Source organism: Rattus norvegicus, chromosome 5, assembly GCF_036323735.1.
Source record: "Rattus norvegicus strain BN/NHsdMcwi chromosome 5, GRCr8, whole genome shotgun sequence".
NCBI lineage: Eukaryota > Metazoa > Chordata > Mammalia > Rodentia > Muridae > Rattus > Rattus norvegicus.
In genome coordinates this window covers 38113616-38257794 of record NC_086023.1, presented here as the reverse complement: position 1 = coordinate 38257794, position 144179 = coordinate 38113616, and the positions used below count along the sequence as shown (strand labels likewise).

At 40.8% G+C, this 144179-nt stretch overlaps 1 protein-coding gene across 1 annotated transcript; it reads left to right on the top strand.

The window, feature by feature from the left end:
* The first annotated feature begins 75549 nt into the window (after nt 1–75549).
* Nucleotides 75550–124644, top strand: Atp6v0d2 (ATPase H+ transporting V0 subunit D2). Its single transcript, NM_001011972.1, has 8 exons — nt 75550–75776; nt 91033–91204; nt 111868–112046; nt 114312–114391; nt 115702–115779; nt 121271–121447; nt 122691–122765; nt 124327–124644. The coding sequence occupies exons 1-8, from the start codon at nt 75647–75649 to the stop codon at nt 124486–124488; spliced, it is 1053 nt and encodes a 350-aa protein (NP_001011972.1). The 5' UTR covers nt 75550–75646; the 3' UTR covers nt 124489–124644.
* Nucleotides 124645–144179: the final 19535 nt, after the last annotated feature.

The window sequence follows — 144179 nt, the reverse complement described above, 5'->3', positions numbered from 1 at the left end:
TTAGAGAGTATGTCAAGAACCACCTTCCTGCTATAGTTGGCCAAGCTGTGTCAACATGAGTAGTATAGGTCTGTGGCTCTGGAGAAAGCCCAGTGTGGAATATCTGTCTCTTCAGGGAACTACCGCAAAATAGCTGAGGCCAGCAGTAGGATGTGCTGCAGCAATTACAGCAATAAGTACAATCTCCCTTGATTGGCCAAGGGAGGTCACACACAGCTGCCATCTCCAGGGAATACTTTAGGGTGGGAGGAGCTTTTCCAGGACTTAAAATTTTAAGTGGTATCCAATACAAGTTGGATTTCCAAACAAGGAAATCTAGAGCTATAAGACATTAATATGAATATGAATTGATAAGAATACGATAAACTTTGTGCATGTAGCTGGCAATCTATCATGGTTATAATAGTTTTTTTTATTCAACTATTTTATTCATCAAACATAATGAGTACCTTTGTAAGGTGTCAGAAATTGGACCAGAATATGGGGTCATGAGTATTGGTTTCTATTAGGTTATTATGGGGCATAAGTCTTAACAATCATTTTAAATTTAAACAATTTTTAAAAAGTATTCAAACTAACAGAAATCTTAGCAATTTCCATTGTTAGTTTTGAAAAACTGTAAATTGAATATTATGTAATCAAGTTTAGATAGAGTTTATTATCCCTATCAATGAACTCATACAATAAAATCTTTATACTTTAGAGAATCCAAGAATGCAAATTTATTCTCTAAACTATTGATGCTTTTATAAACTGTTTTTAAAAAGACAGTCTCATGAACATGTGATCACAGTTTCAAGTTACTATTCGTGAATATGATTCTGATCATTGCCAAATGGTCATCAATATGATAAATGATGCTTGAGTTTTGTTTTGTTTTTCTTGTTTTGGGATTTTTGTTGGTGGTGGTGGTTTTGATTTGATTTGATTTGATTTGTTGTTGTGGTTGCTTTGGTTTGCTTTGGCTTTGAGGACTGGGCAGCACTTCAGGATTAGTAACTTCAGAAAGTACATAACACTTATGTATCTGAGACAAAGGAGTCATCAGATACCAAAACTGTGGACTAAGTGTCCCTAGGATGTTGCTATGATGACAGAAGTCCTTTAGATGATACTGAAGCGACCGAAAGACCAAGGAGTTCTCACAATGTGCCTCAGGGATTCTGGAAAGGAGACAACAGGTGCTTGTACTCTCCAGATACTCTGAGTGGTGTTGTTAGCAGTGAAATTGGTAAAGATGGTTTTAAAAGCACTCCTCTGGGCTAGTGTAATCATATGTGTCTGTGATCTCAATACAAAGGCAGAAGGGTCAGAAACTGAAGGTGAGTTTTGGCTATGAGGTGAGTTGAGTAGCAGTTTGAGCTACATAGAAGCCACTGCCTCAAAAGTTCCCAAGGGCTGCAGATACAGCTTAGTGGCAGAGTGCTTTCCTAACAGGCAATGCCTTAGGTTTGACCCTCAAAGTGTAAAACAAAAGAAGCATTCTTCCATAACTGACTAGTGCTGCAGCAGAAGTACCCAGGGTACAGAGACTAAATTCATCTTTCTCCCTTAACCCCTGACTTGAAATCAGCTGGTAAGGAATTGTGGGAAATAAAGTTAACAAGGTTCCCACTCCAGGGATAAATAAAGAAAACACAGAAGGATGTGGGGGAGGCGCATGGGGACATCAGGGAAAGAGGGAGGCACCCTGTAGAGGGCTGACTGACAAGAGCTGGAGATACCCTGCTGAAAGGTTTGGACTTCAACCATGAAGCAAAGAGAAGACTTCAATAGAAGAAATAGGGAGACCCAAATCTCATGGGGATGAGAGCAGACCACCCAGGAGTGAAGACATCCTGGGACTGCAGGACAGACTGCCACCTCTGCACACCTCGGCCCACATCCCTGGTCCAAGGGGAAACTGCACAGTGCCTCTGGACACAGGGATATAGGAATAGACAGACATCGATACCCGCAATTCTGGTCTGTGCCCAGGAACAATCTGAACCGGCCAAACAGCTCCCTTGCACCCAAATCCCATCGGGGAGAGAGCTGGACCCTCAGAAGAGTGGATACTCCTGAGAAGTCTGAGGAGAATACCCTCTGTCCACAGTCCAGACCCAAGAGGGAATCACACAGTACCAACTGTGCCCACTGGGTAAAAGGACCTACATGAGCAATCAGGGGAAGGACCCTTTGATTCCTGCCCATGCCTAGAGCTGGAAGAGACGATCCAGGAGCACTGACACACTTGAAATCAGAGCACCTGTTCTCAGGAAAGGCTGAAAGAAAACAGGAAAACAGTTCTACAGGAGTGCTGACACAGAGGCCTATAGGAGGGTCAAGTCACTCTCAGAAACAGCAAGACAAGCAAACACCAGAGACAACCCAATGGCTGGAGGCAAGTGCAGGAACCTGAGCAACAGAAACCAAGACTACTTGGCATCATCAGAGCCCAGTTCTCCCACCAAAAAAAAAAATACTAGATATCCAAACACACCAGAAAAAGCAAGATTTAGATTTAAAATCACATTTTTTGATAATGATGGAGGACTTTAGGAAAGACATAAAGAACTCCCTTAAAGAAGTGTAGGAAAGCAGAAGTAAACAAGTAAAAACCCTTAGAGAGGAAACACAAAAATCCCCGAAAGAATTACAGGAAAAGTCAGAATGGCTAAGATCAAAAACTCCGGCGACAGCAGATGCTGGCAAGGATGCGGAGAAAGAGGAACACTCCTCCATTGTTCGTGGGATTGCAGACTGCTACAACCATTCTGGAAATCAGTCTGGAGGTTCCTCAGAAAATTGGACATTGCACTACCTGAGGACCCAGCTATACCTCTCTTGGGCATATACCCAAAAGATGCCCCAACATATAACAAAGACACGTGCTCCATTATGTGTCTAGTAGCCTTATTTATAATAGCCAGAAGCTGGAAAGAACCCAGATACTCTTCAGAAGAGGAATGGATTCAAAAAATCTGGTACATCTACACAATGGAGTACTACTCAGCTATCAAAAATAATGGCTTCTTGAAATTCAAAGGCAAATGGAATGAACTAAAAAATATCATCCTGAGTGAGGTTACTCAATGAGAAAAACACATTTGGTATGCATTCATTGATAAGTGGATATTAGCCAAAAAGCTTGAATTACCCAAGATGCAATCCATAGACCACAGGAAACTCAAGAAAGATGACCAAAATGCTGGTGCTCCCACTCCTTCTTAAAGGGGGAAAAATATCCATAGGAGGGGATATGGAAGCAAAGTTTAGAGTAGTGACTCAAGTAATGGCCATTCAGAGCCTGCCCCACATGTGGCCCATATGTATACAGCTCCAGGGACTACACTACTGAAAGACTATACATGGATTGACCCAGGACTCCAACTGCATATGTAGCAGAGAATAGCCATGTTGGGGCACAGGGGAAGTGGAAGCCCTTGGTCCTGCCATGCTTGGACCCCCAGTGCAGGGGAATATGGGGAGGTAGGCAATAAGGGAGATGTATAGGGGGAAAACCTGCATGAGGGGAGGGGGAGGGGAGGGAATGGGGGCTTATGGACAGGAAACTGGGAAGGGGAATAACATTTGAAATGTAAGTAAAGCAATATACCTAATAAAATATTTTAAAAAAAGAAAAAAATAAATAGGGAAGAACTCCTGGCAGTCTACTGAACTTAAGTGATAAAATAGAAACATGTGAATATGATCATAGTTCATTCTATTTTCATGTATAACCACTTTCATGTTCTATTTACAACTCACACATATGCTATACAATTTAGAGAAAACACTTCTAAAGGTAAGTATTACACCTTCATTTATGTTTTATGTATGCAGGTCTATGCATGGGCCCTTAAACTGTGGGAGGTCAGAGGACGGCAGGCAAGAGTTTTTCTCTTCTAGTATAATGTAGGTCCCAAGGACAGACTCAGGACCTCCTCAGGTTTTCCTTGCTAAAGCATCGCACAAACCTAGGAAACCCTTCTTTCTTTGTGTGATTGATTGGTTTTAGAAACAAAAAGAAAATAATTCTAGGTGAGGGGAGCTAGTTCAGTGGGTAAACGTGCTTACCACACACATGGAAAGACAGAAACAAAAACAAAAGCCCATCTTAATTCAGATCCTCAGAACATACACAAAACAGGACGCAGTAGTGGGTGCCTATAATTCCCAAACTCCTATAGGGAGCTAGGAGAGAGATACCCCAAAATCTAAAGAAGCTCATAGGCCAGCTATTCTGACAGAAACAGTAGCAGTGAACAAGAAGAGACCTGTGTCAAACAATGTAGAAGTCAAGAGTGAGCACCCTGACTTGCCCTCTAACCACACACAGGCCATGCCACTTGTGAGTTCACAGGCACATGAACATGCAAACACACACCATACAAGCATACGCAGATACTTAAAAACAAAGAAAAACTTCTATGTATTGTCACAAATATTATCTAAATATATCTTCTTTTGGTCTTTTGTGTAGAAATGTCTATTTTAAGATTCTACCTTTCTTTTTACTTTTTTTGGTGGGGAGAAGGGAGATCTTACTATTTATTGCCAGCTAGGCTAGAACTTCCATGTAGACCAAGATGGACTTGAGTTCACAGATATTCACCTGTTTCTGCCACCCAAGATTTATGATTAAAGGGAGGGGGAGAGGTATGGAAGAGGGGGAGGGAGAAGATAATATTTGTAATGTAAATACATAAAATATCCAAGAAAAAAAATTTTAAAACCAAAAAAGTAAATGAAAAAAATGCTTGGCAGAAACATATCCTTAACATTAAAATTCCAAAAAAACGTTATGCCCTATTTATCAACCAGCATATTCTGGTAACATTTCTGTAAAGGATAGTGTTTAATGGTTGCATAATAGCAAGTGATTTTCACTATAGATAATTGAAGGACTAAGAGGAAAGTTCCCTGCTAGGTCAACAGGTAGAGAGACTATGACTAGATATACAGATAGCAGGTCTTCCCCATCCTGTTGACTTCCAACAAAGGCCTGGCAGCTTTATATAAAGGCCTTGTGAGGTTTTCCTCCCACAAGAAGGGCCATCTGCCTGTGGACTGGCCCAAGAAGTTCAAGCCAGACCAGAATGTGTTTACCACAAAGTTGCAGACCTAGCAGCCTCTTTTGTTCAAACTCACCAACCATAAATTGGGGGAGAAAGACCATTTCAAAGACCTTCAAAATCTTCATCTCTCGTGTCGAGACTAGATTTTTGGGTTCCCAAATTTCCTCTCTGCTTTGCAGAAGTTCTCTGTGTGTGCTTTTCCTGTGTGTCTTTACTCATCCCTAATAAAAGACTTTCTCTGCTTGTGGATTCTGTCTGTTGTGTCAAAAGTTTTCCCTGATGCATTTGAGATTTTTCCTGCCTTTTAATTCTTAAATTGGTAGAGGAAAAATAGCTTTATCAAGACCCACAGGATAACAAAATGGAATACCCTGAGGTATTTAATTATCAGGTTATCAAAGTGAACTATAAGATTATTCTTATAGGTATCTTAGAGATATCAAAGTGATTTTCTGATAGCTTACTTCTGATTATAATCTCATCTATGCTATAGTCAATGTAAAACACATAGTTCTCATATTAAAGGAAATACAAGATATTCTGGAGTCGTTTTCAGTGACCATGGCTCAGGAACAAAAATTTAGATTACTACAAATTTCATGTTCCAACATGAAAGTAGTTTCATAGTTTTACAGAACAGCAGCAGCAGCAACAACGAAACCATAAGGCAAGTATAACATACATTGATGGGTACAGCATGATGATAGGTGCTTTTCTATATGCCTCAGATGCTATCTGGTAACAGTGTTCACTTTGGGGTCTGTGGACCTAGTAGTCCTCTAAACTAACCACAGGATGTTGATAAGGTAATTAACCTCTGACCCTGGAATGTTCCTAGTTTTCCACTTCACTAGAGTTTTAATCAGCCACTCAGTCTTTGCAAAGACAGCTTCTTTTCATAAAATTTCATTCACAGTATAGGAGACCAAAAGTTAAAACGAAGGGAAGGCTATGTAATGAGGAGGCCTTTGAAAGAGATTCAAACTGGGTCTCAGTGGGAATCAGTAAGAGCTTCTCTTGTTGCCCAGCGAAGGGGTCAGATGTGATTCCCCTTTCATAAAGGAAATCTAGCAGACTAGTATCTGATTTTTGGTTAGGAAACAGCAGTACCCTGCCCTGCTCATAGATGCTGTAGAGGCAGGAGCCAGCTGCCAGGACTTGTCCTCGCAGCTTGTAAAGGCAAAGAACCAGCTTGCTTCCTGGGATGGTTTAAATCTGTTCAAGAGGGATTCCAGGAGAGCCCAAGTTCCAAAGAAGTTGGCCATATTACAGGCTGAACAGAGTCTAATCAACTATGTTGTGTGTTGAGTGAGGTTTAATATAAGCTACAGATAGAAAGCAAGAATGAAAAGAGTAGAGGCAGAGCTGGAAATTAATCCACAGAGGTTTCCCCACACGGGATGATTTCACACTTCTGAGGACATTTAAGAGATGTGTTCAGATATTCTTTGTTTTCATTCATTGCTCAAGTGCTGCTGGTGTCATAGGTCCAGGTAGGAGCTAAACATCCTCCAATGAAAGGACAGCAAAAATAAAATAAAATAAAATTAAAGTAAATTAAAAAAATTATCACCTGTCCAGAAATGCCAAGAGAGATGATTAAGATACAATGATCTACATCATGGAAAAACAAGGAATGAATCGTTATTAAATCAGCCAGAAAATAGGCTAGGATGGTGGTACAGCTGGGCAAAAACATGGAAAGACTAAATGTACATAACTATGCAATATAAATGGGGATTAGACCATATGTGAATTTTGCCTCAAAAAGGCTTCTCTAAAGTGTTGCAAATCGTAGCAAGAAATTTATCATGAAAACTTCATATTTGTAACCTACACATTGAGGAAGAAGGACTTAGAAATTAATCAGTCCCACCAGGACTTTAAACTAACCATAAAAAAAATTGTTTTCCATAAGCTTTTGTAAGACAAAGAACACCATTGGTAGGACGGAATGGCAGCCTGTAGAATGGGAAAAGATCTTTACCAGGCCTATATCAAACAGAGGACTGATATCCAAAAATAGTAGAGAACTCAAGAAATTAGACATCAATAAACCAAAAATAAAAATAAAAAAGAAGAAGAACAATTAAAAATGGGGTGCAGAGCTAAACAGATAATTCTCAACAGAGGACTCTCTAATGGCGGTTAAGTTCATAAAAAAATGTTCATCAGGGAAATGCAAATCAAAATGCCCCTGAGATTCCATCTTAACCCATCAGAATAGCTAAGATCAGAGACTCAAGCAACAATTCATGTGGCAAGAATGTGGAGAAAGGGGAACAATACTCCATTTCCGGTGGGATTGAGAACTTTTATAACCACTTTGGAAAGCAATTTGGCAGTTTCTCAGAAAATTGGGAATAGTTTTACCTCAAGGTTCCATATGTCCAAAGGAACCTTCTTCATATCACAAAGTATGGTGCTCAACTATGTTCACAGAAACTTTATTCATAATAGCCAGAAACTGGAAACAACCTAGATATCCCTCAACTAAAGAATGAATGAAGAAAATGCAGTACACTTACACGATGGAATATTACTCAGCGATTAAAAACAAGGACATGAATTTTGCAGGCAAATGAATGGAACTAGAAAAGATCATCCTGAGTGAGACAGATTCAGAAAGGCAAACATGGTATGCACTCATAAGTAGATATTAGCAAGAAAGTACAGCTAACCATGCCACAATTCACAGATCCAAGAAATCTAAACATCAAGGAGACCCCAAAGGAGGATTCTTGAATGTCACTGAGCAGGAAAAACAAAATATATATCAGGAATGGACAGAGGAAGGGAACTGGGTAGGAGAGGGGCAGGTGAACAGGAGGGATCAATTGTGGGGAGGATGGAGAGAGAGAACTGAAAAACTGAAATCTGTGTGGGGAAGAGCATCTAGGAGACGATTCAGAAACTTAGGGCAAAGTGTCTCTGTTTAGTTTCTGTTTCCATGATCTGTCCATTGATGAGAGTGGGCTGTTGAAATCTCCCACTATTGTTGTGTGAGTTTCATTTTGTGCTTTGAGCTTTGGGAACTTTTTTTTTTTTTTTACTAAAGTTGGTGCCTTAGCATTTGGGACATAGATGTTCAGAATTGAGAGATCATCTTCATAGATTTTTCCTTTGATGAGTATGAAGTGCCCTTCCTCATCTTTTTTGATAACTTTTGGTTGGAAGTCTATGTTATTGGAGATTAGAATAGCTACTCCAGCTTGCTTCTTCTGACCATTTGCTTGGAAAGTTGTTTTCTAGCCTTTCACTCTGAGGTAGTGTCTGTCTTTGTCTCTGAGGTGTGTTTCCTGTAGGCAGCAGAATGCAGGGTCCTCGTTGCGTATCCAGTTTGTTAATCTATGTCTTTTTATTGGGGAGTTGAGGCCATTGATGTTGAGAGATATTGAGGAATAGTGATTATTGCTTCCTGTTATATTCATATTTGGATGTGAGGTTATGTTTGTGTGCTTTTCTTCTCTTTGTTTTGTTGCCAAGATGATTAGTTTCTTGCTTCTTCTAGGGTATAGCTTGCCTCCTTATGTTGGGCTTTACCATTTATTATCCTTTGTAGTGCTGGATTTGTAGAAAGATATTGTGTAAATTTGGTTTTGTCATGGAATATCTTGGTTTCTCCATCTATGTTAATTGAGAGTTTTGCAGGATACAGTAACCTGGGCTGGCATTTGTGTTCTCTTAGGGTCTGTATGACATCTGTCCAGGATCTTCTGGCCTTCATAGTTTCTGGCGAAAAGTCTGGTGTGATTCTGATAGGTCTGCCTTTATATGTTACTTGACCTTTTTCCCTTACTGCTTTTAATATTCTTTCTTTATTTTGTGCGTTTGGTGTTTTGACTATTATGTGACGGGAGGTGTTTCTTCTCTGGTCCAATCTATTTGGAGTTCTGTAGGCTTCTTGTATGCCTATGGGTATCTCTTTTTTTAGGTTAGGGAAGTTTTCTTCTATGATTTTGTTGAAGATATTTACTGGTCCTTTGAGCTGGGAGTCTTCACTCTCTTCTATACCTATTATCCTTAGGTTTGATCTTCTCATTGAGTCCTGGATTTCCTGTATGTTTTGGACCAGTAGCTTTTTCTGCTTTACATTATCTTTGACAGTTGAGTCAATGATTTCTATAGAATCTTCTGCTCCTGAGATTCTCTCTTCCATCTCTTGTATTCTGTTGGTGAAGCTTATATCTACAGCTCCTTGTCTCTTCTTTTGGTTTTCTATATCCAGGGTTGTTTCCATGTGTTCTTTCTTGATTGCTTCTATTTCCATTTTTAATTCCTTCAACTGTTTGATTGTGTTTTCCTGGAATTCTTTCAGGGATTTTTGCGATTCCTCTCTGTAGGCTTCTACTTGTTTATTAATGTTTTCCTGTGTTTCTCTAAGGGAGTTCTTCACGTCTTTCTTGAAGTCCTCCAGCATCATGATCAAATATGATTTTGAAACTAGATCTTGCTTTTCTGGTGTGTTTGGATATTCCATGTTTATTTTGGTGGGAGAATTGGGCTCCGATGATGCCATGTAGTCTTGGTTTCTGTTGCTTGGGTTCCTGCGCTTGCCTCTCACCATCAGATTATCTCTAGTTTTACTTTGTTCTGCTATTTCTGACAGTGGCTAGACTGTCCTATAAGCCTGTGTGTCAGGAGTGCTGTAGACCTGTTTTCCTGTTTTCTTTCAGCCAGTTATGGGGGCAGAGTGTTCTGCTTTCGGGCATGTAGTTTTTCCTCTCTACCGGTCTTCAGCTGTTCCTGTGGGCCTGTGTCTGGAGTTCACCAGGCAGGTCACTTGTAGCAGAAAAGTTGGTCCTAACTGTGGTCCGGAGGCTCAAGTTTGCTCGTGGGGTACTGCCTAAGTCCTCTCGACGGCGGCAGCAACCGGGAAGATCTGCGCCGCTCTTTCCGGGAGCCTCCGTGCACCAGGGTTCCAGATGGAGTTTGGTGTTTTCCTCTGGCGTCTGGATGTGCGCAGAGTGCAGTCTCTTCTGGTTTCCCCGGTGTGTCTGCCTCTCTGAAGGTTTAGCTCTCCCTCCCACGGGATTTGGGTGCAGAGAACTGTTTATCCGGTCTGTTTCCTTCAGGTTCCTGCGGTGTCTCAAGCGCAGGGGTCCTGCTGCTCCTGGGCCCTCCCCTGTGGTTCCAAGGCTCAAGTTTGCTCGTAGGGTACTACCTAAGTCCTCTCCGCGGTGGCAGCAACCGGGAAGATCTGTGCCGCTCTTTCCGGGAGCCTCCATGCACCAGGGTTCCAGATGGCGTTTGGTGTTTTCCTCTGGCGTCTGGATGTGCCCAGATGTATTTTTTTTTTATTTTATTTATTTATTTTTTATTTTTTTATTTTTTTTTTATTTTTTTTTTTATTATCTTGAGTATTTCTTATATACATTTCAAGTGTTATTCCCTTTCCCGGTTTCCGGACAGACATCACCCTCCCCCCTCCCCTTCCTTGTGGGTGTTCCCCTCCCAAACCTCCCCCCATTGCCACCCTCCCCGCATAGTCTAGTTCACTGGGGGTTCAGTCTTAGCAGGACCCAGGGCTTCCCCTTCCACTGGTGCTCTTACTAGGATATTCATTGCTACCTATGGGGACAGAGTCCAGGGTCAGTCCATGTATAGTCTTTAGGTAGTGGCTTAGTCCCTGGAAGCTCTGGTTGCTTGACATTGTTGTACTTTTGGGGTCTCGAGCACCTTCAAGCTCTTCCAGTTCTTTCTCTGATTCTTTCAACGGGGGACCTATTCTCAGTTCAGTGGTTTGCTGCTGGCATTCGCCTCTGTATTTGCTGTATTCTGGCTGTGTCTCTCAGGAGCGATCTACATCCGGCTCCTGTCGGTCTGCACTTCTTTGCTTCATCCATCTTGTCTAATTGGGTGGCTGTATATGTATGGGCCATCTGTGGGGCAGGCTCTGAATGGGTGTTCCTTCCGTCTCTGTTTTAATCTTTGCCTCTCCCTTCCCTGCCAAGGGTATTCTTTTTCCTCATTTAAAGAAGGAGTGAAGCATTCACATTTTGATCATCCGTCTTGAGTTTCCTTTGTTCTAGGGATCTAGGGTAATTCAAGCATTTGGGCTAATAGCCACTTATCAATGAGTGCATACCATGTATGTCTTTCTGTGAGTGGGTTAGCTCACTCAGGATGATATTTTCCAGTTCCAACCATTTGCCTACGAATTTCATAAAGCCGTTGTTTTTGATAGCTGAGTAATATTCCATTGTGTAGATGTACCACATTTTCTGTATCCATTCCTCTGTTGAAGGGCATCTGGGTTCTTTCCAGTTTCTGGCTATTATAAATAAGGCTGCGATGAACATAGTGGAGCACGTGTCTCTTTTATATGTTGAGGCATCTTTTGGGTATATGCCCAAGAGAGGTATGGCTGGATCCTCAGGCAGTTCAATGTCCAATTTTCTGAGGAACCTCCAGACTGATTTCCAGAATGGTTTTACCAGTCTGCAATCCCACCAACAATGGAGGAGTGTTCCTCTTTCTCCACATCCTCGCCAACATCTGCTGTCACCTGAGTTTTTGATCTTAGCCATTCTCACTGGTGTGAGGTGAAATCTCAGGGTTGTTTTGATTTGCATTTCCCTTATGACTAAAGATGTTGAACATTTCTTTAGGTGTTTCTCAGCCATTCGGCATTCCTCAGCTGTGAATTCTTTGTTCAGCTCTGAACCCCATTTTTTAATAGGGTTATTTGTTTCCCTGCGGTCTAACTTCTTGAGTTCTTTGTATATTTTGGATATAGGGCCTCTATCTGTTATAGGATTGGTAAAGATCTTTTCCCAATCTGTTGGTTGTCGTTTTGTCCTAACCACAGTGTCCTTTGCCTTACAGAAGCTTTGCAGTTTTATGAGATTCCATTTGTCGATTCTTGATCTTAGAGCATAAGCCATTGGTGTTTTGTTCAGGAAATTTTTTCCAGTGCCCATGTGTTCCAGATGCTTCCCTAGTTTTTCTTCTATTAGTTTGAGTGTGTCTGGTTTGATGTGGAGGTCCTTGATCCACTTGGACTTAAGCTTTGTACAGGGTGATAAGCATGGATCGATCTGCATTCTTCTGCATGTTGTCCTCCAGTTGAACCAGCACCATTTTCTGAAAATGCTATCTTTTTTCCATTGGATGGTTTTGGCTCCTTTGTCAAAAATCAAGTGACCATAGGTGTGGGGGTTCATTTCTGGGTCTTCAATTCTATTCCATTGGTCTATCTCTCTGTCTCTGTACCAATACCATGCAGTTTTTATCACTATTGCTCTGTAATACTGCTTGAGTTCAGGGATAGTGATTCCCCCTGAAGTCCTCTTATTGTTGAGGATAGCTTTAGCTATCCTGGGTTTTTTGTTATTCCAGATGAATTTGCAAATTGTTCTGTCTAACTCTTTGAAGAATTGGATTGGTATTTTGATGGGGATTGCATTGAATCTGTAGATTGCTTTTGGTAAAATGGCCATTTTTACTATATTAATCCTGCCAATCCATGAGCATGGGAGATCTTTCCATCTTCTGAGGTCTTCTTCAATTTCTTTCCTCAGTGTCTTGAAGTTCTTATTGTACAGATCTTTTACTTGCTTGGTTAAAGTCACACCGAGGTACATTATATTATTTGGGTCTATTATGAAGGGTGTCGTTTCCCTAATTTCTTTCTCGGCTTGTTTCTCTTTTGTATAGAGGAAGGCAACTGATTTATTTGAGTTAATTTTATACCCAGCCACTTTGCTGAAGTTGTTTATCAGCTTTAGTAGTTCTCTGGTGGAACTTTTGGGATCACTTAAATATACTATCATGTCGTCTGCAAATAGTGATATTTTGACCTCTTCTTTTCCGATCTGTATCCCCTTGATCTCCTTTTGTTGTCTGATTGCTCTGGCTAGAACTTCAAGAACTATATTGAATAAGTAGGGAGAGAGTGGGCAGCCTTGTCTAGTCCCTGATTTTAGTGGGATTGCTTCAAGTTTCTCTCCATTTAGTTTAATGTTAGCAACTGGTTTGCTGTATATGGCTTTTACTATGTTTAGGTATGGGCCTTGAATACCTATTCTTTCCAGGACTTTTATCATGAAGGAGTGTTGAATTTTGTCAAATGCTTTCTCAGCATCTAATGAAATGATCATGTGGTTCTGTTCTTTCAGTTTGTTTATATGATGGATCACATTGATGGTTTTCCTTATATTAAACCATCCCTGCATGCCTGGGATGAAGCCTACTTAATCATGGTGGATGATTGTTTTGATGTGCTCTTGAATTCGGTTTGCCAGAATTTTATTGAGTATTTTTGCGTCGATATTCATAAGGGAAATTGGTCTGAAGTTCTCTTTCTTTGTTGGGTCTTTGTGTGGTTTAGGTATAAGAGTAATTGTGGCTTCATAGAAGGAATTCGGTAGGGCTCCATCTGTTTCGATTTTGTGGAATATTTTGGATAATATTGGTATAAGGTCTTCTATGAAGGTTTGATAGAATTCTGCACTAAACCCGTCTGGACCTGGGCTCTTTTTGGTTGGGAGACCTTTAATGACTGCTTCTATTTCCTTAGGAGTTATGGGGTTGTTTAACTGGTTTATCTGTTCCTGATTTAACTTCGATACCTGGTATCTGTCTAGGAAATTGTCCATTTCCTGAAGATTTTCAAGTTTTGTTGAATATAGGTTTTTATAGTAAGATCTGATGATTTTTTGAATTTCCTCTGAATCTGTAGTTATGTCTCCCCTTTCCTTTCTGATTTTGTTAATTTGGACGCACTCTCTGTGTCCTCTCGTTAGTCTGGCTAAGGGTTTATCTATCTTGTTGATTTTCTCAAAGAACCAACTTTTGGTTCTGTTGATTCTTTCTATGGTCCTTTTTGTTTCTACTTGGTTGATTTCAGCTCTGAGTTTGATTATTTCCTGCCTTCTACTCCTCCTGGGTGTATTTGCTTCTTTTTGTTCTAGAGCTTTTAGGTGTGCTGTCAAGCTGCTGACATATACTCTTTCCTGTTTCTTTCTGCAGGCACTCAGCGCTATGAGTTTTCCTCTTAGCACAGCTTTCATTGTGTCCCATAAGTTTGGGTATGTTGTACCTTCATTTTCATTAAATTCTAAAAAGTTTTTAATTTCTTTCTTTATTTCTTCCTTGACCAGGTTATCATTGAGTAGAGCATTGTTCAATTTCCACGTATATGTGGGCATTCTTCCCTTATTGTTATTGAAGACCAGTTTTAGGCCGTGGTGGTCCGATGGCACGCATGGGATTATTTCTATCTTTCTGTACCTGTTGAGGCCCGTTTTTGACCAATTATATGGTCAATTTTGGAGAAAGTACCATGAGGAGCTGAGAAGAAGGTATATCCTTTTGCTTTAGGATAGAATGTTCTATAAATATCCGTTAAGTCCATTTGGCTCATGACTTCTCTTAGTCTGTCTACATCTCTGTTTAATTTCTGTTTCCATGATCTGTCCATTGATGAGAGTGGGGTGTTGAAATCTCCCACTATTATTGTGTGAGGTGCAATGTGTGTTTTGAGCTTTAGTAAGGTTTCTTTTACATATGTAGGTGCCCTTGTATTTGGGGCATAGATATTTAGGATTGAGAGTTCATCTTGGTGGATTTTTCCTTTGATGAATATGAAGTGTCCTTCCTTATCTTTTTTGATGACTTTTAGTTGAAAATTGATTTTATTTGATATTAGAATGGCTACTCCAGCTTGCTTCTTCTGACCATTTGCTTGGAAAATTGTTTTCCAGCCTTTCACTCTGAGGTAATGTCTGTCTTTGTCTCTGAGGTGTGTTTCCTGTAGGCAGCAGAATGCAGGGTCCTCGTTGCGTATCCAGTTTGTTAATCTATGTCTTTTTATTGGGGAGTTGAGGCCATTGATATTGAGAGATATTAAGGAATAGTGATTATTGCTTCCCGTTATATTCATATTTGGAAGTGAGGTTATGTTTGTGTGCTTTCATTCTCTTTGTTTTGTTGCCAAGATGATTAGTTTCTTGCTTCTAGGGTATAGCTTGCCTCCTTATGTTGGGCTTTACCCTTTATTATCCTTTGTAGTGCTGGACTTGTAAAAAGATATTGTGTAAACTTGGTTTTGTCATGGAATATCTTGGTTTCTCCATCTATGTTAATTGAGAGTTTTGCAGGATATAGTAACCTGGGCTGGCATTTGTGTTCTCTTAGGGTCTGTATGACATCTGTCCAGGATCTTCTGGCCTTCATAGTTTCTGGCAAAAAGTCTGGTGTGATTCTGATAGGTCTGCCTTTATATGTTACTTGACCTTTTTCCCTTACTGCTTTTAATATTCTTTCTTTATTTTGTGCGTTTGGTGTTTTGACAATTATGTGACGGGAGGTGTTTCTTTTCTGGTCCAATCTATTTGGAGTTCTGTAGGCTTCTTGTATGCCTATGGGTATCTCTTTTTTTAGGTTAGGGAAGTTTTCTTCTATGATTTTGTTGAAGATATTTACTGGTCCTTTGAGCTGGGAGTCTTCACTCTCTTCTATACCTATTATCCTTAGGTTTGATCTTCTCATTGAGTCCTGGATTTCCTGTATGTTTTGGACCAGTAGCTTTTTCCACTTTACATTATCTTTGACAGTTGAGTCAATGATTTCTATGGAATCTTCTGCTCCCGAGATTCTCTCTTCCATCTCTTGAATTCTGTTGGTGAAGCTTGTATCTACAGCTCCTTGTCTTTTCTTTTGATTTTCTATGTCCAGGGTTGTTTCCATGTGTTCTTTCTTGATTGCTTCTATTTCCATTTTTAATTCCTTCAACTGTTTGATTGTGTTTTCCTGGAATTCTTTCAGGGATTTTTGTGATTCCTCTCTGTAGGCTTCTACTTGTTCTCTAAGGGAGTTCTTTATGTCTTTCTTGAAGTCCTCCAGCATCATGATCAAATATGATTTTGAAACTAGGTCTTGCTTTTCTGGCGTGTTTGGATATTCCGTGTTTGCTTTGGTGGGAGAATTGGGCTCCGATGATGCCATGTAGTCTTGGTTTCTGTTGCTTGGGTTCCTGCCCGTGCCTCTCGCCATCAGATTATCTCTAGTGTCACTTTGTTCTGCTATTTCTGACAGTGGCTAGACTGTCCTATAACCTGTGTGTCAGGAGTGCTGTAGACCTGTTTTCCTGTTTTCTTTCAGCCTGTTATGGGGACAGAGTGTTCTGCTTTCGGGCGTGTAGTTTTTCCTCTCTACAGGTCTTCAGCTGTTCCTGTGGGCCTGTGTCTTGAGTTCACCAGGCAGGTTTCTTGCAGGGGAAAAGTTGGTCCTACCTGTGGTTCCAAGGCTCAAGTTTGCTCGTGGGGTACTGCCTAAGTCCTCTCCGCTGTGGCAGCAACCGGGAAGATCTGCGCCGCTCTTTCCAGGAGCCTCCGTGCACCAGGGTTCCAGATGACGTTTGGTGTTTTCCTCTGGCGCCTGGATGTGCACAGAGTGCAGTCTCTTCTGGTTTCCCAGGCGTGTCCGCCTGTCTGAAGATTCAGCTCTCCCTCCCACGGGATTTGGTTGCAGAGAACTGTTTATCCAGTCTGTTTCCTTCAGGTTCCGGCAGTGTCTCAGGCGCAGGGGTCCTGCCGCTCCCGGGCCCTCCCCTATGGGAACCCAGAGGCCTTATACAGTTGCCTCTTGGGCCAGGGATGTGGGCAGGGGTGGGCAGTGTTGGTGGTCTCCTCCGCTCTGCAGCCTCAGGAGTGCCCACCTGATCAGGCGGTGAGGTCTCTCTCCCACGGGGTTTGGGAGCAGAGAGCTGCTGCGGTCCGGGATCCGCCGGTCCAGATGTATTTTTTTAAAGGAATATCCTGTGGTCCCGAGGCTCAAGTTCGCTCGCGGGGTGCTGCTCACGAGCTCTCTGCGGCGGCTGGCGGGATTTTTTTTTCATAGCCTTTTACTGTGAGATATTATCTTTCTCACTGGGCAGCAAAATGGTGGGTCCTGTTTATGTATCCTGTCTTTTAGTCTATGTCTTTTCATTGGAGAATTGAGTCCATTGATCTAAAGAGATAATAAGGATCAGTGATTGTTGCTTCCTGCTATTTTTAATAATAAAGGTAGAATTATACCTTTGTGTGTATCTTCTTTTGGGTTTCTTGTAAGAAGATTACTTTCTTGCTTTTCCTAGGTTTATTTTCCTTCCTTGTGTTGGAGTTTTCTATTTATTATTCTTTGTGGGGCTGTGATTGTGAAAAGATATTATGTAAATTTGGTTTTGTCATGGAATATCTTGGTTTCTCCATCTATGGTTATTGATGGTATAAATTGATGGTATATTATATTGCAGGGTATAATAGCTGGGGCTGGCATTTGTGTTCTCTTAGAGTCTGTATGACACCTGCCCAAGATCTTCTTGCTTTTAGAGTCTCTGCTGAGAAGTCTGGTGTAATTCGGATAGGTCTGCCTTTATATGTTACTTGATCTTTTTTCTCTTACCACTTTCAATATTCTGTCCTTGTTCTGTACATTTGGTGTTTTGATTATTGTGTGATGGGCAGAATTTCTTTTCTGGTCCAATCTATTTGTTCTGTAGGCTTCTTGTATATTTATGGGCATCTCTTTCTTTAGATTAGGGAAGTTTTACTCTATAATTTTGTTCAAAATATTTGTTGGCCCTTTAAGTTGGGAATCTTTGCTCTCTTCTATACCTATTATCCTTAAGTTTGGTCTTTCTTCTCATTTTGTCCTGGGTTTCCTGGATGTTTTGGCTTGGGAGCTTTTTGCATTTTGCATTTTCTTTAACTGTTGTGGCAATGGTTTCTATGGTATCTTCTGCCCCTGAGATTCTCTCTTCAGTCTCTTGTATTCTGTCAGTGATGCTTGTATCTATGGCTCCTGATCTCTTTCCTAGGTGTTCTACCTTTAGAACTGTCTCCCTTTGTGATTTTTTTATTGTTTCTATTTCCCTTTTTAGATTCTAGTTGGTTGTGTTCAATTCCTTCACCTGTTTGGTTGTGTTTTCCTGTATTTCTTTAAGGGATTTATGTGTTGCCTATTTAAGGGTTTCTGCCTATTTACCTGTGTTCTCTTGTACTTATTTAAGGGAGTTACTTATGTCCTCCTTAACATCCTCTATCATCATCATGAGATGTGATAATATATTAGAATTTTGCTTTCCATGTGGTGGGAGAATTGGGTTCTGATGATGCCTAATAGCCTTCATTTCTATTGCTTAAGTTCTTGTGTTTGCCTCTCACCATCTGGTTATCTTTGACGTTACTGGTGTTGCTGTCTCTGACTTGAGCTTATCCATCCTGTGTGCCTGGGTGTGTCAGCACTCCTGGGGTACAAGCTACCTCTGGGCAGGATTGGAATGTGGAAAGCTTTGGTACAGGCTCAACTCCAGGGGACAGATGGAAACTGGAAGGATTGTCTCCAGATGCATTATGGTTCCTGGGTCCTTTGGGCCCCAGGCAGGTCCCACTTGAGCCTGGTATTGGGGCAGTAGTGGTGATCTCACCTGTAGGCTTAGGTGTGTCAGTACTTCCGGGAGACAAGCTATCTCCAGATGGGGCAGGATTGGGTTGCTAAGAGCAGTCACAGGGTTAGATCCAGGGTGCAGATGGAAACCAGAAGGTCATTTGGTTTTTTTGTTGCTTAGTTTTTTGTGTTGATAGTATATTCTAGATATTAAGTTTCTAATGGTCTTACTCAGTTTTAGGCTCTGTGTGCTACAATACTGACCTGGAGAGGTATATGTCCACTACTGCAATACTGGAGAAAGTTTTGAGGTGTGGTTGTAAATGGCACCATTCTAATTAGAACTATGATACTAAAGGGCTATGGTTGAGAAGTCACACGCCTTGGGGAAAATGTACCACTAATGTTTCACTAATTATAGTTACATTGTATTTTAAATATTTATAATTATATTGGTGATGATTTCAGCCTTTGGTATAGAAGCTTATTTTTGCAGTGGTTAATGGTAATATGGAGACTCATAAAAAATCAAAGTGTTGATTATAAGCAACTATTGAGTATTGCACCCTAAAATGTCTATTTATATCACCTTCTCCAAGTTCAAGGGGACTGAAAGCATAATCTGGAGAATGGGGAGGAGTGCTGTGACATATGGTCTTCTGGATATGATATAACTATCGCAATCATGATCACAAAGCAGCTCTAGCCACTGGCACAAGACCTGAATAACAGAAAAATGGCATGAACATAGAAGAGAGACTAACTAGGAAGAACATGGGATCAGCAGGGAGAAGGGTACAAGAGGGGGTGGAGAGCCAGTATCATCATAATACATTAAGACATGAAAACAATTGTTAAAAATAAAAGTAGTTGACCATGGGAGGTTCTTCTCTCATAAATCTATATCATGAAATATATAGGCCAGAGAGTCAGTTCCAGAGAATTTATTCATAGGTAGGTTTCATGGATAGGAGCTTAAGACAGGAAAAAGAATGTGTATTCCAGGAAGGGTTCAGGAAATAGGTACCATTGAGCTCATAATCTGGATGTTTTTTAAAAGATTTACAGCAGAAAATGGATTGAATCATGGAGAAAGAGGTAAGCTGGTCTGTCCAGTTGTTCCAATCATAAAGTCTCCTGGTCCCTCCTATTAATTCCAGCCATGTCCTCACCCATAGTGCTAGTCAGAATATATACTTAGGAGACAGTTTTCTACTTGATCAGTTCTTTTCTCCCATTCTCATCAGAACAGGGAAATATCATACTGAGAATAATAACCCAGGCTCAGACATGCAAATGCCTTAGTTTCACTCTCATGCAGATATTAACTTCAATTTTTTTTAGATTTCTCTGTTTAAATTGTTGAATTGACTATCTTCAGAGATCAGGAAATAAGAAAGGAGCTGTGGAAGAGAGGTTCTGTTGGATGGGCTAGTAAAACACAGACTGTATGAAAGCACACTGGTGCTCCCAGAAGCAACGAATTTTTAAATAATAATTTAAGTGCCAGGTACAGGACACTTCTTTATGAATTGTGGGTCAGCCATGTTCCCAACAACTCCCAACACAATTCCATTTCTTTTGGTTGCCCACAAGAACTAGATTGTGAGAGCATAGTCCTTGAGATACCACATACTTTGGACACAGAACATAGAGAAATCAACCTGGAAATGGGCCAGAAGTTTCCTCCCTGTTCCCAGCATTTATATTGTCCTGAAGATGTTATGTAGGTTCTAGAATGGAGGGGGTAGTCCTCAATAGTCTTACCCAGCTGTGAACACAACATGCTATTCCCTCATACACTTTATGGCTACTGTAGGGCCAAGAAGAACTACAGTAAAGGGGCATTTAAAGAAAAAAAAGGAGCAGTGTTCTCCTTACTTCATAATCTCAACAGAATGTGCTGTCCTTTGAGTTTTTAATCTTAGCCACTCTGATGGGTATAAGGTAGAATCTTATGGTCATTTTGATTTGCATTTCCTTGATGACTAAGGACTTTGAACATTTCTTTAGATGCTTCTTGGCCATTCAAGATTCCCCAGTTGAGAATTCTCTATTTAGCTCTGTATCCCATTTTTTAATTGGGATATTAGGATTGTAGGTGTCTAAGTTCTTGAGTTCTTTATATATTTTGAATATTAGCCCTCCTGTCAGATGTAGGATTAGTGAAGATCTTTTCACAATCCATAGGCTGTCATTTGTCCTCATCATGGTGTCCTTTAACTTATAAAACTTTTCTGTTTCTTGAGGTCCCATTTGCTAATTCTTGACCTTAGTGCCTGAGCCATTGGTGAATACCAATGGTGCTTAGAAAGTTGTCTCCTGTACTGACAAGCTTAGGGCTATTCCTTGCTTTCTGTTCTAATAGATTAAGTGTGTCTAGTTTTATGTTGAGGTCTTTGATCCACCAGGACTTGAGTTCTGTGCAGGGTGATAAATATGGATCTATTTGCATTCTTCTACATGCAGACATCCAGTCAAACCAGCACCATTGGTTGGAGATGCTCTCTATTTTCCATTGTAAGCTTTTGTTTTTTTTGTCAAAAGTCAAGTGTTTGGACTTTTGTAGGTTTATTTATGGGTCTTCAATTAGATTCCATTGAGCCACCTGTCTGTTTCTATACCAATACCATGCAGTTTTTTTGTTTTTGTTTTTGTTTTGTTTTATCACTACAGCTTGAAGTCAGGGATAGTGGTACCTCCAAAAGTTCTTTTATTGTTCAGGATCATTTTAGCTATCCTGAGTCTTTTCTTTTTCCATATGAAGTTGATAAGTGTTTTTTTCAAGATGTGTGAAGAATTGTGTTGGAATTTTGATGATGTTTGCATTGACTTTATAGATTGTTTTGAGAGCAGGGAACATTCCTCCACTGCCGGTGGGAGTGCAAACTTGTACAACCACTCTGCAAATCAATTTGGCAGTTTCTCAAGAGATTGGGAATAGTTTTATTTCAAGACCCAGCTATACCATTCCTGAGCATATACCCACAAGATGTTCTACCACCCCACAAAGACACTTGCTCAGCTATGTTAATAGCAGCTTCAGCCAGAAACTAGAAGCAACCTAGATGTTTCTCAACTGAAGAATAGGTAGAAAAAATTTGGAATATCTTCACAATGGAATACTACTCAGCCATTAAAAACAAGAACATTATGAATTTCATGGACAAATGGATGGAACTAGAAAATATCATCCTGAGTGAAATAACCAAGATCCGAAAGAACATGAATGGTATGTACTCACTTATAAGTAGATATTAGCCATAGAGTACAGGATAACCATGCTATCTATAATCAATAGACCCAAAGAAGTCAAATAACATGAAAGGCACAAGGGAGGAAACAAAATAGACATTGGAAGTTGATGGAAGGAAGTAACAGGGTGGAAGCGGGAATGGTGGGTGAGTGGAGTGTGGGGATCATATGTAGAGAAAGCAGGGGAGAGAGGAAGATCAGCTTGGGGGGCATAATCTCTCAGACATGTCAGGGTCCTAGGATGGGGAGAGGCCCCAAAGGATCTAAGAAGGCAACTCTGGCTGAGATTCCTAGCAATGGGGTATGGATCCAGAAGCAGCCACTTACTGTAGCCAGGAAGAACTACCAGTGGAAGGATAAGGACAACTACCCACTCACAAAGTCTTCAACCTGAAATGTATCCTGACCACAAGATATTCAGGGACAAAGATAGAAGAGAGAATGAGGAAACAAATGGCTAACCAATGACGGCCCCAAATTGAGACTCATCCCATGGACAAGAACCAATCCTCGACACTATTAATGATACTCCGTTATGCTTGCAGACAGGCACCTAATATATCTGTCCTCTGAGAGGCTCCACCCAGCAGGCAATGGAAAGAGATGCAGAAATTCCCATACAAACATTAGATGGAGCTTAGGGACTCTAACAGAAAAGTTGAGAGAATGATTGAGGGACCTGAAGAGTACCGGAACTCCATAGGTAGAACAACAAAGTCAACTAACCTAGACCCTTGGGCACTCACAGCGACTGAATCACCAATCAAAGAACGAGCACCAGATGGACCTAGACCCCCAGGACATATGCAGCAGATGAGCAGCTTAGTCTTCATGTGGTTTCCCCCAAACAACTAGATCAGGGACCTTCCCTGAGCCTGTTACTTCCCTGACTGCCTGTGTACCCTGCTCCCCTAACAGACAGCCTTGTCTGGCCTCAGTGGGAGAAGATGTGCCTAGTCCTGAAGCGACTTCATATTGGAGGTGGGGAGTTGATACCCAGAGGGGAACTTCTCCTTTTAGGATGACGTGCATGAAGGAGTACTAGGAGAGGAAGGGCTGATATTGGGTAGTAAAGTAAATAAATAAATTTAATAAATAAAAAATACAAAGCTAACGATGTGATTTAAATCCAGCCATTTGACTCCTGCATTCATCCTGATGAAAAGCTAATTATTAATTAAAAGAATATTTCTGACAGAAATGAAAATAGAGAGGGGAGAAGAAGGTGCTCAGTTAACTGAAATGGAAGTAATCTGTATTTACTTATTGTGCAACTCATGTGTCTAACATTTTCAAGAATGTTCCGGCTGTTTTCCAAGGTGGAGGAACATTGTACATCCTCATTGGAAGTGTAGGGGAGATCTCATGTAGCATCAACAATTTTAATGATGTTTTTATTAATTCTTTGAGAATTTCGTGCACCGTATTTTGATCATTTTTGTCCTCCCCCAAATCCTCATAGATTTTCCCAGACCTTTTTACCTACCCAAATCCATGTTCTCTCCTTTTTTCCCTCATTCCACATGAGTCCAGTTCATGTTGGGTAACTATTCTTGGGCATAAACCCTGCTCTGGAGTGTGGTCAATATGCCAAGTGTTGCACCACTTAAGAAAAGGAACTCTTCTCTCTCCCAGCAGCAGTAAAGTAACAATGGCTCCTCAGCTTGGGTGGGACTTTGTGACTCCATCCTTCCTTACATGCTAAGATTTTGTCTGGCTTGATCTTGTACAGTCCTTGTGCGTACTGTCACAATGACTGCGAGTTCATATAGACATGTGCCCTGGTGTATCTGCATAACGCTCTTTCCTTGGAGTCATCTAGCATCTCTGGCTATCATAATATTTCCATCACTTCTTCTGCATAGATCTCTAAGTTTTGAGAAGAGAAGTATAGATCGACATTCTCTTTGGGGATGAGCACTCTGAAGTCTCTTATTCTTTGTACATTGGCCAGTTGAGTTTCTGTGTTAATTGCCATCTACTGCAAGAAGAAGCTTCTTTGATGGGGTCTGAGCAATACACTGGTGTATGTGTATAGCAAAAGCCATTAGACATCATTTTATCACTTTGCTGGTTCTGTAGACTAACATCTGTTCCCCTGGGACCTATGACCTATCTAAGTGCATCTTAGTCCCATTGACAATGTCAGGCATGGGTTACGTCTCATGTGAAAGTCCTAGAAACAATCTAAAGTGGCAATTCCTTACTGTATTTTTCAGACTGGTTCGTCAGTTTAGCAAAGCTCATGCTCTTTTAAAAGTATTACAGTTTGCCCCTCCAGCCTTAATAAATCCACTTTGTAAAGTCTATATACACTCAGGCAAGGAATGTATATATTGCTGTTCTGATGCAAGCAACTTCAGACTTTTAGGAGTAAATCAACCATGTTGTTTTAATCGGGATAGAGGTTCATTGCAGAAGTGCACTGTTTTTTGAAGATCTGCCACCTTGTGATGTTTTAGTCAAGTGTGTGTGTGTGTGTGTGTGTGTGTGTGTGTGTGTGTGTGTATGTGTGTGTGCGCATGTTTTCTAAAGATCAACTGTGTGCTGATCATGTTACAGGTACTCTTGCATTTTGTTCTTGTGTAAAGCTAAACCCTAATCTAGCCCTCATGCCCTTGTGCAGTCAGTGCTAGAATAAAAAAAGCCACTTTCCCTGTTTTCTTGGAATTGGTCACAAATTCCCTTAAGTAATTTCAGTTCAGTGAACTGGTTTAGCAAAATACTTGCTGTTGTAATAGTAGCACATTCTTCAATGAGTTCTGAAGCAATCCACTTTACTGAGGAATGTGCATACTGCTCTTCTGACACAACTTCAGATATGTTAAAGCAAGACTGACTGTTGTTTTCATCAGGATTTAGGTTTTACTACAGTCATAGTACATAGGGTTTTGTAAATATTCCACTGTGTGCTGTTTTGCTCACTTGGGCATTTGTTTCCTAAGGATGATACTCTGTGCTGTCAACATTACAGATACTCAAACTCTGCTCTCCCATTCCTTTCTTGTTATATTGCTAATCATACCTCTAACTCAGGTGTCCTTGTGAGCTGCTACAATAATAAATCCACGTGTCCTGCTCTCTTACTCTAAAGCACCACTTCCCTTACAGTGTTCTTCACAGTAGTGCATGAGTTTAACAAAGTTTTTGCTCTTGTAACAGTCCTACAGTTTGCTCTCTGTTCTTAGCAAAACTACATTACTTAGGGATGTTCATCCTGCTCTTTTGATTCAAGCAACTTCAGAGTTTTAAGAGTAATATCCAACACCTTGTTGGAAAGAAGATTGAGTTTTTTCCTTAGTGGTACATTGGTTTTCTGCAAATGCACTACCTTGTAGTGTTTTAATCAATTTTCTTGTAGTTTTTTAAGATATTGCTGTGTTGCTGAAGTTACATATACTTATATTTTTCTTTCATATGCCCTTCTACTTCTAACATACTGCCCACTCTAACCCCAATATTGTTATGCAGTGCAACAGTAATACTATTGTGTTACTCCTGTATAGGCTTAGATTGTTTTCATAGTCTACTCTATTTAGGGTTCTTGAATGCTTTAACCTTCCTTATAGCCCATTGACCAAAGGTGGGGGAGAAAGGTGATTAATAGGACAAGGTGGTTGTGGACCTGTTTAGTTCTTTGGGACAATTCTAATCTTCATGGTCAGGATACCAGCAGTCCAGTCCAATAGCAAACACTAAGCATATATTAGTAGCAGTGATTGAATCCAGCAGAAACCTTGAGGATCCACTGTTGTCAATCAGCACAGTCAGTGGAAGCAGCAAGAAGCAGGTAGAATACCAGAAGTTCCTTGGCACATTTCTCTACGAAGTCACAAGAAGCGAAGATCAGTGAGGACCAGCAAAGCATTGCAAGAATGTCTTCTCACTGCCTATTAGATTCCAGTTATGCTCTCAGCAAAACATCACACACATTCTCATCTATCAGCTTCAGCAAAACATCCTTTCACGACACAGGTTCTGAAAAAAACATCAGGTGAGGTAACGGAGTTTTCAAAGAAACCAGAAATTCTATTTCATTCCTTTGCTGTGCTTTCTTGTAAATAATCACCACTACCTTTAGAGTACTTGTCAGTGAAGTGCATTGTTAGTTACAGAAGAATTCTTTCTGTTGTAAAAGTACTACCATTTTTAGTCTGTGTTTTCAAACTCTCTTTACTACTCTATACTTCTGATGAACACAACTTCAGAGATGTATGAGAATAAACTGCTGAAAATGGGGTTTAGTTCTGTAACAAAGGAGGAAGAATGTTTTTACAATACTGAACTTGATGATCTTTTAGTCACTTGTGAGTGTATTCCTAAAGATGACTCAGATATTTATAATATTCTACCACATTTCTTTCATATCCTAACACAATCTTAACACTACCCTTAAATCTATGTCCTCATGAAATGCAAGAATAGTAGCCTCATGTGCTCTTGTTTGTTGTAAATATTCACAACTTTACTTAAAGTACTTTTCTAAAAAGTGAATTGCTATAACAGGGTTCTTGCTGTTTTAAAATTATCACTATATTCGCTCTGTTTCTTAATAGCTCACATTACTTAGAAATTTGAGATGTGCTCTTTTTTTATCTTTATTTTATTTTTTTTCCAGAGCTGGGGACTGAACCCAGGGCCTTGCGCTTGCTAGGCAAGCGCTCTACCACTGAGCCAAATCCCCACCCCCCTTTTTATCTTTATTAACTTGAGTATTTCTTATTTACATTTTGATTGTTATTCCCCTTCTGGTTTTGTCATGGAATATCTTTGTGTCTCCATTTATGATAATTGATAGTTTTGCTGGGTATGGTAGCCTGAGCTGGCATCTGTGTTCTTTTAGAGTGTATATGACATCTGTCCAAGAGCTTCTGGATTTTAGAACCTCCATTGAGAAATATGGTGTAATTCTGATAGGTCTGTCTCTATATGTTACTTGACCCTTTTCTCTCACTACTTTTAATATTCTTTCTCTTTTGTGCATTTGGTGTTTTGATTATTATGTGACAAGAAGAATTTCTTTCCTGGTCGAATCTATTTGGGGTTCTGTAGCTTTCTAATATGTTTATGGGCTTCTCTTTCTTTAGGTTAGGGTACTTTTCTTCTATAATTTTACTGAAGATATATACTGGCCCTTTGAGTTGGGAATTTTCACTCTCTTCTAAACCTACTATCCTTAGGTTTGGTCTTCTCATTTTGTCCTGAGTTTCCTGGATGTTTTGGATTAGGAGCTTTTTGCATTTTGCATTTTTTGACTGTTGTATCAATGTTTTCTATGGTATATTCTGCTCTTGAGATTCTCTCTTCTCTCTCTTGTATTCTGTTGGAGATGCTTGCTTTTATGACTCCTGGTCTCTTTCCTGGGTGTTCTATCTTCAAGACTGTCTCCCTTTGTGATTTTTTTTATTGTTTAGATTTTCATTTTTAGATTCTGAATGGTTTTGTTCAATTCCTTCATCTGTTTTGGTTGTGTTTTCTTGTATTTCTTTAAGGTATTTATGTGTTTTCTCTTATGGGCTTCTTTCTGTTTACCTGTTGTCCTGTATTTCTTTAGGGGAGTTATTTATGTCCTTTTTATGGTCTTCTGTCATCACCATGAGATTTGATTTTATATGAGAATCTTGATTTTCATGTGTCTTGGGGTATCCAGGGCTTGCTGTGGTGGGAGAACTGAGTTCTGCTGATGGCTGGTAGTCTTGGTTCTGTTGCTTAGGTTCCTGTGCTTGCACCTCACCATCTGCTTTTTCCTGGCATTAGCTGGTCTTGCTGTCTCTGACTGGAGTCTGTCCCTCCTGTGAGCCTGTAAGACTGTGATCTTAGGTATGGCAGCACTCCTGAGGGACAAGCTCTCTCTGGGCAGGATCTGTTTTTGTAGAGCTGTGGCACAGGGATATCTCTAGGACACAGATCGAAACCAGAAGGATCCTGTCCCTATCTGCTTTGCAGTTCCTGTTCTCGGTGGGTTCTTGGCGGGTCCCTCTTGGGCCAGCTATTAGAGCAATAGTGGTGATCTCACCTGTGACATTGGGTATGACAGCACTCCTGGGAGACCAGCTCTCTCAGGACAGGATTTGGGTAAGGAGAACTGTGGTACAGGGTCATCTCCGGGTCACAGATGGATACAAAAGTCTTTATCGGACTTTTAAAATGTCTGCTATGGAGTTGCTCAGACATCCTTTTATAGTCCTTTTTATTTCTAGTATTTATGATGATTCTTCTGTCTCATTGTAGACATAGAACATGTGCAGTTTCTCCTCTATGCCATTATTCTTTCCAATGGATTTCTGATATTTTTCAAAGACAGACTTGTCTCCTTCACCCTATCTATACTGTCCTGGTTTTTGGTTCTTTGTTTTCTACTGTTTTCTCTTTGAAAATATTTCCTTCATTCTGTTACTCTTGGTTTATTTTGGTTTTGCTTGTTTTCCTGGTGTAGTAGGAAACTCATTTCAATGTCTGATGCTAATGAGTTACCTTCCTACAAATAGACAACTTGCTACCAATTTCATTTAAACAGTTATACCCTTTCACAAACCAGCTTCTGTCTTGAGACCAGTGACTATTAATGCCAGGGTCTTAATTTTCAGCTTAGCAATCAGGTTTCAAATTCTCATTTTAGATTCTTTTTACAGGACTATTCACTCAGGCCAGTCTATTCAGGAAGCATACTCAAACACATAGGATACAGGGTCTTCTTGAAAGGTTGCTAGTATTCACATCAGGAGAGCAGCAAGCCTGAAAGAAAGAGCTGTAACCATAGTTAGGGACAGTGAAAGACATAGTACCTGTTCAAAAAAGGTGAAACATGGAATAACCATTCAAGCTGAGGAATAGGGAAAAGGTGTCATGGGAAGAGAATAGAATTTACACTCCTAACTCAGTTACAAACACAGGTTTCCATTTCTTCCTAAAGGTCATCAATACTATTCTGTTTCTGTTTGTTTGACTGGTTAGTTTTTGAGCCCTTATCTCATGAAGCCCTGGTTGGTCTTGAACTCACTACTGCATGGAATTAGTGGGTAAAAGCTACACTAAAGATAACCTTAAACACCTGTTCTTTTTCTTCTAGACCCTAAGTATTAGGATTACCTTTATGGACTACAGAACCTGCTTTATACAGTTCTGGAACAAAAGCCCAGGGTCTCCTGAGTGCTACACAAACACTCCACTAAAATGAGTTACACTAGTAGCTCATGTTTATATTCCTAAGGACAAAATGTAATGTTTCTTTAATCTAAACAGATAACAATAGCTTTTTTTTTTATAAAACTACAAAGACCAAATTCCCATTTCCCAAATATAGCTGTTAGTCAAAGATTTCTTATGTCACCAGTACTGGAGAAGAGGTGGCAAGATGATGTTTGAGGCTTTCTAGATCATGGAACCTATCTCTTTATTCACCTGAAGATTTATAGCAAGAAATTGTATCAAGTCATCCACCAATCAGAAGATCGTCCCAGTTCCTGAAAACCGGGGTCTATCTAAGATCCCAAAGGACAACAATAAAGCCTCCTAATCTGTGACCCTTAAACTGTCCTTCTGTTTCAGCCTCTAATGAGCTATACACATGCACAGACACACACACATATGTATGTATACACGCACACACACACACACACACACACACACACATATATATATGTGTGTGTGTGTGTGCGCGTGTGTGTGTTATATTATATATCTGGAGGCTGCCATGCTCATTGGGATTTCATTTTACTTTTGGCAATATCTTACTTATCTCTGGACAAGATCTTTCTGATCATATGACTAAGTAACAATTTAATTGTGGGATTTCAGTTGTCACTTGTCTCCGACGTGTGATCCATTCTAGTTGGTCTAATTTAATCATGTTAGAGGGATAAATGGCAGATGACAAGGAGATAATGCTAATAACCCACTTCTGGTGGGTCAGTAGGTAGAATCAGTCAATGACTGATCACGAGCCAATTACTGGCTATGGTGTCTGCTCCATCCCTCATCCCTAAGTGGGAGAGGCTTGCAGAGATGTTCTGCCTCATGAGGTTGTTGGTTGTGTTTATGTATTTCTCCAGCTCATGATGGAAAGGCAAATATATAAACTTTGGAATGGAGACAAACCTGGGTTTAGAGTGTCCTCTAGTGTTCAAGTTACATTAGCAAGGAACTTCAGACAACCTAGAGATGATAGTTTGTGATGAAATTAGAGACATGAACAAATACAAGATGAAAACTAAGCAACCATTTTTTTGGTAAGGTAGACATTGTAAATATCTTTTCAAAAGCATAATATGAATACATAAGTGTCTCATCATCCAATGTACAATGTTGCAAACCAACAAGATTCAAGAATGGTAGGAAACCCTGATCTTAACTATCGGGCAAATAAATGCCAGAAACTGACCATAGAGTAATAAACACGAGTGAGTAAGCGCTCAGAAAAAGATTTCCTCTTATTAAAATATTTTTTCATACAGCATGTTCTAAATATAACTTCTATTCCCTCATCTCCTCCCAGATCTTCCCATCTTCCTCACCTTTCTACCCATCTAACCTTGGATGGTCTTGAATGTGATGGTGTCTAATCTGTTCCCTCTCTCTCTCTCTCTCTCTCTCTCTCTCTCTCTCTCTGTGTGTGTGTGTGTGTGTGTGTGTGTGTGTGCATGTGCCTGGGTGTGTGTCTCACTTTTTCTCTCTCTGTGTGTCTCTCATATTCTCTCTCTTTCTTTAGAAAACAAAAGCATCAATTTTAAAAAGCAGAACAAAAGAACTACAAATAGAAGGGGAAAATAGAAAAACCACAAAACATCCACATGCAAGGATACAAAACCCATAAAAATCAGAATAGATAATGAAAGACAAGTAAAAGAAAAAAAGCTCAGCCAAAGCATTATAAGACAAAACTAGTACTAAGTTTCCTTTGAGTCGCCCTTCTACTGCAGAGTATGAGGCCTTTCATTAGTATGGTTGTATAACTAGCGAGACTCAATTAAAGAAAACTGGGTTTTTTTGTGAGTGGTCAATTGGAGATAGCATCAGAAAAATATTTTTTAAATATCTGTTACAAAATGTAATGATCAACAAGAAACACAAATAATCAGTATTTTATAAGATATATTTAAGACAGATAAAAGAAATTTCAAAAACTCAAACTCTTACAAATGCATTAAGTGAAACTTCATGAGATGTGATAGAAGACATTGGTAACAGAGCAAACAGAAGAATTAAGTAGTTCACAGGCAGACACCACAAAGTAGATGGAGAAGGAAAATGATATTGAAAAGTGTGAAAAAAGCTTGTACAAACTTTGGCATAGCATAAAAAGAGCACAGATCTGGTTTGTTGGGATTAAAGAGGAACCTGAAAATGCCAAGGAGATGCAAAGATTGTTTGAAGTGATAAGAACAGAACATTTCCTAAATCTAAAATTGTAAATATCTAGGTAGCAGTAGCTTCAACTCACCAAGTCTCTCCCAAGACATGCTCAGGCTCTCAAGATTAAATACTAGGGAGGAGTCTCAAGCTAGATAAAGTAAAATATATGAGTATTCCCTTTCCTGACGACAGATTTCTGAGTGGAAACCTCACAAACAAGTGGAAAGTAGGATGAGCAGGGACAAAATTGGAGAAGAGACTGAAGGAAAGGAGGTCCAATGACCAGCCCAACTTGGGATCCATTTCATGGGGTGTGGGGGGGAACCAAGGCCTGCGATTACTATGCTGTGATGTGCTTACAGACATGAGCTTAGCATGGCTGTTCTCAGAGAGGATCTACCAGCAGCTGAGACAGAAGCAAATACTTAAACACCCAACCATTGGACTGAAGTCTGGGTTCTATGCTTGGAGTAGGGAAAGGATTGAAGAAGCTGAAAGGGAGAGAACCCCATAGGAACCAGCAGCCTCAACTAACCTGGACCCATGGGATCTCCCAGATACTGACCCACCAACCAAGAGCATACATGGACTGATATGAGGCCCCTGACACATATGTAGCAGAGGTCTACCTGGTCTGGCCTCAGTGGGAGAAGATACACTTAATCTTTGAGAGCCTTGAAAGTCAGGGAAGGGTAGGGGGTGGGGGCGGAAAAGGATAAGGAATTGTGGAGGAGGGACTGATGGGGATGCAACATCTGGGATTTAAATAAATAAAATAGTTTAAATTTTTAAAAAAAGAGGTTTTCAGGGCTGGCAAAGCATTTGGTCATTAAACAAATGTGGCCCAAGACTGACCCAAAAATATATGTGGTAGTAGGCAAGAAAGCCAAGATGGAAGTTATTGAAAGAAGCCCAAAAGTAAAAAAATGAAGAAGAGGAAGAGGAGGAGGACAGGGAGGATGAGGAGAACAAGGAAGACAAGAAGGGGAAAAAGGAGAAGGAGGAGGGAATAGAAAGAATTCATGAAGTTGATGTAAATATAAAAATAAGTCCATGCAGTGCATATTTATATTAAGAAGAAAATTGTGACATATTTTACACATTATGACGTTTAACCACTTTATGCCCATGCTTGGAACGATGATCTAGGACTTAAATCACCAGCTATACCCAAAGTATTTTCATCCAAGGCAGAAGCCAAAACTCTCACCACAACACAGGTGAATAGATTGTCTTCTAACTTTGACCACACACACCACACACACACACACACACACACACACACACACACACACACACACACACACAGAGAGAGAGAGAGAGAGAGAGAGAGAGAGAGAGAGAGAGAGAGAGAGAACACACTTTGGCTTTTTGGCCATGAGTTGTCTTTGCTTGTACTTATCTTGAAAGGTTCTTATTTTCCTGTTAAATTTTAAATATGGGTTTTTTTGGATATAGCATTTTTGAATGGTAGTTATATAAATTTAGGGCTTGAAACGTATCATTCCATGCTTTCCTTGATTTTAGGGTTTCGGGTGAGAGGCCTAATGTTATGATGTTTTCGACTTTTTATGGAAGTTGGGGATTTTACATCACAGCTTTAAATATTGTGTCTGTTCCAAGTTTTTGACAACTTGGCTAAAATATGTCATGAAGAGATCCTTGTCTGATCATGTCTATTTGTGACTTCATGCCTCTTGTGTTTGGGTATTTTCATTTTCTCTGACTTTGAAATTTTTCTTCTAGAATTTTGTAGAAGTTCTAGTACTCCTGTGTTCATCTAAACTAAAACTTCTATAGGTTTTGTATTTTGATTGTTCTCAGATCATTTACATCTCAAGATGCACATATACATTTATATGTTTCTTATTGATTCTTGCCAACAATGCCTGATATTCCTTCTTAAATTACATTTTTAACCTCTCAACCTTCCTTGAAGAAGTTTCTTTTTATAGCAGATAACAATTAACACAGACGAACATTCTGATCAGCATTCTGAGATCACCAGGCTATGGAGTTTCAGCTCTAAATGTCTTACCACACTCTCTTCCCAAAAGGCTCAGAGATCAGTGTGAAACATGATGAGGTAGAAGTATTAAGAGCTAGAGTAAAGTACCTTTGCAAGTCAGGACCAAACCATCACACACAGCGGGTGAATTAAAGGGGATTAAAGAGGGATGAATTTGATCAAAACTCACTATACGCATGTATGAATTCTCAAACAGTAACTGTCGTCTTATTAAGACTTCCCTTTTTATTTCAGAAATCTCTTAAGCTTCTGAGAACCATGCTATTGAATTGGGCTGTGCGTTTACACACACACTCATGTCTCTAATTTGTTACACTATGGCACCGATTATGTCCTTAAAAATCATTATTTCCATTGACTGACATAATAATCTTGGGATTGGAATGTCAATCTTTGGTTATTTTAAATCAGGTTATTGCTTAACATTTGAAATCTAGGCAAGCAAACCCCATGGGAGAGAGACCTCACCGCCTGGTCAGGTGGGCACTCCTGAGGCTGCAGAGCTGAGGAGACCACCAACACTGCCCACTCCTGCCCACATCCCTGGCCCAAGAGGTAACTGTATAAGGCCTCTGGGTTCCCTTAGGGGAGGGCCCAGGAGCGGCAGGACCCCTGCGCCTGAGACACCCCCAGAACCTGAAGGAAACAGACAGGATAAACAGTTCTCTGCACCCAACTCCCGTGGGAGGGAGAGCTAAACCTACAGAGAGGCAGACACACCTGGGAAACCAGAATAGACTGCACTCTGCACACATCCAGACGCCAGAGGAAAACACCAAACGCCATCTGGAACCCTGGTGCATGGAGGCTCCCGGAAAGAGCTGCGCAGATCTTCCCGGTTGCTGCCGCCGCGGAGAGGACTTAGGCAGTACCCCACGAGCAAACTTGAGCCTTGGTACCACAGGTAGGACCAACTTTTCGGCTGCAAGAAACCTGCCTGGTGAACTCAGGACACACAGAGGCAAAATTCCTCTAGGACCGGGCACTTCCTGTGTTTACCGGAAGTCCCACACCCACGGATCCCGGCCCGCAGCAGCTCTCTGCTCCCAAACCCCGTGGGAGAGAGACATCACCGCCTGGTCAGGTGGGCACTCCCGAGGCTGCAGAGCAGAGGAGACCACCAACACTGCCCGCCCCTGCCCACATCCCTGGCCCAAGAGGAAACTGTATAAGGCCTCTGGGTTCCCGTAGGGGAGGGCCCAGGAGCGGCAGGACCCCTGCGCCTGAAACACCGCCGGAACCTGAAGGAAACAAACCGGATAGACAGTTCTCTGCACCCAAATCCCGTGGGAGGGAGAGCTAAACCTACAGAGAGGCAGACACGCCTGGGAAACCAGAAGAGACTGCACTCTGCACACACATCTCGGACGCCAGAGGAAAACACCAAACGCTATCTGGAACCCTAGTGCACAGAAGCTCCCGGAAAGGGCGGCGCATATCTTCCTGGTTGCTGCCGCCTCAGAGAGCTCGTGGGCAGAACCCCGAGAGCAAACTTGAGCCTCGGGACCACAGGTAAGACCAACTTTTCTGCTGCAAGTGACCTGCCTGGTGAACTCAAGACACAGGCCCACAGGAACAACTGAAGACCTGTAGAGAGGAAAAACTACACGCCCGAAAGCAGAACACTCTGTCCGCATAACTGGCTGAAAGAAAACAGGAAAACAGGTCTACATTACTCCTGGCACACAGGCTTATAGGACAGTATAGCCACTGTCAAAAATAGCAGAACAAAGTAACACTAGAGATAATCTGATGGTGAGAGGCAAGCGCAGGAACCCAAGCAACAGAAACCAAGACTACATGGCATCATCGGAGCCCAATTCTCCCACCAAAATAAACATGGAATATCCAAACACACTAGAAAAGCAAGATCTAGTTTCAAAATCGTATTTGATCATGATGCTGGAGGACTTCAAGAAAGACGTGAAGAACTCCCTTAGAGAACAAGTAGAAGCCTACAGAGAGGAATCGCAAAAATGCCTGAAAGAATTCCAGGAAAGCATAAATAAGCAAGTAGAAACCCATAGAGAGGAGACACAAAAATCCCTGAAAGAATTCCAGGAAAACACAATCAAACAGTTGAAGGAATTAAAAATGGAAATAGAAGCAATCAAGAAAGAACACATGGAAACAACCCTGGATATAGAAAATCAAAAGAAGAGACAAGGAGCTGTAGATACAAGCTTCACCAACAGAATACAAGAGATGGAAGAGAGAATCTCAGGAGCAGAAGATTCCATAGAAATCATTGACTCAACTGTCAAAGATAATGTAAAGCAGAAAAAGCTACTGGTCCAAAACATACAGGAAATCCAGGACTCAATGAGAAGATCAAACCTAAGGATAATAGGTATAGAAGAGAGTGAAGACTCCCAGCTCAAAGGACCAGTAAATATCTTCAACAAAATCATAGAAGAAAACTTCCCTAACCTAAAAAAAGAGATACCCATAGGCATACAAGAAGCCTACAGAACTCCAAATAGATTGGACCAGAAAAGAAACACCTCCCATCACATAATAGTCAAAACACCAAACGCACAAAATAAAGAAAGAATATTAAAAGCAGTAAGGGAAAAAGGTCAAGTAACATATAAAGGCAGACCTATCAGAATCACACCAGACTTTTTGCCAGAAACTATGAAGGCCAGAAGATCCTGGACAGATGTCATACAGACCTTAAGAGAACACAAATGCCAGCCCAGGTTACTATATCCTGCAAAACTCTCAATTATCATAGATGGAGAAACCAAGATATTCCATGACAAAACCAAATTTACACAATATCTTTCTACAAATCCAGCACTACAAAGGATAATAAATGGTAAAGCCCAACATAAGGAGGCAAGCTATACCCTAGAAGAAGCAAGAAACTAATCGTCTTGGCAACAAAAACAAAGAGAATGAAAGCACACAAACATAACCTCACATCCAAATATGAATATAACGGGAAGCAATAATCACTATTCCTTAATATCTCTCAACATCAATGGCCTCAACTCCCCAATAAAAAGACATAGATTAACAAACTGGATATGCAACGAGGACCCTGCATTCTGCTGCCTATAGGAAACACACCTCAGAGACAAAGACAGACACTACCTCAGAGTGAAAGCCTGGAAAACAACTTTTCAAGCAAATGGTCAGAAGAAGCAAGCTGGAGTAGCCATTCTAATATCAAATAAAATCAATTTTCAATTAAAAGTCATCAAAAAAGATAAGGAAGGACACTTCATATTCATCAAAAGAAAAATCCACCAAGATGAACTCTCAATCCTAAATATCTATGCCCCAAATACAAGGGCACCTACATACGTAAAAGAAACCTTACTAAAGCTCAAAACACACATTGCACCTCACACAATAATAGTGGGAGATTTCAACACCCCACTCTCATCAATGGACAGATCATGGAAACAGAAATTAAACAGAGACGTAGACAGACTAAGAGAAGTCATGAGCCAAATGGACTTAATGGATATTTATAGAACATTCTATCCTAAAGCAAAACGATATACCTTCTTCTCAGCTCCTCATGGTACTTTCTCCAAAATTGACCATATAATTGGTCAAAAAACGGGCCTCAACAGGTACAGAAAGATAGAAATAATCCCATGCGTGCTATCGGACCACCACGGCCTAAAACTGGTCTTCAATAACAATAAGGGAAGAATGCCCACATATACGTGGAAATTGAACAACGCTCTACTCAGTGATAACCTGGTCAAGGAAGAAATAAAGAAAGAAATTAAAAACTTTTTAGAATTTAATGAAAATGAAGGTACAACATACCCAAACTTATGGGACACAATGAAAGCTGTGCTAAGAGGAAAACTCATAGCGCTAAGTGCCTGCAGAAAGAAACAGGAAAGAGCATATGTCAGCAGCTTGACAGCACACCTAAAAGCTCTAGAACAAAAAGAAGCAAATACACCCAGGAGGAATAGAAGGCAGGAAATAATCAAACTCAGAGCTGAAATCAACCAAGTAGAAACAAAAAGGACCATAGAAAGAAACAACAGAACCAAAAGTTGGTTCTTTGAGAAAATCAACAAGATAGATAAATCCTTAGCCAGACGAATGAGAGGACCCAGAAAGTGTGTCCAAATTAACAAAATCAGAAATGAAAAGGGAGACATAACTACAGATTCAGAGGAAATTCAAAAAATCAGCAGATCTTACTATAAAAGCCTATACTCAACAAAACTTGAAAATCTACAGGAAATGGACAATTTCCTAGACAAATACCAGGTACTGAAGGAATCAGGAACAGATAAACCAGTTAAACAACCCCATAACTCCTAAGGAAATAGAAGCAGTCATTAAAGGTCTCCCAACCAAAAAGAGCCCAGGTCCAGACGGGTTTAGTGCAGAATTCTATCAAACCTTCATAGAAGACCTCATACCAATATTATCCAAAATATTCCACAAAATTGAAACAGATGGATCACTCCCGAATTCCTTCTATGAAGCTACAAATACTCTTATACCTAAACCACACAAAGACCCAACAAAGAAAGAGAATTTCAGACCAATTTCCCTTATGAATATCGACGCAAAAATACTCAATAAAATTCTGGCAAACAGAATCCAAGAGCACATCAAAACAATCATCCACCATGACAAAGTAGGCTTCATCCCAGGCATGCAGGGATGGTTTAATATATGGAAAACCATCAACGTGATCCATTATATAAACAAACTGAAAGGACAAAACCACATGATCATTTCATTAGATGCTGAGAAAGCATTTGACAAAATTCAACATCCCTTCATGATAAAAGTCCTGGAAAGAATAGCAATTCAAGGCCCATACCTAAACATAGTAAAAGCCATATACAACAAACCAGTTGCTAACATTAAACTAAATGGAGAGAAACTTGAAGCAATCCCACTAAAATCAGGGACTAGACAAGCTGCCCACTCTCTCCCTACTTATTCAATATAGTTCTTGAAGTTCTAGCCAGAGCAATCAGACAACAAAAGGAGGTCAAGGGGATACAGATCGGAAAAGAAGTCAAAATATCACTATTTGCAGTTGATATGATAGTTTATTTAAGTGATCCCAAAAGTTCCACCAGAGAACTACTAAAGCTGATAAACAACTTCAGCAAAGTGGCTGGGTATAAAATTAACTCAAATAAATCAGTTGCCTTCCTCTATACAAAAGAGAAACAAGCCGAGAAAGAAATTAGGGAAACGACACCCTTCATAATAGACCCAAATAATATAAAGTACCTCGGTGTGACTTTAACCAAGCAAGTAAAAGATCTGTACAATAAGAACTTCAAGACACTGAAGAAAGAAATTGAAGAAGACCTCAGAAGATGGAAAGATCTCCCATGCTCATGGATTGGCAGGATTAATATAGTAAAAATGGCCATTTTACCAAAAAGTGATCTACAGATTCAATGCAATCCCCATCAAAATACCAATCCAATTCTTCAAAGAGTTAGACAGAACAATTTGCAAATTCATCTGGAATAACAAAAAACCCAGGATAGCTAAAACTATCCTCAACAATAAAAGGACTTCAGGGGGAATCACTATCCCTGAACTCAAGCAGTATTACAGAGCAATAGTGATAAAAACTGCATGGTATTGGTACAGAGACAGACAGATAGACCAATGGAATAGAATTGAAGACCCAGAAATGAACCCACACACCTATGGTCACTTGATTTTTGACAAAGGAGCCAAAACCATCCAATGGAAAAAAGATAGCATTTTCAGCTATCAAATGGTGCTGGTTCAACTGGAGGTCAACATGTAGAAGAATGCAGATTGATCCATGCTTTTCACCCTGTACAAAGCTTAAGTCCAAGTGGATCAAGGACCTCCACATCAAACCTGATACTCTCAAACTAATAGAAGAAAAACTAGGGAAGCATCTGGAACACATGGGCACTGGAAAAAATTTCCTGAACAAAACACCAATGGCTTATGCTCTAAGATCAAGAATCGACCAATGGGATCTCATAAAACTGCAAAGCTTCTGTAAGGCAAAGGACACTGTGGTTAGGACAAATCGGCAACCAACAGATTGGGAAAAGATCTTTACCAATCCTACAACAGATAGAGGCCTTATATCCAAAATATACAAAGAACTCAAGAAGTTAGACCGCAGGGAGAGAAATAACCCTATTAAAAATGGGGTTCAGAGCTAAACAAAGAATTCACAGCTGCGGAATGCCGAATGGCTCAGAAACACCTAAAGAAATGTTCAACATCTTTAGTCATAAGGGAAATGCAAATCAAAACAACCCTGAGATTTCACCTCACACCAGTGAGAATGGCTAAGATCAAAAACTCAGGTGATAGCAGATGCTGGCGAGGATGCGGACAAAGAGGAACACTTCTCCATTGTTGATGGGATTGCAAACTGGTACAACCATTCTGGAAATCAGTCTGGAGGTTCCTCAGAAAATTGGACATTGAACTGCCTGAGGATCCAGCTATACCTCTCTTGGGCATATACCCAAAAGATGCTCCAACATATAAAAAAGACACGTGCTCCACTATGTTCATCGCAGCCTTATTTATAATAGCCAGAAGCTGGAAAGAACCCAGATGCCCTTCAACAGAGGAATGGATACAGAAAATGTGGTACATCTACACAATGGAATATTACTCAGCTATCAAAAACAACGGCTTTATGAAATTCGTAGGCAAATGGTTGGAACTGGAAAATATCATCCTGAGTGAGCTAACCCAAACACAGAAAGACATACATGGTATGCACTCACTGATAAGTGGCTATTAGCCCAAATGCTTGAATTACCCTAGATGCCTAGAACAAATGAAACTCAAGACGGATGATCAAAATGTGAATGATTCACTCCTTCTCTAAAAGGGGAACAAGAATACCCTTGGCAGGGAAGAGAGAGGCAAAGATTAAAACAGAGACTGAAGGAACACCCATTCAGAGCCTGCCCCACATGTGGCCCATACATATACAGCCACCCAATTAGACAAGATGGATGAAGCAAAGAAGTGCAGACCGACAGGAGCCGGATGTAGATCGCTCCTGAGAGACACAGCCAGAAAACAGCAAATACAGAGGCGAATGCCAGCAGCAAACCACTGAACTGAGAATAGGTCCCCCGTTGAAGGAATCAGAGAAAGAACTGGAAGAACTTGAAGGGGCTTGAGACCCCATATGTACAACAATGCCAAGCAACCAGAGCTTCCAGGGACTAAGCCACTACCTAAAGACTATACATGGACTGACCCTGGACTCTGACCTCATAGGTAGCAATGAATATCCTAGTAAGAGCACCAGTGGAAGGGGAAGCCCTGGGTCCTGCTAAGACTGAACCCCCAGTGAACTAGACTGTTGGGGGGAGGGCGGCAATGGGGGGAGGGTTGGGAGGGGAACACCCATAAGGAAGGGGAGGGGGGAGGGGGATGTTTGCCCAGAAACCAAAGAATTATTATTAAGTATTAAATAAATTTAAAAAAAAGAAATCTAGGCCAGCACACACACATGCACGCATGCACACACACACAGACACACACACACACACACACACACAAAATTGACAATTCTGTCAGTGAACATGTCAGACATAAGAGTGACACAACAGTAGAACCATCGGTTACATGGTTCGTCAAGTATGATTTCAGTTGATACTCCAAGCCTAGCCTAAAAATTATAAATATATTATAAATTATATTGCTTAAATAAAAGAAAGCTTGAATTTATTAATGTGTGTGTGTGCAGGATCATAACATGGCACATGTATGTGCAGAGGTCAAAAGATAACTTGCAGGAGCCAGTTCCCTCAAACATGTGGGTCACAGGTGGTCAGGCCTGACAGTGTTAAATTTACTGGCAAAGGTTCTGAAACCTAAAATGTGCGTTCGGGCAGTATTACATGAGATCTAGGGAGCACATCCATTCAGAGCTTGTGCTGTAAGAAATTGCCACAAACTGGTGACAATGTACTGCAGAATCTGATATGATCATTCCAGTTTAGCTGGTTCTAAGTGTCCTCTTTGTGGGAGCTTCTGATGGATAGCCTACCTGCTCTAAACCTCAATCCTTGCTTCCGGGTCTTGCTGACAAACTGGCATCCTTTGGCTTCTGGTCTCAGATTTTTGCCCCAGTCTTCAGTTTACCTTTTTTTCTGTGCGTTCTTGTGCCCCCCATTCCTATTTTATTCTCAGGATTAGAGACTAAACCCAGGTCCCTGTGCATGCTTAGGCAAGCGCTCTACCAGGGAACTACACACCCAGCTTTTCCTCTATCTTTTATAAGTATCCCCCCTTTGAACTTAAGGATTGTCCTAATCCAAAATGATCTTATCTGTACAACTTTACCTTTAATACATTTGGAGGTAGACAGGGAACACCTTACTGTCAATAAGGACACAGTTCTGTTTGGACATATATTTCAAAGATCATAATGCAAGAGTTTTTCTGTAACTACAGAACAGACAGGCACAGCTGAAGGCAGGAAGGGCTGAGTGTCACAGTCCACTCTGGCCAGAAGGATATGACTGAGCAACTTAGTTCATGGCAGCGTGGGCATGTGACAAAGAATGTTCACCTTATGTCAAACAGTAAAGCAGAGAGCTGTGCTGGATCCTGGGGCCCTGCTGTAAGGTTAGAAGCTAAGCTCTAGCTACCTCCTTCTTCCAGCTAGACTCACCTACTGATGATTCCATAGTCTTCCAAGAGGCCGGCCGAGGAAAACCATTCAAGCTATAAGCCGGCTGGGGACTCTGGATTCGAACCACTTTAGCAACTTATTACTGGTGGAAATTGAGACCTATGTTTTTAGGTCTGGAGAAGATAACTGAAACCTTGCCTTAGAACTGGCTTCTCAAATTATTGTCTTCCTTGTCTTTTTGTCTTTGGTATTAGCTTTAGTAATCCCATTTCAATATTTCACGACATGATTTTATTAGTAATGAGTGGATTTCTTTTTGTACAAAACAATCCCAATTCTATAGTCATTCTATAGCTTAGTTACTTTTCTATTGCTGTGATAAGACGCCATGGGCATGGCAACTTTTAGAAGAACGATTATCTGGTGACTGCAGTTTCAGAGAGTTAGCCCATGGCCATCCCGGTTGGTGGCACGGCAGGCAACAGGTAACAGGTAGGTAAGCATGGCTCTAGAGCACCAGCCGAGAGTGTGCATCTGATCCACAAGATGGCATAGGCTTTTGAAACCTCAAAGCCCACCCCTAGCAACATACATCCTAAGCCTTCCCAAACACATTCTTTTCCTTACACCAATTAAGTAAAAATATTAATTTGCCTCATAATTACTTTAAGGGACTTGATATTTCTTTTTCTTCTGTCTCCTTCGTTTTCCTTCCACACTCCCTTTCTTATTATAAAGGTTTTTAAGCACCTTATATAAATACAAATAAGAATAAAGTAAAACCATTTGAATTCAGTGGACTAGGGGTACAGGAGAAAAAAAAATGGAAAAAGAAGGGCTAAGGAGGAGCCAAAGATATGGTTGTTTTATAAAACTCCCAAGTAAGAATCATATTATTTTAAAACAAAATTGCTTATAGTATCTAAGGATAAAGTCCACATTCTACTCTCAGTTTTCTAGCAGTTCATTCAAAAAGGGAAACAGGTGCATGACTCGAAGTATCCGAAACTGAGAGGGTAATGCTCTCTCCTCACACACTATTTATGAGCCTTTCTTGTTCATTCCGTTTTGAAATCATTAGTCCTTTGGTTCCCTAAGGCAGTTTCACAGTTTTTCTTACAAAGAAATGGTATCATCATCATCATCATCATCATCATCATCATCATCATCATCATCATCACCATCATCATCATCATCATCATCATCAGTAGTAATAATAATAGGCCTCATACGCACTGGAAGACATTGAAGCACAATGAATGAGAACATGTTTTAAAAAAGAAATTCAGGATAGATAATCAAACATGGCAGAATGTAAATGACTTCAGTGATGAACTGTAAGTTGATCTTATCATCCAAGAGAATCTTTTTTCTATTAAAAATAATAAGGATTATTTTATAAAACTATTAATAAAAGAAATTCATGGAGTGAATATGATATTTAACGTGAATGCTGTTTTTACTAAGTCTGCAAACCTATTTACATAAAGAAAGCCACTGTTTAGAAATTGATTTGCAATCTGCAGTTTCACCAGAAGATGGCAGAGTGCTGTCAAAATTCCAGTGTGAGCTACGTTGTTCACCAGGGTTCCCAGCAATGCTGAGAGGTATGTCTAACTGTTAGTTAGAACTGTTGTGGCTCTCAATTTTCCTAATGCTGCAACCAGTTAGTACAGTTACTCATGTTACTGGTGACCTCCAATGGAAAAATGGTCGTATTGCTACTTGATAACTATATTGCTACTACTATGAACTGTAATGTAAATATCTGGTATGCAGGATATCTGATATGAGACCCCCAATGGGGTAGCAACCCACAGGTTGAGAACTGGCAAACTGTTCTAATTAAAAACAAATTTAGGGATGGAGAGTTGGCTGAGCAGTAATGATGGCCGCTGTTCAATTATGAAGACTGGAATTCAGATCCCAGAATCCACACGAGGTGGCTCATCGCACCGAAATTCCCACCACGGAGAATTCGATTCATTCCCCTCGCTTCTGTCGGCTCCTGTGAAGACACACGCATGCACGTGTACACACACACACACACACACACACACACACCTTAGATGATGTCGTTGGTGAGTTGATCTTCCGGTTTGTCTCCTTGAGGTGGGAAAACGCACACTCCACTCACGGCTGCTGTGAGCTCAAATGTGCAATGGTTCAGCCATGTCCTGCAAACACTGTCTCACTGCAGATGCCCACTGCCTCTGTCTAATGTTCTCAGCCTCTACCCTCCAGTCTCTGTCACTAATGAACTCCCAGTACCACTGCAACGGAGACGCCTTCTGACTCAATGCCGAGCCCCTCTGCAGAGACATGATTTCCTGTATACCTCTTAGCATGGTCCTGAGCCATCTAGTCTTGAATGCATTTCTCCTGATCCCTGTCATCCCCAACAGTCTCTGTAAATTCAAATTTTCTGTTACTGATATAGGACATTTGGTAGAAATCATACAGCTCTCCCAGATCCCGTCCCCTAACCGCGTGGAGTACCCTCTGGTGATCAGGCATCGTGACGGAGTCCTGCTTTTGGACTGGAGGATGTTTGCTGGCAGTGCAATCAAACCAGGTTACTGAAATACGGACAAGGAAAGGGGAAGTTGATTGTCTGAGGAAATGACTAATATTTACAGTGCAACTTTGCGTAATATTGTACTCTATTGTTTCCCTGTGGCACATAAACAAATTATAAGCATTCAGAGCCCATTTTTGCATTATTTCTTAATTTATTTATGCTTGTAAATTTTTCATTGTTTATATTCATTACATGAAAACACTTCATACTCACATATCTTGTGCATAGGAAGGAATCCCCATTTCCTGGGCTCTGGTTTTCATGCTTCCTTCTTGGAAATGATTCACATATAAGTCACTGACTGAATCCCAAATTTCTGATTCCAGGTCTTCTGTTTGCCTCGTGGTGATCTTGGGTAATTTATTTCATGTCTTAGCTTTGGGAGTTTCCTCACACAGTATTCAGGAAGTGTTAGGGTAAGAATCACATGACTATTGTCTGTGGTGGATGTGCTTGCTTCAGACACAGTCTTGATATGTACTTCAGGTTTGGGTCAACATTTTGACCTTCCTGCCTCCTATTCCCACGAGCTGCTGTTATAGGTCAGGTTGAATGCTTTTACTTTTAAAACTTCTTCAGAAGCTTGGGATGTGGTTCAGTTGATAATGTCCCTGCCCTGATACCATGAAGACACTGACTTTGAACACAGGAACCCACACAAGAAAAAGTCACGGTGACACATGCTTGTAAATCCAACAGGCAAGAGCTAGACAGGCAGAGTCCCTGAGGCTGCTCAATCGATATACAGTACAGCCTGATTGGTAAGTACCAAGTCAGGGAAGAACCTGTTTCACATACACACACACACACACACACACACACACACACACACACACACACACACACCATTATTAAACTGAAGAAATAAGAACATCTTAGCCAGGTTCAGCACCCTGAGTACCTCCAGTGACAGATGAGTCCTGTCCGTCAGGATCCTGGATGCTGTTTATTCGGCTTCCCCCAATGCAACCTCTTACTTTCTGGCACTCGCATTTCTCAGGTGCATTTCCTTTTTTACTGTAAATTTAGAGCAAATACATCAATTAAAAATTTTCTAAACCTTTCCCTCCCAGTCGGAACGTCCTACTTTTCTCTAGAAGCAACCACTGTTTTTTCAGTCAGATCAAGTTTCTGAACCCATGTTTGTCACACTGAGGATGTCAAAATGCAGGACCAGTCTACATCTTCTTTCTTTTTATAATTTAAAACAGTGATTTATCATACCCTATCGCATGCAGATTTATTCTATTATTATATCTGCATGCACAGTAGCTATTTTCCTGGATGTAGCATTTTTGGAAGCTTGAATCTATTAATTTATGATTCCTGTTGTCTGAGTAATGGTGTTTTGTGGATTTTTTGCACATTTGGCAAGAATGTATATTATCTATACTATATATTATATCATATTATATATACTATATATTACATATACTATATGTTAAATATATAGGAGTAATTTCTAGAAATGCCACTGTGCATTTGAGAGTCGAGGCGTTACTAATTTAGTGGACACTGATACCAAAGTGATCCCATTCCTATGAGGTGGTTCAATCAAGTATCTACTCGCCTGTGACCTCCCACCACCTGCACTGACCAAGAAGTAAGTCCTTTTCAATCTGGAGGGCTAAGAAATATTATCACAACAAAGCTTGGTGGCTCAGTGGGTAAAGATACTCAGCCAAGCCTGAAGACTGAGGTTTGACTCATGTGGTGGGGGAAACAGGCTCTACTAATTGCCCTCTGACTTTCAACCTAACACTGAGACATACATACCCACACAAAGGCACACAAGACGAAGAGAAAATTTATCACTTTGTTATTTAAATTTTATTTTATATATCATAAAGGAAATTGAACATTTTGGTGTGAATGTGAACATCATTAGCCATCTGTATTTTGATGAGCTGCTTGTCAAAACCTTTGCCTGTCTTGCTATTACTTATCAGACTAATTTATGTGTTCTTTCTATACTAAAAGAATTAACCCATGGTTTGGTGTAGAAGACACATATATTTTGAAAAGAAAGTATTTGACCTTTAGTGATGCCTGTGGGATTGTTCCAACAGCTCCTATGGTTGAACATAGTACAGTGATTCAAACACACAACCCATCGCCCAGATCATGATTAGGTCTGGTAACAGGGAGACTGATAAAGAATGTCTGGTGTTTTAAAAATACATGATTATCGAAGAAAAATAAGAAGGAAAAATTTGACTTCTGTCTCCTACTAAAAGCTAGTGTTCTAGCAGTATCAATACTGAAAAGTTGTATTTTGCCGTTAAGATATGGATGTTCTCTGTTAATCAGCCATTATTATTATTTTTTTAATCATAGCACTACAGGGAGATACAAAGTTAAAAACTTAAATGAAAAAGAAAGATAACATTGCTGGGGACACAGTGGTGCACTAACTAGGGCATGACACATGCAAGACACGGGTTCAGTCTCCAGCACCATGAGAAAATACAAGTATTTATGGCTTTATTTATTCACTCACTTTTATATTGCAGAGAGGAAATTATTTCATGTGTACCTATATGTGTCTACATCTCACCTAGATAAGATATAAAGAGCCCGAGACAGGAAATTTACATAACTTTGTTGATCTTGTCAATGTCACCTAGCTTCCTATTATCACAATAATAGTAATATTAATTAATTAATTATTTGCTATATTCATCCATCTAAAGGAGTGATCAACAGTTAAAGTCATAATCTTTCACTCTGTGAAATTTTTCAAGATTCTAATTTTAATTATGTTATGTGTCAGGGTTCGGGGGTATATGCACATGAATGAAGGTGCCCTCTGATGCCAGAGGCATAGAATTCCCCGAAACTGGAGTTACAGGCAGATGGTAAGCCACCTGGCAGGCATGTTGGGAACCAGACTCATACCCTCTGCAAAAGCAGTTGGCTTTCTTTTTTTTTATTATTTATTTATTCACTTTACATCCTAATATCAGCCCCCCTCTCCTCCCAGTATCCCCTTTCACAGGTTCTCCCCCTGTTACCCCCTCCCTTTCTCCTCTGATAAGGGGGAGCATCCCCTGGTGTCACTTCCCTCCTTCCCCCTACTCCCCACTCCCTATCCTTGGCACATCAAGTTTCTGCAGGACTAGGCAAACCCTTTCCCACTGAGGCCCTTTATGTAAAGGGCCCAGTTACGGGAACAAGATCCACAAGCAACAAACAGATTCAAGGACAGTCACCAACTCCAAGTTTTGGGGGGAACTGATGGAAATTAAGCTGCACTTCTGTTACATATGTTCAGGGGTTAGGAGGAGATCCAGCCCATGCTCACTCTATGGTTGAGAGTTCAGACTCCGGGACCCCCCCACCCCCCGCCAAGGTTCCAGGTTAGTTGGCTCTGTTGGTTTTCCTGTGGAGTCCTTGTCTTCCTAGGGTCCCTCAATCCTTCCCTCAACTCTTCCACAAGACTCTCTGAGCTCATCTAATGTTTGGGTCTGGGCTCTGCATCTGTTTGCATTGGCTGTTGGGTGGAGTCTCTCAAGGAGGAGAGCTCTAGGCTCCTGTCAAGCAGTTGGCTTTCTTAAATACTAAACTATTCCTCTGGTCCAAGTCTACATAATTTTCCAAGAATTTAGAAAATACCAGATCATATGTAACGTAGCCAAAGAATTACTTTGGAATTTGCCTCCTTTAATTTTATTTTTAATTTAATTTCTAAGATAGCATACAGAAGATAGCATTTCTATTTATAGCCACCTTAGTCAACAGTCCATGGCCTGTTTTCTAAGGTTGTTGATATGTGGTCAATATTATTGAATCATTTACTTTCTTAGGTGAGTTGGGATTTCCCCTGACAGCTCCTAGCTTTGTGTCTTTGCTTCGTATTTTGGATATCTTGACTCTAATAATTCACGAAGAGATTCTTGCAAAGACTATTTCTTGATCTAGATTTTGGGCGCTGTCTACTGTAACGTCATTGAATATATTCTTGATGCCTTTAGATTTTTATCTCGCCTTATACCCTGTCAACTTTTAGGTTTGGTCTCTTTAGCATACTTACAGATTTTTTTGAAAGTAATAGACTTCTTATGGCTTTATCAAAGAAAAATAATAATTTATTGTTTTTCTGGTAATTGGATTGTTCTATGTTCTTTTCCTCCTCCAGCTTTTGCTGGCTTACTCTTCTGGACACGGTGGGTTCTTTCTGTCTCTCCTGGCTTATTTGTCTCATGAAATTTCTTCTTTCCTGTGCTTTCCTGATTGAGATAATCTTTCTTCTGCTTCTGTAAATTGTATTTCTCATTTTCTGTCATGCTCCTTTTTTTCTGTTTTATGTTTCTGGACACTTTGTTGCCTTTAACTTGTCCTGCACATCTGATATTATTTCTTTTTATGTCTGGCTTGTTCATGATGTTTTGCAATTACCCTTTTAAAAACAATTATTATTAGTGGAGTTGGGAATGGACAGCCCTGTGGAATCAGTCTTCTCCTTTTGCCTTCATGTGGGCTTATGCTGGTTAGGATTTGGGCAACTAGACACAGTCATTTTGGAAGAAGGGTCCTCAATGGAGACAATGATTCCATCAGATCGACCTATAGGCAAATCTGTGGGATGCTCTTGGATATTATACTAACACAGGAAATTGGGGTGGGGGGCAAACTCAAATCATCAGGCTCACAAAGCAAATATCTTTTACTCATTGAGCAATTTCATCGGCCTTTCTGGTGTTTTTCTTTGAGTCATTTCCAACACTTCAGTTATTTTAACAATTTCTATTTCCTCCAGGTTTTTAACTTTTTCCTTTATATTGTTGAGGTTTTTTTCTATATTACTCACTTTTTTATCTATGTCTTGCATTGAGGTTTTTTTGTTTGTTTGGTTGGTTTTTTTACGTCATTTCTGTACGTGTTTCAGTCATCCATGTGGTAACCGGTTCTTTTCAAAAGTAGAAGGCTGAGGTCTTTTATCCAGCATACCAGCCATTTGGTACCAGACCTGAGGCATTATGAGGTTGTGGATATGTCAGGGACATCTATTTCTGCTTTGTGTGCATGCAGGAGCTGAGGATTCTTGTGTTTTTTTCATCTGTTTATGTGGATATGTCCTTTAGTTTTTATTTATGTGTTCTACTGCTTCCACTTGTTTTCTTTGTGTATAGTCATCAGGTACGCCTTCTTCATTTGACTTTATAGTCCCCACTTTCACATTCAGGGAACAATTAACTGCCGTAACAGAAGCAATACTTTAACCACTCCGGTTGTTAATGTGTAGTAGAAGATATGAATGCACTTCACTTATGTAAGCAGAGATCGCAGAATTAGAGGACTTTGACATTGGGTTTTCTTTTCCTGCCTGGATTCCAGCTTTTTTTTTTCCTGTCGATTTCTCACAGTGTTGTGGTAAAAGTAAAAAAAGGTTTCTTTTATCCCCCGCTACTGTTGGCACCTTACGTCGCATGGCATCTGCGGGATATTTTCATCTCAATCAGCAAAGCGTCTCACCCGCTAAACTCGATCCCATCTCACACTGCTGATGGCTACTCTGAGCCCGGCAGCAATCTCTCTACCCATCTAGCTCCCAAAGCAGGTCACTGCCACTCCAGTTTCAGACAGAGACCCCCTATCTCTCGGCTTTCTTACTGTGGACTCAATTAAGTTGATGAAAGAATATACCACATGATAATCTCTGATCCAATTGATAAGGTGTAATTTGCCCATCTAAACAGCACAAAAGCCTGTACACACCCATCCCTTAAAACTAGCCATAACAACCTGTATCTACATGCAAAGAAGAATCTTAATATCTGCTGCCATGTTCTCCCAGCTCTTTCCTCACTCGGCCTTTCTCTCCTTTCTAAAACTTTTCTCTTTCCCACCCTTCCTTCTCATCCAATGACAGGCCTTGTTTTACCCTATACCTGCCTTCCTGCATAATGACATTAACCAACACCACAGTTCTTACCTGACAACCCTGCATCCCCATGAGACTATGCCAGTGTCTGCATTCTTATGCTCCTGGTTCTTGCTTGTCTAGTTAGGGAGAGATGGGACATCTTCCACATTTTTCAGTCTAGTCACGTCATGGTGTACACACACACACACACACACACACACACACACACACACACACACAAAATGTCACGTTTAGGGTCCTCTATGACATTTCTTCCATAGCCTCCATGGCCAGTATCTTGGCCATCCATCTATCTTCTTGAAGTACACTCACTTTTTGGTTGCTTTCTGTAGCCTTGGTCTCTCTTGTGAATATGATTTTTACAGTACCCACTATAGGGAGCAGCAGAATCGCTGAGTAAGTAAAGTCTTGAGTTAGTGTGTACTATTGACATGAGCAAGGCCATGCCAAGGATTTAAAAACTTTTGATGCTTAGAAATTGACAAACCTCTTCCTTACATGGGTCAGGTTCAGAAAGGCATGACCTTCCTCTGTCCAAGTGTAAGTGTTTAGAGACAGTTAATCAATGATCATGTAGTGATAATATAGGGTCTGGTCAACTGACATTGAATGACTAGCCTCAGAATCTTGTCTATAAAATATTTCACCAACTCATCCTGAGTGAGGTAACCCAATCACAGAAAAACACACATGGTATGCACTCATTGATAAGTGTCTATTAGCCCAAATGCTTGAATTACCCTAGATGCATAGAACACATGAAACTCAAGACAGATGATCAAAATGTGAATGCTTCACTCCTTCTTTAAAAGGGGAACAAGAATACCCTTGGCAGGGAATAGGGAGGCAAAGATTAGAACAGACACAGAAGGAACACCCATTCAGAGCCTGCCCCACATGTGGCCCATACATATACAGCCACCCAATTAGACAAGATGGATGAAGCAAAGAAGTGCAGGCCGACAGGAGCCGGATGTAGATCGCTCCTGAGAGACACAGCCAGAATATAGCAAATACAAAGGCGAATGCCAGCAGCAATCCACTGAACTGAGAATAGGACCCCCGTTGAAGGAATCAGAGAAAGAACTGGAAAGCTTGAAGGGGCTTGAGACCCCATATGAACAACAATGCCAAGCAACCAGAGCTTCCAGGGACTAAGCCACTACTCAAAGACTATACATGGACTGACCCTGGACTCTGATCTCATAGGTAGCATTGAATATCCTAGTAAGATCACCAGTGTAAGGGGAAGCCCTGGGTCCTGCTAAGACTGAACCCCCAGTGAACGTGATTTTGGGGGGGAGGGTGGCAATGGGGGGAGGGTGGGGAGGGGAACACCCATCAAGAAGGGGAGGGGGAGGGGCTAGGGGGATGTTGGCCCGTAAACAGGGAAAGGGAATAACATTCGAAATGTAAATAAGAAACACTCAAGTTAATAAAAAAAATTTCACCAACTAGGAACTACTTGGTCAAGACTCAGACTAAAGGGGACCAAATAAAAAGCCTCTTTAGCAATACAGCAAAAGAAAAAGGCAAATTGTCATCCAACATTTAACCTACAAATGAAAAGTACTTTATAGACATCTGTGCAGCATATTCTGTTAGCAAATTCTCATATCACATTCATTGAAGTTGGACAAACTGAAGCAGTAGACTTTAAATGAACTATACCGTTAGCACATATGGTTTGCCGCTCTGTTGTCTCATAGAATTTCTGTGACCCACAGAATGAACTAGAGTAGAAGTGGAAAAGATTGAGAATCATCAACTTTCCTTTTTCTACTAATATTTAGTCTGGACTCAGCCAGCCTTCAACATACCTCCATATTCATAGAGATGAGATGAACAAGAAAGGTTAGCTGGTGAAACCATTTCCTGTGGGGCATTTCCTTAAACATGTGAGGTGTGGCCTTTCCACAGTCTTGCCTACAAATGGAATTCAGCACATAGAAAAATGAATACAATGTGCACCACAACCCATTTGATAGCTCACAGTCTTAGTACTTAGTGCACTTGCTGATGGCAACTCGCTGAGGCACTTGTGGAAGTGGGCACAAACTGGTTGTATTGTCCCACCCAAGTCTTTTCTCCTAAGCACATACTCTCCCACATACTTAGAAAAAAATATGCTTTTGAATTTACCATCAGCCAAGATATATAAACACTGACAAATTTGATTGCCTGTACATTTGTTTCTAAAGCACAATTTCTAACAAGTCTTGTGCTTTTCAACTTCTATGTCCCAGGAAAGTTAAGATGACAGTCTACTGTCTGTGTCCTTGGATCAAGAAAAATCAGACTATGTAAAGAGGTATCACACAATTGAATCAAAGAATATTATTTACCTAGAATTTGAAAAGCAAAATACTAGTGAAGAGGTTATTCTTTCCAGCCCTCTATTTGTTTTGGTAAATGAGTTATTAAAATATTTATTGGAAAAGTACAGGCTATAAAAGAAGAGACATATTAGTTAACTATTTAAACATGGAAGTCTAGACAATGCACAGCTGGGGCTAACACATGACATGCCTTCAGATTTTGGCAGACATCTATTTGACCCTGAATCCAGACACATTTATCTGAGATCAAGACTATTTAAACGAAGGTTAAATCAGACATCTTTAAGAGAACATTAAAGACAAGTAACTAAATCTTCCTGGAAAGAAAATAAAATCTGCGCAGCAAGGATTATAGAGAGCTCATTAAAACGTCGACACATGAATGTACATTAAAAATGCACTTTCAGAAAATAAGGTAAAGGTACACTGGAAAAAGTTATCCAGCCACAGCTTATTATTCAAACATGAGCTACAAATTACAGACTTCCTGAGCCATAGAGAACAGTCAGAGAGTACCTATGAGTCAGTGTCCTATTACATATTAGAAAAGGGCAGGCAAAGGGAGAAAAGAAATCTCTATTTTGTTTTTACCTTCTCAATTACAAAGCTATTTTGTCTATGCTTAATAAAGTAAAATTAGACTGACAGTCAATATACTTACATAAGTGCATACTGTACGTTAGTAAAAACCGAGTATGTGTGTTCAAGTTTTTCAACTACCGGTACCGTAAGACAATAAAAAAGAATTATAGGACCACACATTGAATGAAGTTCCTACTTGGAACCAGTTAAAATGTGCAGATATCATCCTCAGTGCAGCCACCAGTTTCCCATCCATTCAGTGTCTTGTGAAGCTTTCCCCACTCTTGTAGTGTGAATGCAAGACATCCCCACCAGGCTCAGTGCTAGAACACTTGATCCAGGTGACAATGTGGTGATGAGTTAAATCTGAAGTCTTTAATAGGTGAGGGCTGTTTGGGGCAAGTATGGATGGCACTAGGAGCAAATCTTGAAAAGGCAAGGCCTGCTTCTGTTACTTCCTTGAACCCTCCACTTCCTTGAGAGCCAAGAAGGTGCATGAGAAACTGCCACAGCCACAGCCATAGCTAAAGCTGCCCTAGCTGCCATACCATCCCTGCCACAGGGACTGCTTCCCTTGAAACTGTGGACTGAAATAAATCTTTTCCCCACTAAGTCATATTTTGTCACAGAATGAGAAAAGCAAGTAATATACCCATCATTCCTCCTCACAAGCTTGATGGTGCCCACCCTTTGCTTCAAAAATTGCCCCCATTTTGTTTTCTCAGCAGTCTCAAGACTGCCCACAGCCGCCCTGTTATCCTATTTCTAAAGAGACTGGAACTGAAGTGGGTGGGTCTGCACTGCACAGAGTGTCTTGACACATTCAACTCTGAAACCTTGGCATGTCTAGTTCCCTAGGAAAATCAGGACCCTCAAATCATGATCGGAACCAAATCAAGCCAAATCCTGAAGAATGGTTTTGAAAGGATGATATATGCAAAGTTTTATTATTACTGTTTTGTTAGTATGAAATCCTCCCAGTTTAATTCCGTCCCTACTCTTCTGTGGACACATTAACTTTAATTAGGGGAATGGAATATGGAGATGATTGAAGGAGGTGGGGATACAGACCCACGGTAGAAATCAAGTGTTCTAGTCCCTAGATTATCTGCAGCTGGAAAACAAAGCACAAACAAACAAACAAACAAACAAACAAAAAACAAAGCAGAACAACAGACCAATGAAAAACTATTCCATAGTTCCCAAACCAGTTGAATTTGTTCAGGACAAATGTGTGCTCTAAAAATCAAACCAAATTCTCAGCTCAAGTGCTTAAGTGGTTGTAAGATAATAAACCACATAAAGAGAAAGGTAGCGTTTTATTTTTTGCAAAGAATATTCAACTGACTAAATGAAAATAAATGCAAGTAAAAGAAAATAATTTTTGCCTTATAAATATTTTGACTTTCTTACTTTTGTCATCGTGTTTTTTCTTTATTTTCTGTTTTTCCAATAGATTAGCTAAACTGTATAAAACAATGATAGCCCAAAGGGGAGGATATGCAGCAAAAATTCAATACCTAGTATGTGTGACATTCTAGTTTCAACACACAAATACACACACATACAAACATACAACACAATGCATACATACACAATACACATACATTCACAACACACACACACACACACACACACACACCTCTAGCAGTACTTGTTAGATTTGGAGAAATAAAGTGAATTTACAAGGATAGTAGTGTGTGTGTGTGTGTGTGTGTGTGTGTGTGTGTGTGTGTGTGTGTGTGTGTGTGTGTGTGTGTGATATTTGACACATTGATTTTTAAGTACATAGCCCATCCTAGCCTAAAACTCTTGGTTCATCTGCCTGAGTCTACAATTGCTGGGTCTACAATTGTGCACCACTATTCCCACCTGGCTCTTCAAGTTCTTTTCTATTTCTTTTTTAAATGTGTGCACAATGCAACAGATATCATTGTGACATTGTTGTTATCGTTTTGTTGATCTCCTTTACCTTTTTATACCAGTAGGCAGTTGATGCTGGTCAGCAGGGTGACTATAGTGGACACAGCAGCTAGAGCAGGGACTTCAAATGCCCAAACGCATTAAGGGAGAAATTCACTAGGGTATATAGCAAACTCTTGTTGGAGAATCAGAGTCTCTTGTTAATTTCCTGATAAACACTTTAATTTTTGCCTTAGACTGTGCCCTTTAAGGAAATGTGGCTACATCATCCCTGCACACCTTGAGCCTGCCCAGCATAGAGTCTTGCCATGTTATTCTCAGCCTAGTATTCTGACCTCTTGGATAGCTCCTGGCCTATCTCCATCTGGCTCTAGCCTCCGTGTTCGTTTTTATGTTCTTTCCTCTTCCTAGGTCTAACAATCAAGTGTGCTCTTGCTCACTCTCCTTCCCCACCTCTCATCCCCTCCCTCTCTTTTGGTGGTGGTGATGTTAGGGATGATATTCACAGCCTCCTGAATGCTAGGGAAATGCTACCTCATTGCCAGCTCCAGGATTCATTTGGGGTGGGGGGAGACAACTCAAAGCTGTCTTCAAACTCTCTATGTAGACAAGATGATCTTGAAAGTCTAATCTTCCTGCCTCCACTTTCTATGAAGTTCACTTCTTTATGAGGTGCTAGTGATAGTGACTCAGGGTTTTCTATATGCTAGGACAACTTTATCTAGGAGTCACCCTACAGCTTTGCTTACTATAACTCCTGTCTCTCTTTTCACTCAGACCCCAGCATTCACCAGAGTGCCTGCCATTCCTTCCAGAAAACAGATCAGACGGCCAGATTTATGTTTTCTTTCTCTTTCTTTTATAAACACAATTTAGCAGGGATAAAGATGACAACGAATTGATAAACTAAGGAACTACTTTAAAGAATGAATAATATTCCTATGCTACTTGACGCTTTCACATTTCCTGCTTCCTTTTCAGAAAAACCCAAAGAACTCTATTAGCACTAACTAAGGGAAGGATGAAATGGTCTGAGAACATGGGAGATTATGAGCCCATCACCAGTCTGGTCTACATAGCAAGATTCTGCCTCAAAAAGTAATATTATGGTTAAAATATAAAAATAAAATCAGTATCAAAACAATATAGGTAGCCTGACATATTCTAGTTGCAAACCTTTAAATTTTAGGATTACAATTAATGTTATAATTTGCTAACATTTGAGAATTTGGGAAAGCTCAAATATCTATTCTTTTGAATGGATGGTTTTACTCAAGTCTTTGAAGTAAAAGCTATCAAAGTAACAGTTTTTCCTCAAAAATAAAATAAAATAAGAAAAAATAAGAATTTCTATGGGGATATGGGACAGGAGAGAGCCCAGAGGACCAAGAGAATAAATGTAAATAAGCAGTCTCAGGGAGTGGGAGATGGGGAAACCTTCTAGAGAGTACTAGAGACCGGGAGGTAAGACATGCTCAGGACTCACTGAGGGTGATTCTAGCAAAAATACCCATCACTGGGGAGAGGGGACTTGAAGAGTCCACCTCTAGTCGATAGGGCCTCAAGTGAAGGGACAGGATGACTAAGTCACAGTCAGAATTCCTGACCTAGAATTGTTCCTATCTAAAAGAACAGCAGAGACAAATAAGAGGAAGAGATTGAAGGAAAAGAGGTCCAATGTCTGGCCCATCTTGTGATCCATCTCATGGAGGGGTACCAAGGCCTGATTACTCATGCTATGATGTGCTTACAGACAGGAACCTATCATGACTATCCTCTGAGAGACTCTACCAGCAGTGGACTGAGACAGAGGGAGATACTTACAACCAACCATTGGACTGAAGTCGGGGACTCATACAGTTGAATTAGGGGAAGGATTGAAGAAGCTGAAAAAGGAGAGCAACCCTATAGGAAAACCAGTAGTCTCAACTGACCCAGACCCCAGGGAGTTACCAACGACTGAGCACAGGTCTACCTGGTCTGTCCTCAGCGAGAGAAGATAAGCTTAATCCTTGAGAGCCTTGAAGCCCCAGGGAAGGGGGAGGTCTGGTAGGGTGAAAAGCACCCTCTTAGAGGCAAGTGGGAGAAGGAATGGAATGAGGAACTGTGAGAGGGGGAACTAAGGGAGGAAGTGGCTTGAATGTATGTAAATAAAATAATTTAAATAAAAAAAGAATGTCTACTAGTAATCCCAACACTGAGGCAGGAGGGTCACAAGTTTGAGATCACCCTGAGATACACAGTTAGACTCTGTCTCAAAATGCAAATATTTTTCCTAGTGCTGACACTCTGGCTTGAATCCCCCCCCCTTTAAATTTATGTGCACAGTCATTGCACAATTTAGCATAAAGACGTACAATTTTGAATGCAAACAGTGCTCTTTCTCATGTCAGACAGTTAGAGATTGTATCCATCATCCCATGCCACGAATATTCCTTTAAATTGTTGGGTACCTTGTTCAAGCTGATACTGTTCCAAGGCAAAACTTCATTATATCAGATTACAACTACTCCAGTTGTTTGGGGTTTGTGAAGGCTGGAAAGGAGAAGTGAAGCCATACTGACAAGTTGTAGATCCAAGCCATTTCAATATAAGAAGTCAATAATCTCATGGCCACCTCCTAAAGGGGACATTTTTGTGAATGAAAGCTTCTGCCATTAAGAATAAGTTACTTCTATTTTTTCATTATTATTCTATATTTTAATTATGTGTCTATGGAAGGAGGAAAGGGTGTTTACATGTGAGTGCTGGTGCCTGAGAAGGTCACGGAAGGTGTCAGATATCCTGCAGCTGTAGTGCACACTGTGACAAGCCATGCAATGTGGATCTGGAAACCTAACTTGGGTCTCTGTAGGGGCTCCCTTTTTTTTTTATTAACGAGGAAAATGTGGTTATTTACTTCTCTACTTATTTGAGACAATCTCTCATTATGGAGTTCTGGCCTGCCTGGAAATGGATCCGGCTGCCTCTGAACCCTGAGTGCTACCACACTTGACTAATATGCTGTAATTTAAAGACGATTCAGTAGTGTTTATACTTTTTGAGAACCTACCATTTATTGAAGCACCAAAGATTTAAAAGGAGTTCTCCATTTCCTTCAAGTTCAAAGAATAATCAAAAGAGCATTTTAGCTTTTGAAAACCCAACTCAGTGACTCATTCACTCCTCCATATGCAACATACATTGAAGATAAATAACAGAAGTCTCAGAAGCCATGATTTTTTTTTAATGCAATAGACATGCTATTCAATTCAGATGCTTGTATCCCTCTAAAGATGTTCTGCCAACAGCTCTCCCCTCTGTGGACCCCCACAGTGAAAACAGGAAGAGCAGACAACATGGCTGCTTCTCTACTCCCACCATAACCATCCAGAGTAATATCTCCATAATCAAAATGAAGCACACCACTTCTGAAAATACTCAGTGCTTCTGACTTGGCTTAACACATTTTAAGTTTCTATTAGTTGTTACCAAACCAAACATCCAGAAGGTTATGATGCTATCCCCAACAGGAAAGGATCCTAAAAAGAATCATTTTTGGGAAAAGAATTTTTTTCCCTACAGCCCACTCAATCACCATGCAAACTCTTGGACCTCGAAGACTTGGCTATCATCACCAAAAGGTAGGCCATGTAACAATTGTTCACTCACCTCAAAATGCCATCTGCAGCCTTGCAGGGTTCTCAGCTTCCTCTCACTCCTGTTTCTATCATAATCTCTCTCATGATTTGTGTGTGAAGGTACTTGTGGCTACCCATATATGCACATGGAGGCCGGAAGTTGGCCTCCCAGTGTGTGTATTGGGGGTTTCTTTCTATATCATTTCTCATTCTATATTTTTGCAATGAACCAGGAACTCAGAGATTTAGCTAGACTTGATGGCCAATGAGCTTCAGAGACATGACTGTGTCTGATTCATACCCCTCCCCATATGGGGCTACCAGATAGTTGCTAGGCATACAAACTCGGGACCTCATACTTGTGCAGCAGGCACTTTACCAACCAATACTTGCAAAGTGAAAAGTACTTGTTGGTAGTCTTATGATATAGAAGAGTAGGAACAGTTACAAAAACATGCTTTGAGATTAGCATGAGAAAGAGGCCAGTTAGTGGAAGAAGTCTACTCTTCCTTACTCTACATCATCTAACAGAACCTGTGTAAAACAAAGCTGGAGATATCCCAACAAAGATTGTTGAGCTCTTTCCTTGGCTCCCTAGCCTGCTTCCATACTTCCATACTGAGGAGTGCTCAGTCCTTTCCTAATAAGCTGTCAATTTCTATATTTCTGCTACTGGACCAATTTAAAAGGAATGACTTTTCCATCTCTCCTCCTACCACAGAAATACTTACATATTTATTGTTGAACTTCACACACACACACACACATACACACACACACACACACATACACACACACATACACACACACACACACATACACACACACATACACACACACACACACACACACACACGAGGGAAATATTAGAAGAGAATATGGGAGGAAGAAGAGGTCTGAAGAGGGCTTGAAGGTGGGACAAAATGGTGATGGAATATACCTGACCTGAAAGAAGAAGCTGTAACTTTTTGGAGGAGGAAGGATATCAGAAGGGTATGCATAGATTACTGTTGGTGGAGCTGAAAGGCTTTAACCTACAAACCTTTACCTTCTAAGATTTTAATTGGAATCAAAAGAACATCATTGTTTTTAAAAAGTTGCATAATTCTTTGTGTAAATTTCTTGCTTGACAACAAGTTCCCAGGACAGGGCTCACTCAAGCCTGGCAATGCTCCATTCTCCTCCATTAAAGCTAATCACTGGCACAGACACAAGATTGTTTCTCTCCCTTCATTGTTTTCTTCCTTTCCTCCAGCACTCATTTTTATCATTCTTCAACCAACCAGACAGAGAGAAGTACAAAAGAATCTTACATCTGCCTGCTACTCCTGAAAAGAAGGATGCCAAGGGCAGGCTTGGTACATTCACTTGGTAATGTGACTGTGAAGTCAGCCCCAGGCATAAAGCATCCACAGCAGGGTGGACCACAGAAGGGCGAGCACACCTATGCTATTATAATGGCAGGCTTCATATTTGGTGGGACCCACAGACCAGACTGCAGCTATAGCATACACACCCCCCAGCCCACCGTCCTACATTTGCAACTTCTAGGCAGCTGTGACAACCCTGTCCACAGTCAGAAAGCAGAGAGAATGATGGGTACTCAGTTCACCTCCCCTTCTATTCAATCCAGAGTGACAAGCCTTGGAATGATGCTCCCCGTACTCATGAGTCCTTCTTCAGATAAACCTTTCTGGAAACTGCCTCATAAACACCCAGAGATACATTCCCATGGTGATTCTAAATCCAGTCAAGTTGACAATGAAGATTTGCCATCATGATACTGAAGGATCTTTCAACCCACTCCTTCAATGTACAGAGGAGCAAATTTTAATTGGTTGAACAATTTGCTGTTTAAACCGTACAATTGGGGTTAGATCTTAAACTTTCTTATTTGCTTTATAATTTAATACTTTTTAGGCTTTATTAAAAAAATTCTCCAAGGAACTGAGCATGATATAATCTTATTACTATGGACGCTGAGGCAGAGAAATTCTGAGGCCAGTCTAGACTACATAGTGAGTTCAACGCCAGCCTGTGTAATGTTGCGAAACAATGTCTTAATATACCCCACCTCACAGAAAAGAAAATTTTAGCTAGGGAAGTATAACAGAGTCAAATGTTAAATGTCAAGGTAATTATTTATGTTGCATACACAATGCTTAAGTTCTTTATGCAAATATCACCATTAAACACCGCTTATTCTTAGAACTTTTGACTTTTATTTGTTCCTCATACTTCAGTGTTCCATGGATAAAAACTTGATGCTTGGCTCTGCCAGTATACAAAAAATACCTTTGTTCTACACTGTGCACGGAACTTTCTGGCTAATTACCTTATCAAAACAGACGGCAATTTAGTAGCGTTCTGAGTCCCTCCTCCATGATCCAACCGTGCCTCCTATTCCCAGGGTGGTACTGAATAGTCACGAGCAGTGCAAATCTTCTTGCTTTTCAGATCAAGCTTCCTATTATCTTAATGTGGATGAAAGCACTTTGCCAATACTAATTTATTGCTCTCCCCCTAAGATAGCAAACAAGCTCCTTGACTCAGGGACTTAATCATCAATATCAAAGAAACCAGCACTCTGAGAAACGCGCTGTTTCGCTCAGATAATAGGAACTTTATTCAACACTGTTAAGTGGAGCTTCGTGTACCAAACAACTGAAGACGTGTTTAGTAATTTGACAGTGGAATACATAGTAGCTTGAAGACAAAATTTAAAGTGGGAGAAGTAAACAGTCTCACATTGATAAACAAGCCTAAGCTCTTTCTCATAACAAATTTCTGTGAATATAGCCATGATTCTGCCTCCCTGCCAGATGGATGTTAACTATCAAGGACCAGGACCTTGGATGTTACCCAACCTATGCACGAAGCCACTGCAAACATTTAATAAGAAAATCACTTTCGGAATGCATACTTCTCCTGAGCCACTGTGTGTATTTCAAAGACATTAAGTGGGAATGAAATCCAGCAAGAGAGAACTCATTACAACATCTTTCTTGTTCCTTCATCTTTCCTCTATTCCCATCTCCCAAGAAGCAGCCTCAAAGCCAGTTTCTTAAATGGCACAATTTCACATCATGCCTGAGTTTGCATACCATTGGAAATGTTACCACTTCACCTGCTCTAAGAAGGGACTTCCGCAACATGATTTTTAAATTAAGACAAGCAAGCATTATAATATCCCTTCCTGTTTGACAGAAGGAAATAAAATGAGTTCCCTAGAATAAAACTGAATAAGTAAGATTTAAATGCCATCTTCTGGCTGGTGATGTATTAGTATGTGGAAAGCTCTGAATTTGATCTCTAGTAACACACACACACACACAAACACACACACACACACACAGAGAGAGAGAGAGAGAGAGAGAGAGAGAGAGAGAGAGACTCTATCATCCCTATTATACAAGCATTATAAATGGAATCACAACAGAAAAGATGGGTGTGTTTCTAAGAGGCAATTTAGCCACAAACTTGGCAAGTCGCCTAAGCTTTGAGGACTCTACTCTACATAGGTTAAAAAACCAGCTTAAGTTAGTTTCTGAAGCATTTAATCTGTTAAAATCCATTTACAATATGAAGGGTTGGCATTAACAGGGTAGATGTCCTCAGAGTGGAATCCCTCCCTGCTTACAGAGGGGCCATCTTGCTAACTCCCTCTTTAGAGACTCTGTCTGCTGATTCAATTCCAGTCCTATCTATCACCATCACTCTTCTCTAAGCTTGGCTGCTACTGGACTTACTGTCCCTTGGTTATCATTGTACTTAAAATACTCCAGGAAGCCAGAAGATGGCTCTGTGTAGACTCCGGGTAGAGGACTGTGATGGCTGGGAACACACAGTGCTAGGACTAGAATGGTTTGAGGAGCTAACTAGGCTGCCTTTCAATGTATCCCATCAAAAACTAAGGAAGGGAATGGAATTTCACTTCATCTGCCAACATGCCCAGCATGGTACATGCTGGTGGATTCTTGTGCTTATTGACCTACTATCATCCTACATAGGGCCAGCTCAGTCTGACGTCTGTTCAGGGAAGGCAATGACAAGCATTACACTGATAACTGAGGACTTGGGACATGTGCTGTGCAGGACAACTTACATATGTCGCTTCAGTTATGGCTATGCCAATTAGATGCTGTTGTTGTTACCTTATAGAAACAGAACTATGGGAAGAAGAAGGGCTAAGGAACATTGCAAATGGCACAAGATAGAAGAGATAGAAATGAATATAGGCTGAATGCCCAAACCGAAGGCCCTAATGTCTGTTCAAGTAACGAGATTGTAACAACTTACAGGTTTACTGCTGTGAACAGACACCATGACCAAGGGAAGTCTTATAAGGACAACATTTAATTGGGGCTGGCTTAGAGGTTCAGAGGTTCAGTTCAGTATCATCAAGGTAGGCATGGTGCAGGCAGGGCTGAGGATTCTATATCTTCATCTGAAAACTGATAGCAAAATACTGATTTCCAGGCAACTAGGAAGAGGGTCTTAAAGCCCACCTCCAAAGTAGGACACACCAACATGGCCACACCTACTCCATCGGAGCCATACCTTCAAATGGTGCCACTCCCTGGGCCAGACATACACAAACTGTAACAACAACCTAGAATCCAGTGGAGGAAATTTCCCAAGGAAATCTGACTGGGCCCAGACCTACAGCTCCCCTTACAGATATGGAGCTTGTAGGAGTTGGAAGCCTTTAGTTGTATTAATGTATTAATCTCAAAATGGGGTTCCTACCCTGCCTTTGATCATTCATTTCCCAGGTAAACGACACAAAACTTTTATATTTATAATCCGCACTGGAGCTGGACAGAAATCTACCCTCTATGCTATTATATCTATTTCTCTATCAATAACCCTGAGTTATAACTTCCATGTTCCATCTGAGCTGCTCTTAACTTCAACCGGCCAGTCCTCACGGCCATGTTTTCATGACTCACTTACCCCATGACTTCTCCTCCTCTCTCCACTTACTGCTCTCCCCTTCTCCTCATGCTCTCTGCTCAGACCCCAAGCCTGGCAACCCAAACCCTGCCTATCTCTCTTCCACCTAACTATAGCCTGCAGACATTTCTATCCACCAATCAAAGATAACTTGAGGGGTAAGGTTAGATAGCATCACTTGTGTACTCAAAGATTCTCCCGTCCCTGGAAGCAACCAGGCTTTAGGATAGTATTTAGCATTACAACAAATAGCAAAAGACCAAACCTCAATAGGATTTCTCCTTTCAACTCCAAGGACAAGGATTCCCTCCTCCCTTGTTCTTCTTTTATCAATGCACTGCCTGCTTAAAGATATCAATGATGACTGTTCTGGACATATTAAAAAAACATCAAAGAAGTCTGTATTCATATTATCCCAGCACCATTAAGATTATTCCAATAAGAGAAAAAGAACAATTCAACTCCATTCAGACAAAAGACAAGAGTCAGTTTGGATGCTGGAATGAGCCAATGCCAAAACCCTGGAGGTCACATGGGGAAGGATGTCCTCCCAGTATGCCATCCACGCTTACCTATCAATCTTCCAAAAGCTTGACTCCTCCCCTCCTACAGATACTGGAAGTAGGATCGAATCTTTCTGGATGATTTAGAAGATTTGAATTCAGTAAGGGAAAAGACAAGACAGAGAACTTAGACACATCTAAGTTCTACAATCTCAAAGATACTGCTTGGTATTTAGGCACATTGAAAGGGACATTGAAACTGCCTTTGTCATTGGTTTATCTTTCTTAAGTCCAGTTCTCTGCATAGCACTTTACCTGCCAAGGACCTGGAAGTCCTACTTGGTTTCATAATCAAACCTGCGCCCTACAGGACTCTTGGGCCAACAATGCCAATTTAGGCTCTATTGCCCTTCTAGTGTCTTGGCTTTGACCTTCCTGCTCGACTGCAAGCCTTTCTCCTCCAACCATTCGTCATGGTGTTTATCTCCTCAGCATAAACAAGAATATGTGCTTTAACATACTGAGATACTTCAGCTGAAGTGGCAGGATCATGAGTTTGAGGAGACCCTAACTTAAATTTTGGCTATTTGAACTTTGTTGGTGAATTGTGCTAGACATTTGGGGTGGGGGATGCTGATTTTCCTTTCCCTACCTCATGACAATTGTTTGTTCTATGATAATTTTTCCTTCCAAATTTGCTCTTTTTTTTCCTTCAATAGTTCGTATTTAATTTTTTAAGTTCATTTTAAAACAAGGTCTCATTATTTAGCCCAGCCTGGCCTGAATCTCTCTCTCTGTAGATCTCATTGACCTTGAACTTTCAGTTACCCTCCTACCTCAGCCTCCTAATTACTGGAATTACAAAACGAACCATCACACTTAGCTAACTTGTTTTTGGGACATGGTCTTGGGAACCACTGACTGGCTGGCCTAGGAGCTAAGGATGGCCCTGAACTTCTGATTTTCCTGCCTTTCCTTCCTGAACATTGGACTTGCAAGGAATGTGAAACCACACCTGGTCTATGCAGTTCTGGCGGATCAAATCCAGGGCTTCCTGAAACCCAGGCCAACATCCTACCAACTATGCTCCAACTCCAGGCCTTAGTTTGCTCTTTAAAAATATGTTCCATTTTTGCCTGACATGCCCAGACTCACTCATTGTCATATTTCTCTCTCAGTGATGAAATAGTCTATGGAATCAAAACTAATATTATTTAGGTTTATCTTTCCACTTGGTTTACATTTACTACTGAATACAGTATCCTAACTTTACGTACCAATCATTCCATCTTTTCCTCCATTGTTTCTGCCTTTCGTGAACTCCAAATGGCTTCCTGATGCTCAGATGCACTGTGTGATGTGAGAGTTCTTTTGACAAAACCTTTTCTCATTTGTGCTCCCTCACAGGTATGAGATTCACAAATTTCATCACAAGGGTCAAAAGTCATTACAGTGGCTCTCAGTGCTTTTGAGAATGTACAATAGGAAAGCAAGACCTCACTGTCTCCTATAAAGTTCACTCACCCTAATCTTTATAATCTGTCCCTATTACTTCGCATCTTACCAGTCAACCTGTTGGTTACCCGTATGAAGTCCCACACGGACACTATTTACTATTGTTCAAAATGATGAAACACAGCCTGCACCCACAAGAGCAAACCCATTTCAGAAAACAACAAACACAGCTCTAAGTCAAATTGAGTAACACTCCTTCTTTAAAAATTCATAAAATAAACTTTATGAATCACTTTTAGGTAATGGAATGAGTCAGAAACGGGATAATAACAACTCTGTTTTGATCACATTTCTGCCACATATCAATCTGTAATCCTATTTAATGTTTTTCTTGTTCCTTCAAATGAGGGCTTCTCTTTTTAAGATAATAAGGTCAGCTTTTATTATGCTATCATGAATTCATCATTTCCTACATGTTCAAAACAACTAGCTTATATGGTCGTAGAATACTCATAAACCAGAGAATTTTTCCCAAGGGGAAAAAGGCATTTTAAATATCTTAAAGCCACTTTAAAGTGATTTTTAAGAGAATTTGACTTACCAGATCTTAAATAAAAAATCCATACCCTGAAGAAGAGAGCCAACAGACCCCAAGTTCCCTGGGAAATTGTCTTATTTTGCAAAGAAACAGATTTTTTTTTATGCTTGAAGTGTCTGAAAACATAATGACCAACTTCAAAGGAACCACATCCTTTCCCACTCCAGTAGTCAGCGTGATATCATATCACATGATTCCCAAGGTGTCATGCTAACACTGTAGGATTGTTAGGATAAAACCTGCCTAGAAATCTTTCCTTTGAGACACTTTTTGTAGCCGTATAGTATAAAATAATGACCCTTCTACTCACTATAAATCATGTTAGTTCCTATTTCCTTATAAATAATACACTTGTCATGATAATGTCATTTAATTTTCCCACCCATAAGATTTTACGGGTTCACCATACCACTTAATCCTGTACCAAGACAGGTCCTGGGACCATGGCCAACAAGGCAGCAGATGAGAAAAGAAAACATTTTTTAGGTTATTAAATTTTAAAACACAAGTGAATTAAAAACATAATTTAAGATAAAGATTAATTGAATATTTCTGAAATAGCATAATAGGGAAGTTGAAAGGAAACCATGAGAAGAAGAGCTCTAAGCAAAATGGAACCAGTGACGCAGTAGTGGAACATGGGAGCCTCAAGAACAGAAGGGGCAACTGGAAGCAGGAAACTGACCAGTGAGGCAGGGGGAAGAGGGATGAGAGAGGGTTACTGGGAGATGAACAAAATGAAATATAATGATGCATATATATGGAAATGGTATATTGAAATCTATTTCTTTGCATACCAACCTAAACTTCAAAATAATAAACTTAAATAAAATATCATACATTATTATACTTTATAATTATATATATTATATATTATACTTTAAAAATAAGTGTTACATATAAGAATTCTTAAATCATTTTCCAAAGAATAGTACTCTCTCCGATTCTCAAGGTGTTAATTGCCCACAGAAAGGGATTGTGTCCAGTCTAATGTTTGGGAATGAATTGGGTTAAAGTTGGGCAGTTTTTTTTTTTTTATTTATTTATTTTTTTTTATTATCTTGAGTATTTCTTATATACATTTCAAGTGTTATTCCCTTTCCCGGTTTCCGGACAGACATCACCCTCCCCCCTCCCCTTCCTTGTGGGTGTTCCCCTCCCAAACCTCCCCCCATTGCCACCCTCCCCGCATAGTCTAGTTCACTGGGGGTTCAGTCTTAGCAGGACCCAGGGCTTCCCCTTCCACTGGTGCTCTTACTAGGATATTCATTGCTACCTATGGGGACAGAGTCCAGGGTCAGTCCATGTATAGTCTTTAGGTAGTGGCTTAGTCCCTGGAAGCTCTGGTTGCTTGACATTGTTGTACTTTTGGGGTCTCGAGCACCTTCAAGCTCTTCCAGTTCTTTCTCTGATTCCTTCAACGGGGGACCTATTCTCAGTTCAGTGGTTTGCTGCTGGCATTCGCCTCTGTATTTGCTGTATTCTGGCTGTGTCTCTCAGGAGCGATCTACATCCGGCTCCTGTCGGTCTGCACTTCTTTGCTTCATCCATCTTGTCTAATTGGGTGGCTGTATATGTATGGGCCACCTGTGGGGCAGGCTCTGAATGGGTGTTCCTTCAGTCTCTGTTTTAATCTTTGCCTCTCCCTTCCCTGCCAAGGGTATTCTTTTTCCTCATTTAAAGAAGGAGTGAAGCATTCACATTTTGATCATCCGTCTTGAGTTTCCTTTGTTCTAGGGATCTAGGGTAATTCAAGCATTTGGGCTAATAGCCACTTATCAATGAGTGCATACCATGTATGTCTTTCTGTGAGTGGGTTAGCTCACTCAGGATGATATTTTCCAGTTCCAACCATTTGCCTACGAATTTCATAAACTCGTTGTTTTTGATAGCTGAGTAATATTCCATTGTGTAGATGTACCACATTTTCTGTATCCATTCCTCTGTTGAAGGGCATCTGGGTTCTTTCCAGTTTCTGGCTATTATAAATAAGGCTGCGATGAACATAGTGGAGCACGTGTCTCTTTTATATGTTGAGGCATCTTTTGGGTATATGCCCAAGAGAGGTATGGCTGGATCCTCAGGCAGTTCAATGTCCAATTTTCTGAGGAACCTCCAGACTGATTTCCAGAATGGTTTTACCAGTCTGCAATCCCACCAACAATGGAGGAGTGTTCCTCTTTCTCCACATCCTCGCCAGCATCTGCTGTCACCTGAGTTTTTGATCTTAGCCATTCTCACTGGTGTGAGGTGAAATCTCAAGGTTGTTTTGATTTGCATTTCCCTTATGACTAAAGATGTTGAACATTTCTTTAGGTGTTTCTCAGCCATTCGGCATTCCTCAGCTGTGAATTCTTTGTTCAGCTCTGAACCCCATTTTTTAATAGGGTTATTTGTTTCCCTGCGGTCTAACTTCTTGAGTTCTTTGTATATTTTGGATATAAGGCCTCTATCTGTTATAGGATTGGTAAAGATCTTTTCCCAATCTGTTGGTTGCCGTTTTGTCCTAACCACAGTGTCCTTTGCCTTACAGAAGCTTTGCAGTTTTATGAGATCCCATTTGTCGATTCTTGATCTTAGAGCATAAGCCATTGGTGTTTTGTTCAGGAAATTTTTTCCAGTGCCCATGTGTTCCAGATGCTTCCCTAGTTTTTCTTCTATTAGTTTGAGTGTGTCTGGTTTGATGTGGAGGTCCTTGATCCACTTGGACTTAAGCTTTGTACAGGGTGATAAGCATGGATCGATCTGCATTCTTCTACATGTTGCCCTCCAGTTGAACCAGCACCATTTGCTGAAAATGCTATCTTTTTTCCATTGGATGGTTTTGGCTCCTTTGTCAAAAATCAAGTGACCATAGGTGTGTGGGTTCATTTCTGGGTCTTCAATTCTATTCCATTGGTCTATCTGTCTGTCTCTGTACCAATACCATGCAGTTTTTATCACTATTGCTCTGTAATACTGCTTGAGTTCAGGGATAGTGATTCCCCCTGAAGTCCTCTTATTGTTGAGGATAGCTTTAGCTATCCTGGGTTTTTTGTTATTCCAGATGAATTTGCAAATTGTTCTGTCTAACTCTTTGAAGAATTGGATTGGTATTTTGATGGGGATTGCATTGAATCTGTAGATTGCTTTTGGTAAAATGGCCATTTTTACTATATTAATCCTGCCAATCCATGAGCATGGGAGATCTTTCCATCTTCTGAGGTCTTCTTCAATTTCTTTCCTCAGTGTCTTGAAGTTCTTATTGTACAGATCTTTTACTTGCTTGGTTAAAGTCACACCGAGGTACTTTATATTATTTGGGTCTATTATGAAGGGTGTTGTTTCCCTAATTTCTTTCTCGGCTTGTTTCTCTTTTGTATAGAGGAAGGCAACTGATTTATTTGAGTTAATTTTATACCCAGCCACTTTGCTGAAGTTGTTTATCAGCTTTAGTAGTTCTCTGGTGGAACTTTTGGGATCACTTAAATATACTATCATGTCGTCTGCAAATAGTGATATTTTGACCTCTTCTTTTCCGATCTGTATAAAGTTGGGCAGTTTTAATTAAAGAGTAATTCCTGAGAGCTCATTGGCTGTCCATCTCTTTGAGTTCCTCAAAGCGAATGCATCTATCACTGTAACAGAGCCATCGGGGCTAGATATGAAATAACAGATGAAGGGCTAAAAAGCCATGTGCTATCAAGAACAAGGATGATGGGCTCTTATCTGTGAAGATAGTTGTGGTTTAGTGAAAACAGTGAGAAACTGGAAGAGTCAAATGTGTGTGGAATCTCTTAAGGGAGACTTTTAGCAATAGTCACTTGGTAACATTTTTAGCTGACCCCTCTTAAGGTGAACCAACTGAAAAGACACACTTGCTCCAATGTTCTGATGACCTCTTGTGGTTCAAAAGCAAAACCTCCCCTTGAAAAATCACTTCTGACACCCTGGGTAGGAAGAAATATTTTGGTACTTCAGTGACAACATTCCATGCCCCCTAACTTATCTTTAGGAGTCTCTTTCTGGGGTGCTTGTTACTAAGCCCTTACACCATATATTTCTGTAGAGGTTTAGTTTTTCACAGAAACAGTATTCATTACCCTAATAGGCACGGTCCCCAGTTGAGGGATGAGGCCACTCACACACCTCAAAAATATTAATTCAGAATTCCTCCTGTCAAAAGGAACTGCAGGGACAGACTGGTGCAGAGACTGAAGGAAAGTCCATCCAGAGACTGCCCCACCTAGGGAATCCATCCCATCTGCAAATACCAAACCCAGACACTTCTGCCAATGCCAAGAAGCACTTGCTGACAGGAGTCTGGTATCGCTGTCCTCTGAAGCTCTGTCAGAGCCTGACCAATACAGATGTGGATGCATGCAGACAAACATCAGACTGAGCATTAGGACTGAGAAGTTAGGGCAAGGACTGAAGGAGCTGATAGGAACCCCATAGGAAGAACAACAATATCAACCAAACAGAACCTCTGAAAGGTCCCAGAAACTAAACCACCAACCAAAGAGTACACAGGAAGGACCCATGGTTCCAGTCGGATATGTAGCAGAGGATGGCCTCGTATATTGCATCACTGGGAGAGGAGCCCCTTGGCCCTTTGGAGGCTAGATGTCCCATCATAGGGGAATGCTAGGGCACTGAGATGGGAGTGGATGGAAGGGTGGGGGGGGGCACCCTCACAGAGGCAGGAGAGGGAGAGGGGATGGGGGTTAGTGGAGGGGAAACTGGGAAGGGGGTAACATTTGAAATGTAAATAAATAAAATAACCAATGTAATTCAAAGTATGAGAGAGAGAGAGAGAGAGAGAGAGAGAGAGAGGCTCTAAGAGTGGTAGCACAGCCTGAAGTCCCAACTCACAGAATGCAGAAGCGGCAAATGCATCTGTTTGAAGCCAACCTGTGTTATATAGCAGGATTCCATCTTGGAATAAATAAAAGTAAAACAACTATACAAAAAGGTGAATATCTTTCTCAGGTACCTCATTTGTTTCTCTGCTACTCCTACTTCAAGAATCTAGACTCAGAATTAGATTAAAAATGTCCTTAGGTATTGGAAGTAAACAGATAGTTGAGGATTTTGAGTGTTTTACTTTTGTTTTATAGTTGGGCCTACATGAATATTCTATTAACACAGGGGGTTTGTTTCCCTCCTTTTTCTCAGCAGATTGAGATATCTCCTAATAAGTCATACATACAGTGGTCTCATTGAAGAGTACGGAGCAGTCAGGAGGGAAGGCATGAACTAAATCAGGTCCAATTTTAATTAGTGTATAAACAAAAGAATAATGTTTGTTCCAGTACAAAAGGTGAACCTTAGGTTAGGCATTTCTGTAGTCACCAACAGGCCAGGTTTAACAACTAACCTCATGAAAGTCTTTAATCTTCTCTTCAGAATAAATCATTAAAACACTCAGAACTTCAGCTCACTTGAGTCTGGTACAATCAAAATACTTTGCATAGATGTATAAAATTCTCTTGGAATGAAAAGAAATTAAGCAATATAAAATTCTTTTAACTCTTAAAATTGTCTATTTTGGATTAACTGGTCTTGCTTTCAACCTCAGAAAGACGAGTGTATTTCTGAGGTAGCCATGGAAAGCCAGTGGTCTGGTAACAGATGAAAAGGTCCAGTGAACCAGGAGTGTGCTCCACCTTGTGGTATGACAACTATTTGAAACCCAAGTCCAGAGAGTAAGTTTACTTTGCTTGGTCTTTCGGTATTGAAGACAAGCACAAGTTTCCTGGATTTGCTTACTGGACTCCACTTCAATCAAGTTGAGGTCCTTGAAGAAGAAAATATACGAAAAGTAAAGTCTGTGTGGCTGTTGAAGTCAGTGCGTCAGTGGAACATTTTCCTTAGACTGATAGGGGATGTTTGTTCTGGGTTTGTTAGGTTTGGTTTTTAAATAGAGAGGTAATTCAGGGAAAGTAGCTACATATTCATCCCTGAAAGAACTGAGCACATCAGCTCATAAGTCTGCCACCAAGAAACTGACCTCAGCTTCAGGAAAGGAGTGCCCATGCACACACTGCACAGCCCAGCTCAGCCCAGCACAGCCCAGTACAGCCCAGCACATCCCAGCACAGCCCAGCACAGCACAGCACATCCCAGCACAGCCCAGCACAGCACAACACAACACAGCACAGCCCACCACTGCACAGCCCAGCACAGCACAGCCCAGACCAGACCAGCACAGCCCAGCCCAGCACTGCACAGCACAGCACAGCCCAACCCAGCCCAGCACAGCCCAGCCCAGCACTGCACAGCACAGCACAGCACAGCACTGCACAGCCCAGCCCAGCCCAGCCCAGCCCAGCACAGCACAGCACAGCACAGCACAGCACAGCACAGCACAGCACAGCCCAGCACAGCCCAGCACAGCACAGCCCAGCCCAGCACAGCCCAGCACTGCACAGCACAGCACAGCACTGCACAGCCCAGCCCAGCCCAGCCCAGCACAGCACAGCACAGCACAGCACAGCACTGCCCAGCACAGCCCAGCCCAGCCCAGCCCAGCACAGCACAGCACAGCACAGCACAGCACAGCACAGCACAGTGCAGGGGCCTTTTCTCAGACTGCTCATGGCTCATCTATGTTGTTGACAATGGCAGGATTTCCTTAGTTTTGTAATGATAACAACAAACACCTACATCACTTTCTTTCTGCACTCATTTGGTGATGGGTGCCTCAAGTGTTTGCAAGTCTTGGCTATTCTCAATAGCACCATAATAAAGCTGGCAGCAAAAATAGCCTTTTGACATACTAATGTCAAGTCCTTTACTACACAAATACAGTCGTGGAACTGAGAACACAAATACTGTTTGAGCTCACTTACATGTGGCCTCTGAAAAGCTGAAGTTTTAAACAAGGGGTAGAACAGCCAGGGATGGGGGATTGGAGGGCTGTGGAGATGGCAGTCATGGGGGACACATTTTTTTCATGGATAATGTAATGTGATGGATATAGTTAGTAATAGTGTATACTTGAAATAAAAGTGGAACAATAACAACATGTGGCTGAACTTTGTTCTACAGAATGGGAATATTTTGTTTTGTCTTGTGTGCTGATTCACATAAAAGCTTTGAAATACTGTGAGTGGAGAGGAGGCTCAGAAGTTGAGAGCATTTCCTGCTCTCACAGAAGGCTAGGTTTACGTTTCCTGCATCCACATCAGGTGGCCTGCAACTGCCTGTAATTCTAGCCCTAGGGAATCTGATGTCTCTGCTGTTCTACTCAGGCACCTGCACTAATCAGCAGACATCATACACACATATATATGTATTCATATGAATATGTGTCTTAGTTAGGGTTTTACTGCTGTTAATAGACACCGTGACCAAGGCAACTCTTATAAAGGACAACATTTAGTTGGGGCTGGCTTACAGGTTCAGAGGCTCAGTCCATTATTGTCAAGGCAAGAACATGGCAGCTAGAACAAGAACCAGGCATGGTACAGGAGGAGCTAACAGTTCAACATCTTCATTCGAAGGCTGCTAGTGGAAGACCGACTTCTAGGCAGCTAGGATGAGGGTGTTAAGCGCATGCCCACAGTGACACACAAACTCCAAGGCCACAGTTACACACCTACTCCAACAAGGCCACACCGCCTAACAGTGCCATTCCCTAAGCTAAGCATATACAAACCATCACAATATACATATATAAATACCTCTTTCTAAGTTTCTAAATATTAAAAGGAAAGGTCCATTTTGCCTGTTTTCATGGGATACATACTCCTATCATGGTAGGCCAAGAAGAATTGCACGGGAGCACACTGATGGGTGGAATGTTTCCCTCTTGGGTAACAGGGTAGTTCATTGCTATAGTTTGCTAAGAGTGTTCTAGGGCTTGATTCAATAATTAGAACACACACAGAAAGGAAGAATGAAAAGAGAAAAATTACCATTCAAATCAAATAGATCCAACATCAAGGAAAGAAGTAATAGAGAAACATAAGAAAATGATAAAACATTGTTGTCACATAATGTGTAAATTTCCATCCATTTTTAACTATGTAAAATGACAATGTACATCCAAATTAGACCTGTGAAAATGATGAAGAAGCTCATACGAATGATTCATGAGAAAGCAGGTTAAGGATGTTTGCAGATGGTGGGATTGTAGGAGAGCTGTGGCAATATAATAAGAACCTTGATCTCCTGTCAATCGTGGAGATTCAAACATGAACCGTGAGCAGAGCTAAGAGTTTGATTCTCTGTGGTTAAAAAAAAAACACAGCAGAATTTGCATGGATTAGAACTTTTCTACTTGCCAGTATTTCCTTCGGAAATACTGAGGGAGCCCAGAGAAGTTCTGACACCTTGACTCTATGTGAGCCCTTGACAGAATACATAGGAAACCCTGTCCCAGAAAATCATGGGGAAGACATTTGCGAGTTTGTGAGCTGAGTCTATGGGAAGAAGAAGCAACCCTTTTAGAGTGTCCAACTCAGCAGTTAAGTACCCGCTGCGTTAACATCTCCTGCGTGGCCAGCTGTGCTTTCTGAGCTGCCTTGCGGCTTTGGAAATCTAACTTGTTATCTGTGACTTGGGGAGTCATAGCAACTGTCTCAAAGTAACCATGGGGAGCAGGGGGCGGGGACAAAGAGCATATAATCAGCTGCCGAAATGTGCAAAGGTAGTAGTTTATTAGAATGTAATTGTAAGGCTCTGAATATAGACTGATTAAGAAATACCTGGCAGCCCTTAGCAATGTCAAGACATTGCTAATTTGTTTAACAAATACACTATATTACAGAATTATCTTTTCTGTCTATAAACAGTTGTTGTTGTTGTTCTTGTTTTCTTTTTAAATGCTTTTTTGCTTATTTTTATTTTTTGAGACAAAAGTTTCATTCTGCAACCCAAGCTCTCCTCACATTCATGGCTAATCTCCAAGTATAGTCTCTCAAGTGCTGTGTACTAAAGGCATGAACCATCAGCATTTTTTCAGTGTTTTAAGAAAGGAAACTTTTGGGTGGGGTGTTGTGGCTCATGCCTTTAATCTCACCATTCAGAAGCTGAGGCAGGTGAATTTCTAAGAGTTCAAGGCCAGCTTGGTCTATAAAATGAGTTTCCAGACAGCCAGGGCTGCTACACAGAGAAACCCTGCCTCGAAAAACAAGAAACTTTTGTTCATATTAACAGCCCCCCCCCAAATGAAATAAATATAGCTTAGGATTGTTGTTCAGATGTAGGAAAGGTACATTTACAACAGCATCCTGGTGTTACTGGCAAAATTGGGCATGACCTTGGACTGTGCCAGGGAAGAAATGCCAGGACCCCTTCTTTCACCTCTCCTCCTGACAGCGAATTCTCTCCGGGTGCTCTTAGACCATTTGGCTGACTCACTGTTGCTGTAAAAACAAAGTCGTATGAGGCACTGTGTTGACTGCCTCTGAAACTGGAGCAAACTAGTCAGTAGCACCCTGACTATCAGCTGAGCGACCACGACACCCACACTTCCCCAGACCAAGGCCAGTTCAGTGGCTCTCCAGGACTCAGAGCCGATTCAGCCTGAGCAAGATGCTTGAGACGGCAGAGCTGTACTTCAATGTGGACCATGGCTACCTGGAGGGCCTGGTGCGAGGGTGCAAAGCCAGCCTCCTAACTCAGCAGGACTATGTCAACTTAGTGCAGTGTGAGACCTTGGAAGGTAAGCCTCTCACCTCATCCCATTCCAACAAACAAACAAACATGATGTTGCTCTCTGGGAGGAGGGGAAAGGGATTGTGATCTCCTTGGCAGAAGTCCTGAAGAGGTTTTTGGTCCTGGTGTTCAGATTCCCAGAGGCGTCAGTTGTGAAAAGAAAAAGATCTCTGGTTCCCATATTCTCTAGATGCAATTTAATATTTCTTTCCATTATGAGAGCAGTAGGGATAAACCATGTGGTATAATCATCACCTGAGACACTTGACACCCAGAAACCCAGAAACCAGCGTCCCCTGAAGTTGTCGCAAAAATTTTCAAGTATATTAAAGTTTCTATGGTTTGCGATCAGAGTAGATGGTACATTCATCTTTTAACTTGATTTCTAACGTCTCAATAAAGAATAGTTTTTAAGATATTGTGATAATTACACTTTAAAGTACTGTGTTCCCTTTGTTGTCCTATCTATTTTTATCCGCGTAATTGCAAACACTATTGGTAAGAACCTTAGCCAACCAGCTTAGAGTCTGTGTAGAAAAAAGAAACAGGTAATACGTTTGGCTTGGGGAGAATTTTTTTTTTTTTTTGGTTCTTTTTTTCGGAGCTGGGGACCGAACCCAGGGCCTTGTGCTTCCTAGGTAAGCGCTCTACCACTGAGCTAAATCCCCAGCCCCTTGGGGAGAATTTTTATCTACCTCCAGTTTTCCAGTATTGATTTGAGAGTTTGCCTGAGATTTGCCTTTAGGGCTGAAGGGCAAGAACAAAAGAAAAGAAAAGCCAGGAGTGTAGTGGATCTACCATGGGTTAAAATCCTGACTTTGACCTCTGCTACATCTGAGTTGGTGACCTGGTTTTTCCAAGACTCTGAGCCTCCCTCAGAAGCCCTCCCATACACACTGGGTAATAATTCCTATTCAGTTACCAAGGGAAAAATAGCTAAGCTCCATAAACAAAAATTTCCCTCAGTTCACATTTTTTCTCAAGCCTTCACAAAGAATGTACATGGGTAACCATTTTTATTAATAAACCTGCTTTGCTTATTCATTTTCAGAGACATCTAGATTATTCTAGAAGACGTAAGCAAGCACTAAGGAAAAAACTTTTAGAAAAGGAATTAATTAGTAGGTGTTGTGGGTTAGAACAAACCATATTTAAAAAAAACAAAAATCTGATGGTGACTTTGCTGGCTTCCTTGTAAGGCTGAGGGGAGCTGAGATCACTCTTGCATAGTTGGGACTGGTTACAGCCAGAGTCAATTGCCCAAGGTCAGATCAGCCAGCCTTGCTCTACCCTCCATTTTCTTTTTTTTTCTTTTTTGGTATAAATAGATCTTTCAGATGATAATTCTATTGACTCCAAACAATGTTACATAATTCCAAGTACAGCATATTCAGTTGGGAGTTTGGTGACTAGAAAATGTTAATTACTTATAAAAATGCATGTGTAACTTAAAGTAGGGGGAAACAGGAACCTTAACACAGGGCAGAATACTTAGTCAGAGAGAAGTCAGCCATTTGAATAAATTTTATAGAGTTTTGAGTCAAGCCTCTAAAAGCAATAAAACATGCTAATTGAAATCCAACCAACACTTAAGGTGGCTTTTGACACCAAACACATACTGCTCGAAGAAGAATTCAGAGAGAAATCAAAGAAGTTGTGTCAAAGTCAGAGAGATGATTCTAGGACATGAAAAGTAAAGAGGACACAAATCAAGATTTAAAAGTGACTGCCAGGGCCAGTAAGATGGCTGAGTGGATCAGAGTAAGTTCTGCTCTTACAAGGGGACCTGAATTCAGTTCACAGCATGCTCACTGGACAGACAGCTCACCGTCATCTAATCTTGCCAGCTCCAGGGGCATCTGGTGCTTAATGCCTCCCAAAGCACCTGCCTTCACATGCAGATACCCAACCCCTTACATACATATACACAGAGTTTAAAATGAAATGAATCTGTTTGGTTTTTGTAAGTTACAAGACTTTTTTGTCATAGGGAGTTATAACCAAAAGATTCCATTGAAAATGAAAGAGAAGAGAAGAAGGAAACGTATATAGCATATATCTAGCCTAGAAGAGTCACCTAGCTGAATTTAGTATCAAAAATTTTCAGACCCTTTTGGAGACTTCAGGATGCTTCTATACGTGTGCCCACACACATAACTTCCCAAACAATGCTAAAGCAGTGATCCTCCTGACAGCATCCCTGTATCCAAGTTAGGAACCCTGCCTAGCATCATTGCTGTATAATAACTACACTTCATGATTTTCTACCTTTCTTTTCAACATGCAGCTTTTCAATTATTAAATTTCCAAATATCTGTCTATAGACTCAGAACTCAGAAGAGCAGGCTGACCCAACAGAATCTCATGATAGTTTATAGGGATTACCTCCAACCATTCATGATTCTGTGTGCCAGTGTGCCAGACTACTATTTGGAGGTACCCAGAAATACTGAAAATCAAAAATCAGTAAACCACATTTGAGTTATTATAGGTGCTGAAAAAATACAAATAAGAAAACATTTTTACTGAATTCTGTTATTTATTATTATTATTATTATTATTATTATTATTATTATTCGAATCATTCCATTTGTTTACATCTCAAATGAGATCTTACTTCCTGCTTACCCATCCACAAGCCCAACAACCTACAACCTCGCTCTCCTTCCTCCCATTTGCCTCTGTGAGGGTGCTCCCCCACACACACCACCCTCTCTTGCCCCACCCTTCCAGCATCCTCCCTACACTGGGGCATCAAATCTCCAATGGGTCTCCCCTTCCACTGATGTCAGACAAGGCCATCCTCTGTTACCTATATACCTGGAGCCATGGATTCTTCCCTGCATTGTCAGCTGCTGGCTAAACCTCCCAAGAAGCAGTCATACAGGATTTCTGTCAACAAGTGCCTCTTGGCAACAGCAATAGTGCCAGGTTTGGTGTCTGCAGACAGGATGCATCATCGGGTAGGGCAGTCACTAGATGGCCCTTCCTTAAGTCTCTGCTCCAGTTTTTGTCCCTGTTCTTCCTTTAGACAGGAATGTTTCTGGATTAAAAACTTTGAGATGGGTGCGCGGCCCCATCCCATCACCAGGGGCTGTGCCTATCTACTAAAAGTGGTCTCTTCATATTCTATCTCCCCTTCTCTGCTAAAATAAGAAAACTTTTAAAGACTTTTTAAAATGTGTACATGTGTATGTTGCATTTGTATGCATGAATGTATGTGTATGCCACATGTATATGTGTCCACAGAGGTCAAAAGAGAGCATAGGATGCCTTGGAGACCACCAAGCACAAGGTGGAGGACCACCTTATATGGTGAGAACCAAGCTGCAAGAGTAGCAAGCACTCTTAACCTCTGAACCCTACCTCAAGCTTCTCAATTAAGAACTTCTTGTCTTCATATAGCAGAGGACACTGAAGCTTAGGATGACTGCAAGTAGCCTACAGGCCAGCAACAGCAGCAAAAATGTCTTTTTGTGCATTAAAATTCTACTCAAAGGCACATAATGTGTATCAGGAGATATGGCTCAGTGGGAGAGTGCTTGCCACTAGCCCAGCCATGAATAAAGCTCTGGGTCACATCTCCAGCAACACACACACACACACACACACACACACACACACACACACACACAGATCCATGAATACAGCCATGACGTTTTGATGTTAACTCTGTTTTGCTAATAGAAATAATACAGACTGCCTACTTAGTTCATTTCTAACATGTTAGAAATTAAATAGTCCCCAAAAGCAATGTATCTGTTACTTCTTTGAATACGCAGGTACCTCATGAGCTAATTCAGGGTTAAGAATCAGTCAAGGGTGGAAAAAATTTCCTGAACAAAACACCAATGGCTTATGCTCTAAGATCAAGAATCGACAAATGGGATCTCATAAAACTGCAAAGCTTCTGTAAGGCAAAGGACACTGTGGTTAGGACAAAACGGCAACCAACAGATTGGGAAAAGATCTTTACCAATCCTACAACAGATAGAGGCCTTATATCCAAAATATACAAAGAACTCAAGAAGTTAGACCGCAGGGAGACAACCCTATTAAAAATGGGGTTCAGAGCTAAACAAAGAATTCACAGCTGAGGAATGCCGAATGGCTGAGAAACACCTAAAGAAATGTCCAACATCTTTAGTCATAAGGGAAATGCAAATCAAAACAACCCTGAGATTTCACCTCACACCAGTGAGAATGGCTAAGATCAAAAACTCAGGTGACAGCAGATGCTGGCGAGGATGTGGAGAAAGAGGAACACTCCTCCATTGTTGGTGGGATTGCAGACTGGTACAACCATTTTGGAAATCAGTCTGGAGGTTCCTCAGAAAATTGGACATTGAACTGCCTGAGGATCCAGCTATACCTCTCTTGGGCATATACCCAAAAGATGCCCCAACATATAAAAAAGGCACATGCTCCACTATGTTCATCGCAGCCTTATTTATAATAGCCAGAAGCGGGAAAGAACCCAGATGCCCTTCAACAGAGGAATAGATACAGAAAATGTGGTACATCTACACAATGGAATATTACTCAGCTATCAAAAACAACGAGTTTATGAAATTCGTAGGCAAATGGTTGGAACTGGAAAATATCATCCTGAGTGAGGTAACCCAGTCACAGAAAGACATACATGGTATGCACTCATTGATAAGTGGCTATTAGCCCAAATGCTTGAATTACCCTAGATGCCTAGAACAAATGAAACTCAAGACGGATGATCAAAATGTGAATGCTTCACTCCTTCTTTAAAAAGGGAACAAGAATACCCTTGGCAGGGAAGAGAGAGGCAAAGATTAAAACAGAGACTGAAGGAACACCCATTCAGAGCCTGCCCCACATGTGGCCCATACATATACAGCCACCCAATTAGACAAGATGGATGAAGCAAAGAAGTGCAGACCGACAGGAGCCGGATGTAGATCGCTCCTGAGAGACACAGCCAGAATACAGCAAATACAGAGGTGAATGCCAGCAGCAAACCACTGAACTGAGAATAGGACCCCCGTTGAAGGAATCAGAGAAAGAACTGGAAGAGCTTGAAGGGGCTCGAGACCCCATATGTACAACAATGCCAAGCAACCAGAGCTTCCAGGGACTAAGCCACTACCTAAAGACTATACATGGACTGACCCTGGACTCTGACCTCATAGGTAGCAATGAATATCCTAGTAAGAGCACCAGTGGAAGGGGAAATCCTGGGTCCTGCTAAGACTGAACCCCCAGTGAACTAGACTGTTGGGGGGAGGGCAGCAATGGGGGAAGGGTTGGGAGGGGAACACCCATAAGGAAGGGGAGGGGGGAGGGGGATGTTTGCCCGGAAACCGGGAAAGGGAATAACACTCGAAATGTATATAAGAAATACTCAAGTTAATAATAATAAAAAAAAAAGAATCAGTCAAGGGCAAGTGCTGGGTTCTAAGTTAAGGACATAAGGACTTCTGTTTAGTTTTGTGGAGTATGCACTATATAAACTATGGGGTAAAGAAGAAAAGGCAGTGCTTGTTGTCACAGCACAACGTTGAAGCAAGTGCATTTCACAAAAGAAAAGCTAACCTGGTAAAGGCTAATCTTATTTCACTTTTTTAAAGTCTGTCGTCTTTAAACATCTTCTGATGTGATAGCAACGGACTGTTCTAGAATCACTTACAAAGAACACAAAGTATTTCAAGTAAGTTTAGAGGGCAGAAAAATATTGTCTAGGAAAGCTTTAGAGAGTCTTCATATTCAGGATTGTGCTGGCTTGAGAGCCAATGTGCTCAGAAATACTCACCCAGTCCAAGTCTGACTCTGACTAAGGCAAGCACTAGTCATGGGAGCCACTGAGTCAGTCTTTCCTGGGAACAAAAGAAGGAAGCTGTTACCATGTTAAAAGCTAACACTATGTTCAGAATCTCAATTGCAAATGCTTATGCAAATTGTCTTAGCTCTTAGAAAACGACAAGATGGAGACAGTAATACCTGAAGCTTAGTAGTGAGTAATATTTTTCTGAACATGATGATAGTGTGTGCTGGCTCTGGGTGTGGACAAGACTCCAGATAGTATTTTCATATTGTTTGCTTTGCCAGCCTCTTTATATTCCTAACAATTGGGTCTCTTTAAAGGGATTGATCTCCAGTTTTTCTCCAACTGTAGGAACTAATTCAAGCCACCATACACTAGTCACTTTCTAGCTAAGCAAGTAAACATGGATAAGATATAGTGTCTGTCTTTTAAATGTCTTTCATTCTAGAAAACGAAATGGCTAAAATAAACTCTTAAGAAGGGCAGTTGGGAAGAGCTCATCAAAATTTCAAATACATAAAAAACAGTGCCTGGAAATTCCATATCCCATCAGACTTGCACACATATGAGAGGACATCTGTGCAAATACCCCTCGTGATACTCTTTGGAACAGCGAAAGATGGGTGCTGTGTTAGGTAATTTTCCACTGCTGTGATAAAATTCCATGACCATGGCAAATAAGGAAGGGTTTCTTTGACCCTCTGTTTCTGGAAAGCCGAGTCCCTGATGGGAGGCATGGTAGCTGGAACGGAAGCTGAGAACTTACGTTTTGAACAGCAAACAGCAATCAGAGAAAAAGAATGAGTAGTGGCACTGAGGCTTTGAAACCCCAAGGCCCGCCCTCAGTGAAGAACTTCCTCCAGCAAGGACACTTGTCCTTAGCCTCCCATAACAATGCCACCCACCATCTTGGGGACCAGGTAGTCAAATGCCAAAGCCTATAAGGAATATTCTCATCCAAACCTCAGTCAGTGTCACTCAAACTCCCATCTGTAGGGAACTACATAACTAAGTCTGGGGACATTCCTTTAATCGAATATTCCACAACTGGAAAAAATGAAAGCTAGAACAAGCAAGTCTAAGGCAATAGAAGTGAAAGATCACCAAGGCACATGAAGTGAGCTGCGCGAGGAGAGGGCCGTGCAGAGTGTGGTATGTCTTGGCCTCTTAAAAGGTGGTAGGTTTTTTTAAATGTATTTATATGATTATGTAGCTGCAAAGACTGTGTAAGGATTTGAAGGAAACTCAATACAATTGATTACCTGAAGACAAAAATTAGTGCTGGAGGAGTGTCAATATGGTAGATAAGAAATATAAAAATTTTCTCAGTACACACACATACACATGCATACATGCAAACACACACACACACACACACACACACACACACACACACACACTCAAATTAAAGAATAAATTCTGTGCCAAAGAGGAGATATAGGAGACAGGCTTTTATTCCACAGACTTTTCTCTGAACCACCGCACACGATTTGTGCCTCGCATTCTAGCACATACATTTGTGGAAGACACCAGTGTCTTTCACTAGGCCACAATGTCAGCTGACTGCTGCCTGACCTTTCAAGCTTCAAGTCCAAAACATTTTCCCTCTTTTAGACATATACCTTCATTCACAAATCCCCTTCATCTGATTTTCCTGGAAAATGGCTGTTCCTATCTAGCTACAGATATTATTAGTAAGGGAAAATCACTAAAAATTAAAAATTAAAAATAGTTACAATTTACACATGAAAGTGAACCAAACTTGAAAAACAGTATTTGAGGAATACTTACCCAGATGGCTTTGGAGGAAGGCTTAAGACAGGTAAACATTCTGGGCAGGGGAAGAAGCCAGTGACTTACAAGAAAGCAAAAGGCAAGTGAATCAGTCTGACAATAGCATTGCAATAACAGGGGATGAGTTTGAAGTTTGGATTGAAGAAAGCCTTGAGGTGCCTTGGAAGTCTGATTATGGAGGTCAGTATCAGAATGCTGAATGTAACAATGGGTGAGGACAAGAGTCATGGCTGTGTCCAGCAACAGACTTGCTGCCATGGAAAACGTGAACACACCACTCCTCCAGGCCTCAGTTTCTTGGTCTACGAAATGGGGATCAAGGAAAAGTTAAGAGACGACAGACATTAAAATCATCTTATTAGCAGTAAAACACTCTATGCATTCTATAAATCTTATTTTAAATTCCTTAAAACACCCAGTGGCTCTTGTAAGAATATGGCGAGATCGAAACAGTTCTTAACAAAGAGTAAATTTTATGTCACAAGTTTCTTAACAGCAAAGAGCCTAAGAAATTCAATTAACAGATTGACACAAGAGTCTGAGTGTCAGATGAGCCTCCTAAACATGAAACGAGAAAGGTGAAAGTCAATGAAGGGATTCGGGAGATGGGAGATGCCTTCACTTCCAGCAGTTGGGAGGCTGAGGCAGAAGGGTTAGGAGGAAGCAAGAGGGGAAGAGTGGGAGAGAGGAGTAGGCAGCAGTAAGGGGGAGAGGGGAGAGGGAAGGGGAGCAGGAGGAGCTGGAAGAGAGAGAGGAGAGAAGGAATGGAGGATGAGAAGGAAGATTCAACATGCTAAAGCACCAAAGAGAACTAAGTTTTAATACTGTGTGAATAATATCAAGCTAGCAAACCAGACAAAGAAGTACCTGGTTTTATACATACTAATTGCTTTTCTCATTGTTGTCATAAAATGCCTGAAATACATAACTTAAAGAAAGGCTTAGTAAATCTCACAGTTTTGGGGACTACCAGTCTACCTTGGATGCTTAGAAGTACTTGCTGACAGGAGCCTGATATAGCTGTCTCCTGAGAGGCTCTGCCAGAGTCTGACAAACACAGAGGCAGATGCTCACAGCCAACCATTGAACTGAGAATAGGGTCCCCAGTGGAGGAGTTAGAGAAAGGACTGAAGGAGCTAAAGGGGTTTGCAATCCATAGGAAGAACAACAATAACCAACCAAACCCCCAAGAGCTCCCAGGGACTAAACCAACAACCAATGAGTACACATGAAGGGACCCATGGCTCCAGCCACATACGTAGCAGAGGATGGGCCTTGTTGCGCATCATTAAGAAGAGAGGCCATTGGTCCTGAGAAGGCTCAATGCCCCAGTGTAGGGGAATGGCAGGATAGGGAGGTGGGAGGGATAGGGTGGGTGGGTGGGGAGAGCACCCTCATAAAATCAGAAGGGAGGGGGAATGGGATAGGGAGTTTCCAGAGGGGAAACCAGGAAAGGGGATAACATTTGAAATGTAAATAAAGAAAATATCCAATAAAAAAAGAGAAGACAATGGGTCAGTCCATGCTGCAGGAGCTTGTCTGTGATCTTAGAAGCAGAGCAAAGACTGGTTCCTAGAAAGGGCTATGATCTGCCAGGCCTTCTCCCAATGGGTTTCCTAGCTAGACCTAGTAGACTCTCTGGCCCAAAGGTTCTACAATCTCCAAAACAGCACCAGCAATTGTACACCAAGTATTCAACCTATGAGCCTGTGGGAAACACTTCATATTTAAACCAGAACAACTATATGCATTAAAAATCTAGATAATTATTAAATCTAATGTTGGAACTGAGTATAGCGGTTGCAAAATTCTTCATTTAGAGGATGAAAATCAACATCCTTAGAAAATGAAATTGTTTAGGAACTAGATGGATACACAGAAGAGAAAGTTAACGTTTTCAAGTAGGTTGTATCTACTGCCTCTTCATATGTCGCATTTGTCTTTTTAAAGATGAGGAATAAACCAGTTATCATTTTATTTATCCTTCACTATAGCTTGAATGTATAGAATCTATATCCTTCTTTCTATCTCTCCCTCTCTCTCTTTGTCCCTCCTCGCCTCACCTCCAACCATGTGTGTGTGTGTGTGTGTGTGTGTGTGTGTGCATGTGCGTGTGTGTGTGTGTGTGCATGTGTGTGTGTGTGTGTGTGTGTGTGTACGTGTGCACGCAGGTGAGCTGATGCATTGAGGCTGGAGATGAAGCTCATGCCATGCAAGTTTTCTAATATTTTCTGGATCAGGAAACTGAGTTAAGAAAGAACAACAGGCCTTCTTAAACTTGGCACCAGCAGAGCTGGAAAACAGAAAAGCTTCAGTTGCTGCGCAGGGCCCTGGATGACAGTGTGTCTAAAGGAACCTTCATGGCACAACCTCCAAGAGGGAAGAGATCTTCCTTTTTGTCTGGTGGTCATTTTTTTTTATTTGATTTTTATTTTGACTTTGTTTTTTGTTTTTGTTTTTTGTTTTTTTGTCAGAATCTCCCTAGAGAGCCCACATGGGCAAACTCTTGATCTTTCCTCCTCAGCCTTCAGAGGACTAGGCTTCCAGACATGTGCCAGCACACATAGCTCTCGATTTTCAAATGTAAGAAGCAGGTCCAAGCAGCAAGCTTCATAAAATAAAATAGTTTTCCAGAACTCTCTGCCAATCAGTGAACAGAAGGTAATGGCCAGGTACTGCCTCATTCACTAGCCACCTGACTTTGGATCAACCCCTTGAACCTCAGTAGCAATGTTTTACACTCTGGCCACAAACATGCATTCAGGTATACACAGATACACTCCACCCGGCGAGATACTCTACAATGCACTCAAACAACTCAACAGATTTCTTTTATTCTATTGCTGTTTAGAAACTATTACATTCATGCAGTATGTAAGGACACCACATTCTGCAAAACATCACTATTTTCTCACTTAATGAGGAACAGACTACTCACTGCACTACTTCTACTAATAAAATGGTACTGCGAACTCCACACACTGCTCTGAGGGCAGCTCTCTTGTTTCATAATGTCTTAGAAGATCTGTGTCTTTCTCTTTACAAAGAAATAATCAACGCCTTTCAGTTCCTACTGTAAAGATACCTGTTTATCCAGATGCACTTGATTGCAAAGCCCGTTGCTGACACATCTACCTAGGTGAGCATTTAGGAAGAAGATGCGAGAGAGAAATTAGTGAACTTGTTTTGAAAACTATACAACCCTGAGTACTTCTGCAATGTCTGTTGGATCATGTTGGTGCTAGTGAAGGAAAGGGGTCCCTTACTCCATTTTCCAGGACTTCAGCATTCCAAGATTCCTCCAGGGTCTGGAACAGAGGAGTTGTTTTACTGCAACTTCTCACTGGCAGAGAGAAGGGTTGAAAGTTATTTAGCTTAAAAGAAACATATGTCACTGAGCAAAATATCATGGTTTTGAAAGAAATACCATCACTTCTGTAGCTTCTGTTGGCAAATAATCTTCAGTAGTGAAGAAACAAACTGCAGAATTATATAAAAATCTGCACTGCCAAAGTGACAGCCAAACAAGGCATGGCATGAAGTGTAATTGCTTAAAATTGAGCTAAAAAGGTTATTGATTCAATGAAGAGTATCTGTGATACAAGATCTACTGAAGACACTGAAAAAGAATGCCAGGCCATGGATCTCAACCTCTCAAGTACCATGTGATCCTTCTGCCAGCTGTGAGAGCTGTGCATTCATTCACAGCTCAGAGAGGCTCCTTCTTAGCCTCAGGGTAAAGGTAACAAGCTCTCCTTGTGACAACCTGCACTTATTTCTTCAGATTTAATCCTTCTGGTCTCCTATAATCTTTTTTGAATGGCATATTAACACATATCTTTATGTTGTACATATTTTGTATAAATTAACTGATTTTTACATACATGAAAAATAAGTATTATATATCAGTGAGATGCTATTTGTCATGTATATTCAAAAGTATATATATATGTATATATATATAATGTTCTTGTGATGCTTTAATCTTCAATGATGAGTTGACAGGATTTGGAGTCTACTAAAAGATATAGGACTCTTAATGGGGGCAGTATTGTCCTCTGAGTGGATCCCAGACTGAATACAAATTATTGAGTGGATGAAGCCAGCTGAGTACCAGCATCTCTCTCTGCTTCCTAATGATACAGTACAAGCAAATGCCTCACTCTACCGCCCTCACAGCCTCCCTGCCGTGAGGATTCTATTGCTTCCCTTTAAAATGCTTACCTGTTTTATTTTATGTGTATGAGTGCTTTCATTACATATATCTGTGTGTACCACAATCCTGGTGGCATTGGAGCCCCTAAAACAGGGCTTATGGGTGGTTGTCAACCCTCATGTGGTTGCTGGGAATTGAATCCTGGTTCTCTGTAAGAGCAACAAAAGTTCTTCACGGCTAAGCCATCTCTTGGTTCTCTATCCTTTCTCAAACCATGAGCCAAAATAAACCACTTTTTCTTCAAATTACTTTTGTCAAATATTTTGTCATATTTACAAGCAAAGTAGCTAACACACCCTTCATTTATTCTGTTATTTACTTGGTTTATTTGTTTATGCAGGATCTTGCACTTTATTCCAGGCTGGCATCAGGCCCCTAGATGCCAAGATTACAGACACTCCCAACCATGACAGGCTTCCATAACCTTATACTCTAACTATTCAAAATTATTCTGGTTTTTTAATCCATAGCACACAAATTTAATCTGTGATTAGACTACTGTGCAAAAAGCACACTGAAACGTTTTACTCCCGTCTATAATGCCAACAAAAAATGGAGCATTGTTGTTTGTTTGTTGTTTGAGGTAGGATCCTACTATGTAGACTGGCCTAGAACTTACTGTGTGACCACTATGTGACCACTCACTATGAGGTCAGGATCCTCAGATGCACAGAGATCTGTCTGCTCTGCCTCTGCCTCCCTTGTCAGTGCTGGGATTAAAAGCGTTCACTTCACCCTCAGTTTCACATGATATACTGAAACCTCTACTTACATATCGTTGAGTTGTTCAGCTAAGCAAATTAACATAAGCATTACCTCACATACCTTATGTTGTGAGAAGTTTTTTTTTTTCCAGAGCTGGGGACCGAACCCAGGGCCTTGTGCTTGCTAGGCAAGCACTCTATCACTAAGCTAAATCCCCAACCCTGTGAGAAGTTTTAAAACATATTCTTTCGATGATTTGAGATACAGAATTTCTCACTATTTACTAGTTACCTTGTTCTTCAATAGCTATATTGATAGAACCCTCTTCCAGATATGTGGGACCTTCTAACCAACTCTTGCTCAAGACCAACATCTTCCAGCTCTATCCCTGGTAACCACCAACCTCTTCTCTACCTCTATAAGCACCAATCTCAGGCTTCACATCTTAGTGAGATAATACCAAACGTGCCCGTCTGTGTCAGGCTTATTTTTCTAAATACTATCTCCTCTGGGTTTATCTGCATCATCATACATAACAGGATTCCCTTCATTTTTAAGGCTGAATAATATTTCACTGGGGTTTAGCAAACATATTCTATGTGCATGTGTTGATGGACATCTGGTTATTTCTGTAGCTGTTTCTGTGGTTAGCACTGCAATAACATATATGTGCAAATATCTCATCAATGTGCTCCTTTCAGTTCCTTTGAGTATGCACCCAGTAGTGAGATTATGGTAGACATATTTTTAATTCCCATATCTCCCATTTAACTGTTCATCAAACCACAGTGAAGAAGGCTGTTTAGAAGGAGCCGATGGAACTTGTATCATGATTTGTTCACATCTTAGTGGGTTGGGAATCAAAGAAATTAAACCAGAATCAGATGTCAACTTCAAAGCCTACTCACAGTATCCTATTCCAATATCTGTTAAATAGGCCACAATCCCAGTCTTCCAAAGCAACACCAGCAGCTGAGAACCCAGTGTTCAGAGACCCGAATTTATAGGAAGCATTCAAAACATGGCAGGTGCTATGCCAGAAATATTATTAGCAATGTGTTCTCAAATTCAGATCAATGAACTTAAGGAATTTTGTCACAGAAAATTGAGGCTTTACAGAGTATGTAATAATGATTGCACTGATGGACAGCAAAATGTAGAATTTGAATGAAGTCAATTTGAATGAATTTAAAGTCAGTTAAACATTGCTTTGAATTCTAGTTTGTTTATTTCATTCTAGAGAGTAGGGCGGGATCAACAGTAACAAAATATGGCACATGGCCTTTTGAGGAAGGACAGACATTAAAATGAAGCTGGAATTGAGTCTAATTCTCTACCAACATAAGCCATTGACATTTAAAGAATAATGGTGCAGAAATGATGCTTGAGCCTTAGAGCACAATATCTTCTCTTCTAGTTTTAGTATAAATTCCATATGACTCCACCATTTTGCCCCCCCAGCACCCCCAGACTTCAGCTTCTTCATCTGTAACAAAAGAACACTGAAATCAAGCCATGATGGCTGTCTACCTGTTGTAGTTAGTTAGGGTTTTACTGCAGTGACCAAGACAAGTCTTATAAAGGACAACATTTAATTGGGTCTCGCTTAATGGGTTCAGTCCATTATCATCAAGATGCATACCAGCATCTAGGCAGACATGGTCCAGCCAGAGCTGAGAGTTCAACATCTTCATCTGAAGGCTGCTAGTGGAAGACTGACTTCCAAGCAGCTAGGATGAGGGTCTTAAACCCATACCCATAGTGACACACAAACTACAATAAGACCACACCTACTCCAACAGGGCCACACCTTTGAATAGTCCTACTACCTAGGACAAGCACATACAAACCATCACACTACCTCACCCTGTATCTATGTCAGCTCTTCCTAGTCTCTCTTTTCCTCGAGGGCGACAGAGCTTCAGCATTTTCAATTTCCCAAATTACTTACAAAAGATCAAATCTGGTCAATATAAAGCCACCTTTAGTGAGGGAATGTTCTACAGAGAAACAGAGCTAAGAGAATTAGGGTATGTTACAATAGGGAATTTCACTAGAATGGCTTATAAACATTCTGGATGGTTGTATAATGACCACCATTTGCATACTGGAGGGACTGACAACCCATTGGTGATCAGTCCGTGGAACATTCTCAACATAGTGCTGAAGGCCTAAATGATTCCTCCAGAGAGTCTCCTGGTCCTGAATTGACAGGTTTACAGCAGTGGGCAACAGCAGCAATAGAAGAGATATACTTGACCCAGCATAAAGTGAAAGCTATCACTTTTCCTCAGACCTCTGTGCATCTGGACATCCACCAGAAGGTGCAATGTACTCTGAGGGAGAGCCTTCTTCCTTTAATTAACTTTTCTTGGAAGTGATCAGCCCAGAGGTGTCTCTCAGTTGACTCCAGATCCTGTTAAATTGACAGTCAGGCTCCTCTTTCAGACGGTGCTTCTCATTCTGAAGGGAATTCACATAGTAATAACCACTCTGACCTAAGGAATTGTTTGTTTACTTTCTTGTTTTTAGCTGTGTGAAATAATAGTTTCTTAAATAATTTTGTATTCTTATGGTTTGCAACAATATCAGCTTTTATATGGACTCTTTCATTTCTTTGAAGATCAGCACTCTTCTCTAGAAATGTGTATACCTCTGTTAAAGTGTAAGAGGATAGCAAATATGCCTTTCCCTTAAAGTTACCACAAACACATCTCCAAATTTAACTTGACCTGGAAGTTCTTTACATTTCAGATTTGAAAATTCATCTCCAGACCACTGACTATGGCAACTTCCTGGCTCATGAAACAAACCCTCTCACTGTTTCCAAAATTGACACGGAGATGAGGAAGAAGCTATGCAGAGAGTTTGACTATTTCCGAAATCATTCCTTGGAGCCCCTCAGCACATTTTTCACCTACATGACGTAAGTGGAGCTCTGCTAAATCCCAGTGTGGTGGATGATGACCCCTAACAGTTGTAAGTGGGACAGTGGGCCTGGGTGTGTGTGATAGACCTTAGTATGGTCAGTAGTTTTGAATACATAGAGATTTTAGCAACTGGTAAATTCACAACCTAGTTTTGTAATAGAGAAGACATCATGAATATAAAGCGGATGTCGGGTGGTAAAACCCCAATGTATAGTGTTTTTGTTCTCATGAAAACAAAAGTGAGGCTAATCCTTGAGGTGTTAGTGCTGTGGTATATCTGTATGACTCATTCATATCACTCCTAGGGTAGGAGAAGACATTACAAATTGTTCTAAATGGCAAGCCTACCTTTCTTACAGTATAAGTGCCTATCTGGTCCTGTTCTCCCAGTCCAAGTGCCTCTTGGCATAGATGCACATGTTTTAGTCCCTTATCGGTGGTTTCAATTTTTCAATGTGTGTGCTCCTCATTCTAAGGGAAATTACAATGCTCACATAAATGACACTTAAACTGTACCATTGCTCACAGGAGCCATTTGAACTAGCTTTGTACCATTCTAGTTATCCTAACTAAAAGCAAGGACTTACAGATGGATATGCTGTATATTATTCAGGTCAAATTTAATTATAAGGTACATTATAAATAATAGACCTAAGTTCTATACACGTGCCTCTACTCAAGTATGCTATGCATTCATAGAAAGATAATGTACATGATGGATTGTAAAAGTAGTCTAAAAGTAGAAAAATAAAATGAAAGAACAGGACTTTTGTTTGTGATGTTGTGTTCAGCAGTAGACAGAAATAAGGAAAGTGTTAATGAATCAAATAAAGTGAGCACTGGGGTGCATGTAAAATAGCCTGGGAGAAAACTATGGAGCTAAAGATAGATTCTGAGGAACAGGAGTAAAGGTGAGGACAGATGAGCAAATGGCAGAGGGGCCTTCTAAAAGGGTGGTTTCAGCCTCTGCCTTTATGACTGACTGTCAGTACAACAACAGTGGTGCTACTGTGCTGTAGCCCCATTCTCTTCTTCCATTTACTCATCACCCCTCCTTCCATTCTGCAAATATGATCAGCTCTGGACTTGGACTACTGAATAACTAATGGAACTATGGGTATCCAAAATGGCTACTGAGGCTGGAGAGATGGCTCAGTGGTTAAGAGCACCGGCTGCTCTTCCAGAGGACCTGGGTTCAATTCCCAGCAACCACATGGTGGCTCACAACCATCTGTAGTGGGATCTGGTGCCCTCTTCTGATATATCTGAAGACAGCAACAGTATAATCACATAAAATAAATAAATAAATAAATCGTAAAATGAAATTCAAAATATCTACAGAGCTGATCGAAATTGGATGGATGCCGGATGCTGTGCTTGACTTTAGACTGAGGAGAAAATGTGTCAGTTAGAAAGACTTCTACCATTATATGAGATATGTATGTGAACATAAATTGGCAACTAGAAAATACTCCACAGAAATGGAACTGCAACCTAAGCTTGGCACGAGCAAATAATCAATGTGAACTTTCTGTCATTGGTACTGGAGTAGACCAAAAATAAAGAAAGGCTCAGCTCTGAGGTTTTCTATGGTATTGTGATATTGGAGGATCAACGTCACTTCAAGAACAATATTATCAAGAAAAAAAATATAGCCAAGTTGGTTGTGCAGTGGGAGAGTATTTTCTAGCCTGGGAAACACCCTGAGTTCTATTACCCATGTTTCATTAAAGAAGGAAGAAAAGGAGAGAGGGAGAGATCTAAGGAAGGAGAAAAGGAGAGGAAAAGAAAGAAAAATCAAGAGGCATAATTATAACTTTCCCAGAGGCCAGAAAAACATAAAAATTGCCCTATTCTACATATCCCTTTAACCCCCACCCAGTTCTCCCGAGTGTAACCATTTACTAATTCCTTATGTTTTTTCATAAAAATATTTACACGCATGGGTGTCTAATAACACATGCCCTAACCATCGCTCCATATCATATTACAAATGTATACAGACAGCATCTTCTGGGCTTTTCTCTCTCTCTCTCTCTCTCTCTCTCTCTCTCTCTCTCTCTCTCTCTCTCTCCCCCCCCCCTCTCTCAATATTTCTTACTGATATCCCTGTGAACATCATTCTCCTTAAAGAACCATATAATTCTGTGTTTTAAATTTGCCATGACCCCATTTACCAATCATCTCTGGACAAGCAGCTAAATTATTTTCATTTCTTTCCATTGCAAAAATAAGTTGCAATTAGCTACTTTTTTGCAGTGATCTCTAGGATCAAACCCCAAGGCCTTATATTTCCAAGGAAAAGTAATTGCCCTGTTAATGAGTCGTATCCCTAGACATCAAGGTACAGGGAATCTGGAATAGATTTCTAAGCTCAGTTTGTGGTACTGGAGGTGATGAGTCAAAGAAATATGTTTTCATTGGTATGTTCTGTTTTGACACAGGCTCCCTGTGTCTAAATTAGGCAGCCTCAGACTCACTGTGTACCTCAAGCTTCCTTGAACTCATGATGCCGTTGCTTCAGGTTAGGAATGTGCATGTTTAACTTTGGTAAATATTGCTAAACTGATCACAACAGAACAACACCAACTTTAACCTTCAAACAAGGAGGCTTGCATTTCTATGCAATTGCCAACATTCTGCACTGTCTCCCACTCTGATAGATTCTTCTTTTGATTTTCAGTTACTAATGAGTAAAACTGATTACCTGATATTTACTTGTTACTAGACTTAATTCTTTGCATATTTTGTTAGAGTTTATAGATCTCTTTAGTTGATATACATTCTTTGTAGATTTATATAGAAGTCATTTTTAGTAATAATAGGTTGCAAAGTTATTTTCTTGGTTTGATACAATTTAATATTGTAGTACTCACTACTGGTATTGGATGTTTTTGGTGCTGAATATTAAATTCAGGATCTCACACATACTAGACAAGTGCTTTGCCTCTGAGGACACCCCAGACCCAGTGATCTTCATTTTTTATATTTATTTGTGGTGTGGTGTGTGTGTGTGTGTGTGTGTGTGTGTGTGTGTGTGTGTGTGTGTGTAGGACATTTATGTGTTTGTTTGTTTGGCTTGGGTTTTTGAAACAAGGTCTCATGTAGCCCAGTCTGGGGTAGAACTCAGTATGTAGCCAGACAACCTTGAACTCCTTATCCTCCTGTCTCCATGGTCTAATTGCCTGGATTATGGGCACGTACTACCAAGCTTTGCCTTGTATTTTTTGTATTTTTTTCTTGAGATACTCTCACTGTATAGCTAAAAATGACCTTGAATTTGTGTTCTTCCTTACTGTACCTCTTAATGGCAGGATTACAGACATTTGGTACTGCATTCATACCCCTCTCTGTAGGACTCTTTGAAGAAATGAAAGTATAGCTAAGTACCCAGACAGGAGCCTGATATAGCTGTCTCCTGAGAGGCTATGCCAGAGTCTAAAATATACAGATGCAGATGCTCGCAGCCAACCATTGGATTGAGCACTAGGTCCCCAATGGAGGAGTTAGAGAAAGGACTGAAGGAGTTGAAGGGGTTTGCAGTCCCATAGGAAAAACAATATCAACAAACCAGATGCTCCAGAGTTCCCAGGGACTAAATCACAAACCATTGAGTACACATAGAGGGACCCATGGTTCCAACCACAAGTGTAGCAGAGGATGGCCTTATCCTGACATCAATGGGAGGAGAGGCCCTTGATCCTGTGAAGGCTATATGCTCCAGTGTAGGGAAATGACAGGGCAGGGAGGCGGGACAGGCACTCTCATAGAAGCAGGGGGAGGCAGGATGGGATAGGGGGTTTCCAGAGGGGAAACCAGGAGAGGGAATAACATTTGAAATGTAAATAAATAAAATATACAATATAACAAAAAAATTTACAGAAAAGGAAAAAAAAAGAAGTGAAAGAAAAGAAAAACTGTCCTAGAGATTCCAGAGATCCCAAGCACGATGTTCTGCCATTTTATTTTTTCTTTTCACACAGGCCTACTAATGGCCAGGCTTCTCTAAGCTACTAGCTGATCCAGAATTTAAAGACCTGCCAAGGATCTGGGATTTCAGAAATGTAGAACTAGGTCTTATAACTGTTGAACTCCTGGGGAGCGAACCAGGCCCACCACTACACTAGGCAACAACTCTACCACTGAGCTATATCCCCAACCCATACAACGTATATATATAATCATACATATATGGTCAAATCATATAGCTCAGACTATACTAGATATGCAGCCCAAGGTGGCTCTGATCTCTAATTCACCTGCCTCAGCTTCCTGGGTGCTAATATTGCAAATGTGAATACTATATGTACCTCCTACAGAGCTATCTGTGTTTTGCCTCACAGTATCATCCTGTGGTGTGACGTGTCAATTCTGGCAGAAGCTTGTTGCTTTCTGCAGAGCTTAGAGATTAGTTTCAATAACCAACTGTGTACAAATGGGGAATGTTGTCCCACAGTTCTGAAATATTTTTTCTTGCACTGCCTCCAAAATGTTCTGTGAATTCAAGTGCCCATCTAGCCTCCATGAACCTCCAACAGTCAGAATTCTATCTTCCACTAGTGTTCCTGAGGCAACACTATAGCACTGTCAAAGTCAACCCTAAGAGACACAGTCTAAATTTAAATTGATTATCTTAAGCTTTGCACATTTTATATGAGATAATTACTGTACATGAGAAACTTATTTTGAAAATGTGGAGCAGATATTTTTAAATCCTTCATAGCAAGAATATCTAAAGGTTCTTCATACTATAATTATGCACAGTTTATGAAACAAAGGAACAGATACAGCACCGCATTACTGAAGACTGTTTAATCCAGGCTGAGATTGTTTTATTTTTCTTCCTTCCCACCCACTACTTTCCAGAAGCATTTCAACTGCTCATCTCTTTTGGAGCCATTTAAAAGCACTCTCTCAAAAAGTCAAAGCATTCTGATATCAAGTCAATAAAAATTTTTAATACAGTAACCAGAAAAATATAACCTTTAGGACCTGTGTAGTAGTCCTGACCTCCACCGAGTGCAGATTAAAAATATTCTGATAAACAATGCACCTACCATACTAAACATGGACAGACTTTTGTTGTGACTACAGCTTTAAATAAGAACAGCTACTTATATAGCATCTATGTCATATCAGTTGATAGAAGTAATCTAGAATTTATGTTAAATACATGAGACAATTCATACAGGCTACTTACAAATACTATATCATTTTACCTCCTTAAATATCTGGAAATGTGGGTGTTGGCCAGGGAGGGGTGTTTCAGAATGATTCTTACCTTGGGCACAGAGATACATGAAATGGGAAATCTTGGATTTTTAGATGAAAAATACTGAGAATTTCAGGTTAATCTGGAGAAATCTTTAAAGATTCATTTATGCTTGGTAACCAGTCTTGACCATCCCAGTGATGGCCTACAGCTCATCTGCAGGCTTTGCCCTATGTTCAGGTTCTTCCAGCCTTGAAGTACTAAAGTCAGGCAAGTCCTCAGCCGTCTAGACAGGAAATGAATACCTTGGGTCAGGTCCACTAAGAACTATCTGAAAAAAGCATGCAGATGGGTCCTTGGTTGGTGAAAAGCCAAGATAGGATTCGGCAACAACTATCAAAGAGCAGAGCATTCAGTCAGTCAGTCAGTCAGTCAGTCAGTCAGTCAGTCAGTCAGTCAATCAGTCAGTCAGTCAGTTGGAGGCACCTAAAGGCTTGAAGCAACAGCTCTGGCATTCAAGGCTCTGCAGAGAAGGCAGAACATAACCAACAACTAAAATGTGCATAACTGAGACCTGAGTGTGTGCTTAGAAATACAAACTCATTTCTTCTGCATCTGGACCCAGATATAAAGAGAGTAAGGAGGGGCTGGAAGAACAAAAGGACATGGCCAGGTTCAGGGCTTTGATTCAAGTAAAAGCCAAGAAAGGAGGTCTTTCACAGAGATGCCGGTGTTCATGTGCTTCTTATGTGCCAATCTGTACCCCTCACTTGATGGTCACGGCCCTACATGACAAAGGAGTACTTCCCTGCTGTGAGACCAGAAGACAGAATGATTGAAGGCTCCCACCGCAGCTGACTGAATAGCTGAACAGTTTAACGTCCATGACTTTATACTCTTTTCACATCTGGCCAGTGGGGAGTCCTTAGGACGGTTGCTCACAGAGCTCATTCGATAACTGCCAATGCTGCTATCATACCTACTCACTGCAGCATTGACAAAGAACTGGCCCGAGTCTGCATGACTGGTGACTAAGCACCCAAGTACTGCGCTCCAAGCAGTCATATTCAACATATACTTCCTTTCTTCCTGATTTTTTATTAAATTTTTTTACCTGTCCATTCTTCCTACCTCATGGAGTAGAATGATGTATTTAGGAAGATATCATAAAAGGTGTGTTCAGGGGATAAGAATTAAAGCATAGAAAATGTTGAGGAATTTTTTTTTAATTTGCACTGGAAGCCTTTACAACTGAGATGGGGAAGAGTGGATGGTGGCTAGATATTTCTAGAAGTTGAATTTCTTTGAATTTAGTATATGACTAAGGAAAAGGAGGAAGCAGTGGTTCCTAGGCAGTTTAAGCAAGAGGAGGGGATAATTTGTAAGAATTTATTTTTTATCTGTAGATTTAAAAATAAACTAAAAATTCCATGTGAATTAAAGTATATAATGTAAATAAGTCCCCATTTATCTCACCTTTACTTGACATCTTTCTACATTCTCTCTCTCTTTCTCTTCATTTTTAAAGAACTAAAACCACTGTTAATTTGGAATATTAGCTTTCCTACATTCACTGTCAGTTTTTTTCCAGCATAAGTAATGTTCTAACATATTTTTAAACACCTGTAGAGCCTTCTGTCTGGTTCTAGACAAGTTAGAGGCATTAAGTTTTGTGTTCCCTTTCTCCAAACTCTGCTTAGTACATTTTACACTCTTGTTTTCACATTCAAACTTCCAATAATATTTTGAGATTGACTGACAATATTGGTAATTAAACTTGACTATCAATTGGATTGGACTAAAGATGCCATGAGATAAGTAAAGCACACCTGGTAGATGTGTCTGTGAGAGATTTTTTTCATCAATGTCTAGAACTTAAAGGTTCTGATCTAATCAACAGTTCAGTCCATGGATGGATTAATATTTTGAATAAAGTATTGGAAGATGATGGATCTGGGTCCAGTTGAAGGAAGTGGGAAACATGTCTCTAAGGGCTTGCCTTTCCTGGTCCCTTCCAGTCTTCACGATGTCAGCTGTCAGAGCTGTATTGAGCTGATCAGATGAATGTCATTCAGGTACAGGTAGACGACGTTTACTTCTGCCGACTCTTTCTCAATTCACAAAGGGCTGAAAAGGTTTGGGTTGAGCTTATATGAACAAGTGTAGCTGACCCAGCTCCCAGGCTAGTACGAGTGGAAAAGCTTCACTCTGCCACTAACTTTCCACTGTGGAGGAGGGAACCCTCTTAAGTGGAGGGTTAGTCAGGCTTCCTCTTGAGTCGTTTATGTCAGAAAGCCCATGGGAAGTGTTAGCTGCAGATGCTGACAAAGCCTTAGCACTTAAAGTTTCCCGGCCATTCAAGAATTGAAAACTACCAGTGCTAATCTGCAGAATCAAAATCTGTTCTGCCTGAACTGTGCAGTATTCGATGATCACAATACAGCTATTAAGCATTCAGTGGAGGTTTGCACAAGACTCTAAGATTAGAACTGTGTTCTAACTGTGGAAAAATTATTTAAGGTGCAGATTCCAAGAGTGCACCAAAAGGAGGTATGATTTAGTGGGTCCTGAAGCGTGTCTATGATTCTGCGTTTTGTTTTATAAGCCTTGCAAATGAACATATTGCATGATGGGAAACTCTCACATCCCAGTGGCTCCAACATGGTTCTACACTATGCTACATTGAGACCACAGGGAAAAAGTCCTTTACTCACTCAAAGCCTTCGTTTCCCTCTGATCAATAAATGTCATTTTGTGCAATACAGAGTTGTGCGTTTTGTAAAAAGGAATCAGGTGCGTATGTTGTGATAGCAGCTGCATGTAAAATGCAGGGCCTTCAGTTTAAAGATGTTTAATAAGTTCAAGAGAAAATAGAATATGATTAAATTAAAATAGGTCCCTGGTGTATTACATACAACACAGATTTGTGAAAATCACCACTTACACATGTGTGATTACACAACAGATAAAAACATCCATTGTATCTTCGTTCAAGCATGTTCAACCGTGCTGCATCCAGGGCTGTGTTAATGCCGGTGGTCCCTGTTACCACCAAAGGCCATGGAGATGTCTGGGGTCTGTACTGACCACTAACTCCATGTCGATGTCCGTGGTCCATGTTGTAGCCAGAAACCAGGTGGAAGTCTATGATCCATGCTGCCGCTGACTCTAAAGGGCAAGGGGGGCTTCTTTTGCTGTGGTATTGATGACTGCAGACTCACAGCTGAAGACGCGATTCATAGAAGGCTTCTGTGACAACTTCTTCCACCCACACCCGCTACTCCACTCCTCCCCACCAAAATAATCTAAACAGGAAGCCATTGAAAAGAGCTCCTAAAAATTGTAACAAGGATGTTGCAGTGTAGCTCTTCACAGTAGGTGACTTCTGGCAGGGAGGCAGGTGGGGGACTTTGTTTCATAGTTTTCTTCAAGTGTCCGCTGGGAGTATGACTATGCTTCAGTGATATGGGCAACATGAATTGACTTGGTGTTTTTTCTGTTTCCTCCTTCTCCCTCTTCCTCCTCCTCCTCTCCCTCCTGTTCCTCCTCCTCCTCCTCTCCCTCCTGTTCCTCCTCCTCCTCTCCCTCCTGTTCCTCCTCCTCCTCTCCCTCCTGTTCCTCCTCCTTCTCCTCTCCCTCCTGTTCCTCCTCCTCCTCCTCTCCCTCCTGTTCCTCCTCCTCCTCCTCTCCCTCCTGTTCCTCCTCCTCCTCTCCCTCCTCTTCCTCTCCCTCCCCCTCCCTCCTCTTCCTCCTCCTCCCCCTCCTGTTCCTCCTCCTCCTCCTCTCCCTCCCGTTCCTCCTCCTTCCCCTCCCCTCCCCCTCCCTCCTCTTCCTCCTCCTCCTCTCCCTCCTGTTCCTCCTCCTCCCACTCCCCCGCCCCTCCCCCTCTCTCCTCCTCCTCCTCATCCTAATTCCTCTTCTTTTGTTTTGGATGAGGTAACAAGGGTGAAGGATGAACCCCGGAGGACTGAGAAGAGGATGTGATCTGGGTGCGTTATGTGAAATTCCTAATTAATCGATAAAAATATTAATGTTTAAAAATGTTCAAATGTGCTTTAAGAAAGCAAATTTTATTTGCAAATGCCACCTGGGAGACTGAGAAAAGATGCACAAAGGAGGCCAATGCACATGCTCAGGCTCTTAGGAGGACCTTGTAGTTCTATGCAGAAGTGTCCAGGTGAATCCAACAATGAAAACAGAAACACTGGTACAGCCGCTGAACTGCCTATGCCAGCCAAAACTTAGCAAAAGTACCGTCTGAGGATTAAGGATGTTAAGGTAGTGGATGGGGAGGAGTTTAGGAGGTCATCCCTGCAACAGATCTTCAAGTGGGAGCCAAAGACAGTCTTTCCTTTGGGCTTTGTCCAGGAACTGTCAAACAATCAACTATCCACCAGGGGGCGGAGTAGATCCTGGTAACCTGATTTCCAACATACCGTAGCTCTTCCTAGCAATTGCTTGGGAGATTTGAGGCTGTTTCATAACCTTGGTTCTCAGGACAGAGGTTGACATCTACCTTGTTAGTGATCCAGATATCTCTTGCCCTGGTTTTATTTTATCTTCTTCTTTTTTTTTTTTTTACCTTCAAAGAAGCAGTGTGCTTTTAAAAATTAGTTTTTAATTTAGAATTTAATACTCGCTACCACCTAAAACATCTCTAAACACCTTAAATGAATCGGGCTAACCTAATTCTCTCAACGAGCATTCCACCTGGCACTAACATTATTATGTTTTTAGAAATAAGAGAGCATACTAGGTATCCGGTTCCTGAAGCTCGTGGTAACAATGAGTATGTTTTGAACACACCTCTTCTACATGTTCCACGTGAAAAGTTACATATGTACACGCATTTAATATCAGCAAAATTTTATTGTTTGTTCAGACAATAGTAATACACCGTAGACATTGTCTATAAGTTGTCTCATTTTCAAATAAAAACTTGTAGATATGTGTTATGCACTGAGTATACTATTATACTATGTTGGGTGCATGATAACTTATTTAATCCTTCCTTTTTATGTTTCAACAACCAATGTCACTGTATCCACTCACACTCTTTCATGTGATATAATTTCTCTAGATTCTCAGAAGTAAGATTGCTTTATAAAAAGATATTCAATATTTATAGTTCAAACTTAGCAGGCTGTGCTTCTCTCCAGATCCTCTCCTATCCACTGGGATTTGTTTTGTTTTCTCTGTGTCAGAGACAAAGAAAGAAAGAAAGAAAGAAAGAAAGAAAGAAAGAAAGAAAGAAAGAAAGAAAGAGAAAGAAAGAAAGAAAGAAAGAAAGAAAGAAAGAGACAGAAAGAAAGAAAAGAAGGAAAGAAGGAAAGAAAGGGAAAGGAAAGAAGTCTAAAAAGATGAGATGCTGCCACTTTTTACTGTGGGAATCTGGCTATGGTAGATGTGCCCACATGTTTAACTTACAGGAAGAGAGACAGAGAGAGACAGACAGAGAGAACTAAGCGCTGAAATTAGAAGCACACCATACAACAGGTCTTATGTGGGAGGCTTATTAAAAGTGTGGTCTTTTAATCAAGACTATGGTTCATTCAAAGGAGGACATGTAATGAAGGTGACAATGGGAACGTTTCGCCTCTGGCAGCTGTTGTCTCTGTGACCTTCCAGGCTGACTATGGAGGTGCCTGATGGTCCCTAGGACTGGCCATGGAGGAGCCTGATTACGGAGAGAAAGAGAGAAAGAGAGAAAGAGAGAAAGAGAGAAAGAGAGAAAGAAAGAAAGAGAAAGAAAGAAAGAAAGAAAGAAAGAAAGAAAGAAAGAAAGAAAGAAAGAAAGAGAAAGGAAGGAAGGAAGGAAGGGAGAGAGAGAGAGGGAGAGAGGGAGGAAGGAAGGAAGGAAGGAAGGAAGGAAGGAAGGAAGGAAGGAAGGAGGGAAGAGTCACTTCTATCTGTTGTCTATCTATGGATAGTTTTCTTTCAAGTTCTTGGAATGCTTCATATCGGCTAGATGATAGAAAATATTGGAGTCATCTCTTTAATATTATGACCATTCTGTGAATAGAAAAGTTACAGAAAATACAGGAAATGAGCAATTATCACTCATGGAGAAGGAACTCCAGGCTGTCAGTTAATTTCCTTTACTTTTGTTAACACTATCAGTTCACACACTTGTGTGAACATGGAGAAAAAAAAAAACATTGTATCCCCGTTCTTCTCTAAGACTAGAAAGGAAAGAAAGAGAAAAAGATAAAGGGAAAAAATGCTTGGTAAAGTCCCCGTCTTCGCAGATGGGTAAGAACGATGTCTCACCATATGTCAAATGAACACATGGAATGACTTAAGAGCACACAGAAGTGACAGAGCTAATAGTCGACTCCAGATCGCATGTCCCATTAAACGTTTACTAAAAATTTGTGAGTGAATGCACTGAGGATTCTTCACAGCCATCATGCTTCTGCCAGTGTGCACGCACAGGAACCATAGGCGAAGACAGAGAAGACGCACAGTCAGAGGGAGAGCCCTTCTAGGTGAAGACATTTAAAGCTTCACTTTATGTGGATGTGTGAGCACCTGCATGTCTGTGTGTATGTGTGCACGGGGCATGCCCAGTTCCAGAGGATGACAGAAGAGGGTGTCAGATCTCCCTAGAACAGAGCAGTTGTGAGCCACCTAACATGGGTGCTGGGAACTGAATCCCAGTCCTTTCCAAGAACAGCGAATGCTCTTAACCATTGGAAGATCTCTCCAACCCTGAGTTGGAAACACTTAAAAAGCTAAAATGAGAATGTATCTGACTACAGCCTGAAAGGACTAGACATACTGGAACTTTTAGCATCCTTATGTTTTTAGAAAAGGCAACGGACACAATGACAATGTAGAAAAATGCAAAAACTTGGGAGGAATTTTCAGCAAGCCTGGGCACTGTCTTAAATACTAAAGAGTTTAACAGTTCTAGAGTTTGGGCAATACAAGGTTAGCAACCTTCTTGTTTTATGTTACTGTTTCAGTCAACGCTAAATACAGAGTCATCTTTTGGTATTTTATTTTGCTAGAAGGAAAAAAAGGATGGGACAACAAAATTCAATAGTTCTGAAAAATTAGTTTTCACATCCTCTATTTTAAAAACGGGAAGCTTCAGAGAAATAAAAATGTTACCGAAAATGCAGAGGGAGCAGAACGTTTGTGTGTGCTGAATCTCAGCAGCACATTTGCAAGTCACACAAATGTCAGGGCTTCCCCATGGAGCACATTTGGCGAGCTCTGGATTGAGCAGTTCCATGATTTGATTAAACATTTGTCACGTTAAATCTTCACTTGAAAATTATTAAGTTGGAAAGATACAACGTGGTCCTTACTGTCTTTGTCAAACTGAATGACAGGGTAGCCTGTTATGTGTGAACCAGTACCTTTCACTGGGGAGTTTTCCTGGGGGACGAAATACATTTTAAAAGGTATCAAATGTAACACCCACCACACCTTTATTAGAAAACAGTTGCATCTGAAAATGTATGTTGTTTCTTTCTCTCCCCCTCACAGGTACAGACATGATCCAGCCAACATATCTAAGAGCCCTGACCACCTAAGACAATTATTGCCACTGACTATAACTGTGCTTTCCAGATAGAAGGATCCTGATACAGCCTGTAATGTAGAAAGGCACTGCAGCGACCAAGCTTGATGTAAAGATGTGACTTTCAAGTTGGCAAGATCTTAGTGAGCAAAGTCTACCAGTCATGATAAGTAGAGTTCCATTCCAAGGATCTACACAGTGGAAGGAGAGAAGTGACTCACCTCATGGTGCCCTCTGACCACCACACATCCTAGCATGCACCCTCCTAATCACAAATCTGTCATAAAGATGTGACTTCCAGGATTAAACCACACCCCGCCTTTAGACCCTATATCTAGTATCATCACCACAGTATACACTGTTTGTTTTGAGATCAAAGGGAGGAGTTCAGTCTCAATCTGGAAGTGCTTCCATTTACAAAAGTAAGTCCAAGTCTGTTTATGTACAGAAGCGATTGTAATGGAAGACGGCCACTAGCAAGCGCTGTCGTCATTTTTGTTTTGGGTGTTTTATATTAGCCTGTTTTAATTACACAAAATAATGAGGTCATTGTAACATTTTCACATATGTGTATAATGTTCTTTAATAATAATAGTTTTCAAAGTTAACAAATTTATTGTTGAAGACATAGATAACATTGAACTTTTTACTTAAAAAAAAAATAGTTGTCTAGAATAATGACCACCCAAAGACATGTAGGATTCAAAGGTACAGAACTGGACACACACACACACACACACACACACACACACACACACACATACACAAAGAGAGAGGGGGGGAGGGGAGGAAAGAGTGTGTTGACTGGCTTTTCAAAATATTTTTAAATCAAGCACCTGAAGCTAATCCCCCCAAATCATAACCTTCTCATGTTCTTTTTTAATTTTAATTTTCTTTCTTGTTAATATGTCACTACAAGCACATTCATGTAGATGTCAAAAGATAACTTTGGCGAGTTGGCTCCCTCCTTCCACGGTGGGTTCCCAGGAAGGATTACACTCAAGTAAAAGCCATTGAACTATCTCCCCACCCTCTACTCATGGACTTTTGGAGGTCTCACCCTTCCACGTGACTGCTCTGCATCTTGTCCCTACCATCCATCTACCAAGAAGAAAAAGTGAATTTTGAAAGTGTTCTTTCAGTTGGAAGTAAATGTGAAGCCACATATGAGGAAACCTCAAGCTTAATAGAAGGATATAAACACTGTGAACGTTTTCATACTAAAGATATGGCTTTTGACTTTCTACTTCTATGCCTGCAGAGACCAACTTACAGGGAAATCTCTTCTCAGAGTACGTGGCCTTACTTTATGGAAGGCACTCTCCTGTGTTTTCCTATTATTACTAATCCTGAGGCTAACCATTGAAAATTGAATAAATATTTCTGTTCTTACGCTGAGGAAATGGAGTGCTTGTGAACTGGCTTTTAAGTGGCAGAACTGGGCTTAGAACCATGTTTATCTATTCCCAAGCCTCAGTTCCTTCTAATGTGACAACCTTGTTATGATTTACAAGCCGCTTTGATATGCATGGTTTACTTTAATTTGCCCAGTGGCCCTAGTAAGCCCTCCCTTCTTGTCCTGTGGTGCCAACTTCGATTAAAAGAATGTTCTATTTCCCTCTGTTTTAACACTTGTTTGCATACTCCCTTCGGTCTTGTACCCTACTTCACTGTGCCTTCAAAACTGTGTAAGCTGCTGAGTCCCTTCCACCATATCCCCTCCCACCTTAGTCCCTCCCATCTTATCCAGGCACTTCCGGTTGCCATCCTCACCCCGCTCAGTCTGATGAGTCTTCCTTTTAGCACACCTACTCAGTGTATCTCACTAAGTCTCATTTCGGCCCCCAAAACACTCTTCAGACATCTGCTCTATTCTTTCTTCTAAAATGTGAACTTTTTCCCCCTTTCAGTGCTGTGGGTCACATTCCAGACCTTGGTACAGGCTAGGTAAGCATTCCAGCACTGGGCTATATCCCCATTTGTTAAAATATATACTTTCTTCTAAGTTATCTTACCTTATTTTTTATTGGATATTTTATATTTACATTTCAAATGGTATTTCCTTTTCCTGTTTCCCGCCCATAAACCTCTTTGCCCCATCCCCCCTTCCCCTTCTTCTATCCACCCACTCCTTCCTGCCTCCCTGCCCTGACATTACCCTACACTGGGGCATCAAGACTTAGCAGGACCATCGGTGCCCAACAAGGCCATCTTCTGCTACATATGCAGGTGGAGCCATGGGTCTGTCCATGTGTACTCTTTGGATGATGGTTTAGTCCCTGGGAGCTGTGGTTGGTTGGTATTGTTCTTACGGAGTCTAACTCCTCCAATGGGGACTCTGCTCCCAGTGCAATGGTTGGCTGCTAGCATTCGCCTCTGTATTTATCATGCTCTGGCAGAGCTTCTCAGGAGACAGCTATTTCAGTCTCCTGTCAGCATTCACTTCTTGGCATCAGCAATATTGTCTGGGTTTAGTGGCTGTATGTATATGGCCTGAATCCGCAGGTGGGGCAGTCTCTGGATGGCCTTTCCTTCAGTTTCTGCCCCAAACTTTGCCTGTGTATTTCCTCCTATGAATATGTTTGTGCCCCCTTCTAAGAAGGACTGAAGCATCTGCATTTTGGTCATCCTTCTTCTTGAGCTTCATGTGGTCTGTGGATTGTATCTGGGTTAATTCAAGCATGTGGGCTAATATCCACTTATCAGTGGGTGCATACCATGTGTGTTTTTTTGTGATTGGGTTACCTCACTCAGGTTGATATTTTCTAGTTCCATCCATTTGCCTATAAATTTCATGAGGTTATCTTCTGCTGAAGAGGTAATCATAGACCAATTTCAAGAATGCCTGTACAGATGGAATGGAAATTTATGTTTGCCCTTGAGAGCAGAAGGAGGTCACTGTCACTTTAAGAGGGAAAGCAGTGGTGCTGCTGATAAAGCCTAGAGATTGCCAAGAGAAGAGAAACATATCCGTGGCATTTGGGTTGGGCACTGCTGTGGATCATGGGATTTTGATGTCTGTGGGAAAAGGAACAGTCATAAAGAAATCTCAGAGTCCAGATCATAGCTGGACACATAACTCAGTGACAGGAGACTGTTATGGCATCTCAGAAGTCTGGTCCAATCTTCGGAACAGTAATGTATAAATTAAAAACAGGCATCTATTTTATTTTATATTATGCATCCACAATAAAACTATGTGTGTTTAGAAGAAGCAAAGACCATACTCTCAGAACCATAGATTTGAAACCCATGAAACCCATTTCTTTAGAGCTGAAAATTCGTGACTATTCTGCTTCCACAATAGAAGGAAAAAATGTGGCTGATATTGTTGAGTAGTGGGTATTGAATTAAAATTGCAGTGGGCTGGATATTTGGTTAGAACACACACAGGAACTTCATTCTCTCAGCTGAGAAGTTCTAACAGAAATAGTGTCCTCTTAGCAAACCCAACTAGTACCCAGATGTTGGCTCTAGCACTATTTGCTCAAAAATAGGATCAAAATATTTCCTCAGAGAAATAGCTGATTCTAGGGCTGGGACAGGAAATGTGCAGAATTAGCCTAGACCACTTTATAGTGCCAGAAATGGAGGAAGTGCTAAGAACCAAACTACAATGACACAGTCATGTGAAAGGAACATGAGGCCAAGTGAAAGAACTCAGAGTAGCCAAAGCTGGGACAATCTGTGCCCAAAATAAAGGAAGTAGCATTGAACTATCATCCCAGGTAGAAAATAAACACCGTGGGTTAGTGTCGGTGCAAACAAATGATTAAATTAATTAATAAGTGATGGAGAAACAATCTCCATTGTAGAAAAATTCCTGGAATTATTGCAGATTCTCTGTACTAAGGGCAAAATCGTCATCACCACTTCTCAGGGACAATGCATGTAGAGACAGACACTCAAAAGATGCAACATGGAGAGAATAGATGGAGCAGTTTTACTTTGGAGAAACCTGGCAAATGCTACCTTAGCCCAGAAATCAAGTCAATATCAAAGATGCAAAATTATGTTAACATCTACCCTTGATACAATGCAATGAATCTTCTTCCTGGTCCTAATAATCTATGCTTACAAAACATATTCTAGCAGCAAGGCATCCTATACCACACCTGATCAGTACTCCACAAATTATCCAGGGCCATCACTGACCCGTGTCTTCCATAGAAAGCATTCATCTCTTTTCCCCCGAATAATACTTTTATTGATTCTCTGTGAGTTTTACATCAAATACCTGGTCACAATCCCTTCACAGTCCTTCTAGCAAACATTTGTCTTTTTCTATCTTACACCCACAGTACTTAGCAAAGGGCAGCCGTTTCACAGTCGCTGTTAATGACACTGACATATTAAATTTTTTATCTATAAAAGGAAGTTTTTCTAACTCAGTAAAGTAATAACTCTGAGCTGACTTTCAGCAACAGCCCTATGAGTTCAGAATCTGGTCATTGTTGTACAGAAAATATGTTTTTCAAGACTCTTAAACAAGCTAAAGAACAAGTGAAAGTCCAAGAGGAGAGAGGAAATCTGAGACCAAAGGGAAATGCTGGAAGTGTCTGGCTTGAGCTGGTTGTTTTATCTAAACTGGATAAAGGAATTGAAGCCTTGGCTTTGAACGTGGTTGTTTATCTACCCAAGGCAACACTGTGTAGGCATTTTACACAACCTGAGGAAGTGGTGGATACTTGGAATGGAAAAGAGGTTTCACAGAGAGGCAAGTTGGCATTACTGCCAACAGGTTGCTGCCAGATTCGAGCAAGATGACCTGAAGACACATTCCACAGCCTTAGACTCCGTGCCCCGAGCTGTGACGTCTCTGCAGTAGACTGTCAGGACGCCTGAGGGAGAAACGCTTGCACATACTAAAACTCTACAATGATTAACAATCACTTGCAGTTTTGAAGTAGGGTCTCACTCTCTGGATCAACTTGGCCTCAAACCTGTGTGGCCCCTTCACTTCACGACCTAGTAGCATTAGAGGCGTGTTCCACCGTGCCCCACCTAAAACCTACTTTTAACAACTTAAAGTGTTTTGAAATTGAATGATTATAACATGATTTTAGGTGTTTTCATGATTTTCCCAGATGCTAATACCAGAGGGTATTATGTAGAAAGGGACTAAAAATGGGGATATTGGCATAGACCATGAGTAGAAGTGAACATTACTCCACCTGAGTAGGTACTGATCCTGGCTACTACAGTACCTATGAGCAAAATTATCTAAAGCGGGAATTTGAACTAAATAGATAACCAGGCCTCTTGTAGCTAGCCACCATATCACCACCAGGGAGCTTTATAGATATTATGGCTAGAGAAAGTAGTCTGTCATTTGATGGATGTCCCATGTCCAAGGGTTGATGGTGTTGATGAACCTGGTATATGTGTGTAATGAGAACAAGGAGTGAAGGAGGGGACAGGAAAGTGATACCTCCCAATCATTCATTTCCTAAAGGACACTAGGAGGACTGGTGTTATAGTCCCATCTGAGAAACAAGTCCACTCAAAAAAGGAAGCTGAAATAAAGCTCAATCCAATCAGTATTACCCTTGTCCTTTTTTTTTTTAATAGGAAGCCAACTTCTGTCGTAGTGGAAACATACGCACATGCAATACACACAAGTCTGCACCTTCTGAAGCCCATTACATGTGGGCAAATCTTCTTCATACCACTGACTTAAGCTGGACAATGTCATCTGTGCGTATGCTCTTACATTTCAGAGGTGCTGCAGGGAACATCAAGTGCCCAAAGCTTACCAAGGACTATTAAGTGATAGCAAACCCTTTATCGGGTAATTTCTTTTGCGCTTAGAGGGACAGTTAAGTAAATAATACCATGCTGGAATCATTTTCAACAGATAAAGTGGATTCTAAAATTTCACAAAGTCTAAATGTGGTACCGCTGTTTGGGAGGTAAAGAAACTTTATAGTCAAGTGCTTTTAATGAAGGGGATAATTGTCTCCTTCAAGAATGCTAGTTAGAATTCTCAGTGGGGTAAACTGTAGACTCACCAGAGCGAAGAAGACTTTGCTCTTCCAAATGGAAATGAATTGGTGCTCAGTGAGCCTGTAAACCATGCACTGAGCTCCAGCAATAGCATTTCCAACTATTCAGGTTCAGTGAAATCTGTAACAAAGTATCTCACTTTTCAAATCTATATGGTGGCAATGATGCAGTCTTCCACCACTGTTAAACTAGAGGGCCTCTGTCAATTCATCAGTGGACTGTCCCCTCCCTCCTCCAATCTGCCACCTTACTCTCTCCACTGCTTCTTTCCCCTTGGCATTGCACACCATTTCTTCTCTCTCAGCTGAAACAAATATGAACGATCTCTCTCTCTCTCTCTCTCTCTCTCTCTCTCTCTCTCTCTCTCTCTCTCGCTCTCCTTCTCTTTTCCCATTTCTTTAAACATATACGTATCAGGCTCTGCCTGCCTTTCTTCTTTTACGCTCCCCCAAGCATACCTACTGAGTGCTTTTACTATCTCAGATGGACTCTTAGTACCTATAGCCTATGGATGCCTATGTCGGTGTCTACCTTAATATGCCCGTGTTCAATGAAATCTCCTTATAACTTTCTAGAGCCTGTTGGAGTTCACTGCCCTAGCTCTCTTCCCATCTGGCCATTCTAGTCCATACCCTTCAGCTCTTGAATGGTAAGGAGACTTCTATAGTTTACAAGGGGAACACTTTACATACTGTCTTAGAGTGCCTACTGCTTTGAAAAAAAACACTGTGATCAGAAGTAATGAAGATAGGAAAGGGTTTATTTGTCTTACATATCCTGAACGTCAGTCAATGAGGGAAGCTAGGGCAGTAACTCAAACTGAGCAGGGACTGGAAGCAGGTGCTGATGCAGAGGCCAAAGAGGGATGCTGCTTACTTGTTTGCTCAGCCTGCTTTCTTACAGAACTCAAGACCTCCAGCCCAGGGACAGCCCTTCCACATCAATCAGTAATTAACAGAATGTCCTATAGGTTTGCCTATAGCCCAGTCTTATGGAAGTATTTTTCCTAATTAAGGATCCTTCCTCTCAGATGACTCTAGACTGTGTAAAGTGGACATAAAACAAGCCAGCATATATGCTGTCTAGGAAGTGAGCTTAATCCCTTTGCCTTCTAGCTTTAACTTGCCCTCTTCCTGCCTCTAGCTATCTTAGGTTACACTTCTGAAGCTTTCTATCATCTTCTTGGGTATAATTCATTCTGTCCAAAATATCTGTATACACTGAAACCATCTTCTTCCCACACTGTCTCTTCTCTTCTAAGAGCCCCCAATTTACTTGTGGTCCTAAACACTAAAAACAGCATAATATAAGGATTAAGAAGTAGTATCCTACAACACACGGTATGAGTTTGGATCTCAGCTGTCCCACTTCTTAGCCATAACCACTCTCGTGGGCTACTTTTGCATCCATCTGGGCCTCTGGAGATAATGACAGAATCAACATTACAGTGATTTTTACCTAGATCAAGTAAACTAACTTTCGCAAAGCATATATTCTACAGGCATATTCTTCCACTATTTTAATATTGAACACAGAGACTGTGACACAACCATATGCCCTGTAGGTGAAGCATTCAGCATCCCACATTGTTCTTAAGACCAAAGCGCTATCCAGCATGATCCAGCATGAGCAGACTCCGGCCTGCCCCAGTGGTCAAGTGTGTGTGTGTGTGTGTGTGTGTGTGTGTGTGTGTGTGTTTGTGTGTGTGTGTGTGTGTTATTCTTTTTCAAATATCCTTCCTTCTACCTTGAAACACTCACGTCCCCAGATCTTTACCCTTTATGTCACAATATCCACTCCTTCTTTAAATTTCAGCCTGAATGCCATCCCAGGGAATCTAACCTGTGGGCTCAGCTACAAATCACCACACTGTTCAGCACTGTTTTTCTAACATTTGAGTACTATTCCAGGTGCAGCTATATGATAGACAACATAATTCTACTGATGAATGGGGCATTGCAAAAGAAATCCGTGAAAGAAGTTCTAGCCAAGTGTCACCCATTGGGCCGCTTCACTGAAATGGAAGCCGTCAACATTGCAGAGAGCGCCTCAGAGCTCTTCAAGGCTGTGCTGGTTGAAACACCATTAGGTATGAATACTTATTTGTGAAATGGCCTGTGCGTGGGAGCAGAGTCATTAGAAAACACACCTTCAACATGCAACATGTGTCTGAATGTAGTTTTATACTATTCAGATTCATACTGTGTGCAGGATATCTGAGCTGGACATGGTGGCACATACATACATATGTGGAAGGCTAAGGCAGGAAGTTGGGAGTTTGAGATCAGTCCAATTACAAAGAGAGACCCTGTTTCCTGAAAACAAAGAACACAACACAGCAAAAAGAAGCGTCTAGGCCTAGGGCCATTGCTCAATTGGTAAAGCACTTGTCCTGCAGGCATAACAACTTTGAATTTGAGCCTCAGAACCCTTGAAGAAAACACAAGTGTTGTGTCACATTCCTCTAATCCCAGCACTGCAATGGCAGAGAGCCATAGGCCTTGCTAGATGGCTGAGACTTGACAAACTTCAGGCCAATAAGCGACTCTATCACAAAAACACGGTGTGTGGCTCTTAAGGAATGACACCTAAAGTTTCCCTTGACTTCCACTTGTATACACACACACACACACACACACACGCACGTATGGGCACCCACGCATATAGGTATACATGTACAGAAATATACATAAACGCACAAGCAGAAAAACAGATAAAGTTCGGATAACCTTACATTCTCATTTCTCAGAGGAAGGCAAGTGAGGTGATCTGATCTTTGTCATTGATAATCATTCAAATTAGGGAAGGGGATGGGGCTCATATCCCAACTTCCAAATCCTTATGCTTTCTACGAGGTCATAGAAATTAAATGAACTTGTGAGGTCTCAAACTATTGGTTTCCTTTCTGTGTTTTACACAATTAGTTCTTTATCCTTTCATATTAAACTCTTACTAATTCGGGTCATATCTAGGGAGCATTTTGTTTTAAGAAGTTTAGAAATGTCATTGTTATGAGCCACTTGGGAGCTTCTATGAAATTATCTAGATCAGTTATGAGATGACTTAATTTCATTATAATTTGGTGCTGATAATAATGTCATTGTTCAAAATGTTAAAGGGGAAGTTTTCATGCATTATCTATTACTGTCAGGAAATCTAGAATGGTAGCAATTCATTGTTGATCATCGGCAAAGTAGCTTTATTTTTAATTTGGGGAGCAGGGGGAGCTGAAGGGATTTTCAACCCCGTAAGAACAACAATATCAACCAACCAGACACTCCAGAGCTTCCAGGGACTAAACAACCATCCCAAACTCTTGGGATGGACCTCTGGCTCCAGTCATATCTGTAGCAGAGGATGGCCTTGTCCAGCATCAATGGGAGGAGAGGCCCTTGGACCTGCTAAGGCTTGATGCCCCAGTGTAGGGGAATGCCAGGGTGGGAAGGTGGGACAAGTGGGTGGTTGGGTTGGGGAACACTGTCAAAAGCAGGGGGAGATAGCGGGTTTCTGGAGGGTACACTGGGAAAAGGCTAACATTTGAAATAAATTAAAAAGTATCCCCCGTCAAAAAAAAAATGAAATGTCTCATCAGTCAGCACTGGTAGCTGTTCTGGAGGACCTGGGTTCGATTCCTAAGTACTCACACAGTGCCTCAAACTATCTGTAACTGCATTTGGTGGGGAGCCAACAACCTCTCCTCTGAAGGCACTGGGCATACACAAAAAATACAGTGTATTTTATAGGCAAAATACCCATTTAGATAAAAATATAAAAACCAAAATAAAATAAATAATTTAGAGAGCAGGGTTAAACATAGGGTATTTTTTCATGCTAAGAACATGCACTATACATGAACCTATGCTCTGAATCAAAATGTTTCCCTTCAAAGAGATAAGTTAAAAAGCCTTTCTGTATCTGGGTCACCTTTCTGTATCTGAGGCGCAGGTAGTATAGACTGATGGAAACCAGGCCGGTCTGGAATGAGTGAGCTGTGAATAGGAAGCTGTGCTCTGCCGGTCCCTGTACAATGACTTGGGTAATTTAGTTTACCCCAACACCCTCACTTTATATTGCAGGGTAACAGGTTCGAAAATGAGCCTAAACATAGTTTTAGTAAAACAATGAGCCTGGTATAAACTAAGGTACAGATGGTAAATATTGTTATAAGGAAAGGATATAAGGAATTTCAAAAAGTTAGCCTTCAGTGACTATTTTCAAGGTACTGTGAAGATTAAATAAGGTAATGTGTATCTGCTGTTTGGAATAGCAAGCAATGTCTAGGGTTCACACACAGTAAATGCTTGATGAATATCAGGTTTGTACTCTCTTGTGATTTATAGCCTTTTTCTTTCAGCTCCATTCTTCCAAGATTGTATGTCTGAAAATACTCTTGATGAACTGAATATTGAATTACTGCGCAATAAACTATACAAGGTAATGGTTTTCCCAAATGTATTTTTCTTGATTGCATAATATAATAGAGTTGGAGTTCATTATTAACAAACTTAGTTCGTTGGCCAACTTCTGCAATTATTAAATCATGCCTATTTGGAATATCACCTCTATTGTTTTTTTTGTTTTTTTTTTTAAGTTTATATGCATGTATGTCAGTTTCTCCTACCTAGCAAGATTTTTAAGAATAAATAGCATATCCTATTCTTCTGTATCCTTTGTTCTTTGTCCAATGTGTAGGATAGGATATAAGGATAATGATAAATGGGTAGATAAATATGTGAGAAAACTTATATCAAAGGCAACTGGCATATGCAGTAGGCATTCTGTTTATTGTGTCTATCTCTGCTGTAGATCTTGTTTCTGCATCTTATAATTATCTGTACATAAAAATAGTACAGATAATTAAGCCCATGTCAGCATTACCAACTAGCAGATTCTATGTCATATATAACACTGCATAATCTGATTGTCTGAATTGTATTGCCACCATTACATACAGAGTAAACTGTATATTATAAGCTGAGCAAAATCTGCTAGTGTACACAGTCATAAACTAACATGTACTACTATGTATGAAAAGAGTGTATTAAGCTCAAATACATGGTCCTCTCAATATTATTTTATTATATGCAGTCTTTCATTCTGTAAAGAGACACTTGAGCTATAAGGAGGCATTCCTGAGACACAACCAACAGAACATAGTGTCCTGTTATAAGTCCTATAAGCAATTCATGGATCTTAATTCACTCAGTCTAGTAGCAAAGCTATAAGATTTGTACAATCTTGTTCATCATACCAACCTAAGGAAGATGGAGAGAAAAGGCTTTCGTTTGCAGAAACAACTTAGTAATGATTTAGTTGAGTATTAGACCTGGAATGCAAACACAGGCAGTCTAACCTTACAACCTAGATGTATTCTCACAGTCAAAGCCAACGTGTCTTACGAGATTTAATATCAGAGTCACTAAATCATCTACAGAGCTCAGAGAAGGACTTGGCACTCTTGTTAGAATAGCTGGAATCAACTACATAAAATAATCCAAGAATAGTACAAACGTGATCGTTAAATAATTAGACATTGCAATAAGTGCAGTTTTGTTCTTTTATGGAGTTCTTTTTCAGTCTGGCCATGGGAATATTAAATTCCTATTAAATTCACTATAGAATATCCTATGGTAGAAACACTTCAGTTTCCAGTAAAGCATTTTATAAGCTAGGAAAAGATGACCTAGAAGTTTCCAGAAGGAAAATTACTCATTTCATTGTTAAAAATCTCCCTTCTTTCCAAGTCTTACCTCGAGGCATTCTACAAATTCTGCAAGGATCACGGTGATGTCACAGCAGAAGTTATGTGTCCCATTCTTGAGGTAAGAAGGATCCAATAATGAGTTGACATACTTGGGTTTTTTTTTTTATCCTAGAAGTTACTTGAAAATTCAATCAGGGATGTCATTTGATGTCTTAAGAGTACTGCTTTCTTAGAAGCTAGCATTGTAACTAGGTGGGTGAACCTAAGGGGCTTTGGGCTCCATCTCTAGCAATGCACAAAACAACCAAACAAAATGACTATCAAGGAGTGGTTATGATTCATGCCGATGGATATGTAGAAAGCAGGTTACAATTCAGTAAACATTTTGTATACTACTCACACCTGGTAGATTATAATATCCACTCAGATTCACTCCAAGGAGGGAACACTGCGGAGCAGGAAACCCTGTCTACTCACAGTGGCGTAATCCTTTTACAGACTTTAAACAAAGCTTCGCTCGGCAGCCCTCCACCATGCCAGCCTCCAGCAGGAAGAATATAGTTTAAAACACACAATAGCAGGAATTCCATTATGTGTGTAACTCCACATCCACACCCCCCAGAGTTGATGTTGCATCCTTTTACAGTTTCTTTGTATCGTCAAAGATCCCACCCATGCTCAGAGGTCCTCCTGACAGAAGGTTGACATCTAAGTGCATGGGAGTTTGGGTGGACATCAAGGGAGGCTGGTGTTCATCCCAGATTGTATTTAACATACATTTCTCCATGACCTTCTAATCCTCTTGACAAATGAAAGGAATACCACTTTCATGTTTTCTGAATCCTTATTTTGCCCTTTGAAACTAAGTTCTATCTAGGGAATATTTCTATTCTCTTTTTTTTTTAATAAAAATGGACTTCTGGTTTCAAGCAAAGTCTATTAAGCACTATCCTTTAAGCAAAAAGAAAAAAATTACAGGTGGCATTTGCATATATTTTCAATCCAATTCTGAAACTGCTTTTGATCTAATTCGTTCTCAAAATATATACTCATTTCAATTTTATAGTTAAAGTTCCTTTGTTATTCCTTGCTGAGATGTTTAAAGACAAGCAGCCCTTGAAATAAAAATCTTACCAGTGTCTGAAAAAGTATAAAAATGTGTTTTGCTATAATATATTATGAAGTGGGAATTTAACAAATAAAAACATTTTTTTTCATAACGCAATGTGACAAGTGAAGTGGACATGCTGGTTATATGATGAAGAATAAAGGAATCTTCAGCAGTGGTTTTCTCTCCTCGCATAGAATTAACTGCTTACCATTTCATCCATCGTTCCAAACTGCACTTTCCAGTCGGTATAATTCTGTAGGTTTAGTAACAGTGTGTCGATCTATGCCCAGGAATATGTAACATAAAAGTTTTCATAAAACCTATAACCTTATGACTCTTACCAGACAACACTGTCCCATGGGCACAACTCAGTTGTAGCACCCTTACCAAAAACAAGTGCATGAGGTCCTGCATTCAATCTTCAGCACTGTCTTGGTCGGTGTTCTACTGCTGTGCAGAGATGTAACCAAGGCAACTATTAGAGAAAGATTTAAATTGGGTGTCTGCTTACAGTTTCCAAGGTTTAGTCCATTGTCATCGTGACAGGAATCATGGCAGCATGCAGACAGATGCTAGAGCAGTAGCTGAGAACTACATCCTGATCCACAGGCAGAGACAGATAGACAGAGACACTGGGCTTGACACAGGCTTTTGAAACCTTAAAGCCCAGTTCCTGTGACACAGTTCCTTCAACAAGACCACACCTCCTACTTCTTTCTTTCTTTCTTTCTTTCTTTCTTTCTTTCTTTCTTTCTTTCTTTTTTTTTTCCGGAGCTGGGGACCGAACCCAGTGCCTTGCACTTGCTAGGCAAGTGCTCTACCACTGAGCTAAATCCCCAACCCCTCCTACTTCTTTTCAAATGGTACTACTCTCTGGTGAGTAAGCACTCAAATATCTGAGCCTATAGAGGCCATTCTGATTTAAACCACCATGAGCACTTAAAAGGAAAGGACGAAAATCCAAAACTTAACATTACCATGTGCTAGATCACTATGCTAGTGCTTTGTATAAATGAACTCCCTTGGACTTCAAGACTGATATTTTAGAGCCTATCTTTCAAAGGGGTCCACTGAGACACACAGATGGCTGAACACATCCCTAGAGACATATTAGTAGTAAAAGTCAATGTCAGGACTTGAGCCTGACAGCTTGGATTCAGTCCTTATATATTTGTCTAAGGTGGCATATTGCTTCAACACCCATAGTTCTTTTGTGTATAAAAAATATTAATTCATAAGCAATATTCTACTGCACGACCTGTAATAACAAGACTATGCAATTAGTATGCCTCTGCAATTCTCAATAGTGTTTTGGAAAAAATGGTTATCAGTAGAAAAATTTGACTACTACATACCTAGTGTTCTTGTGTTTTCTTCCCTACTCCAATAATATCAATCGCATAGAACTATCTTTATACATTTACATAGAAGTATCAGCTCCACAGGGCAAGCAATTACTACATTTCTAAAAATAAGCTCAGATGAGAGTAGTCAGTTTTACGTGAGCTGAAGATCACATACTTGGCCTCTTCATAATTCTGCAGCTTCGGAGCACTACAACTAATAATATTCCATATATATCGTCTTGAATGTCAGTTGATGGGAGACCTCAAAAAAACTTGCTGTAGTAGAGGAGAGCATTGAAGAGTTGGGAATGTAGTTCAGAGGGAGAGTGCTTATCTAGAAGGCAGGGATCTCCAGGTTTAAAACCCAGCCCTGCAGAAGAGGGGGAGAAAATGCGGAACAGAAGAGAATATAAAGAGAGAGGAGGAAGAGAGAGGAGAAAGAGGAGCTTCTCCTATAATCTCAAGTTGGGTCAGACTTTGCTTAGAGATGATCAAAGAACATGTTTTTAAACTTTTAAAATTATAGTCATTTTCCCTATGAGGCTCCGCGTTCGTGCCAAGAGCTTTCAAACTCAAGGGAAAAAGAACGTTAAAGTATAAAAGGAATTCAAAAGCAAACATCCAAATAGGCAGGAAATAGAAGCATGTGCTATGAAAAAGCAGGCTCTTTGTGGGAACACCCCTTCCTCTTCAGTGTAGGTATTATATCAGCATGCAGGGGTATGGAATGGAACTTGTGCTTACAAGCTAAGAAATAAACTAGTAACAAAGGCGAAGCGTAAGAAATGAATGGATTATTCGGATAATCCATTATGTTCAAAGTCTTCTTTTGTCAGCCTGACTTTTCCCCATATACCTGTTTATTTAGTGTTCCACTTGCTTACTTATCCCTAAGTTTAATCTGTGACCATCTTCCAAATGCCCCACACTCCCTCGAGCAGCAGTCCCCTCTGATGGGGCCCCTGCTGTCTTGATGCCTGCAACACTGCTTAGCCCGTCATATTTCCTTCCTTAAAATTCTAACATCTTACAACTAGAAAGAATAACTGAGACAGCTACCCACATGCTGTTTAGTTTCAAGGATTCTTATTGTCATGAACAATCCCGCTTTCATTTCTTCTCTTTTCCCTGGAAGTTCCAAAATGATTTACAAGACCGGTTATATGCAGGAGCCAGATTGTAACTGCTTTTGCTTCCAAATAAGGCTACCCTGCTTCTGACCCACCCATAATTTCCATGAGACTAATCAAAAGGACCAGTGGGAGCACTCACTTGGCGATGATAAGAAACACCTGTTCTAACAGAAGCATTCCATTAAAGCTGTTGCAAGCCTAGCTTTGTCACTAGCTAGTAAGTGTGGAAAGTAATGAAGGACAGCACAGAGCCAGTCTTTTCAGCTTTCTTGTGCTGGTGAACAGCCGTGGATTCTTGTTGAAGAGCAGACTGTCGTTCCATTGGTTCCAACTTTAGACTATGGCTTGAGATTCTGCATTTTCCCCATTGACGTCAAAGCTACTGAGCCATGACTTTGAGTAGCACCACTGTAGCAAATATTGTAGGAAATTCAAAAGTGATGAAATCAAACAGACTGTTCTGTTAGATTCAATAGATAGCTAGAATACTCCTCTGTGACAGGCATCGAGTCCAGAAATGAGCAATGGATTAAAAAAAAAAGACATGATCCTTCCAAGAGTTAAGAGGAAGAAGTGGAAAAATACAGGGACAGACTTCAAATGACATAGTAAGTACAAAATATTTCAACAACTTGAAGAATTCTTAAGTCCAAAGGCCAACAGCCCGCATAAAAGGTAGGGCCCTTGAGGGAGTAAAAAGGGCCTGGGAAGAAAGTAGTAAGAGGCAGAGGATGGGGAGGATCCTGTGAGATGCTTTCATCTGGACGTGACGTAGCTGTTACACACATGAACATACAACAGTTGTAGTTACCTGTATAGTCCTGCATAAGATCATTTGTGAACTGTTGGCAGTTGATGTGGCTACTGGAGGAGCTATTTTTCTGTAAGAGTGTGATGTGGCTGTTGGTAGGTTCCCCATACCCCAGTGGATGGCCCCATACCCGTTTGTGTATAGGACAACCAGTGGGTTAAAAGGTAAATATATGTATACCATATAGATACATACACAATATATAGTATACTATATATAAATATAATTATTATATAAATAATAAATTATATACTATATACTATTATATAAATAATATATAATATATAGTATAAATATAAAATATTTTCACAATAAAAAAGAGGAAGATGGAACAGTTAATGTAGATCTGAGAAAAACTGAGGAAGCAGAAACATGAAGAACAAAGGAATAGGAAAGAAATCTTAAGAAAGCACGAGTGCAGGAAACAGGACTGGTAGAATAGGAGCTCAGTGGCCTACAGTGTTCAGCACAGATCATGAGTACACACTGACCTTCTTAAGGATCCTAAGGAATCCGGCCTTACAAGGAAGACAAATCACCCCAAGACACGCGATTCTCGGCTACAGAATCAGAGATGCCAGGTCATTAAAAAAAATCCAAATCATGAAAATACAGATGGTGTAAAGTATAAGGTTTAATGACATAAAATGAATAAATAAGGCTAGGGATTTATGGTAGAGCCAGTGTGACGTGCATAAGGCCCCTACGTCAGATCCCCAGCATCTCAAACAGTAACAACAATACCAGCCATGGCGGCAGGAGCAACGAGAAGGGGTTGGTAACATGGAGAGATGCATGCTTTTGCTGTGTTCACACACCCCGGCAGACATAGTCACTCACATTGCCTTACTCCCTCCCTGGCTGCATGATCCTGGCATGATTCCCACCTTTATGGAAAATACGTCGGTGACTCTGGTAACATACACGAAAACAACTTGCGAGTGGCTACTCATTGCAAGCAACCTGGGAAAGAAAGCTTTCCCAGGTGGGAAAGCTGGGAGGGTTTAAGAGCCATAGGCTGTCCCAGGGCTGCACAGCTTCCTCCAGCAAACAAATTTCTCCCTTTCAAGAGGAGACTAAAGGGACACTGACGCATGCCCACTTTGTAATTAGACATGGACAGTAGATCACTTCAGAAATGCAATTCTGCGTGTAGCTTGTACTGTGAACGATGATGAGCTTTGCTACCTTATGTCTCTTGCGTTCAGTTTGAGGCCGACAGACGCGCTTTAATCATCACTCTGAACTCATTTGGCACTGAACTGAGCAAAGAAGACAGGGAGACCCTCTTCCCCACCTGCGGCAAGCTCTATCCGGAGGGACTGCGGCTGTTAGCCCAAGCCGAAGACTTCGAGCACATGAAGAGAGTGGCAGATAATTACGGAGTAAGTCACTTCGCCAGCACCCTGAGTGCCTTGTATTACTTCAGCACGGGCCCTTTAGAAGCTCACACATCCATTTAGACACCTCATCCAAAGTTACACCCAGATGGCAGCAGGCAGAGCCTCTTGCAGTAATTATGCCTCCCAGAGAAACGCTTCAAGTTTCCCGTCCAAGCTGGTGTCTTTTAAGAATCCTGCCAAGAAAGCCCTTGTTTAAATCTCCCAGGAGTGGTTATCTGAGCGCTTCTTGAAGTACCTTTTAAAGCAACTTTCCCAAGAGGCCAAGGCGAGCTTCTAGAAGTGGGAGTTCATGTCAAAACTATATAAAAGAGCCTGACCCCAGTGCTCCTTTCAAGTACCCACTGGGGAAACAAGAGTCAGGGTGGAATAGCTATAGAGACGACAAGAGAATATGGGATGTGTGTGGTTTTTCCCAACCCCTTTGCTTAATGGCAGAAACTGGGAGATGAACAGAACCGTTGGCTCGCTCTCCCTGCTCCTGCATTCAGCACTCTCGGACAGCATGGAGTTCTCCACACATACATGGTTATACTTCTCACCCAGGTCCCACCTCCTCAGCCTTGTGGGTAGTCACACATATCACCAGCTTTTCACAGCCTCAGCTTAAAAATTGACACTGGTGTTTCCTTGTGGGTTTCTGTGTTTTTCTAGGAGAAATCCAGCAAATACTATATATAACCCTCCTAAGGATGCCACCTATAACTGAGGGCAACTCTTCACTATAATATTAAGAATTGCGCTTCTTCCCAGTTCCCACACTTTCTGCACTTGAAATTCCTTGAGGCGTTATTAGTTGTCATCTCAAGGAATTCACAAACCTATACTGGTCAAACTGTAAGAGTTCATTGAGTCCGATGCATTTATGTGTGAAAATGTTAATGTACAACGAGAAAAATGTAGCTTTTGCCTTGTACTTGTATCCTTGAGTATGTGAGAAAGTGAGAAAGGGGAAATTTTAACCATTGCTTTGGTTGTTTGGATATTTCGAAGGGTGCGGGGATGTCAGAAAGTCAAAGGCCTAACCAAAAGCATTCAGGCCTTCAGTTACAAATTTTCTTTAAAGTGCACACGCGCGCACGAGCGCGCGCGCACACACACACACACACACACACACACACACACACACACACACTAGCAATATCTACATTGCTAAGAAGATATATTCACATGCGTTTGTAAAACCTGAAGAATCCTTTACATTTAAACTCTCATCTTTGTTTTTAAGGTTTACAAGCCTTTGTTTGACGCCGTAGGTGGCAGTGGGGGAAAGACACTGGAAGATGTTTTCTATGAGCGAGAGGTATGATAGAAGTGAAAACGTTATCATTTATGTGCTGCTGCTGCTGCTGTTGCTGTTGTTGTTGTCGTCATTGTTGTTATCATAAACTTTATCTATTGGAGTTTCTTTATATAGTTTATCAGGACAATTGATGCTTTTCTGTAAGTATTGCATATTTTCACTTCCATACAGTGCCAGAGCCCTGCAGCTAGGTATAGTTTCACATAAATTGTCTTGTGAAGAGTGTGTGCTTAGTGGGAGCTGTAGAAGTGGCTTTTGCATAGTTAGTAAAGGTTCCCCTCATTCCCTCATTCACGGAATCTGCAAGAAAGGTTTTTCCATAGTTAAAATGCAGGTATAGCTGTATCCACGTGGGAATTATTCATATGGTGACCCAGAGATTATTCCCTTTCCCTAAAAAAAAGTCCAAATTACTTAATCAATTGTCCTCAGGTCCTTGGCGACTATATTATTTAAAGAAGAAAAAATTTATTCTTCCTAATCAAGTTTGTTTCTACAATTCTAGATAAATTTTCTATTATTTTTCACTTGACTGAAACCAGTGGCCTACCCGTGCCTATTGGTTGAAATTAAGTAAGAACCAAAGGTCAATGTTGGGATATCGCCACTTGCAGCTTGGGAACTTTGTTCCTAGATATTAGGCATTTTCCAACAGTCTACTTCCACAGAAAGAAGTAGAAACAAGGCAAAGAATCCAACATATTAGGGATCTTTAAAAACTACACAGACTGTAGCAGCACAACAAAGGGACAGTCAATGAAGCTGCTCCTTACAAGAAACACAAGTGTCTACAGAGTCAGCCTCCACTTCTGACTGCTTTGCTTATGGTGAGCAGAGCAGCATCAGGTGCTGCGCACCTCTTCTGCGCAGCGTAAGGGCCTGTGCATCTCTTCTGCGCAGCATGGTGGACTGAGCACTTCTGCGCACGCAGCTTGGTGGGCTGCGTGCCCGGTGTGCGTCTTTTCCATCCTAAAGTCAAAGTGGAACAAAGTGAAAGACCTGCTCCATTTCCAACTTTATTCTAGTTGTAAGAAATTTAATTTTCTTTTGCTTACTTAATTTTGAATAACAAAGCAGTGCAGCTGCATGGACCATAGCTACAGACCACCATTAAAAGGTCACAATGTCAGTCTGGATTCCAGTGCACTGTCGCATTGCTCTGAGAGGTAGACAGCCTTAAACACCTCCACAACCTTTTCTGAAGTTGTGGCCAAGAAGGGAGACTTTACCTAAATGAGGCTAGCCCACCAACTGAAAGCCAGATAAATAACACTGCAAAGTTAAACATACATTTCCCAAACGCAACTTTCTGCTAGGATGCGAAACCTACCGTGTGAGTCCATAAACTTACTTTGTCCATTGACACTTTCGACATTTGTCTGTGTGACACTTCCTTAATATATGCTGTTTCCTCTGATCCCACTATTGGTCCAACTTGCCCACTACTTAAGAACAAATCAGTACTATGGAAGCAGAAGCCATTTCTAGTTTCTTCATTACTTCATAAATGTGGTATGTTGTAGACAATCTGATGGTCCGTGTCGTCTTTTTCCTTCCCTAGGTACAGATGAATGTGCTGGCGTTCAACAGGCAATTCCACTATGGTGTGTTTTATGCCTATGTAAAGTTGAAGGAGCAGGAGATGAGAAATATCGTGTGGATAGCAGAATGCATCTCACAGCGACATCGAACTAAAATCAACAGCTACATTCCAATTTTATAAGCCAGGTTGGAGGCCACAAGTGCAGAAATGACAGGAAGTTATTGAACAAAGGAAAGGGGATTGTGTTACATTATGTAGATTATATAAAAGTCAGTCATACCACTTTTCTCTGAACTGTGTGTCCACTGGAAGCCCAGTAAACAGACTTGAAACAAAGTGTTCCTTTCTTGTTTTCAGCAAACCCTAATTACTGTTTCACATTTATGGCTTATTGCTCACTGACCTCGCACACTCATTTTAATTGACCCCGTAGCTCTTTGCGTACTTGGATTTAGTCATTCTAACATCATGCCTAAACAGGCGCTTCGTTCCTTTTCCATTCTTCTCCCCAAGCTCAAACACTGAGTGGCTGCTTTGCCTTTTAACTGTTTGGTCCTTCCATGCATTCACAAAAATGCAAAGCTGTGGGTAAGTAACGAACACCACGTTTGGTGAAAAAATGTTGCCTTCTCTTCCCCCAAGACTTTTGTAATCCTGAGAAAGATAGATTCCCAAAATGCAAGCATAACTAAATTTGTAACTAAATTAGATTCTCACAACACACACGCACACACACACACACACACACACACAGAGAGAGAGAGAGAGAGAGAGAGAGAGAGAGAGAGGAACAAATTATATAGATATTTATATCAATGGTTCTGTCACAATTTATTCAAGAAGAAAATCCCATAAATTGTACCCCGTTCCTTCAGAAGAAGAATCACAGGTGTAGTGTGGTTACTTCAGAAACCAATGCTCAGAGGCTGCTCAGAAAAAAGAAATTAGCAAGATAATGTCTCCAGGCTTTTCTTTAAATATCAAAAGTGTTCTTAAATATAGTCTGTGTTTGATATACTTCAAGAATTAAACATGTCCAGTCAACTCAAAGACGCAGCAGGTAAGAGCGCCTGTTGTCAACTCTAAATCCATGAGTTCAATTCCTGGGAGGGAACTACAAGGAATTACAAGATTGCCTTTAACCCTTTAACCTTTACTCACGCACCCCGCCACTTACACACACCTGTAAAAGAATTTTAAAGAAACGTGCAAAAGTGATTTGAACTTTTTTTATTATCAGCTGTCTATATAAACACACTGTCTAGAATAGTATGAATAAACTAAGTAGCACAACATTTGTAGAATACTCATTTATTAGTATAAAAAATAATGATTTGTTGAAGTAAGAAGAAAGCCAAGTGCCTACTCCCCGACTGCAGATGCGATGTACCCAGCTGCCTTCCACCCACACCAACACCTTCTCAACCATGCTGGACTGTCTTCTCCAACCATGAGCCAAGAAACCCTTTCTTTTCTAAACAGTTGCATCAGCTATTTTGAGGCAGCAACACAACCCACTAATACAGGAAACTGATACTGAGGTTGCTGTGATGAACATTATGTGATGGCCTTTAGAGTTGGTTTGAGTGAGAAATAAGGAAGATTTGAGGATACCATTTAAAAATGCTAGAAGGTTGTAAGCAATGACTAATAGGCCATTCTGATGCGAGTTTGGAAAAGCAGACTGCTCAGAGAAATCCAGAGAGCGGAAACCTTCTCATGAGGATTCTGAAGCACTCTGGTAAGCACTCAGCTAGAAGCCATTCATGTGATGTTCTGGCAAAGAGTCACAGTATTCTACCTGTGAAATAAAAACTTTACAGAAGTGCCTGCTTGTAGAAGAAATTTCAGGACAGGATAGCATTCAGGCCACGCCATTTTATCACTATCATCATTTTTTTCCTCCACTTCAGCAAGTGGAAATACAACACACACACACACACACACACACACACACACACTGCTAGAACATATACATGTCCTTGTCACCTTATTAGAGAACATCGTTGTGAGTGTTTTTATCCTTTTATTCTTTATAACAGATAACTCCAACAGAGTTTTGATGTCCTTTTGAATGATGGCATGGAGCAAAAAAATAGATACTGTGTATACACAAAAAGAAAGTGTAACACTTATACTGGGGGTAAAATCTTTTTTCCTAAATCATTTCTTCACATTTTCTTTATTCTACCTGGGCTCTCATCAATTATTTCACACCTTCTCCTCAGTCCCCAGTTACTTTCCAGTTTCTACTATGGATTGAGAGCATGGTAACTAACTGAAGACCAAGTCACTAGAGAGTGTCTCAACAGGGATGATGCCTGGTGCTTATGCTAGGGAAAGTGAAATGGAACTATTTGTAGAGGGAATAAGGAAGAAGGACCACATAAGCCACTGTGGCCATCAGTGTATTGCAAAGTTATTACTCCTCAGAGAATGGCAGGTCTCCCAGATTCACAAGTGCCATTTAAAATCTGTAATCATGGACTACATGGAAAGATCAGCAGGAGCTCTACAGCAGTGGATAACCTCAGCACCTGCAAGGCTGCTTAAATTAGTGGATAGCGAGGCTTTCATCAAACTGTAGCATGCACATGCCTTTCTTACAAGCAACAGTGTGATGGTAACAGAGGCGCCAATGAAAATCTTGATTTTCAGCAGGGAAAGTCATCTATCTTTTTTTTTCTGTCAGCACTGGGAATTGATATTGTACGGTAAACGTCCGTTCTATCACTGAGCTCACACCAGCCCAATCCTTCTTAGCTTTTGAACAGCAATTTTACATTTTCGTTAATGTATATATTTCTGTTTGCTATGAATGTTAAACATTCAGGCTTGTCTTAGTGAAAAGGATGTATATACCTCTTTTCTGCCTAGCAGGCTGGGAGTGGATGCAGTTAATGGGTCAGCTGCGCTATCTGTCCAACAGGCCATACCAGAAACCCCCAGACTATAACATAATAATGTTTATCCCAGACTCTTCCTCCCTAAACCTTTATCTTGAGCATGGCTTCTCAGTGAATAGAGCTCATACTTAGGGGAAATGTCACATGTGCTTTATAGCTTGGGGACCTCTATGCTATCTGTATAACCAAAAGCACATAAGATCTTCCCCCTAGGTCCTTAAGCTATAGAACCCATCTTACAGAAGAGGTCACGTGTACTTGCAAAAGAGTTTCGATGAAGTCACACCATAAGCTTTATTTTATGCATGAAATTGAAAACATTGTCACCAGAAAACCTTTTTTCAAAAATTATACTGTGCTTAAATCTGTCTAAAATAAACTACCTGGCATCAGACTGTAAAAGTTTGAACCAAAAACAGGTAACTAAGCCATGTTGAACTGGATTCCCTTTTTCCCTCCAGCAGATTCTTACTTCACTGGCCATGGCATTTGTAGAGACTCCCCCTACACACACACACACACACACACACACACACACACACACACACACATATACACACATACACACACAGACACATACACACATACACACACATAAACACACACACACACACACACACACACACAATTTTCTCTTGTAGATTTTCTAAAATTAAAGCATCCAATTATCCAAATTGAACTTTGCTCTTAAAGCTGAGACCCTGACTCACTGTGTAATATGCTGCCTGCTTCATATTTGGGTTGTTTCAATTTAGACTTTAAAACAATTTTGTTTTTCAAGAGAGTTTATTCTAGTTCGGAGTATCTCTGTGATACCATCATGAACTGTCCATTAGGTCAATGGGGCAAAAGATACTTTAAAAAGGAAAAGACTTAACAATTTGGAGAGTTTGTTTTGTTTCGATTTTTTTATCTGTTTATTTTGTTTCCTTTCTGCCCCGCTGGAGATCAAGCTTTATCTATGCGTGAGCACTGCCCCACTGAGCTGTATCCACAGACAGACCTTTAGTAATATTCATGGAGAGATTTTTAAAGAATTCTTTAGCATTTTTCATAATATTTGAGGAGACCTGAAAGCTCAAGGGCCATGAATCTCACTCCAACACTCTAGATCCTTTGACTGTGCTTGAAGATTTACCATGATGGGGTGATATCTGCAGTTCATGCTGAATAAATCGTTCAGAGCTTCAGAAACCTGTCAGCAGAAACATCTCAGGGGGAAGCAGGCAAGATCATGCCTATAAACATAAACTGTACTCTAAGGCATTAACACCACAGTTTATTCCCTGCGCTGGGTGTAATTTATGAGATATTACTCTTACATTAGCAATAAACATTTAACACCAAACCCTAGAATACACTTAATCATTTGGGTGCACAGGTAGTTTAGGAATCTGATGACCACCAAGTCCTTCTCTTACAATAATGACTATCTTCACAGTCACAGAATTTGCATAAAGTCTTTGACCTATTTGTGAACTCTAGGGTAGAAGACTCAACTGCCGAAGCTGAGAAAGGAAGAAAATCTCAGGGTAGGGAGAAGTAGATGGAAAGGATTTTAATTTTTAGCATAATTGGCCTGTGAGATAGCTCAGCAGGGAAAAGGTCGAGTTGAATCCCCAGGTCCCACATGGTGGTAGAAGACAATAGACTCCACAAGTTGTCCTCTGACTCCCAGTCCTGCACAGGCGTTTGTACCTTTACCCGCCTCCAAAACAAACAAAAGTCGAGTACTCCATAAACTTGTCTTATCCAAGGGCATTTATTGAGCAGAACAAGAGGGCTTCAGAAGAAGGACTCCACACCTGGCCGACAAGGTGTCTGTCAGTCATGAGGAGGGCAGAGGAACTGAAGTCACAACCATTCTGAGCGCCAACTCAATTGAGATTATAACCCAAAGTGCTACAAACCGCTTCCTAAAATTGATTTACACAGTGGTCCTGTTTTTTTGCAGGAACAATGGATAAAATTTTTGCGAAATGGTTAAGATAAATGCTGGTTAGAGTTATTTCCTGAAGCCTAGCTCTAAAACTGAATAAATAATCAAGTAGGAAAAAAAAATACTTTTGAGGCTTTATCGCCAGAAATAAAAAGGAAGTTGCATTCCGGGACTCCCCCGATTTAAATTAGAGATGAACCAGTTCTATTTTATAGTCATCGGTTTGCTTAAAGCTGGGTAAAGTGAGTCAAGCAGAAGAGTAAGAGTGGTCGAGACACACGTGGGACCCCCGTAATAAACACTGAAAATCTGGTAGGACAGCCAGAAAGGTCAGGCTGTCCATTCGGAGAGGACTGCAGAAGCCCCTGTGTTGAGGAAGTGGCCCGTGCTGTTCTGGGTAAGGCGGTTTTCAGGAAAGACTGTGGAGAGAGTAATTGGCTCAAATCGGTAGCAGCTGGACACTGCTGACCCTGCCGGAGCCCCACAGAGGCTGCGCTAAACACAGGAGCCCCCTTTGAAAATGTGGGAAAGCAGCAGGAAGGAAAAAAGGGAAGCCTCTGTAAAAACACAACATAGGAGAGCTCACTTCAGAAGGAACCTCAGTAGAGCATGATTTAAAACAAAACAAAATAAAACAAACAAACAAACAAACAAAAACTAGCCCCAGCTAGGAGCCGTGAAAATTGTTCATTTGGAGGGATAGGATAGTTAGGAGGAAAAAAAATAGGTTAAAAAAAAAGTCTCACTGATATCAAATGAAAACCACAACCTCTTTAATCTTCTTTAAGTCAATTTAAGATAGTAACAATTTGGGGTTGGGGATTTGGCTCAGTGGTAGAGCGCTTACCTAGGAAGCGCAAGGTCCTGGGTTCGGTCCCCAGCCCCGAGGGAAAAAAAAGATAGTAACAATTTTCCATAGTCCCCCTTTTCCTTTTCTTAGTTTTGGGCTTTTTTTTTTTTTTTTTTACATATTTCTCTATTGGGATATAATTGCTACACCGTAAGCACTTAATGTAATTAGGAAAGAGTAGACTCAGGATAAGAAAACAAACGGTACCTTTAAATATACCTGTGGGCACTGTGAGAGCAGCTAGGTTCAGACTCTGAGGAGTCAGAGAGGCTGGTGCCAAGGCTGGACTCCCCAGCAAGGACAGGAGCACCCTGCTGGGGCTTAGCGAGGCTGCCTCAGATACTGGGTTAACGGAAGTGAGTCCCACCTCTGTGGATGTAGTTGCAGGCACAGCAGAACAGCACTCCATTTAAATGAAAAGTGTCAAGCGAATAAACTGATATAAATTGAGACATTTTCTTTTTAGACATCCCCTGCAAAAGAGTGAAAACAGCCCCATTAACTTTTAAGAATCAGGTAGTACTGTCAACTGTAAGTCCAAAGTCAGAATCTAAGAAAATGACTTTTTAAATATTCACTTGGGGGAAAAAAAGCCAACAAATGGGAAAATACATGACACATTTATTTTTAAATCCAGAGTCTCTCAGCTAGGGTGACAAAGCACAGCTTTCCTGTGGGTTGCAGTGTAGAGATCCTCACCTCACAGCCCTCACAATGCACCCCTTCTCTATCCTCTAACCTCAGTTACCTTTTCTGCCTACCCCATTATGCTATGCCGATGTTATTTTAGTCATGTGCAGTGTCTTGGAAAAACAACTAACTTAAAAATAAACAAGCAAAACAGAACATGAGTAACAAGGCCTTCCCCCAAGAGATTGATACCATGTCCAACAGAGGACATTTTTCTGTTTCAATGCTACCCTTTATGGACATCAAAACACCTGTCAATTTGTATGTTCTTCAGAGATAAGCATTTATCACATTATCTGTATCAAAGTGAAGCATTCTCTCTCTTAGAGCAAAATCTAAGTTAAAAACTAACAAAATATTTCTATGAGTAAATAAACATAAATGATTTCTTCTTAGAAAGGGAATGATTTATTTATTTTTGAAAATGGTAATTTTTTTAAAAAATCACATCTCATGATGATGATAGAGGACTTTAAGAAGGACATAAATAACTCCATTAAAGAGATACAGAACAACACAGGTAAACAGGTAGAAACCCTTAAAGAGGAAACACAAAAATACCTTAAGGAATTAAAGGAAAACACAACCAAACAGGTGAAGGAAATGAACAAAACTATTCAGGATCTGAAAATGAAAATAGAAACAATAAAGAAATAACAAAGGGAGAAACCCATGGAAATAGAAATCTAGGAAAGAGATAAGGAGTCATTGGAATATGCATCACCAACAGAATACAAGAGATAGAAGAATCTCAGAGATAGAAGATACCATAGAAAACATGGAGACAACAGTCAAAATGCAAAATGCAAGAAATTCCTAACCCAAAACATGCAGGAAATCCAGAACACAATGAGAAGACCAAACCTAAGGAAAACAGGTATAGAAGAGAGTGAAGATTCCCAACTCAAAGGGCCAATAAATATCTTCAACAAAATTATAGAAGAAAACTTCCCTAACCTAAAGAAAGATATGCCCATAAACATACAAGAAGCCAAATAGATTGGCCCAGAAGAGAAATTCCTCCCATCACATAATAATCAAAATACCAAATGCACGAAACAAAGAAAGAATATTAAAAGCAGTAAGAGAAAAAGGTCAAGTAACATATAAAGGCAGACCTATTGAAATTATACCAGATTCCTCATCAGAGACTCTAAAAGCCAGAAGATTGTGGGCAGATGTCATACAAATACTAAGAAAACACAAACGCCAGACCAAGCTAGTATACCCAGCAAAACTCTCAACTAACATAAATGGAGAAACCAAGATAGCCCACGACAAAAACAAATTTACACAATATCTTTCAACAAATTCAATCCTACAAAGGATAAAAATAGAAAATTCCAACAAAAGGAAGGAAACTACACCCTAAACAAAGCAAAAAATGTAATCTTCAAACAAAAATGCATGGAACAAAAGAATATTAAAAGCAGTAAGGAAAAAAGGTCAAGTAACATATAAAGGCAAACCTATCCGAATTACAGTCAGATTTCTCTAAAAGCCAGAAACCAAAACAAACCCAAAAAGATACCCACACAAACATGATTCCACCCCTAACTAAAAAATAATGTGAAGCAACAATAACTATTCCTTAATATCTCTTAACATTAATGGACTCAACTCTTCAATAAAAGACATAGACTAATAGACAGGATATGTAAACAGGACCAAGCATTTTGCTGCATATGAAAAACACACCTCAGTGACAAAAGCAGTCACTACCTCAGAGTAAAAGGCTGGGAAAAAAATTTTCCAATCAAATGTTCCCTAGAAATAAGTCTGAGTAGCCATTCTAATATTGAATGAAATCAACTTTCAACCAAAAGTTATTGTAAAAAGATAAGGAAGGATACTTCATACTCATCAAAAATCCACCAAGATGAACTCCCAACACTGAACATCTATGCTCCAAATGCAAGGGCATCCACATTTATAGAAGAAACTTTTCTAAAGCTCAAAGCACACATTATACCTCACACAATAATAGTAGGAGACTTCAACACCCCATTCTCATCAATGGACAGATCATAGAAACAGAAATTAAACAAACACAGTGAAATTAACAGAAGTTGCAAACCAAATGGATTTAACACACACACACACACACACACACACACACACACACACACACACAATATTTCATCTTAAAACAAAAAAAATATACCTTCTCCTCAGTACCTCATGGTGCCTTCTCCAAAATTGACCATATGATCTATCACAAAACAGGCCTCAAAAAATATAAGAAGATAGAAATAATCCCATGCATCCTATCAAATCACCATGGACTAAGGCTTGTCTTCGATAGCAACAAAAACAACAGAAAACCCACATATACATGGACAATGCTCTACTCAATGATAACTTGGTCAAGGGAGAAATAAAGAAAGAAACTAAAGACTTTTTAGAATGTAATGAAAATGAAGATACAACTTACCTAAACTTATGGGACACAATGAAAGCTGTGCTAAGTGGAAAACTCAGAGCTCTGAGTGCCTCCAAAAAGAAACTGGAGAAAGCATATATCAGCAGCTTGACAGCACACCTAAAAGCTCTAGAATAAAAAGAATCAAATACACGCAAAAGGAGTAGAAGGCAGGAAATAATCAAACTCAGGGCTAAAATCAACCAAGTAGAAACAAAAAGGACTATACAAAGAATCAACAAAACCAGGAGCTGATTCTTTGAGAAAATCAGCAAAATAGATATACTTTTAGCCACACTAATCAAAGGGCATAGAGAGCGTTTCCAAATTAACAAAATCAGAAATGAAAATGGAGACATAACAACAGAAAACAAAGAAATTCAAAAAATCTTCAGATCCTACTACAAAAGCCTTTATTCAACAAAACTTGAAAATCTGGAGGAAATGGACAATTTTCTAGACAAATACCAGGTACCACAGCTAAATCAGGATCAGATAAACCATCTAAACAGTCCCAAAACTCCTAAAGAAATAGAAGCAATCATTAAAAGTCTCCCAACCAAAAAAAGCCAGGACCAGATGGGTTTAATGCAGAATTCTCTCAGACCTTCATAGAAGACCTCATACCAATACTGTCCAAACTGTTCCACAAAATAGAACCAGAAGGAACACTATCCAATTCCTCCTATGAAGCCATAGCTTCTACCTAAACCACACAACAAAGACCCAATAAAGAAAAAGAACTTCATACCAATTTCCCTTATAAATATCAATGCAAAAATCTCAATAAAATCTCGCAAACCGAATCCAAGAACACATCAAAATGATCACCCATCATGATCAAGGAGTCTTCACCCAGGTATGCAGAATGGTGTGGGTCAGGGTCAGCTCTCCTGCTCTTAGACCCTCAGGGCCATTTCTGCCATGCTGTCCTGGTGAGGGGTGGAGCCAGCTCTCCCAAGTGTGACAGCCAGTGAGGGGTGGGGCCAGGTCTGCACAGATCTTGGACATTAACATGGCCCCAGGTAGCACCCCAAACCAGGGATGTCCATGCATGGCCTTTGGTGGTAACATTGGCCACAGACATCCATTCCCACACTCTACTGCTGCAGAGCCAGAGACCCAGACATGACCCTCAGTGGCAGACTAGGCTTCTAGGCTATTCACATCAGGATGGTCCTCACTATCCTCATCTCGAATTCTACATCTCTTCACTGGGCACACACCTTCTCTTTCTCTTCCATCTCTCCACCACTTACTTGCTCATGGAAGTGGTACTCAGGTCCTCTATGTGTCTTCTGAGTGATTCCAGGCAAGGGGCGATTTATTTATTTTTATTTTATCCCTATGTGTGCTTTTACCAACATATATGCTTGTGCACCATGCATATACAGTAAAGTCTTTGGAAGCCAGAAGGGAACATTAGATCTCTCTGTACCTAAGTTACACGTAGTTGTAAGCTGCCTGTGACTGTGACCCCTTAGAAATGAACCCAGATCCTCTGCAAGAAAAATAAGTACTCTTAACACTGAGACTTCTCTCCATGCCCAATATACATGATATGTCAAAGTCTCTGTTATTCAATAGTCTAGTTCTGTATTTTGAACTAACAACCTTAGTGTATTATTCCCAGTATCTTATTTTGCTTTTTATTCAATACAACTTGCTAAAAAATATCTTTAACTCATTGTTCTCTTTCATAACAAAGTTCTCAACCAGAGGTTTTATATGTTTGCTGATTTATTAAAATCTCTTCTACTTAAAAAAAATAAAGAAGTTGTGTAATTGAATTAGGATGCTGAAATGTAAGCACAAATGGATGTTTAGAAGTAGAGAATCCCTCACTTACCGATGCTCAATTTAGAATGTTCACCTTTTATCCTACTTAAGTGTTATTGGAATAGTTTAAAAATACATTTTCTTTTTTCTCTAGAATGCCAACTGCTTATTCCATCTGATTTTTAGAAATTGATTACAACGAATGACATACGGCTGTCTAAGTAATGTAGTGTACAAAAATAACATCTTGACTTCTGAGAAAATGCATTTCTCTGCAATTCCCGAGTCGCTCCAAATTATGCTACTCTAAGTGTCAGTGTTTACTCTGGGGTTTAGACTCAGTCTTTGAACACAGGATTGCTAAACCTTTGCCATCATCTGTCTGTCTCCCATCAAGGCTGCAAAGATCACGACTCCTCTCACATGACCTTTTTCGTGAATGTTTGCTCCCACTCAGCTGAATTTTCTGTAAAGACCTGGGCCAGAGGTTAATTGTTATTGAAAACATACTGAAGTCAGACAATCCAAGGCCATTGTTATACTAAACTTAGGTTATTTCTAGAAACCTATAGATAGTTTCACAATTGGCTTTATCTCCTACCTGGGAATATATTCAAGAAACACAGAACTGGCTTCCTGGCCTGACTCAGCTCTTCCCATTCAGAAACCTCTATTCACAGTGCAACAGAGTGTGGGATTCGGAAAGTCAGCCTCCACTTCCCTTTCCTTCTCTTGCACTGCAAGTTCACTAACTGAATAAAGCTCCCAGCTACTAAACTTCAACCAGTAAAGAGGATTCTGGAAAAATAGTGTGATCAGATATGGTCGTCACTTAGAGGACTGCAGTGAAGGAAAATAATTGGGCTATCGTCTCAATTGTGCAATCCAGTTCAAGGTATCCTAACTCACCTCATTTGTAGTATGGGGTAATAGATAATTCCTTGATCAGTTAGTCACCCTATACCCATAGCACTTCACTTTGGTGGAGGCCTTTTCTCCATAAGAATAACGCTTTTGCTCATCCAGGTGGTCAAGGTCATAAACCGGATGGCTAGACTTGCTACAGTTGTGGCAACCTTTCCTCTCTCTTGGGCTGTTTGCGATCCTTGACAATATGGCTATGTCTACCACAGTTATAGCAGTCATCTTTCAGATGATGAAAATTCTTTAGGCAAAATTACCAGCTTGATAAGAGTATTCTGGAAGACAAGAGGAAGTAATGTGGAAAGCAATGCCATGGCTTTTCATTCCGTGAGTCAAGCTTCCACCAGTAGCGCATTTCCGGTCTACCAGAGTGTGAGTCTCCCGCTGGAGTGAGTTCGGATGAGAGTCCTGATTGGATGGTTGTAATATTATAAATTATTTTACTTTTTAGTTATGCTTTTATTCTGGATGCTTATCCAAAATATCTTTTTAAAAAGTCACATGCATGCTGAGGGCTGGTGGCTCATGCTCTAATCCCAGCACACGGGAGGCAGAGGCAGGCCTGTCTCTGAGCTGGAGGCTAGTCCAGTCCACAGAGCAAGTTTCAGAACATCCCAGCTAAACAGAGAAACATTGTCTCAAAAGAAAAAAGCCATATGGAAACTTACCTACGGTGGTAGAAGCTTCATATATTATAGTGAAACCAAATTCCTGCCTTCTAAAGAGCGTTTAGTGTTCTTAACTACTGAGCCTTCATCTCTCCAACCCCCTAGTGGCTACGGCCTTAAAGAAAATTGCTCTTTCTCTAATCACCTATCAACTGCCAGTAACTCCTCAACCAGTTATAGTTCCCATGATTGACAGATGGACAGATAGACAGACAGAGTTAAAATGGAGTTACCCTTCAGCCCTAGTAGCACTTGGGAGACAAAAGCAGGTAGATCCCTGAGGTCAACTCCAGTCTGTTCTACAAAGCAGATTCCAGGATAGCCAGATATACCCTGCAAGGTATAATGGCATATGACAAGTGGCCTGGCAAGATATGCCCACTGGTACCAGAAAGGCACTAGAATCATGAGAGTAACCAACCACTTGCTGACTAGATTTAAGCCCTGCTTCACAGGATGAAACCCATACCTGACATCATTGTTGGGTCAAGAATCTGTGACTAGATAAGTCAAAGGCCCTAGGGGAGAACCTACTATTATTCTGTTAAGTAAACAAACACGGTATTAATCTGACACCTAGTCCTTGTGGAATCCATGTATTACTGCATTAATCCCTCATCAGAGATACTTCTATTTGTATTAGAAGATGATTAACACAGAGACCCACTACTGGTCTAGGCACACACAGTAAGAGACTACAAAATGCTTAACCCTACAATTTACTGGCTCTTCCCAAAACTCAGGGGTCAGTGTAGAAGTGGGGATTAGAAGGGACACAGGAGGCAGAGGATGACCATAAGGAAATAGTATCATCCAAGACACAGCAGTGAAGCTATACACAGAAACTCACAGCAGTTGTTTACAGCATGTGCTCAAGCCAGACCAAATCCCAACATGGAGAAAGGATTGGGCATAAATCGCACCCCTAGCTAGCTGAGAAGCTATTAGCAGTTGATAGCTCCTGGAATAGGGAAAGCCAGTTTTCTTTAAGGTTGTAGCCCCTAGGAGACTGGAGAGATGCCTTCGTAATTATGAACACTTGATCTCTCCGTAGAGTACACAGTTCAGTTCTCAGCACCCACATCGGGCAACACACACCTCTGGCCTCCACAGTCATTTGGTCTCACATACCCATGCACACATGCATGTGTTTTGTTGTTGATTTAAGTGTAGCCCCTGGTAGATGAATCGTACTCCAGTAGAGCAACACATATCAAAGAATAAATACATTGGCAGCATAAATGGAATCTGATGGGTGTAAGGAAGAGAGGAAACAAAATTGGACGGCTAGAAATATGGAGTGGGTCTTGGAAGAATTAAGGGGTAAAATCTACCAAATCACATTGTATGGAATTCTCAAAGAACTAGTAATGAGAGAGAGAGAGAGAGAGAGAGAGAGAGAAAGAGAAAGAGAGAGAGAGAGATCATTAAGTGTATGTGTAGTGGTTTGAATTAAAATGTCCCTCATAGGCTCATATAGTTGAACAATTGACTCAATGGAGCTGCTTAGAAAACATTAGGGGGTGTGGCTTTGTTGAAGAATGTGTATCACTGGGGCTTCCCTTTGAAGGTTTCAACAGCCCATACCACTCCCAGTTATTTCTCTCTACTTGATGCCTGTAGAACTATGAGCCATAGTTCCAGCACTGTGTCTGCCTTCCTGCCTGCTGCCATGCTCCCCACCATGATGGTCATGACTCTAACCTTTAAAACATGAGCCCCAAGTCAAATGTTTCCTTTTATATTACTTTGGTCATAGCAAATGTTTTATCATAGCAATGGAAAAGAAATTAAGACAGGATCCAAACCAACATTTCTCCCCACCCCCCACCTATGATGTTATTATGTCAGTCAAGTCTCCAAGGGGAGTTACTGTTAGGAACCTATTTTGACTCATTTAATATTTCCTCTACCAATCATGCCATTTACTGGAATGGGTCAGCATTTTGCTGACTGTGTGACTTACCTTACAGGTTAGGGAACATTTCTCCCTCCAGAGATGCTTTTTCAGGCTGTGCACTGGTTACATTCAGCCTTTGGAGTCTCTAAGGCCTGTCTGTTGAAATCAGAATTTTAGGACCTCTTTCCATGGGCTTTGTCATCTCCTAGGTATATCCCTTCTGTCTTCCCAAGGAAAGAAGACAAGTGCCATCCTTTTAGCCATTTATACTGTTTGACCTCCAGGATTTGGCCCTTGAGCACCCAAAAGGACAGTTTTACCAGACAGCACAAGGAGTGAAGGTTTATTTTAACCTTCACATAACATTCAGACAAAGGTTAGACAAAAATAAACAGATTTTAAAAAATTAACATGAAATTAGATGTCAAGTGTTTTGAATCTTCCATATATAAATATTAATATCTTATTAATATAGAATTGATTTGTAAGTCACAGCTTCAAAAGATTATTAACTCTGAGAAATAAGACATCCTATTAGATGAACCTGAGGTACAAGAGGAAATTATTTTCTCGTGTCATAGCTGGACTCAGGCTTCAAAATATTAAGATCCATCACTCTGTAGTATCAGTTTGATCCATCACTCTGTAGTATCAGTTTGATCCATCACTCTGTAGTATCAGTTTGATCCATCACTCTGTAGTATCAGTTTGCTAAGTTCAGCCCAGTACACAGTCTACCTAGGACTCTCCCAAATGGAATGAGTCCCTCTTGTCCAATAGCAACAAAAATGTGAGGTTGCTGGGGATGGGAGTGTCAAAGCCATTTCAGATGAACTTTTCCAATTATCTATTATTCCACTAATATTTACAATATCGGGATAAATTATTTAAAATATGTTCTTAACTTTTACTTGTAAATTATAAGAATGGTAAGAATGCTGCTGACTTTAATTATTCACTTCACAAATATTTGTACATTTGCCGAGCACCAGGTCATATGCCAAGTGTAACTGAAGACGCCTAGTTCAGAATGATGTTCTCAATGCTCAACCATAAATTTAGTGATGCTAGTTACCAAAAAAGAAAAATGGTTTATTGAGATGTTAAGTTATAAATGTTAATGGTTATGTTACGACAGAAATCTTTCACTCAACATAACCTAGTTATGGTTTCTATTAATGAGATAAACACCACGACCAAAGCAAATTTGGGAAGGAAAAGGTTTAATTTATCTTAACATCCAGGTAACAGTTCATCATAGGCGAAAGTCATGGAAGAAACTCTAGCAAGGCAAGAACCTGAAGACAGGAGCAGAGCAGAGGCCACAAAGAAGTGCTGCTTACTGGCTTGCTCCCCACTCTTTGCTCACCCCGCTTTCTTATAGCACCCAGAACTACCTGCTCATGGTGGTGCTGCCTGCAGTGGGCTGCAATGAAATAAGAGAATGTCCCAAAGGCTTGCGCATGGGCCAACCTGATGAAGACATTTTCTCAATTAAGGTTTCCTTTTCCCAGATGACTGTAGCATGTATCAAACTGACAAACAATAACAGCAAATCCACCAGGCTCTCAGTTCTACTAACAAAAAAATATTTTGGTTTCTTTAAATTACTTTTCTGTGTTTTTATTTTGGGTGTTCAGATATTTTGCCGATATGTACGGCTGTGCACTATGTGCATATGGTGGCTTAAGAGGCTAGAAGAGAGAATCAGGTCACCTGGAACTGCAGTTATAAACGGTAGTGAGCTATCATGTGGGTTATAGGGATCAAATTCAGATGCTCTGCAAGGGCATTCACTGCAGAGTCATCTTTCCAGCCTCCAAAATTTTATTTATTTATTTATTTATTTATTTATTTATTTATTTATTTATTTATTTATTTATTTATTTTTGCAAGGACAAAACCTCGTTTATTATCAGCAGGCATGAGGGAAACAGTGTCTGGGCAGATGGAACATCTTCTAGAAAACTTCTGGTGTGGGAAGGCAAGGGTGACCTGAGGTACCTGCTCCTTGGCCTGCTCTGGTAAGGTCTATTGGGTGTCAGAGGATCCCTGGTCAGGAATTCCTGAGTGCTACTGGCCCAGTTCCCCTTGTATTTGACTGGATGGTTCGTTCTCTTTGTGTCTCATAAGGCAGGCAGAGCCCATTCCTTTCTTTATACATTGATGTGGGTCAGAGGATTTATGGGCAAAACCTGGTTGCTCTTTGTCTCCAATTTGTGTGTATCTGAATAAATGATCATACCCCCCCTAAGGCTTCTATGTGGACATTTGCCTATATTAAACTTTATTCTAATTTTACCTAGGTTACAGGCTCTCTGGTCAGCAAGATGTGGCTCCTGCTTGTCTGTAAAATCCCAGAAACGACATGGAATGCCATTCCCCATGGGAAGAACCTGTCAAAGCCCATTCTCTCTTCAGCGGGTTCTGATGTTGGTCACAGGCTCTCTGGACATCAGCTCCTGACTCCCTTTTCTCTCCAGTTCCCCTGTGAGTGGATGCTTGTGCTCCTCAGAGCTGGCAAGGCCACATCTCATTCTGCTTGCTGATGTATCATGGTTTGGGTCATACAGAACCTCGGCAGAGTGGGATGAGCCACCCAGCTGGGATGTCTGTGATTCCACCTTACACCCTTGTACCTTTGATGGGTCCCCTTCAGTGTTCTTCAAGATCTCAACCAGAAAATTTGAAAGGTATGGGGCTTAGCTATCATATGGTAAATGAGCTTTATTTCTTGGTAGGACCACCTCCTATGTCTGCTCAGTAGCTGCTGGGGGGCTAGAATTCTTTAAAGAATCCTCTGTCCCTTGCATTTTCTGCTGTTGTTTCCACATAGTAAAGCATTCCTTGGAATGTTCTTCCAAGAGATTTTTAGAAGTAACCTCTCCTTTTCCAGGTATCCAAGTCTTTGCTGTATCCTTGAGCTGGGTGGAGCTCATGATAGAAGACTTTACTCTCCCAAGCCTTCCTCCCTGTTTTATGGCTCTACATCTTATAATAGTTTTCTGCCTCTCTTCGTGGGGATGAAACTCCTTGAGATCCTTCCCTTTGATATTATCCTTCGAGATACTGATCACTTCAGTTTCCACACGCTCATGTCTCCTCACGTAGACATCACATAAGCCCTGGGAAGTCTTGGGCTTTTGGCATCTAGTCTGGAAGCTTGGCAGAGAGTGCTGCGAAGGCTAGCTGACTTTAGCAGGGTGCACTCTACTGGGGCCATCGGGATGATATCTCACAGGGCAGGCTTCTAGCATCTTGTTTGAACTCAAATAAATCTTAGTATACCCTTGGGTTCTTACAGTTGAGTTTTGTGATTGCTGCCGGGGTAGGAGTTTGAAGAAGGCCTGGACTTCTGTCTGTCTCTACAGACCCAACGTCCCTGGGATTGATATTGATGGCTTGGACATGGTGAATCTCACTGGATCCCAGACTCCCTCTCAAAGTATGAGGTAGCTATTTTCTCACCTCCAGGGCATTGGGTTATTTGGCAGTTGAAGGTGGGATCTTTCTTCAGGGGCAACTATTGTCACACTGTTGTGGGGCTGTCCTGCGGCCACATCCTGAAAGCTCTTCCATAGTTGATGCTTGGACATTTTAGGGGTAGTGCTTGATTGCAGGCTGCATCTTTGGTGGAGCTCTGCCTGGATGCATAAAGCAGGTTGTTGAACACTCAGGTATCCCCACCATGAATCTCGATGGCTCATGGCTGGCAGCAGGTGGAGGGGCTCCTTTAATCTCCCAAACCTCTGCTGGTGAGGGTATACACTTAGCACCCTCTAGCCTGGCACCTGATACATATTCTATCTTCATTCATCCTGGATCTTGGTGATGCAAATTTTCCAGGACCATGGCAGCCTTGGAATAGTATTCGTCTTTGAAAACACAGATGGGTGAGGAGGGAAACAGAACCTGGGTAAGGTTTGAGGTTCCAGTGGAGTGAGATCCCTTGCCTCAAGAATCTGCAGATAAGGACTCCTGCGTTTCACTGGGAGTTCTGTGATGTTTGGTGCCAGCTTCCTTTCAGTCTTTGAGTCAAGGAAGGAATGGTACTCAGCAGGGTCCATGTAGAACAGCTTGTCTGTCCTCAGTGCAGTGCTCCTGGGCTTCACCCCCTTCCCAGGGGTGCTGCTTGAAGTGCGAGGCACATCTATGCCCCCAACACCCAAGCCATTCTTGACAGTGTTAGGTGTATCATACTTTGTGATGACCTTCCTTAGGGTACCCCATCATTTTGCTCCACATGTAGATTTTGGAGTTGAGGATGGAGGGCTGGTTAGGTTGGGAGAGTTAAGGCCTACTCTTGCAATAATGATCACTCTTTTGTGGGAAATGTTCCTGAAGCTGGGTCAGTTTCCTTAATGGGAGGAATCTGATGGGGGTTCCTTGATGTTCTCCCACATTAGTTTCCTTGTCTCCATTCTGTGGTTCCTCACTGTTATGGAGCATCTGGCAATGCTCAGGAGGGATGGAGACTGACTTCATAACTTTATTGAGCAGGGTGCCCCTGGACAAGTTCCCAGTGGGCTTGCTAATGGCTTTTGGATGTTTTGGGATATCATAACCTTTGTTCTCTTTCCAATACAGTCCATGTTGCCAGGGCTTGTTTTCAGTTGGTAGAGATGTCCACATCGCTCTCTCAATGGGAGGCCGTGCTATTCCCCAGGTCCTACTCTTGAAACAAGGTAGGGCTTGGTGTAGTGCTTGGTAGGTTTTCCAGTTCTCAGACTCCTGTCATACATACCAAGTGTGGTGTCACAAATTGGTGAGGCAATGGCTGGTCCTGGGAAAGCTGTGGAGGTCCATGAGCCTGGGATAGAGCTTGGGAAGGGATTTATGTTGTACTCAAGTATGGCTTCTGAAGACCTGGGCAGTAGCCACATCTGACTCTGAGAACACAGAGGATATGCCCCAGAAAAGTCAGCTAAATTTGTTCTGTAGAAGACACTCCAAGACTTTAAGGTAAGACAACCGCTGAGAGAGAGAGGAAGGTAACCTATTTTCTGAAGGGTGTTCCACCAGAGTTGTGGTGTAGAGTCCTGGAGAAGTTGATTGTTGGAAAATTTCATAGGTTTTGATGGAGTCTTGGTTTCTTCCACATTCTTCCCACCATCTCTTTTACAGTAGCAATTTTCTTCCCGATCTTGTTCTGCCTCCTCTTCACATCTTGTGAGATGTCCTCTTCTTCATCATGTTTGCAGGTACCCCAGCATGGACTGCATCAGTTCTGGACCTCTGGCCAGGTGTCTTCCCGAATGGGGTCTTCATTCACCTGTATCTATGTGAGCAGCAGAGCTGCTGGACTAGGGTGAAAGTCCGATGTTCTCTGCTATGAGGCTGCCCACAGGTCAGTGTTCTTGTTAGTCCACCATCCAGGTGTCTCCTTTACAAGTTCAGCAAAAACACATGGAAACCCAAGCACCCTGTCAGCCATGGAGGCTGCCCACGGGCCACCCCACCATGGCTTGCTCCAACTCTCAGCAGGCCCAGCCCAAGCCAGACGGCGCCTCTCCAGCCCAGCTCCTCGATGTGGTCGACGCCCGACTCCCCGGGCCCTACAGTGCACCGGAGCACACTGTGCCCACCCAACTGCCGCCCCCAGCTCCACAGGACGCACCGCACGGTTGGGAGGCACCAAAATATTTATTTAATTTACTACCTAAATACAATCCTTTATCACCTTTTGCCTATTTCAAGGCCACAGAATTCTACCAGGTACCTACTCTTTCTCTTTTCAACACATTGTCTTCTCTACAAATGAGTGAACTTTTAAAAACCAAAATTCTGTCAGTT

Excerpts from the sequence above, each read along its gene's own strand:
- Atp6v0d2 (NM_001011972.1), top strand. The coding sequence starts at position 75,647 with ATGCTTGAGACGGCAGAGCTGTACTTCAATGTGGACCATGGCTACCTG. Across the intron at positions 112,047-114,311 it reads GCTGGTTGAAACACCATTAG|CTCCATTCTTCCAAGATTGT; the intron begins GTATGAATACTT and ends TTTTTCTTTCAG. Across the intron at positions 121,448-122,690 it reads GAGTGGCAGATAATTACGGA|GTTTACAAGCCTTTGTTTGA; the intron begins GTAAGTCACTTC and ends TTTGTTTTTAAG.